This window comes from Amaranthus tricolor, chromosome 4 (assembly GCF_026212465.1).
Source record: "Amaranthus tricolor cultivar Red isolate AtriRed21 chromosome 4, ASM2621246v1, whole genome shotgun sequence".
In the NCBI taxonomy this organism is placed as follows: domain Eukaryota; kingdom Viridiplantae; phylum Streptophyta; class Magnoliopsida; order Caryophyllales; family Amaranthaceae; genus Amaranthus; species Amaranthus tricolor.
The window spans coordinates 4,021,634-4,148,531 of record NC_080050.1 but is presented as its reverse complement, the minus strand read 5'-3'; the positions used below and the strand labels follow the sequence as shown (position 1 = coordinate 4,148,531).

The window sequence follows — 126,898 nt, the reverse complement described above, 5'->3', positions numbered from 1 at the left end:
TGGAGAAAAACGTCACAACATCAGTAAGTTTTTAACTTTAAATTCACAATTGCTACCTCATTGTACAACTGATAATTGTTTAAATTTTGCTTATAAATTAGGTTTCACTCTTTAGGTTGTGCCTCATATTCTCATATAACATACCACACTGTGTCATAGCTCTACCAAATTTTCAACCATTACATTTAAATTTTTAGGAGATTTGAATTGCTCTCCCTACTCAAAGAAGGACACAATCACGATTCTTGAAAACAAAGTAAAACAAAATTAACACTTTTATGCAACAACTAAAACACAAAGGAAATTATCAATGCACGGGCCAATTTGGGTAAGAATAGAATTTCTCTCCTATGTTTAATTTGGTCCTCTATGGACAGCTCTCAATTTCTCATTCAATTTGTGATAACATCTTAACATTATCTGAGTTTGCATTGTGTCCACGAAAACAAGAATCGCACCAACTCATTTGCATCTTCAACGAACAAAGAGAGTGAAGAGAGAGAGAGAAAAATAGATAAAGACATCGAATGAAGTTTTTTAGGGAAAGTAAAGAGTTTATTAGGCTAGGATATTAATTTCTTTTACTTTTTAAAATTATCAAGGCCAACCGGTTACAATAGGTTAACATTACCTGAAAACTCTTTATTTGTAAAAATGAGCAAAATGTTGGATTTTTAAAGAATAAATGAAAAGTTGACCCTTTTATTTGCAAATGGTCAAAAGATTGATTTTTTTGAAACAATTTTTCCTTTTTTGTATAACTTTACTCTTTCACTCTTCCTCGTCAATTTTTTGTCATGGAAGTAAAAAATTTATCTCATTAATGAGAAATTTTTCACCATTTTTTAAATATTAATTTACTTAAAATTAGAAAAAAAAATTTACAGTAAATTTCACGTGGTAACCCTAAATTATTAGTTGAACAACTGTTAACTTTTTTATTTGTTTGGTGAACAAAGTTTTTGAGAAAAATTTCCACTCATAAAGTTTAAAAATAATAATTTATGAGGTTTTTGTGGTTTTCCATATCATTGAGAGGTTTTTTGGTTTTCCTCGTCATTGGGATCAAATTTTGAGAAAAAAAAAATTCACATGTGCAGTATTTACTCATTATTGGGAATGTTAAGGGAATCAAAATCTATGGTTGTTATGGTTTTTACTAGTTTCATTATGAGTATTATTTATTTTTTTAAACTTATTTTATATATTATAATTAATGTGTGATTGATAAAAAATATAGTTAGAAGAAATTTTATTTGAATCGTTTAATCGTATACTTTTTAATATTAACTTTTAATTAGTTTTAACTATCTATAATTTACGATATGAATAATCAAAATTATGCATTAGATTGCATATAAAGTGAAATGTATAGCGAAATTGAGAAAGTATATATTGTATTTTTTTAAAAAACCCAGAAAACCAAAAAAAATAATTTATAGGAGAAATCATAAATGAGAATTAAAGAAAAAAAATAGATAGCGATTAAATAGATTGTGATTGAAATAAAAGATATAGCAAAAGTCATCGGACAAAGATATTAGACTCTTTGATTTAACTATTTTTTATAGATGATGAATACTATTATACTTTTAATACAACTTTTGGTAATTAATTTTTATTGAATTTTGTGGTTGACTTATAACTTTTGGGTTGATTGACTTTTTTCGTTGACTTTTGATTTTTATGCTTAAATAATAAAAAGTATTTGACAAATTACTTTTGAGTTAAATTCTAGTTTTTTTTCATTATTTTTTGTTTTTTTTTAACTAATTTTGCACTTATAAACAACTATCTAATATCTAACAATTAATTTTTACTAGACACTTTTATTATAGTCCATTTAAATAGTTAGCTTAAACTCCAATTACAAAGATAATAGAAAAAATTTTCAACTACATATTTTTATTTTTTATTACTTTTGTCATTGTTGATAATAATCCTTTTTATAAAAAAGAAAAATTTTAAATGATAAAGAATTGAAGATGGATTCTTGATTTTTCATACTTTCTCTTAGGATTGAAGCAAAGAGAAAGTAGGTGTTTTTTAAAAAAGGGATGAATAATGATAATAAATAAAGAGAAAAAAATAAATTGTGTGCATGAATTTAAAAGAGTTAAAATGAATTAATGAGATTAAAACGAAGAGGTGGATTATTATCTACAAATAAAAATTTTGCAAATTAAGTGAAACGAATAAAAATGACTAATAATGCAAATGAAGTAAAACGGACCAATCAATCAAAAAGTTATTTTTCAAAGTCTGTCACTTCCTTTTATAGTTTCCACTCCCTTCTCAATAACTTGCTATTCAAATAAAAGAAAGTAATAGAACTCATACATGAATTAAACACCATAATACTCCCTACCTTTCACTTTGATCTTTAATTCCAATTACTAAAACGGACTTCTCATATAAATTTCACCAAATTTATTTGTCCTTATTTTTTCATTGTATTGTTACCTTTATTTTCTTAAAGTTTTTATTTTTTTTCAATTTCTTTTAAAAAACTCCCTCATCTCAAAAAAATTATCTCCCATAAAAATTTGTGTTTATATAATTAAATCAACTGACTTTAACTTTATACTTTTTGATGTTTATAATCTCAAAATTTTTCCAACTAACTTTATGATTAAAATAATATCCTACTATCTATTACATTAGATTCGATACATAAGGACCAAATTGTTATGGAGGGGATGTAATATACTCTACTAGCTTAAATGTTATGCAAATCAGCAAATGCGACTATGCAAGGAGTATGTTAATTAATTCTATTACCACTATTAGCTTCTTATTAATAAATCAAATTTATTTATATTTGAGTATATATGAAGTATTATCTATGGACTATGATAAAGATTAGTTTTATATTTATCATTACCAACATGTTTTTAACAATAATGAAAACATATAATTGTTGACTTGTTGAATGTTTGTCTTTTTACCTTAGGGATTTTTATTGAAAAAAATAAACATAGTTACAGCACATGTCATTGAGATTAACGACTTTTGTGTAGTAAGCGTAAAATTAGAGAACTTTATTCTACTCCTTATATCTTGTGTCATTTACCACAAGTACAATCCACAAGTACAATCTTTCTGAAATTTTTTTTTTAAAAAAAGTGGATATAAAGGTGTGATTATTAGAAAAATAAGAGAATTGTGTAGAATATAAAAAAGATAAATTAAATATGTATATGAAAAATAAAAAAATAAATCACTCTCATAAATAAAAATATAGTAAATCTCAAATAAATATTAAAATGCTATATTGTCAAATGTTATGTGACTATAATTTTTAACTCTCAAGTGTAAGTTTAATGGAGTACCATAAATACTATATATCACCATCTTGAGCTACTAGTCCTAACTCCTAGGGGATTGATGTCTATCTAGTAGCCTAATGGTCTACAATATATAGACACTTTGGGAAAAACCAAGTTATATGTAAATGCAATTGCAGCGTATAAGATGGGTGCGGAATGGGAAGTCTACCTTCAAAAGGACACACTTTGTACGTACATCATTTCATATCCTTTAAATTAGATGATCTAGTTTCTAAGCCAAGGTCCCCATTCTAATTTCATCCAACAAAATGATAAGCTACGAAATTTGGCTAAGCACCTACGTCATACATTATTGTATAAATACTAAATAAGAAGTTAGGTAGTTACATGTGCGGTTTAATGCCCATTTAAAGAAGTCCGACCGCCTAATGCCTCTAGGAAACAGGTTTCTCATATATTAACAAATTTCTTATAATTTATCAGTTAAGCATAACTTAGTTGGTGACATATTTTACTGTGATATTGTTTGGTGAATGATTTTAAGTTAGTTGAAAAGTTGACTTTAAGACAAAATTAAAAAATGTTATGTACAATTTTGTCTATTGATTTTCAACTTGTTAGCCTAGGTAGATCTTGAACAAATTTTGTGTGAAACTAATTTAATATAAAACCAAATGATAATAACTTATTCAAAGGCTATAAAAATAATTATGTTTAGATAAATTAATAAGGGGGTCAGGCCTTGGTCGAGCTAAACAAATGTCCATAATCTCTTGTTGACCTATTTTTTCTCTAGTAAACTACGAATGATAAAAAATAATTTTATCAAATAATCCATCACAATCGGGTAGGATTAAGGATTATACAACTAACTTACTAACTAATGATAAAACAAGACTATCAGTCCATCAAAAAAACTAATTAAACTAAGAACCAACATTAAATTACCAAACACATCACCAATTGACCTAATTAGGCGACGTTTGTTGTGGCCTATAATTTATACTTCACAATGTTTGGTCAATGATAAAGCTCGACATTTTCTATATTCATGGTCTTCAATTCAGTTGTGGACATTCAAAGAGACTTGGGGTGTTATGAGTCTATGACTCCACCAAAACAAAACAATAATGTTGAAATTCTTAGACTAATAATTGGATAAAGCAATACAATATAGAAGTTTGGAGTACTCAACACTCAATCTCTACTAAGTAACTGTTGTGGCATCTTTATAGTTATAATCTTTGGTTCCAATTCTGATATAACATAAGCCGATTAGTATAAAAAAAAAAGATGTTTAAATTTAATTATCTAGTGGAATATGTGATTAGGATTCATAAAAAATCAAAATAAATAAGAGCACAACAATTAATATTTAATTAAGCTCCTAAATAAAACAAACCAATAAATCCCAAATCCTAAATATGGTATCTTCTAGAATATATAGGCTCAATTGGAAACATAAATATAGAGTCTATGTTTGGTACAAAGTAATTAAATGGCATGCAACTTTCACACCTTAGTAGTGGGTATCTACTTATAACTTCTAACTTCTAACTTCTAACTTGTAAGTGATGATGAGCTTGATAAGAAAAGCAAGCAAGCAATATATCTCTCCGTCCACAACAATATTGTCTTGTTAGATTTATTTCACAAGTATGGAACCCTTCTGCCATTATGCAATATGCATGTGCTTCCTGGGTTAGATAATATACTCAATCAATCACATCATATTTTTTATTATTAGCAAGAAAAATGCAACACTAAGTTGTGACTTGTGAGTGAGTCATAGATATACCCCTTTTTATGCAATCACAAAAAGTATTTCTATCATCGACTTAATATTCCGTTCGAAAAAAGATTTAAATGAGAAAATGTTATGGACAATTTATACTTATACCCTTTTAAAGAGAGGGCAAGAGGAATGTGATCAATGTAATCAGAAAAAGTATACCACTTTTTATTAATTTAAGAAGTACTCTCTTTGTCGTAAGAGGTTGCAACTGTCCACATTTACACGCATGTAAAAAATATTGGGGAAAAGCAAATTGTGTGAGTAAGATTAAAAGTAAGAAAAAATATGGGAAATGCTTGAATAAGACTTAAAGAAATAGTACCAATTGATTTTGCTAGTGAATCTCCTTAATTAGGACATGCAAATGTGTTATCTCTTCTCTTTCTTATTTGGGTTCTCTAAACTTATTTCTTAAACTCTAAAATGGTATCAAACGCTAGATAAGGGATCTTTATAACATGGTATTAAACCACTAGTTGGCTAAATTTCTATCTTATATTCGAATATGGTACTAGAGCTCGATTCGTTATTAGGTCTTTATAAACTGGATATTTAATCGCAAGTCAATAGTTAAAAGGAATTATTTGGATGTTCATTCCTAATAGTTTGCAATAGCGAACTTGAGGTGTAATTACTTTTACTATTAGATTATATAACATATTTTGAAGTCTCAATCATCAACTTAAGCTTTTAATTGAGTTGTTCTCTTGATATTATATCAGAAGCTATTGTGATAAGAGCTCACGAAATCTCAACCATGCACCCGACCTTCAAATTCACATATAAAAAAATCCTTTAATTATGTGTTATTTTAAAAAGGGTTTTCAAAAGATGAAAAACCACCCTAAAACCATTTGGTCCAAACCAGATTAGATTAGGTACATAGAAGTATATATCCTTATAAGTACCAATAAATCATCATGCATGCACTGCATTTTGACTTGCATGGCTTTGAACATCTCCACGTTACTTCCATCTCCTGCCTTCTGCACTTGCCATTTTAATTATGACCAGAGAAAGTTCAAAGAATGTTCAATATATTCAATCGTATAGGGCTTTGAAAAAATTAGGAGCCTTAATATTAAATTACATACTATTTTAAGTGTAAATATACAAAATTGTTACAAAATATTATAATTTTTGAAATTAAACAGGACCTTCAAAAAATTTGTTAATTTTTGCTTGGCTCGTGATTAGCTCCCTCTATAACTACTATAACTATATATATATATATATATATATATATATGGTCCTTATTTAGTTGGCACACTCCTCAAAATAAACATACGCAAAAAGCCACATAAATTTACACTATCTTAGTACACAAATAATAAAAGGGTTAGAATGCCAAGAAGAGTAGAAGCAGAAGGTAGTTTAAGGGCACCAAAGGGACACTTTGTGGTGTATGTAGGTACCAAAATGATAAGATATATTGTGCCTACATACTTTTTAAAAAGTCCTATTTTTCAACAATTGTTAGAGAATGCCGCTGATGAATATGGGTTTGATTGCCATCATAAGATTGTTCTTCCTTGTGATGTGTTTACTTTCAACAATCTTATTTCTACACTCACTAAAAAATGATCTTTATCAATTAACAATGTTATGATTTTTCTTTTTTCCAATGTATAACCTTAATTCCCTTTTATATGAAGATGCTCTTTTATTGGTATTTTTTAATCTATTTCATTACAAATTAGAAACACTTCCTTTTTAATTTGCTTACGTACTCTACTCTTTGTATCTCTGAGTTTTCTATGATTTAGATTTTAACGTCTCATTTGATTTTTATTTTTTTTATAAAAATGGTAATCATTACTAATTTTTTTAGAGCTAATTTTATGTGAGTTGACGATTAGTTGGGATATTTAGCCCACGTATGGAAAGCATCTCATAAAAAGATATACAATTTTGTAATTTTTTTATTTTTAACTATATATTATTCTTTTAATATCATTCATACAATTTAATATCTTTTTATCTTATTATAATCTCTAACAACTAAATTACTTCTTAATTATTATTTATGTCAGTCCCCTAAGTAGCAAACTCAAACAACATTTATAAAATAGTGGTGAATTGTTTGTCCTGTTGATCATCCAATGTTAGCTTATATATTAGGTATTTGCTCCTTTATTTTACTCAATTTGTTTGCATTTACATTTAAATGCCATTTTTTTTAGAAAAAACGTAACAAAATAAATAACATGGTAGTAGTGGAGGTTAATGTATATACTCTTTTTTTTTTTCATCATTTTGCATTATTTTTAAGAGAAGGTAATGGAAATAGTTATCAAATAAGTAAATAAGAGTACCTTTAAACATAAAAAATAAGACATTTGATCAGAATAAGAATAAGAGGGTGTATGGAGACTAGTATTATACGATGCTTTTCCAAAAATAATACTTATATAGTCACACAAATTCATAAATGGCTCAATGTACACTTACTGCTTTAAAGTGTTCATTTGTAGTCATAGTAAAATAATACTTTATAACCTTAAGACAGCTACTTAAAACTTTAAAATAATTACTTTATAAACTTAAAGTAATTACTTATAACCTTATAGTGATTAATTATAACCATAATATGATCATTTATGACTTTTAAGTAGTTACTTATAACTTTACACTTATCACATATAATTTTTAAGTCACCAATAATTTAATTTTATAATTAACAAAATCTCATATAAGACTTGCTAAATGGAGTTATAGTATCTACTCACTTTTCGTGGCATTGACCCCGAATTGAGCTATGAGTATAGGAGGCATACTTGTGTGCATTAAAAAAACAAGGAGGTATGAGTATGACTTATGAGTAGGGCTGTAAATGTGGTCAGAAACCTGTTTTACCGACTTGTTACCGACCGATACCGAACCCGTTTTTGACCGAATACAAGTGACCAGATACCGACCGCTACCGAACCCGAATGGTGACCGAAACCGTTTCCGACCTGTTTTACACATACCGAAACCGACCGGTACCGAACCTGTTTTAAACCGAAAACCGTTTTCGACCTGTTTTTATCATACCGTGACCGACCGATACCGAACCTGTTTTCAGACCGAAACCTGTTTTCGACCCGCTTAATACCCGTTTTTAACCGACCGTTTTTGACCGAATCTATATTGTACCGAACCTGGAACCTGTTTTGTACCGAACCTGTTTTGGACCGAACTTATCTACATAATTCTTCTAAGTTGTCAAAATATAATAAAATTTTATATAAAATAATTAAATTAAACTTAATTATATTATTTCTATATGATAAAAATTAAATTAAATATAAATTTTTATAAAATAAATATATAAATTATAAGTTAATATATATTAACTCAGTAATTTAGTAAAGCCTTTTTCTTTTCTAAAAAATTAAGTATAAATTTTACAAAACTCAGAAATTGCAAAATTGCATAAACATAGTTCATACTTTGCAACCAATATAATTACCAAGTTCAGGTTAATTTGCTGACTAATTAATACTGTATTAAAATCAACATATAACAATATAAACCAATACAAAATATTAACCTATGAAATTGATAAACCACTTTCATTTCATTTAATAGTTTAGACGAAATTTAAAATAGATCCATTACATTTTTTTCCCTACCAATAATATAAACATCAATAATCCTAACTACACAAAAAGTCTTTTCCAAATTTTAGTTATGCATAAGAAATTGCAAAAGTATAACTCATTTCATCACTTTTCTTTAATTTTCTCAGAAGTATAACTCATTTCATCACTTTCATCTTCTTCCTCCTCTTCCATCACCACCTTAGATCTCCTGCTCCTAGTCCTCAATGCGACACCGCCTTTCAATAATCTGTAAGGAACTGCTCCACCAAACTTAGTGTACCTTAAGATCATATAAAAGTAACAACTTTCAGATACTGAGTATTATGATTAAGAGCATGAGATGGAAAAACGACAGAAAGTTATAATAAATAAAATAAAAAAAATATAAATTAATTATAAAATATAAATTGGGCGCTCAGATATGATAATTTGGTAAAAAACCCAATTACAAGAAAAAAATCTTCATAGAGCACTACACTTACTTGAAGCATTATCATCATGATCAGTGTTATTTTCCTCAATAACACTTAATATCTCCTTCGCATTTTCCTCGGGTTCAAACCCAAATAGCCAATTTCGCGTTGTCACCAAAATTTCAACATTTTTTGGTAACAAAGAAGATCTCAATTTGTTAAGGATCCGACCACCAACACTAAAAGCAGATTCAGATGCAACAGAAGTAATTGGAATGGCTAGAATATCTCTAGCCATTAGTGCGAGTGTTGGATAAGAGGTAGACTGTCCCTTCCAATATTCAAGAACATCAAAACCATCATAATCAACAACAAGAGACATGGCCAAATAAGAGTCCACATCACCTCTCGCCGTCCTAGATGCAGAAATACGAGGAAAATCATGACGTAACTTGCGCATTTGGAACGGACGAGGAGGACCAAGGTTTGACGGAGAGGGTGCAACAGGAGCAGATTGAGTGGTATTCATATAACATTCATATAAAGCAACAAACGCAGCAAGCACATCATTTACCTTTTGTTCAACCGCAGTAGGTACATACAGCATAGAATAATAATCACTAAGGAAAGTCATCTTAAAACGTGGATCAAGTAAAAAGGCAAAAGACAGAACCATAGAATGATCGGACCAATATTTATCAAACATTTCCCACATAAGAGCAGCCATCTTTCTCACAGCATCACTAGGATCTTGGTGGGAATCAGTCAAAATCTTTTCAATACATATTATGCAAGAAAGGTACAAATTTGCAGTGGGATATTTTGAACCAGAAAAAAGCTTGGTAATCTCATAGAATGGCTCAAGAAAATCACAAATATCTTGAAGTGTATCCCACTCATTCTCAGAAATAATATCAACATCAATATCCCTTTCACGAACAAGATATAAATCAATAGCATCCTTTACCTCAAGAGCCCTATGAATCATGTCATAAGTAGAGTTCCATCTAGTGGAAACATCCAAAACTAATTTACCCTCTGATTGCAAACCTTTATCAATTTTAGCTTTCTCAAAATTTGTAAGTCGAAAATCAGAAGAATCAACATATATAACAACCGCACGTAACTTAGTCACGGAATTATCAACAAGTTTCAAACCCTTTTTAACAATAAGGTTCAAAATATGAGCACAACACCTTATATGAAAATACTTGCCATCTAAAGGGAGAGGAGAAGAAGAGTGCAAATCACGTTTTAGTTTTTCAACCATCCTATTATTAGAGGAAGCATTATCAAGTGTGATTGAAAAAACTTTTCTACCTATATTCCAGTCATTCAACAAACCTTTCACAAACATGAATATAGATTCACCATCGTGGGGTGGGGGAAAACGGCGAAAATTTAACAAAAGGGAATGCAATTTATAATCATCATCGATGAAATGGGCAGTAAGGGCAAAATATGAACGCGAAGTACATGCTGTCCATCCATCACAAGTTAAGCATATACGACTCTTACAAGATTGCATATTGTCAAATACTAGTTTTTTGTACTTTTCATGTTCACCCATTACGCATTTAGTTATCGTATATCTAGACACATCTTTGACATTAGGATTTAACCAACGATGCAATTCTCTAGTTTTAATATGCTCTACCATACTCAAACAATATCCATGATATAATATCGAATCAGCAAACTTAAGCACGTAAGTATCATGATCATACACAACATTAGCGTTTAGGTTATTTTTTATGAACTCTTTATAACCTTTACAGCCCTCAGTATGACGTTTATAATTAGTTGTACCTGCACTACCTGGTGTTGCCGCCTCATAATCGCAGTATTTACACTTTACCGTCCGTACGTCATTGGGGTACGATACATGGTACTGATCCCAAACCGGTGACGTAATTTTTTTATGTTTAACAACTCTTCTTTGTTCGGGGACAGCCACAGCAGGGTCAGCCATACCTTAAAAAAAAAAAAATTAGAGCGCAAAAAACGACTTTAAAAACATCAAGAAGATAAACAGTACATTTGAATTTATATTAGTCAGACCAAAATTTCCTATAAACATCAAGAAGATACTTTAATCAAAATCAGTCAATACGAACAAAATTTCAGAACCACCAACTCTCTTTCTCTTGAATTTAAAAACTTTTAAGAAAAATAAAAAGAGATCATCATTTCCTTCCACACCAATAGCCATCAGAATCAGAACTGATATTAAAACACCCAATATTAAAACTTTTAATACTGCATTTTATCTTGAAATATCCATTTCCAGTACAATAATTTTCATGGACCAAGTTAAAATGGGTCACTAAACTTACTACTCTTGTCAATTTATTATGAAGTTCTCCTATTCAACACCAGTAATAACAATAGATTCAGTCCCAATTCTGGGTACAATGGCCACCTGTATGGCTTCATCTTCCGCCGCACCAATATCATCCAACAAATTAGTAAGTGCCAATTTCAGCTCTATGTTCTTCCCCATTCCGTTTCTCATCATCCCTTTTTCGCCATCTTTATGACCCAAACTAGTAAAACTCCCTGCATACTCATTCTTAATCTGAGTCTTCCCTTTTGGATCATACTTACCATCATCATTCACATACACATCAAACTTACAGAACCCCATCCACATTCCACTCTCAAACGAAATCACCAAAACCTCCTCTTCTTTCTCTTTCTCAATCGCACTTCTATTCTTTTTCGGTCTTTCTACTTTTGTTTCAATCACTGAATTCAATGTCTTCGGAAACTCAACAACATCAGACTTCACTGCAGTACGCCGCTTTGGTACCGCCTTTAGTGTCGTACGCTTAGGCTTCGGAGCTGTTTTGTTGCGATCTAGCCGAAGATGATTTCCTTGGTTAGTTCAGATGGAAAGGTGTTGGGAGTGGAAGAAAGAGTGGTATTACAAAGCAAAATAATCAATGATGTTATCATCAATAACAGCAATAACAACGACACCGACACCGACACAGCAATAACAGCAATAATCAAGGTTAGGGTCATTCGTTTCATACTCTATCACATATTCAGATTCAATTAATCTGGCATGGTAAAGAAATACAGATTGGAGAAAATCAGAAACTTACCTATTGATGGTTTCAAGATTGAAGAAGATGACGATATGTAGCAAGATTGAAGATGGGAATGGGAATGGGAGTGTTTCAAGAAGAAGAAGAAGAAGATGGGAGAGAGTGCAGCAGTGAATGAGTGAAGGAAGCAAATGAGAAATGAATGACGGCTAGCAATTAGCATTAGGGTTTTGAAAAAGTTAGTGTTTGGGCTTATCAACGGTTTAGATTAGATCCCTTGATCTAACGGTTCATATTAGTTTTTTTTTTTTTTTTTAATATATTAGAGTATGTTTAATCAATGGTTTAGATTAATTGATTTCAAAATGAAGGGTTATGATTTATCATGCCTTTTGCCAAGTTGACAATCCATGTATTGAGGTTGTGCACCAATGGGATAATCTTATGTGTTTTTTTTTTTTTTACAACTAAATTTTTTTTTAAAATATGAGTAATTCATTGATTTAATGGTTTCTAAATAAACTTCTTAATTTTAATAAATAAACCTCTTTCTTTCTTATTTCTAAAATATATATATATATATACTTCTAATTATGCAACTATTATTTTATTTGCCAAAAAAAAACAATGTTATAATGTTATTGGTATTTATATAATTCTATATTGAAATTGAAAAGTCTATAAATTACACCCAAAAAGATAATCGTTAGAATAATTCACGAGTTGATTTATCAAATAGAAATAATTAACATGATATGATCAAATATATTAATTAATTATAATCAATTTATCAAGTTGAAATAACCAGACCTATGATCAAATATATTAATTAACTTAAATAGAGTTCGTTTAAAATCAAACTTATCATTATGACCGATCACATTAGTTGAAAATAACACACCCCATGGACAAACGAAGGTCAATTCAATCAGTGATGAAGATATATTATTAAGACAATCTAACAAACTTACATTGTGACATTAATAACATATTATTGTTGTAAATTGTAATTGTCTAATTGATATTAGATGAAGTCGATCAATTAACATGTTATGATCTATTAATTAACTTAGACGGAGTTGATTAGTTGAATTTGATGTCATAAAACTCATAACCTAACGACATCTTAAAACTTGATGTGAGGTTCCACCTTCTATATATCATTCCCATCATGGATAAACGCATGATCAATGACATTATGAGGCAACACGATGCGATTTTTTACCAAATTGGAACAGAATAATTGGAACATAATTGAACTGAATTAAATCATGGTTTAAATGAATTGAACTGAACCGATATCAACCAAATTAACCGGAATATCGGTTTAACTGAATTGAACCGAACCGATACCAACCAAAACTGAACTGAACAGAACTGAATCCCGGTTCAACTAAATTGAACTGAACCGATACCGACCAAAACCGACCGATTGTGACCGACCGATTCTGACCCGCATACCGATTGTGACCGACCGATTACCGATTTTGACCGCCCGGTTATGATCTGTATACCGATTACGACCTGCAAAAAACCGTTTTTGACCGACCGAATGTGACCTGTTTCCGGTAATGACCGGACCGATAAATACCGGACCCATACCGACCGACACCCGCCAAGGAAAAAAACCGGATTCGACCGGATACCGAATAAACCGACCGATACCGACCGGTACCGAAAGACTTATACGACCTGCTTTTGACCGACCATTTTTTACCGAACCTGTTTTTGACCGACCTGTTTCCGACCTTTTAACCCGTTTTTACAGCCCTACTTATGAGACTCCTTTATTTACTATTTTCTCGTCTTATTTATGAGGCACTAATTTTTTATTTGACACAAATATTAATATTGTCGTCTTTTTATTTTCGTAAAAATACAAGTTGAATTTTGAGATACTATGACTCATTTATTCTTTTGATTTATTTTTTTTAGAAAGAGTTTGACGCTAATTTTAATTGATAAGAACATATGAAAACAGATGGAGTTATATACATGTATTCTACAATAACCATGAAAGTCTTATATAAATCTAACCCGTACTAAAATATTTTGTGAAAGTATAATTAAGTTTTTTAAGTGAAAAATAAATAATATTTGAAATAATGCATAACTGAGAATTTAAAAATACAATTTTAAGACTTAAAAGGTCAATTTTAAAGTTTTTACTATCAACTTTAATATTTGAGTCATCATATTTAAAGTTGAGATGAGAATTTAATGTCCTGCAATTGGTCTTTTAAGTCTTAAAAATGATTTTTTAAGTATTGAAATTGACCTTCTAAGTTTTAAAACTGTCAAATTTTATGACTTAAATGTCAATTTCAAATCCCTAAAATTGGTCTTTTAAGTCTTTAAATTGGTCTTTTAACTCTTAAAATTGACATTTTAATTTGTAAAATTAGTAAAAAAATATATACAATTAGACCGGCCCTATAAGACGCGTTTTAATAAGATCTCTATTAAACATTAGTGGTTGCACCTCCAAAAGTGGCCAATATTAAAGGTGCTTGCTTCAGAATTTTAAAATTGATTGGCATAACTTCATATAATCCATTCCAATGATTCTAAAGAACTCCACTTTGACCCTTCTTCCTAAGAGCATGAGCCATGGCCCATATGGGCAATGTTCATCCTATTTAAATGCAACTTTTTTCTTATTTTAGATACCTTCCCTACAAAATTTAAATCTATTTTATAGAAGTATCTTATGATATTATTTGTTTTAGAAGTTTGTAATACTTTGTTTCAATCTACTTGTAAGATCTTCTAAGATTTCACCCTTGATTAGTCCCTAATACTTAATTTATTACACTTGGAGTATTATACCTTATCATCTGAGAACTTCTATATTTTGAAGTCAGAGACGTAGAGATGATAAAATGGATGAGTAGGTGCGGTATGGAATCATTCAATCTAAAATTTTCATACCTATCACTTATCCATCATTTATGAGGGTAAATTTTTCATACACGCATCTGATATGCATTCAAATTCATCCCCACTCACTATGACCAACTAGGTATATATACCAAATATGAATATACCCACCTTACACCCACCTCACATTCCCTTTATGTCCGTAATATATATATGCTCCATACCATTGCAATTCTTAACCAATTTAATTATATATATAATTTTATATAAACCTTACAATATAATAAGATAAAGTTAATTTCCATCTTTGAATTTTTTTTGTCAAATAGCTTTTAATAGATGAAACAAAATTTGATGGAGGGAATCTTATGTTGTAGTGAGCATTTTTAATTTTAGAAAGTATAAATGTAATTAGTTACTGAATTTCTTATTTTTTCCATCCGCCAATCTTGAAATATTTTTTTCTAATTGCACAAATCTATACAATGTACAAATAAAAAAACAATTAGGACACATGTCGACTTCGTAATAAAAAAATTTTCCGTTCTTTTCAAGTTCTTATTAGGCAAATATTTCATTAGCATATCATGTCATACCTTTTTGATTAGATTTGTTTAATAGATTAGTTACAAAAGATTTTAAAACTATATCCTATTTACTTATTTAATTTTTACCATATACAATAAATTAAGATATTAATTACAATGAATAATTGTCGGATAACATATTAATTATTTATTTAAGAACTTTATTTTCAATATATTATTTTTATAATAAATTAAGAAAAGGAAATAATTTTGAAATAGTTTTTTATAGCTAATTATATACACTACTTACATGGCTATATTAAAAAAACTGTACAAATTAAATAGATTATATATTAATTATTTAAGTAAATAATAAGAAAAAAATATTGGTGAAATAAATTTCAAATGATAATTTTATCACCTTATAACACATAAATAAATAAATTAGGTTATATGTTGATTATTAAAGTAAAAAAATACTCCTTTCGTTCATTTATTAAGTTCTCACAAGGAATGTTCACGGGATTTAAGAAAAATAGAATCTTTTAAATAATAGACATATTATTTAATTGAATAATAAATTTAATGGATGAAAAGTGGAGACCATAAACATTAAAAAAATATTAAATAAAAGTTAGCAAAAAAAATATGGGGACTACAACTAATAAAATATATTTTTATAAAGTTACTGGAAAATATATAGGACCATAAAAAATATAAAAATAAAGTTAGTGAAAGATATGTGGAGACCATAAGTTAACATATTAAATCATAATGAATAAGGTTATTTTTGTTTAAAATTTGTGATATGGTACAGAAAGATTCTTTATGGGTACAACAAATGGAACACTCACTACAACATAATTTGCTTTTAGTGGATTATATTTAGCGACATTTAATGTAAATGTCACTACTTTAAATTTTTAATAGTATATATAGAGGATTTAACGACATTTATTAGACTCTTTAGCAGTATAATAAAAAATTATACTAAAGCTTTTTGCGACATAGGATCTAGTGATATTTCTCATAAATGTTATTATAGACTATAGTAACAATTACATATGCCACTAAAAATCAAATAAAGTGTCGTTAAATCACTATATTGGAACTTAAAATAAAAACTAATAATTATAACACTAAAAATGTAAATCAGTGGCATTTTATAAATGCCACTAAATCCAATGTCGCAAAAAGTTAAATTTGTTGTGGTGACTCCAAAATGGAAATGGGAACGTTTAAGGAATGGAGAGAGTATGTTCTTTAGGTTGAAAACTTATTTTAAAGTTTTATAAAAGACTTTAAACATTTAAATTATTATTTATATTATTTTTTTGTGTTGAAATTTTCTATTATTTTTATGCAATTACTTATAATCTATATTATTTAGCGCATGATTTTATGATAATGTTTTATATATGTTAGTAATATATATCTCAATTTAATAATAATACTTTTACAGTTTTTAAAACAAATTAATTTATAATTTCAATATGATTTAAGAGCTATATAATAACTTAATTATAAAATTAGTAGTTTTTTATTTAAATAATTCATAAACCGTGCTTGACACGGGAATCTATTTAATTGGATTTTAAAATAATGACAATTTTTAAGAATATTAAGAAATTAGAGATATTTGATGATGATAATGAAAGAAAAAAGCAAAATAGCAATGATAGAAAAGTTGAAGAGAGGAGAGAAAAGGAAAGTTTTGAAAATTCTTTTAAGAAGGAAGAAAACATTTATTAAACCCTAAAATCGAGTAATAATCATGATTTTAGGAAGTAATTGAGGATAAATTTGTAGTTTGGTGAACTACCAAGGACATATAGATAAAAATACATTCTTAAAATGACATATTATATTATATAGACAAACAAATTGAATTTGTCTGTCATAGTAATGAGGACAATTTTTAGAAAGGAGGGACTGAGAGAGTATAAAATATTACATTGTGGATATGGTGTCGGCGAGTATGAGGTGGAGTTGATGGTCATGATGGATATGAGGCGAAAAAGACCTCATAAACATTATCTACCCACTACACATTATAGATAAGACTATTTATACCCATACACGCGATTACTCTCCACCAAATTTATATCCACATCCATCCTAACTTGAATACATGCGACGCGAAACTCGTTTGAACTTCGCACAAAGTAAAGCACCAAATGATGAACCCACCGTTCAAACTAAGGTCTACGTGTTCCCAACAGGCTAAGCAACATTTTGTCATGATCCAACGGTTGAAGCTCCAGTAGACAAAGAAGCGATTCTCCGATTAAATTCTAATTGCTTATTTCTCATTTGTTCTTGATCTTCTATTTGTTTCTTTGTTGTTTACTCTCGTGCATGTTATTAATAATCGTGATTTTGATCTATGATTATATGATCCAAAAACAAGTGAGTGATTCAGATCGTATGTAGGATTGTAAGCTTGGTAGATCCATCTTAAGGTTCCAATTGGGATAAATTTTAAAGGTATGATCATAACATGATTCTACGATCTTATGAATTAGCTATCTGATTTTACAAATTTAGTCTCAAGTATTATAAAAATTTTCTTATGTACCATATTTTACTAATGTCTTTCACATATACACATGTGTTTCAAATATTCCATAATTATAATTTGAAAAAAATTATTTATCGATATGGAGTTTTAAACTAATTACTAAGAATTTTCTTTTTAATCCTTACAAAATGTCAAAGAAACTTAAAATTCACAAATCTCAACTTATAAAATGAATAATTATGACACGATATTAAATATTTAGCACATTTAATTTTATTTCTGAAATCTTACAATCTTACTATTCGATTTCATCTACTCTTTGAACGATTATAAGTACACTAAAGTACTTTTAAGTTGTAATTGAAGCCTGTTTGAGATAATTTTAAAAGTAAAAAAAACTATTTTAAGAGGATACTTAAAAAAATTCTTATTCTCTTTATTAAAATTTTATACGGCTTTAATTTTAAACAATTAGTTAGCTTTTATTTGAAGTAATACCACCTTACCGTATGATCTAACACGGTGTTACAAGCTCCATGAAGTATAATCCATCCATGGTGCATGTATTAATTGTATAAACTTGTTATGAAAATACAATAATCATATGAGATATTGACTTGGAGACATTGGCGAATTTTTCATATGTGCAAGGATGTGTGATGCAGTCCAAGTCTAAATTCTTTTAAAATTAATATTAAAAAACATTTTTCCTATTTATTTTATATCCTAACTTTCACATTCTCTTTTATAATCTTGTTTAAATTTATATACTTATTTTCAATCTTCATTACATCCAAATATTTATTTCAGCCGTAAAATAAATTTACCTCTTTATAGAGTAGATAAAATTCAAACACGTGATGTAGCTTTTGATATCATGTTAAAATTCAATTTAATTAAAAATTTAATCTGATGATCGTGATAAACTTATTTTATAACATTATTATGATTAAAAAGTATAATTAATATCAAAATACCATAAGTGGCTAAATAAGTGAAATATTGGAGAATATTCTATAAAAAATCCAAGAACATCAAATAAAAACTACTTTTTTATCCACTTTACTTTTTACAAGCCTTTTATCTCTAAATAAGTAACATTAAAAATTATAAAAATATATTATTAAATTTGTTGAATTAAAAACTTTACATTAAAATAAATTTAAAAGGTTTCATTATAAATATATTGTATGACCTTATTCAAATTTCTCAAAATAAAAGGAAACATAATAAAAAGAAAAAATCGTTATCCAAATACTAAAAGTTGTATTTAATTCTCCCAATAACAATTTGAAGAGACTTAATTAGAAGTACTTTTAGCGTAGAGTTTACGCGTAGTTTGGAGTAAAGAAGACGTTTGTGTTCCTATCAATCACTTTGCTTTACCGTACGCTAACAGCAAAATCATGCATGCACGTAAATTGTGCTTTAGTCTCACACATACAATCTAGTACTCATACAATCATGCTCTAAATAATCTGATCATAGGAACTTATTATTTTGATTATCTTTAACACATTCGATTATCAGAGGTCGTCTGAATTAGAAGAATTATAGGGTACTAAGTATACCATAATTATTCTAGATTGAATTATGTGCTTAAATTTGGAAAAAAACTTTTATAAGAGTAAACTTTTAATCCTTATCTGAGGGTGAGTATTTACTCTCGTCTTCCCCCCGGAGGAAATATTCTCAAAGTACAATGCACCCGCCTTATGGTTTCCTCCAACTCTGTCTTTCCTCTTACATCATTTTCTACCAATCATTAATACAAATAATTTTCAATTTTCAAATCTAATTACAGATCTCAAAACTTCTTTATTCTTCAACAATAGTGTATCTAAAAAAATTAACAATCATTAACTGCCAAAATAGCTTCCTTCCAAAATCTCATACTTCAATATTTACCCCATCTCTAAAATTAAGGATTATTTTGATTCAAATTGTAAAATTCAAAATCGAAGATGGGTATAAATATATATATATATATATATATATATATATATATATATATATATATATATATATATATATATATATATATATATATATATATATATATATATATATATATATTTTCTTTTAGTTGGGTACTACAAGAAATAATTAAATGAGTTGAAAAAAGGATGGCATTAGGCAAGGAAATGATCAAAGAAAAAAGATGAATTGGATATTAATTGATGTTTATACTTGGAAATTTTAATTTGATGAGAGAATGAGAAAGAGGAGGAAGCAACATAAAATAAGTAAAGAGAGATAATAAGTGGTAAAAATACCAAACTTTTGTATTTAGTACACCTTAAATAATTTCTCCTATAAAATATTACCCTATAATATTTCTCCTGTATTTTTTACAGTTGTATCTTTTATATGGGATCTAGGCAAGCCCTCAAGGATAGTTATAGATAGAGCCGTTTTGGAAAATTTGGTGGCCCTGTGCATAATTTTTATTTTACATTTTATTTATAGTAAAATATATTTATTTTATTAATAAACTTAATGTATTTCTTTTTTTCGATTAACTTATTCATACACGGAGAAAGAGGGGGCCCTGTGCAATCAATTACTTCGCACACTCTAAAAGGCCCCTCTGGTTATAGGGTCGTCCCTAGGTAGGCTAGGAGTGCCGTCGCCTAGGGCCCATCATACATAAGGGCTTAATTTTAGTGTAATTCATGAGTCTACAGTGACATTAAGAAGAAGTCTAATTCATCTCTATTATTTTTTCAAATCAGCTGGTCTTGGACGAGACGGCCTCATAATGAGATTGTTACTTTGGGCCGGCCCAATTCGCACGTGTAACAATCTGGGCATTTTGTTTCAATTTCTGGGCATTTTTCAATTTTGATCTTAAAGGTATTAATTTTGACCTTAAAGGTATCAATTTTCAAAATTGATAAATGCCTAGAGAATTGAAATATTATTACATGCGTGAATTGGGCAGACCCAAGTTGACGGTCTCATAATGAGACCGCTCGTCCAAGTTTTTGTGTTTTCAAAGACTTATTAAAGACAAGAATCTATCTTTTATAGGGAGAGCCCATATCTACTATTTTGCTCAGCGCCCCTTGTATGAGACCATTTCACTATGAGACAGATGACGAATCCATACAAACATCCCATTTAATATCTTTTTTTAAAAAAAATTAATTAAGTAAATGAAAAACTTTTTCTTCAGTTTTTTATTTTAATATTAAATATTTAAGCCAGCCCATATTAAGCCGTCTCACAATAACTTGGTCTTAATAAGGAATTTATCAAGTTTATTGTAAGCTAATGGATCAATTTATCGTTCGTTGAACATTAGTGTATATTAAATCCTTAGAATTATCACCAAGTACTACAAATAGTAATGAGACAAAGTGTAATTGTAACAGGTTCAAATTTCTTAATCTTAATCTTCCGATTAATTATTCCGAAATTTCTTTTCGAATTCCTAATGCTTTGGTTATCTAATTCAAATCACCTTTAATTCCTAAACCTTATTTCGATTTTGTAATTTCTCCCAAATATTAAACTTTAAAAAAAAAATTATGTATATATATTCTTAAATTTCTTTATAAGCACTAAAATAGTATTTTATTATTTTATACTACGAAAAGTAAAATTTTAATATTATATTTACGGTTTTATTAAAACGTTAAGTTTCAATTTCGTTTCCTTAAACTAACTTTACTACTTATCATTTTAACCTTACAACTTTGATTTAATTATTTTATACCTAAAAATTAACTATATTTTTCTTATTAACTTTAAGTATAGTTTTAACTAAAATTTTCTAAGTAAACTATCATATTTTCATAATCAAACCTTAATCATACTTTCCCATTAATCTAAAACATTTCACTAGTATAAACTAGAACAAAAATTTGATGAATCAAAATCCTTTCTACATCAATCCATAATGTTCATCACTTACACAAGCTATCACCATTTCCTTATACAAATTAACCTTGTTCTACTCTCCAAACTCTTACACATCCACTTACACACTCCAACTCTTACACATTCACTTACACACTTTAAATCACTTACACAAGTTAACCTTCTTTTTCATACAATCTTATGAACTAAAAAGTTGCCCAAAATCCATTATAAATACCCCTCCTTAGCCATGAGATCACTTACACCCCCATCATCAAATCTTTCTATCATTCTTTCTTATATCTTCACTTCATTAACATCTTACTAACTTTATACCCTTTTTATTTGTTGAAGAATCAAATGAAGATGGAGCTTGATTTATCACTTCTTAAGCCAATAATCATCAACTTTTAAAAAGTCAAGTATTATCTTTTGGAGCTTGGATATCATTTTCTTTTGGGTAATTGAAGATCTACTTCTTTGAAGCTTGGAACCTTGAAGACTTTCTCTTTTGGAGCTTATTTCTTTAAGTTCTTATTTTCTTATTATTATTCTCTTACTTGGTTTAGCACCACCTTTGGAGGAAAATGGTACACATTTTCTTAACTCTCTCGTTATGTGATTTTTATTTATGGTTACTTGATAATATAAAAGCATGATCAACATGATTTTATTTTAGTCATTTAAACTTTACATGGTAATATTAAAGTCATATCCAGTTAGTGATATTTTCGTCAAAACAATAATACTTTTGGGACACTCGAAAAAAAAGTCATATATATGGAAATTTTTGATTAATATGATACTATAAATATATATGAATTTTACTAGTTAAATAAACTTATGTGTTTAAAATGATTCCATATCATCTTGGTGTTTTGATAAATTTTTAATCGGTTTATTGGTAAAATAGTCAAACAAATTTGTTAAAATGCTTAGCGTTGTTTTTCTCGAAAACTCATTTCATTTAGATTTTGGACCTTTAATAACTTGTCGGATTATGTTTTTTTATAGTTATGATAGATCCGTTTTACTACTTTACTGATTATTTGATAAAATACGTTATTAATATTACTCTTGACTTTTATGATTATTTATGACATAATACTGACTTTGTTTAGCCTCAGGAATCTTAGTATAGCTACGAAAATTTGTTATTTAATTAATATTAATTTATTAGGTACTAGTAATTTGTTTCTATTAAAAGGGTAGAATTGTCAAAATTTTGACTAGTGCCAGTTTGATTTATAAGAATGTAAACTATTTCGGTTTAGAGTCTTGTTTGATATTGCATGATATTGATTGTATGACTCTGATAGTAAGGTAACGTCGAACCATGAACCGGCATGTAAAATCCCGGCGTCCGTGTTAGCTGGCACGTAAAATGCGGTGTCAGACAGGGGGTCCGAGAAAAACTCATCCTGTGAAGTCTCGAGCATAATAGTATTGAGAGGAGTGACGACTCCCACCACAGTTAGGGTTTAGGACTACGGTCCTCACCTAACCAGACCCTTACATATATCAGTTGTCATTATTGTTGTGATCTTGTGATGTGCTATGATGGTAAAGTTATGAGGCTTAATTGAATTTGATTAAATAAGCATTAAGGTTACCAAGTATTTAGTAGCAGTAATGAACTTCTGCAAGTATTGAGAATGTAACTTAATGGCTTAGTAAAGGTCAATAATGAGTAATAACCTTCTATATTGTGCTTGATGATTATTTTGTAAGCATGATTTTACTATCGCATCATAAGCTTGTTGAGAAACTTGTACTCGGCTTTGTCGCTGACCGATTTAATCGGCTGTCATCCGTATTATGGATGACAGTATTTTAAAGGAAAATTTAGCTCAGGTTTCGATCCAGGCCGCAACTTTAATTATTCTATCGAGGACTTAGCTTCAATGATTTTACTTGATGACTATATTGTACTTATGTTTTTTTTATCGTATTTAAGTAAACCTTATTTTATATTTTCTCAGTTGTAAGATATATATATTTTTTTTACTTATGTTTTGAACGATTTTAGTTTAAATGGTTTTTAGCAGTTCGGCGTTTTACACTTCCGCATTATTTATCTTAAGTATAATTATTAATGTTAATTATGTATCGAGAGTGCCGCTCCTGCTACAGTAATAAACATACAAGGTCCAAAAGGGTCAAAGGGAAGGACAAAAGACAAATTGAAACAAAAATGTGCCTTTTCGTATTCTTTGATCAATGAGCATTGGATTCTATTCTTGTTCAACTTTGATTATGGAGTTACAAGAGACTTAATAGTGTGAATAATGCTCATAAATACCATAATTATAATGGTATTGATTGATGGTCATTATACTTGATCATCAATGGGTGATTAAATGTCCATGACCCTTTGGTATACTGAACTAGTATAAATAGGGGCTTGGGGAAGGATGTCACTTACACCCAATATCTGAATTCTTATATCCTTACTTTCTCTCTTACTTGTATTCTTTAAAAAAGAGTTATAAACTTGTTGTTAGAACTTCCAAAGTTTATAATTCATCAAACACTTTGTTGTTAAGTTTCATACCCTAAGTACTAAGGGTGTGTTGTGTTGTTTGTATCTCATTGTGGATTTCCAAGTCAAAACCCAAGTACCTTTGTGGGGCATATATCACAAAAGAAAAGTGATTACACTCCTACAACAAGTATCAAGTTTTCGAATAACGGTTGTCGTTACAAAGATCATCTTCAAGTTATTTCTTACTGCTTTTGTGTAAGTTTAGTTTTCCCATCAACAAAGGGAAATACAAATTCCCATATTGTAATTTGTATTTGCATTATTATCTCTTATTTAAAATTACACTCTTAACTACTGAACCACATCATTTTATTGTAAATGTATATTGATATTATTTTAGTTTTATAAAATGAACTAAAACTTTTCAGAGATTAGGCCCCTTTTGGCCCCAAGAAAGATTCGCCTATGGTACAATCTTCAAAACATCTAGAGTATATACTTTATCACGCCCTTCTATATAAAAGCCTGTGTGAATATTGGATACAACAAATGCATGGTGGTTAGAATTTCGATTTTGATCTACGATTCTACAATTCTACAATTCTAAGATCCAAAAATAAGTGACCAATCCAAATTGTAGATAAGATTTTAATATTAGTAGGATCGTATGATCCTAGTTAGTTCAAAAGTTGGATGGTAGAATTATAAAATGATCCTACGATCCCACAGTCCAACAAATCGATCCTATAAAAGTTGTCTCAAACTCTCAATTATTAAAATGTTTTCTTATGCTTTAAATTTGATATATGTTAAAATATTCTATTGTTATGACTATAAAATTTATTTATATATTGATTAGTAGTTTAAAAATAACTTTCAAAAGCATTCCTAACATAAAAGCATGAAGTCAAGTAAATTTTATTTACTACTTTGAATTTTAACAGAACAAATATGACTGATAATCATTATCCTAAAGCACATTAAAACATATTTTTAGGATCATGCGATCTTACGATCCGATTCTATCGATTTCGATCCTAGGTAGGATCTCAATCCTAACAACTTTAAACACATGTTTTCCTCGTACATGACTTAAATATTCACTTTGGATTAGGTGGATAAGATTTGAACCCTTGACCTCTTGTCCTTTGAATTGTGATACTTCGACAAGAAATCAACTCAACTGAAAACTTAGATTGATGGTTGCCAACCTATTGCATATTATATACTCTATCAGATATTTGAAGTGCAACGAATTAATAATTAATAATAAAAAATATAATTTTAAAATAAAAAACTTTTTATTACGATGGTTAATAGTCTAATACAACGGTCGACAAGTTTATTCTTCAATTTTTAGATAAATTAAGATTTTTTATTTGCTATTTTTATCTAATTTTAAAATGCTGAATGATATAGATGTTAAGTATAATAAACAAGTGAGCAATTTCACTAGTGTTTGACTATCTTGGCCTCTTGGGTATGTTTGCTAGTAGATGTAGAGTTGATTTCTCAAGAATTAAATTTCTTTCTCCTTTTACTTAATGGGAAATTTCTTTATTTTTTCCCAAAACCCCTTTTGTTTTGTTGGTAAATGAAGCTAACAACAAATTTATGGGGACTAATGGAGTTGTTTACTAGGAGACTATTGAGTTAGTTTTAGAAATATAAAATGAGGTGAACAGAAAACAAAAAATTATATCCTTACAGAAGTATGTAATTAAAAAGTTTTTCACATCGAAATATGCCTATAAAAAAATAAAACAAATTAAAATAGAAAATATAATAATATAATATATAAAATAAAATTAAAACTGATTACATGATCAAATAAATATTAAAGCTAATCATTATGACCAGACAATAAACAAACCATTGGTGATATATGTGTAGGAAGGTAAAAAATTGTGTAGTAATAATAAATCGAGATTGGAATAAAATTCCCTTGTTCTTATCCCATATTGTCGGCCCATTCTCATGACTTGGCGACCATTTAATTTTTTTTTAAAAAAATCTATTATTTATACACATAAGGACTTATCAATAATTTAAAGGAAAAATTATTCTATAATAATCTAATTTTTTAACGATTTTCTATAAGAAATTTTAACTTTGGTAAACATAAATAATTCTAATTATTATGAGTTTTTGCTAAAACAACACCAAGATAACCTTATACCTAACAAGTCATTTTGCAATAAAAAAACTAGAAAGTAAATTCAAATTAAAAAAATTAAAAAAATATGAAAGAGAAATTAAGTAAGCTTATTTTTTGATTTTAACTTTTAATTTTTGATAATTTTGATTTTTTTCTTTTTTATGTAGCAATTAACCTGTAAAAATCGATCACCATTCGAGCAACAATGTTACTGAATAAGAGACCCTAATATTGAGATTATTTATAGTTACTCAGAAGTTGGGATTATGTAAAAAATCAATAAAAGTTTAGATTATTTTGGGTAATTTTTAATAAAACAAGTGCTTTCAACCCATCTATTGTAAATAATTCCATATTTGGATTATCTTTTAATTGTTCAAATTTTGCCCTTAGTTTTTGCGTACTAATAGTGTATATTGACAATAAACTAATGGCATAGGTTGAATTATTACAAAATAAAAGAGTATGCTGATAGTAAATTTAGGGCAAATATTGGATTATTAAAAAAAAATCCAAAGGTGGAATATTAGCAAATGGCAAAAAGGTTGGAGTATTAGTATCAATTTTTCCTCTAAATCTAACTGTGGTGTTACAAGTGATTAGAGCTGTGCAATGGGCCGGAGCCCCGAATCCAGCCCGTAATTTTAAGGGTTTAAAGTGGGGTGGGCTGAATACGAAGCGGGTTACAAACAAGCCTTACTAAAATTTGTGATAAAAAAATTAAAAGATGTTTTTGTTGGAACAATAAAAAATGACAAATAGAAACAATTATAAGAAACGAAGGGAATATTTTTTGATTAATGTTCATCTTATTTTGTTATAATGTTTTATACGACTAGTTTTTTATTTAGTAATAAAACAATATTTATAGTGACAAAAAATGTGAAGCAGAGCATTAAAAATATTGAGGAAAACAAAATCAGTTTCAATGCTTTTGAGCTATTGAGCATAATATTTATTTTTTATTTTTGTTAAAATAATAACTTTGGGCAATTGCTTTTGCACAATTACTTTGGGAGACAAATAAGTATGTAATAGTATAATTTAATCTGCAGTCAAAAACTTATATTTTATTGCTAATTATTGTAATCGAAATAATGAAAACGGGTCAGGCTGAATTGGATTGGGATCCGTTTTCATTGGAATCCGGCACGGCCCTTACTCGCCCCATTGCACAGGCCTACAAGTGATGCTTGTTCATGCAACATGACCCATATGACAACACTAACGGTCGGTTTGATAATCATTACTAAATGGTTAAAAAGGAAATTATTTATAGCGTAAATTTTCAAGATATGTATTACGACATTCCCATGGTAATAGATGTTTGTTATAAAAAAAAAATTTGTTCTTAATTTTCCATTACCACCTAATACCACATGTTCAAATGGTAATATATTGGAATGAATTTTATGAAGAAAATGAGATTGTTGAAGGAGTATAAGCAATTAAGCATGGTCATTACATTTGTCCAGAGATTTTTTTACCAAAATTACACTAATTTTCTATAATCATTCTCACCATTTATTATCGATTACCAAACAGACTTTAAGAATACTTTTCCTCCATTTATAAGAGCAAATACCATAGATGTTTGAAGTCGATGACAAAATGTTAGCAAGTGTTTGCATATGTTGTCCTCATTTGATAATTGATAATTACGTGAAGTATAATATGATAATTGATAATTAAAGTGGTATCCAAACTATAACCACCAAAAATACTTAGTTTTTCTTCTTCCTTTCTCTATTTTTGTTATTTGCTCAATGTAGGAATATATTTTTAGTATATTAGTTAATATTATTTCCTTAATTTATGTATAGAATTATAGGATTATTCTTATTGCCTCATTTAGTTTCCTAGAATTACTATATATATTGAAGGCTGTATTATTCTCATAAAGATAGAGAACAGTATTCTATACCCCAAACTTCCGCTGTTCAATTCTTCATGGTATCAGAGCCGAACGGTTCAGATCCGGAAAAATTCCGATAAACGATTCAATTTACTCATCATATACCTCTTACCTGCAATGGCTGAACTAGTCAATACACCAAACCAACTGTTTACAATGGAACAAATGGAACAAATGTTCTAATTGTTTCAGAAATTTAATAAACCAAACAACCCAACCGAAAGTTATCCACAATTCAACTTTCAGAAAAATTAAATTACAACAATTATACCAAATGGAGCAAATTGATGCAAATCGCCATTAACATTCGAGGCAAGCTCAAACATATTACTGGTGAACCTCCATTGTCAACAGATTCCGAATACCCACAAGGGGCCCGACATGATTCTATGGTTATTTCATGGATTATTGAAAACATTGATGCAGACATTGTCAATCAATTTATAGATTATACTATTGCTCGAGATTTATGGCAAGGAATCGAAAATCTCTTGAGCAATGGTCGAGACAAACTCCAGATCCACGATCTAAGTTGAACAACCGCCACTTTGAGACAAGGAAACGACACCATTGAAACATACTTTGGTAAACTTAGTATGTTGTGGAAAGAGATCGACAGACGCATGCCAAATCCGATGACTTGCTCACACGACATCACTACATTTAATAATTTCATACAAAGACAGAGGTTATACTAATTTCTCACAAGAATAAATGAGAATTTGGACAAGGAGAGAAGAGATTTGCTTCACATGGACCCCTTACCGACAGTAGCTGTGGCCTATGCCACCATCTGACGTGAAATCTCACTCCTGGAAAATCATGACCGGCGTCTCATTATTGGGATCGCACCCCTTACAGATTGGATCGGGTCTAGCAATGAAAAACAAAATCCTCCCTCGAAACCGTGAGAATGACGATCGACAAAAACTCTGGTGTAGCCACTGTGGGGGCTCATGACATACCAAGGAAGGTTGCTTTAAACTAGTTAGGTATCCCGATTGGTGGGATGACCTACAGAGGAGGAAGGCCGCCACCAAGGCACCGGCACACCAGACCGGCATCAAGGCCAACTTGGCCGCTGCAGATCACCCTGGTGAGACCATATCATCACATGAATATTCAAGTATGAAAATGGGAGATGGGGAAGGCACCATTAATGAACCGGAAACAAGCAAGAGGAGGGAGGAGAGAGAAACGACCGACATTCAAAAGGATAGGGAAGGGGGTACTAAAAACTTTCCTTTTCCCCCTTTATATACTACCCCACCCACCCACCTAAACCTAATTAAACACAAAAACCCACTTACCCATGTACAAACCCGAAAACCCCAAGATCAAGCCCAATACAAGACCCCAAACTCACTTCAAAATTTAGTCTCTTAAGCCACACCCTACATTCTCAATGGATATTTGACTGTGGAGCAACGGATACTATGACCTTTGACCCACAAGATTTATCCTCCATACATCCTACTTCTTATACCCATGTCCAAACCGCCATTGGAGAAAATATTTCGGTTAATCAAGTTGGTCCGGTAGATATTTCCTCGTCTCTTCATGTTAAAATTGCTTGTTAATCCCTAGTCTCTCTCATAAACTATTATCTATCAGTCAGCTAACCAAAGAGCTTAATTGTACGGTCTTTTTTACTTCTGATGGTTGTATTGTGCAGGATACTCGGACAAGGACGATTCTTGGGCGTGGTACTGAACGGGGTGGATTGTACTATGTGGACGAGACGATTCAAAAAGATCATTCAATGTTTGCTCAAGGGGCTCCCACACAGCAATTATGGATATAGCATCGTCGTTTATGTCACCCATCACTAGGTTATCTAAAACGTCTTTTGCCATCTTTTCATAGTTGTACTTTGCCTTTGGATTGTGAAGCTTGTGTATTAGCTAAAAGCCAATAACATTCGTACTCTCCTAGTTTAACTAAAACTGATAAACCCTTTGATTTGGTTCATTCTGATGTATGGGGTCTTGCTACTGATATTAATTCTAATGGATATTCATATTTTGTTTTGTTTGTGGATGATTGCACTCGCATGAGCTGGATCTATTTTCTTAAACACAAATCTGAGGTCGTTGACGTCTTTATTAAATTTTAGAATATGATACTTATTCAATTTCATACTCGCCTAAAAATTCTTCGCTCAGACAACGGTGGGGAATATGTCTCTCATAAAATGAAACAATTTTTTCTTGAACATGGCATGCTTCATCAAACAACCTGTCCTGATACCCCACAATAAAATGGGGTTGCCGAAAGAAAGAACCGCACCTTACTTGAGATATCCTGTGCCCTTATGTTCAAGTCTCATGTCCCGGCTCCATATTGGCCTGAAGCTATTGCCGCTGCTAATTTCCTCATAAATCGGCTTCCCACAAAATCTCTTCAGTTTTAAACCCCACTTGCTACTCTGAGTACTTTCTGTACCGTCTCTTCTTCTCATTCTCTTCCTCCCTGTGTCTTTGGGTGTGTGGTCTATGTTCATCTTTCGAAACGGGACAAAACTAAATTAGAACCTCGGGCTGCTAAGTGTGTTTTTCTTGGGTATGGTGTTAGTCAAAAGGGCTATCGGTGTTATGATCCAGCTCAAAACAAAAAATGTACACCACTATGGATTGTGACTTCTTTGAACAATCTTACTTCTTTACCCAACCTAGATCTTAGGGGGAGAATGTTAGTGAGGATCTAAGCTGGTTAATCTATACTCTGGCAAATGGTCGAGACCCAAAAGAGCAAGTAGATATCACCACATATATTGTCGCCGAAGCTACAATACTTCCATCCTCTCACTCCACCCCAGTCCCCAAGTATCCTGCCGAACAAGAGTTAAATTCTGATTTCCCAGGTGCTGACACTAACAATAATATAGTGCCTAGTGATGTTGTTTTCCCCAGGAGATATGAGTTGCCCCCAAGGAGCACACGAGGTGTTCCTCCAAGGAGGTATGATCCAGAGTTCAAGTCTCAAAGATCCCGATATCCCATTAGCCAAATGAACCAAGAACAACTATCTCTGACAGCAGTTGCTTTCAATGCTTCCCTCTACACGGGTAACCTACCCAAAACCACTGAAGATGCTCTTCGTGACCCGAAGTGGAAGAATACCATGGAAGAAGAAATCATAGCTCTTAAGAAAAATGAGACTTGGGAACGATGCACTCTACCAAAGGGAAAGAAGACAGTAGGGTGCAAATGGGTTTTCTCGGTAAAGTATCATGTAGACGGAAACATTGAAAGATACAAAGCTCGCCTCGTTGCAAAAGGATACACCCAGACCTATGGAGTGGATTACTCTGAAGCATTCTCTCCAGTTGCCAAAATTGACACCATCCGGTTTCTTTTCTCCATTGCAGCAAACAAGGATTGGCCACTACACCAGTTCGATGTGAAAAATGCTTTCTTACATGGGGAAATTGAAGAAGAGGTTTATATGCAAGCACCACCAGGATTCTCACATGAATACAATCAGGGAGAAGGGTGTAAACTCCGAAAAGCTTTATATGGTCTGAAACAATCTCCTAGGGCATGGTTTGGAAGATTTATTGCAGCTATGAGAAAATTTGAATACAAACAGAGCAATTCCGATCATACTCTATTCCTTAAGAAGAAAGATGGTCGAACCACATGTCTTGTTATTTATGTAGATGACATGGTCATTACGGGAAATGATGCTAAGGAGATCAATGAGCTAAAAAGACGACTGTTTCTGGAATTTGAGATGAAAGACTTGGGGAATTTGAAATACTTCCTTGGGATAGAAGTCCTAAGATCTAAGACAGGGATCTTTATCAAACAGAGGAAGTAAATTCTAGACCTATTGGCTGAAATAGGGATGATTGATTGCAAACCAACAGAAACACCTATAGCGACGAATCATGGTCTCCAATTCATTGAAGGAGCTGAGATGGCAGATCAAGATCAGTATCGGAGATTGGTAGGGAAACTTATCTATCTATCACATATGAGGCCAGACATTGCCTATGCTGTAAGTGTTGTAAGCAGATTCATGCATCAACCCCAAGTTCAACACATGGAGGCCGTAATGAGACTCTTAAGATACTTAAAGATAACCTGAAATAGGGAAATTCTCTTTAGGAAAAATCAACACTTAGAGCTTGTAGTTTATACAAATGCAGACTGGGCTGGTGACCGAGATGATCGAAAGTCGACGTCAGGGTACTTTACCCTAGTAGGTCATAAGTTGGTTACTTGGAAAAGCAAGAAAAAGAAAGTGGTAGCTCTGTCTAGTGTTAAAGCAGAATTCAGAGGTATTGCTAAAGAGATTACAAAAGTTCTCTGGATTAGGAAACTGTTGGATGAGCTAAATTGTCAACAAGAAGAGGCGTGCAACTTATACTGTGACAATAAAGTAGCTATCAGCATATTTGAAAATCCTGTCCAGCATAATCGTACTGTAACATCCGTTTTTTTTTTTTAAAAAAAAAATAATAATAAATAAATAAATAAATAAATTTCAGAAATTTTAAAAATAATTAAAAAAAAAACTCCCCATTAACAAATAACTTCCCACTTCTCCCTCTAAATCTTATAACTAATTTCACTTACCTATTATAAATTAAACCAATTACCCTTAATTCATTCACATTATTACTCACATTTCCTTTTTTTCTCCTACAAACTACTTCCTCCATCTTCCAATTGCTTAAAATTCAGTCAAGAAAACGCAAGATTTCGATATTAAAGACAACGGATTCGTAGACAGAACTTATTAGGAGCGTACGTTGTCTAGGATCGCGTGACAAGGTAATTCTCAATGTCCATCTAATTAGGACTATCCCGTAAGTATTATGTGCTAAGTGATAGTTAATGTGTTTAAATGGGTGCATGATTTGATATGACATTATTTTGTATGATATTATGTTTTATATATTCTCAAATTATATTTTGTCAAACTTGAATTTATAATTACTATTTTGAAAAAATTTATATTTTTTTATTTATATAACGAAATTAGATACGGTTTAATTTGAAAGAGAAATACTAATAATATTATTATTTTGATGAAAGTTATATTATTATTTTAATAATAATTTTAAATGCGATTGAATTTGGGAGAAAAATATTATGATATTAATATTGCAATTGAATATTCTTGAGATATATTTTTCTTGGGAAAACCTATGATCAAAAAATAAAATGTATAATGTATGTTTGATTATATGTTTGTGTGCTCGCGACTAATTATTAAAATATATTAAATCACGTAAAGTGTAACATGAGGGAAATGAAGCTCTTATATTTATTGTGATCCAAGTATAAGGGTGATGAACAGGTTGTCCTGTTTGGTTAGTATAGCTGCCAACAGGTATTATTATTTCTGATACTTGATACGATGTTTGGTCTTCCTTTTACTTGTTGTGATCCAAGTAGAAGGGGTGTGCACACTAGGGTTCCCTGGGACTACTCTGCTGTCATTTGAATTATTTGGGGTGACGACCTCTTGATGAAGTAGGTATAGGGGTAAAGCCTCGGCCTACTGGCGTTCTCGTTCCCTCAAATTAAAAAAAATTGATTATGTGTTTGTCATTATTAAATATCAAATTAATAAATTGGTTTATGTGATATTATATATATTGTTTTCTCAAATTGTTTTTCTTTTAAACTCAGCTATTAATTATTTTCTAAAATTATTTTCAATTTGATTATATTTTATTTTTTAAATCATTTTCAAACTTAATCGTTTTACGGGATGGAGTTGGAATTACTCAATTTCCTGATTTTGGGAGTTTTTCCCTTGTTTTTCTTGCATTCTTATGTTGCAGGTTATTGATTGCGTGGGAATCGTGGAGTGAGGATCACCTAGAAACATAGCTTTTGTTAGAGTCGTATTTCAGTTTAAATTTTACCTCAAGTTGTTTAAATTTTATATGGACATAGATTGTGTTTCAGTCTTCTCTTATGTTGTAAGACCCTTTGTTGGATTTAAAGTTATTAAGTTATTTCTTAGTCGTTAAGCCTTACATTTATTTTATTAGAAATAGATGTGGCGGTAACACTCCCATGAGTAGGTTTTGGCTCATGTTTTTCATTAAAGGTGTTTTCAAAAGTCCGACCTATTCTGAGGGTGTTACACGTACAAAGCATGTCGAAATAGATAGGCACTTCATCAAAGAGAAACTAGAAAAGAAGATCATTAGCCTACCATTCCTCAAGTCAAAGGACCAACTGACTGACATTCTCACTAAAGTCGTATCAGCAGAAGCCTTCAACATTGTTCTATGCAAGTTAGGTGTTTGTTACCCTGCAACCTAACTTGAGGGGGAGTGTAGGAATATATTTTCAGTATATTAGTTAATATTATTTCCTTAATTTATGTATAGAATTATAGGATTATTCTCATAAAGATAGTAAACAGTATTCTAAAACCCTAAGCTTCCGTTGTTCAATTCTTCACTCAAGAACCATTGCCATATCTTTAGTTTGTTGTTTATCATTTTTGAAAATATGTACTAAAAAATATGTTTTTCATTAAATTTGAATTTAAAAATATTAGAACACTATATATAATATGGGCTTTGTCCATGCAACTAATCAAAAAAATGTTAGAAGTCTTGTATTAGCTATAGTTTACCCATGATGCATGGCATTATATATGCTATTATCAATGCTGGTTTTTAAATGTTGACCCTAGCGGATTAATAAAAGTATATACTTAATTACACCTTTTAATTTGCTAGTAATGTCTCATTTGCTTTTTCGATACTATTTATTTTTTACTTTTAATTTGTATTTTATTATCAATCTATAAGTTAAAACATACTCAAGTGAGATCTTGTTTGATACGTCTCAATGGAAGGATTATTCATATCAATTTACTGTAATTTTTAATTATGCACAATAAGAGATTTTAAGGATTGAATAAACGCATTAGATAGAGTGCATAAAGCAAATGAGACATTACTAGTGAATTGGAGGGAGTATTTTTTTATTTTTATCATATGGTAGGTAGAGGAAAAGAAAAGAACTAGATGAAAATCAAATTCATGACATTTCCTGACAAGTTGTGATTGCTCTCCAACTAAATCAAAATCCGGTTATCTGTATAAGAGTACTTTTTATTTTTAATTATAAGGTAAGCAGAAGAAAAAAAAATTAGATGAGAATCAAATTCGTGCCATTTCATGACATATTGTGATTGCTCTTCAACTAAATCAAAGCCCAATTATTTATATATAATACTTTTATTTTAATTATAAGATAAATTGAGAAAGAAAAAAAAAGTTAGTTAAAAATTAAATTTATGACATTTTCTGAAAAGATACAATTACTCTCCGAACTAAATCAAAACCATTTTTTATATACTTTGATTATTTAAGTAGTAATTAATGGCATTAAAAATGGGCCTTTTTCATGACTTTCTTGGCAGAATATTGGCATGGAATCTTGCAAATGGACCTCTCAAATGGCCCCAATAATTAATATTATTTTCAAATTGTCAATTGTCATAATCAATACAACAAAAATCAAATATATGCAATGTTTATCTTTTATGGAATATGACAAAGAATCAAATTTCAAGTAAATTGTTTATACATAGCATATGCGCATGGGTTTTCGAGTCACTTCTCTCCAAACTTCACCAAATTAATCACTATTGGATACTCTTCTTGCAACTTGCAAGTGTATCTTGCCCTTTGCCCTAATATTCTTTAAAATTGATAAAAGCCATAAATTTTTAGAATATATTTTAGTTAAATTTAAATAAATTTACTTATTTTGTAATTTATATTGACTTATATTGAATGTGGCAAGTAATCGTTATTTTGCAATTCTTATGTACATAAGATAATATAATTTATGCAATGAATTAACTTTATATAAGTTTAAAGATAAGAAAATCAGAGGAAATAGAAGATATAAAATTATTATATATATATATATTTCAACACCATGGTGATAATAGAAGGTGTTTTTGTGTATTTATGTACATATATTATTTTTTTTACATTGATTGTTGTTTTGGTCCGTTCGATTTATTTTGCATCATTTCTATTTTTGAATAATTACCCACCACTTTTTTATTCTCATTCATACATTTTAACTTTTTTTAATTTCATCAACACAATTTATTCTTTCTCTTTATTTATTTCTAATATCCACTTAAAAAAAATGAAAAATACACGTGGTAACCCTAATATTTACCCAAATAAACCTCTGTGGCTCTTTTACCTATGAAACGTTTAGAAACGTTAGTTTAATGTATTAAATGATTGTTGTATGCCCATAAAACCCTTTTATCTATGGCTCATGCATCATATGCTTATACAACATAACATAAAACCTAATTTTCCTATCTTTCCCCCAAATTACACTTCCCCCCAAAACATAGATCCTAGTTTTCATTGCTAAACCAAAAAAATATTGGGTAAACCAAACAAAATTGGGGCAGAAACTTTCAACTTTCATCCACCAGCAGTTAAGAGCTCGAATTTATGATCTTTAGAGATGAGTTTTGGTGAATTTGTGTTTCGAATTTAGGGAATTAGGGTTAAGAATTTAGGGTTTCTTGAGAAATTGGATATTAGGGTTAGGAAAATGTAATGTTTAGAGAGTGTTTCGATGTATTCAATCTTAGGACCAAGGTATCCTTACAAAATTAACGTTTCCAAACATTTTATAGGTAAAAAGGTCACGGAGGTTTTATTTAAGTAAACCTCAGGATTGTCGCGTGGATTTAAAAAAAAGTTTTAATCACCACGTAGAAAACATAATACCTCAGAGTTACTACGTGGAATTTTACAAAAAAAAAAAACTCTCACTTTCTCTTTACTTCAATTTTAACAGGACAGAGGGAGTATCAATTGTGACCACTTTACGTACTATTTATGTTAGATCGTATGAAACTTTGTGATATTTAAATATCTATGTTGATCATATATTCATATTATAAATTATAATGTACGCAATTGAGTACTACAATAACGAGAATTATAAATATTTTAGATATCCGATACAAATTTTATGAAAACAAATATACTCACCAGTGTGAATCATGTTAAATTTTTCATAAAATTCAATAGTTTTGTAAAAATTTAAAAGTTAATTTTTTTAAAGTATTTAATTAGCCAGAATTACACTTACAAAAAATAATAAAAATACTTTATAGCAATTTATCACTTTCTTAGTTAAGACTCTGAATTAAATTCTCATCGGCCTCCTCTCCTGTCTGTCTTGTAATATAAAAATATTATATGGACATTAATGCATGATAAGTGAAATTCTTTAATCATGAAATAAGCCAATGGAAAAAGTAGTAAATTATATATCAAAGAGTATTTATAAACTAACTTCAGTATTTTTAACTTCGTTATTAATAAAAAAAAAAAAAAATCTTGTTGATATAGGATATTATATTAGTTTGTGTCATTATTTTCAAAATAAATCGAATGTTAAAACGAATTTTTCAATATGGATAATAATCTAAAAGCAAGAACATTTCTATAAATAAGTTAAAAATAGAATACAAACTCTTACTTTAAATAAAGAATATAATTTTGCTCCTTCAGTAGGTGCTTCGTGGGACCATGGATTCCCATTTGGAAGCCAAAAGTTTTGAATTTCATCTACAACATCTAACTAATAAGGAATATTTTTCTATGAATCAAATAAAATTAAATTAAATATTTAATCTTTCTACTTAAAAATTAATAATTTTTTTAAAAATAATATTCCAAGAAAAGTATTTTCGGTTTCATTAATACTCATAAGATTACGCTTGTTTTTAAAGTAAATATTTATGTGATAAATAAAGTCAAACTAAGAAAATAAGATGATTAGAAGATAAAATTTCAAAAAAATATGTAATAGCCAAGAATTAATTAAGAATTAAGTTTTTTCATTTTGTAATAAATATTTATCATGGTGGGATAGAAGAAACATATCACCCTCGTCCTCTCTCAAAATAAGATATAAACTTTTTTATTTCCTCAACTTCCCTCTTACCATATTATCATTGTATCATTTTTTCTTCATCTTTTCTTTTAAATTTACATATTTTTATAATTTGACTTTTATTTTTTTTATATAATATTAAATCCTAATATAAGTATGAACCTGATGCTAATTTCAATTTTAGAATCTTTTGTGGTATTGACCCATGATAGTGAAGTGTAGAATTAGGATAGAATTTAATGGTTCAATATTGGCATGTGTTTGTTGACTATGCACCACCTACAATTGTCACTATAAATGACACAACCCATGACCTAATCCAATTTGCTTACCCATATGTCAATTCTCATGTATTAAGTAATTGAATTTAATAATTCAATCTCCATTGTAGAAATTTAATTTAAGAATTAAATCTCTTGATCATTTAACTTTTTAAATTAAATATCTTGATCATTAAATTAATGCAACTAAACCATAATTGCATATTTACCTAAAATAATTGGAGTTTACTTGTGAGTTTATGAGCAATTAGGATAATGGCATAAGTACAAAATTAATCAATATTAATTAATTTCATTTATCACTTCATTAAAAAAAAATAGAGAGCGGAAAAAGGATTTGCATATGGTGTTTATCGACTTGGAAAAAGCATATGACAGCATACCGCGACGCATCATCCGGAATAGCTTCAAGGCTAAAGGTATATTATTAATGTACATTGAGGCTATACATGATATGTATGACAAAGTTTCGACTAAAATTCAGACATCGATGGGGATGACGGAGCCTTTTTCGGTTAAAGTAACACTGCATCAGGAATCGACACTAAGTCCTTTCATTTTTACGGTCATTATGGAAGAAATTTCAAAATCTATTTGGGAGACGGTACCGTGGTGCATGCTATTCGCTGACGATATCGTGTTGGTCGCAGAAATTAAAGAGGAAGTTAGAAATAAATTGGATGAGTGGAGGGAAGTTCTAGAAGGTAAAGGAATGCGCATCAGTCGTATGAAGACCGAATATTTGCGTTGCGACTTTAGTGGAAAATCGCCGACTGACGAGCCAGAGATGTCCATTGGTGAAGATGTTGTTACGAGTACGACCAAGTACAGGTATTTGGGATCGATCATTCAGAGCAATTGGGAGATTGACGAAATGTTAATCATCGAATACATGCGGGTTGGCTCAGGTGGCTAGTAGACACCGGGGTGCTATGTGATAGAAATTTCCCCAGTAAGTTAAAAGGGAAATTTTACCGGATGGCGATCAGACCTGTTTTGTTGTATGGGACAGAATGTTGGCTGGTATAGAAGATTTTTGAACATAAGATGGAAGTTACAGAAATGCGTATGCTGAGGTGGATGTGCGGGAACACTTTGATGGATCGAATTAGGAACCAAGAGTTTACAGACAAACTAGGGGTTACTCCTATTTCTGCAAAAATAAGCGAAAATAGATTGGGATGGTTTGGACATGTGTAGAGAAAGACTTTCGAATCCCCAGTAAGGAGGATAGAAAGCCTCATAGTAGAGGGTAAGAGGAGTTGAGAAAGACCTAGGAGAACTTGGGATGAGCAAATAAAAGTTGACATGCATAAGTTACACCTCTCTGTGGACCTGACCCGGGATAGGGGTAGTTGGAGGCACCTTACCCATGCTTTAGACTACTGATTTCCTCTTCACTTACTAGTCGGTGTTCTTGTTATGTGGCTTTTACTCGTACTATTATTATTATTGTTGTTGTTTTCTTTTATTGTTATTTTTACTTTATTTTATTTATATTTGCATTGTATCTACCTTCATTTTATGTCTAAGGGTCACGCTTGGGCAATACGATGCAAGCATGGAGAGTTACCTTCAGCCTCACTCGGCCTTAGACGTTGCAAAAATCTCTCTTATTCTTTCTTGAGTCGGGGGACTCTTTGGCTGCGCTCTCCTTTATGGGTATGAGTTGCCGCCGTCCTTCCCTCCCCAGACCCTGACCATAGTTTTCTTTGGTCGGAATACACTGGGTATGATGATGATTAAAAAAAAATTAATATCATTTATCATACTTTTGTCATGCATACAATTTCATACTCCATCCTACTTTATAGGTATTTTATAGAATTATCACAAATAAAGAATTTTTTTAATAAATACAGTGAAACATAAAATTTGATAATAATAATAATAATAATAATAATAATAAACTAATTTTTTAGAAAAAATAATTTTTAAAAATGCAAGGAAAATTATTAGGTTGTCATTTGTCAATGGCCCAAGCACCAATACAAATATACAATTATACAACTAGTAAACCAAGTGGATTGCTCCTTACATAAGGAAGTCAGAATACTCAGAACTAAGACAAAACTGTGTCGTTTTCGTCCCCTTTTATCTTTCCTCATTTTTCTTATTTTGCCCGTATGTTATTTTTCTTAATTATATGGTGTGTTTTCTCATCAAAGTTTTCTTTTTCTTTTTTATTTTTTTTATCTTTTAAATCTTGCTATATTTTTGTATTTCATTGACCTTTAATTTGGATTTTTAAAAAATTATGAATTAAAATTTTTCTTACTAACATCATTTATATATTTTATTTACCGCTTGTTTTTCTTGTAATATACTTTGATATTCCCATGAAAATTAGAGAAATTACGAGTTTTTGTTTTTAAAAGCAAAAATTCATAATTTGAGACATGGCAAGTTGGAAGGCTATGAAGATACCAATAAGAGGTACTGGAAGATGAAAATTTTACTAAATCAACAATTTAAAAAGTTATTATAGCATGAATATTCTAATTACAAACTTCAAGTGTCATGTTTATTACTTTGAATACTAAAATTAATTTCGTGATAATATTAGTCTAAAGGTATTTGGCTTATGGCTTTTAGCTTAGCTTTTTGGTTGACTTTTGGCTTTTAGCTTAGCTTTTTGGTTGACTTTTGGCTTATAGCTTGTTGGTTGGTCAAATAGTTAAAAATAAAGTTTGTTAAATGGCTTTTAAAGCAATTGAAAAGCTTGCTTTTAAGTCAAAATGAAAAAAGCTGCTCCAGCTAGCATTTTATGTTGGCTTTTAGTTTGTTAGCCCGCTTTTTCTCTAATAAACAACTAACAACCAATATTCAAATTTACCAAACATCTCTACAAATAGCTGGCATTTTTAACTAGCTTAAAAAGTAAATAAAGCCAACATTTTCAACTGGTCAAACAAACCAACTAAAAAACCAACCGTCAACAATCAACAGCCAAACACCCCATTAATATACTAAATTAAAAATTTAATAGAATGTGTATTTGAACAAAGAGGGTTGAGCTTCTGCAAACTTTCCGTGTAGCTTCGCTGCTATAAGTCTGTAACGACCCGTGCGGCAAAAATCCCTACTCTATTCATACGATCATGTCCAACATTTTTATTTTTCAAGGATTTTTAATCAACAAAAAATTAATTATGATTTGCAATTTTTATTAAAAATTATTTTTTTTTTGCATTTGCCAAATCAAACAACCCCTTTCTCCACTCATCAGTCACTTCCGGTTCCACGTTTACTTTGTACTATTGACTGTCCATAATTCTGACTAACTTTTTCTTACATAAAAATTCTAAAAAAGAAAAAATAATAATACTTTATCCATTCTAAAATACATACTCCTATAATATTAGAATTTTTACCCTATTCATTGATTCAATTTATTTGTATTTAGTTTCTAATCACTTTCATATTACTTGCATCAAACTAACTTTTATACTATTTATTATTCTATAGTAATTTACATATTTCGGTTATTATATGAGGAAAAAACACAGTCATGTGGGATCTTGTTTTGTTTGTCTAGTCGCATATTTTCATAATATTAAATTTTTATAATTTTTAGTCATGTAAAACTCTAAATATAAACAATCTGACAAACTCATTAGATTGCGCAAAAATGTGTTTGGTGCAAGTATTATGAGACGGAGGGAGTATAAATTAAAATATAGTGAAGTGAAATTTTGTTGAATTCGTCTCAATGTAAAAATAATTAATTCGTAAGTTCTCTAATGTTTTTCTCATTTGGAATATTCCTCTTTAAGAAGAGAAAAATTTGATTAATGTTTTTGACACATATTTAGAAGATAAAATATGTTCATGTGAGATTTAATTAGATTCGTTTTAATGTATAGTTTTTTATTATGTATTTTTCATAATTTTTAATATTATGTATTTAAAAATATTGAGATTTTTTTAAGATGAAAAATATTAAAATTTAAAATTCACTTAAAAAATGATGAAAAAGTAAAAAAAAAAATATATTTACTTTTTAAACCGCATTGAAATATATTATAGTCCACCTTTTCTCTCTCCTAGTTTTCTGTTCCAATATCACTATAAATGCCTGCTTCGTCTAACATGCTCTTTTTTTCCCTTTCCTCTCTTTTCTCTCTCCTTTCCCGTCGCCGGCCATTCGCCACCATTTCCCGGTAACTATCCCGGCGTCGTCCACCGTTGATCTTGCCGGAATCTTATCTCTCCCAACAAACTTTTGATAATAGGTTATTTCTCCCTCCTTTTCTCTCTCTATGTTGATCTCTCTTTTGTTTTGTAGATCTGATGTTTACAATCATTATCTACACTGATTCCATTTTTTATGATTATTTTTCTTGATTATGTTAGACTTTGATTAGACTTTCTTACTGCTAGATTAATGTGTATGTTTTTATATTTATTTTATTCTGCTATGGATCTGCTTTTTATGAGCTTATTTCCTTCGTTATTTCTTATAAAATCTCTGCTTTAGGTGCTTTTATTGTATATATAATATATAATATAATATAATGATGTGCTATTTGTTATAAACTATTAATGTAGAAGTATTAGCTCTGTTAGATATATGTGGTCTTTTTTCATTTTCTTTATGGAAGTATTTTGTAGTGTATAAACGTAGTAGGTGTGTTGTTATTTGGACTATTGGAATACGAATACTATTTGTCTTAAGTGTTAGACTTGACTTGACTATTATATTGTTTAATTAAAATACTTCATATTTTTTGTTGTTATAAAAGGTTATAAGTATATAAGTATATGTTTGAGTGTTGAGGATCTAACACTAGTCTTGATCTATGTATTAGGAGCTTTGTTTTGGGACTTTTGAATAGCGTTTGTCTTAGTGTCACACTCGACTATTTTATACATTACTTATGATTGCAATTAGTTGCGACACTCAGCATATTTGCTGATATTCATCAGTCGCCGTTTGTCTTATGGGACTTTTATTCCTCACGTACAAGAAGAACATAGTCAAAGTGAAACTTGTTTGATTCATTTCAATGCATTATTTATAATATAACTTATTATAATTTTTAATTGTATTGCGTGTTTTTTCAATGGAGCAAAGATTTATAGCTTTTTGGATTTAGATTATAATGGACTAAAATGAAATAGCTCGTTAAATTATGATATTTCTTATTTATGTGAAGTTACACATGACGTTTGCTACAGTGGGTGAATCGAAAATAACATTTTTATAACATCTTTGTTAGTTTTATAATTAATAAGAGTAAAATTACGTACATTCGACCCTCTTAAACCTCACCCTAGATGGAAGCCACTTAGTTGGATCGTATAATAATTTTTCATTATGCGCAACAAAAAAAATTAACGGTCAAAATAATGCCTTGAATAGGGTGAAAACAAGTTTGGTAACTAATTTGAACCAGATGAAGTAATTTAATTAATGTACTTCCTTTTTGGTACATGTAAAAGGTTATAAGTGCATGTGTTGAGGATCTAACACAGGTCTTGGTCAAAGATGAAGAGTCAAGCTGTGATGGTTAGTAGTTTATGGACTAAGAGTATTGTTTTGGATCTGGTTGGAAAATTTTATTTAATTGTGGTAGTTTAGACATGATACATATGTTATGAGTGTCGAGAATATGACACTGTGTCTATCAAATGAAGAGTTCGGGTAATAGTGCTTAGACCTGGAGGTACTGTTTTTGATTAGATTGGAAAATTTCATTTAATTATGTTGTTTTTTTGGCATAATACATGTGTGCTTGTATTTGGATAATGTTTTTTTTGGGGAGAGAATCTTTGGATATGTTTGACTTGATTTTGAAGGGGTTGTTGAGGTCTTTATTTAGTGGATTTCCAGGATTTTTTAATATATAATCAAGTATAATGATTCAAGTAATTGTGAATACTTTCAGGTTTCCTATAATATTGGGGAGGCTTTGTTTTTGGTTTGAGGGTATTTGAATTATGGAAGGAGTTGGGCTGCGGAAAGTGAGCTCTCATTGCTCGATCTCTGAGATGGATGATTACGACCTCTCTAGGCTTCTTGATAGGCCACGGATTAATATAGAGAGGCAGAGATCCTTTGATGAGAGATCATTAGGTGAGTTATCTTTAAATAAAGGGAGTGTAGAGAATTTTGAGCACATCTACTCTCCAGGGGCAAGGTCAGGTTTTGATACCCCTGCTTCGTCAACTAGGAACTCTTTTGAGCCCCATCCTATGGTTGCCGAAGCTTGGGAAGCTCTTCGACGATCTTTGGTGTACTTTAGAGGGCAGCCTGTGGGAACCATTGCTGCTTATGACCATGCTTCAGAGGAAGTTCTAAATTATGATCAGGTAATTGTATCTCTTATATCTTTATGATTGAGGGTTACATAAATGATTTTATTATGTGCTCATTACGTTTAATAATTGTTAATGTTCCCGCTAGAATAATGATTTAAGATGTCCTTGTTTTGAAGATGACATTATGTTTTGGCAGGTTTTTGTACGGGATTTCGTACCTAGTGCATTGGCTTTCCTCATGAATGGAGAACCGGATATAGTTAAAAACTTCCTGTTAAAGACACTCCAACTTCAGGCTTGGGAAAAGAGAGTTGACCGGTTTAAGCTAGGGGAAGGGGCTATGCCAGCCAGTTTTAAGGTGCTTCATGATCCTGTCCGAAAAACTGATACTATTGTTGCGGACTTTGGTGAGAGTGCCATTGGAAGAGTAGCTCCTGTCGACTCTGGTTTCTGGTGGATCATTCTACTTCGTGCATATACAAAGTCTACTGGAGATATGTCCTTGGCAGAGTCACCAGAATGCCAGAAGGGGATGAGACTTATTATGACTTTGTGCTTGTCGGAGGGGTTCGACACATTTCCCACACTACTTTGTGCCGATGGGTGCTCAATGATTGATAGGAGAATGGTAAACCAATCTCTTAACTATCACAGTGGTGCTTTCCTTCTCGATGTCTCTTTTCTGTTAATACTTGGAATTGTCAATCAAATTTTTGTAACTAATTGAGCATGCAATGTAATTGAGCATGGTTGTTGCTTCTTTCAAAGAGCATGCAATATAATTGAGCATTTTGCTAAATGTTGCGTACTCAGTCCTTTTCCATATGAAAACCATTAGTTTATTTGCTATGGAACTCAATACCACATCCTTATCTGATGCATGATAATATTGCAGGGAATTTATGGCTATCCTATTGAAATTCAAGCGCTCTTCTTCATGTCCCTGAGATGTGCTTTGTCAATGCTTAAACCTGATGCGGAAGGGAAGGAGTTTATTGAAAGAATAGTAAAGCGATTGCATGCATTGAGTTTTCACATGAGAAACTATTTTTGGCTTGATTTCCGTCAACTAAATGATATCTACCGTTACAAAACAGAGGAATACTCTCATACAGCTGTAAATAAATTCAACGTCATTCCCGATTCAATTCCTGACTGGGTTTTTGATTTCATGCCTACACGCGGTGGTTACTTTATTGGAAATGTCAGCCCTGCAAGGATGGATTTCCGATGGTTTGCTTTGGGAAATTGTGTAGCCATCCTTTGTTCTCTTGCAACTCCTGAGCAATCTATGGCTATTATGGATCTCATTGAAGCTCGCTGGGAAGAGTTGGTGGGAGAAATGCCACTAAAAATCTCGTATCCTGCCATTGAAAGTCATGAATGGCGGATTGTCACTGGATGTGACCCCAAGAATACCAGATGGAGCTACCACAATGGAGGATCCTGGCCAGGTTGATTCCTTTTCTTGTTTCTTTTGACTTTGCTCTTTTCAAACTGTAAATTCATCAACAATTTCTTAAACTTTTCCTTATTCGTTTAAACGTTACAAATAACCTGATACTTTATGCTGATCTTTAAGAATCAGCTTGGACATAGAGGATGAGGGGGTTTAGGACACATTTTAACTTTGATTTAAAAGTATTGATGGAATGAATATGAAGGGGTCAAGGGGAGTAGAGAAAAAGAAGAGAAGTGAGATTGTGTTTCCCTTTTCTCCGCCTTTTCTTCTCTCAATTTATGTCTAAATACGCAAAAAAAAACATCACTCTCCCAGTACTTCCGCTCTTCAAGTCTTCTAACCCAAATGAATTGGATCAATATAACGTTTGAAGATTCTATAGACGAGTAATCTCTTGTGTTTCATACTCATCTTTACTGGTCATTTCTCTGTAATAAGTAATGCATGATTTACGACTGTACAAAAAATAGTTCATTTTTGCTGACCATTGATCTCTTTATGTTTGTTCTTTCCCCATCTCTTCTTTGTTGCTTGCAGTTCTTTTGTGGTTGTTAACAGCAGCATGCATCAAGACTGGTCGGCCACAGATTGCAAGACGAGCCATTGATTTGGCAGAAACCCGTTTACTCAAAGACGGATGGCCAGAATACTACGATGGAAAACTCGGAAGATATATTGGAAAACAAGCTCGCAGGTTCCAAACGTGGTCAATTGCTGGATATCTCGTGGCAAAGATGATGCTTGAAGATCCTTCTCACTTAGGTATGGTCTCTTTGGAGGAAGATAAGCTAATGAAACCGCTGATTAAGCGATCATCATCGTGGACGTGCTGAACCCCAAAAATATTAGGGAATAGAATTGAAAGAAAAATTCAAGGCTTAGAGATGATGCTAAGTAATTGTGTCAATTCTAGCAATGTTCATTCTTTGGCAATTTTCTTGCCACTCTTAAGACTGATGGCAAAGTCTAGGTTGTGTACAATAGTGCCTGCTTGTTTCTTGTTTCACAAAGGACTGCTTCTTTTCATGTTTGTCACCATTGCAAACATTTTTCCTCTAAATACCATAAGTGAATGGTTCCTTTCGCCATTTATTCCTCTATTGTTTAAATTACCTTTGATGCTTTTTATAGATGTTTCGGTTCAAATCATAATAGATTGGTAAAATCACATTAACAATTTGCCCTTATTATTTATGTGAACTTATAAACAATGATTGCAATATAAAGAGTTATTCGACAACTTTTTTAGTACAAGATTAAAATTGTGTATATTGAACTTCATAAATCCTACCAAGGCAACATCCGCATGAATTTGGATAGTGGTATGTTATTGCTAGTAGATTTTTTCCATTATTCACGAGTCAAGACTTATTTGTTTCATACTCTATTGAGACCGTCTCATTGTGAAACGATTTTATTTGATCAGACCAAATTATTTTATAAAAAAGCTGCTTCCTGTACTAGTGGCAATTCATTTTTTATTGTTTTTTTTTCTTTTTATGTTTTTTTTTTACCATTTGAACTTTTGTGTGGACCCGTCTAACGGTGAAATATGCTTTTGGTATTTGTAATTTGTAATAATGTTTTGCATTTGTTTTAAAAATATTAAGATTGTTATAGGAGTACTTTGAGTTGATGACAAAAATTAGAGTTCAAGCTTAGTTCAAGCATGTCCAAGTAGTAACTAGTAAGATTGCATATATTCAAGCTTGAATTATAACTTTTTGATGATCATCCTTATGCAAACCTCAAAAGTTTAACACTTTGATTGGATAACAATGTAAGAAGAAAATGAAATGAAAAGAAAAGGAAGGGAGAGAATAATAACAAAAGCTTCCCTTATTTAGGGATGGGGAGGGAGATAAAGAGAAAATTCATTTTCCTTTAAAGTTTATTATTTAGAGATTTATCCATAAAAAAATTAAGTATTAATTTGCTTGAACAAGAGTAAAAATCAATAACAAACTTATACATGAATGCAATCGAGTTGGGTTGAACAGCCTGAGCTAACTTGTTCACAATTATGCAACAATGATTTTACTTTGACCTTGTTTGTGTTTCTTAACTAATTGTAATAGAGCTACTCTTGAAAAAGATCGTCTTTCGGTAAAAAAATTTCAAAACAAGTCCATATGCTAATAATTTGTATTAATTGGACTATTTAATTTACGTATGAGGTACATCTTACGGTGAGACCTTCTCATACTAAGAATTTATGTTGTAAGTATGGCTCATTAACATCTCTAGAGATGGCACATAAGGCAAGGAGTAACATAAACTACACACTAGTAATCACAAATTTCACGTATAATCCAATCCACTATCATAATTACTAATACTCTCCTTTTATTTAAAAGTTCCTTCATATTATTATAATAAGTAGTTTTAATTTATTTTCTATAATGAAATATTTCCTCTTTTAGAATAGTATTTTTTACATATATGTTTGGTTGATTTACAAAACCACAAATTTGTCTGCAATTAATTCTTTTAAGAAATGATTTTTTCAATAAGCCAATAACTATGACCAGTTTTTCATGTGCTTATGTATCGTCTAATGCGAGTGCTTAGTTTTAAAAAGCATATCAAGAATCTACTAAATTCTATTTGCCATAATTGATGGCTAATTGTATTTTATCAAAATAATAATTACATACTTAAAAATATCCACTAAAAAACAAAAGATTTCTCAGGGACAAACAACTAAAAACAAAGGATTAAGTTTATGACAAAATCTATTAGATTTAACGCACACTCATTTTTTGTACGCTAGTCCTAAATCTATTTTAGTGACTTGCACTCCTTAGTCTTCACTCACAATCATACACTTCTATTCTCCACTCCTCTGATCTTTCTCTAAGTTTATTAATCATGGATGGTCTATTTCAGTATACACTAATTTTATGCATGACTTTCTCCAAGTTTATTACCTAAGTTCTGAAATCACCAGCAATCATAACGTAAAGGCAAAGTACAAATAGTCGAAGCAATTATGCATCTCTAATGTTCTTAGGTCACTCTATTGTGAGAAGAATTTCTGAAAAGAATCCACAAATCACATGCTTACTACTACTTCAAGGTCAATAAGCTAAAATTCTATATGAAATTGCATAAAAAATAAATGTGCAAAGACAAGTATTTTAGATAACCAAAATAGACGAATTTCATTCACCCAAAACCATTACAATCACCAGTATAGTAGCTGATTAAGCAGAAATATTTAGAAAGAACTTATTGTTAAATGCATCTTTCCAAAGTTATAGCAAAGAAGTATTTTAGGGCAGAGCTTAAACTGACATGAAAATTCATGTTCTTTCAATACAGGGGACAAAACAGGTAGTCTGCATAACTTCCTACCATAAAATGAAATTAACCGGATGCAGTCTTCTTTTGCTGGAAGATGACTGCATATACAGGAACAAAGACTCCAATGCTAAAGGCGGTCAATACACTAAGAGATACCTTCAACTTCTGGTGCTTCATCCTGTCCAAGTTGTACATGTGCTTTGCATGCAAATAAAATGGTTCGTCATGACCGTGTCCACCCATCATTTTCATCCCACTTGAGTGAATTTCTCGGCTTGCTGAAAGCACGAGATTAGACTAAATAAGTTGTTTGCAACATAATATCAAGAATTTTTTTTTGTCATATCAAGAATCAAAAATTGAAAAAGCATCAGAATTGAATTTCTTAGGTTTAACAAAATTTCCCTTAAAACACCTGTAATTTCCATAATTTTGGGTTTTTTGAAACTAATAAAGCAAAGCTCTGTACTATATGTGACATAAAGAACTCAAGACATAGAAAGAGGTAAAGCAGAAACCATTGGGCTACATCTCTAGGTTATTACACAGCTTGACCAGCTCTCCATACAAGCAAAAACAAAAAAAGCTGCATCAGCACAAGAAAGCCAGGAAAATAAACTCCATATCACTAAAATCCTAAACATCGTGAAGAAATAGCAAGGCAGGTTGTAAACACGCTCCTCGAGGCTTGACGCGAACTTAAGTTCATAACCGCCAAAATGACATTATCAACTAGCAATAGGTCTCCCATCTATAGAGGAGGCATCAGTGATATACTAGAAATAAGAGTATTATGGGTATTTTGATATGAATTAGTTAGTTAGAGAAAATTGTATAAATAAAGAAGGGGAGAATTAAGGAAGATCATATGAAAGTTATTGTAAACACATTGACGAGTTCATACTCGTTCCTAAGAGAGTAACGAGCCTCTTGAATGTTTTTCCTATCTTTACATTTTCTATGTTCTATTGTAATTTTTGATTTACAGTAATACAAGATTTAATTACATTTTCTCTTTAATTACGCTACGCCATATTCAAATTCTTACCATTTTGATATTGTTTTGCCTATCAACTAACCAATGATGAATCCAGACTATTACAACTAGTATCAGGGCAAATCTTTCTGATGACCTACAAACACTCAAAGATGGGACCTACTGGATGTTTTCTTGAAAAACTTGGCAGTAGAAACTAGAAACCCTCAATTGAGAAAACTTCATGAAGCTGTGAAATACAAAATCATTCACTCTTTCAAGTCACTTTCTATACAAGAAATGTTGGAAAATGGAGGAAAGGTTTCTTCAAAAATTTGGCAGTAGAAACCCTCCATTGAGGAATCTTCAAGAAGCTAAAAAATACAAAATCATTCACTCTTTCAAGTCAATTTATATATAAGATATGCATAGAAAATGGAGGAAAGGTTTATGTTGATGGTATGACAAACATATTGGAGAAAATGGTATTTCTAGGCACGAATGTAAGGAGATAAAACATGGGTTTTTTTTCTCATCTTTAATAAAGGAAGAGAAAATGAGCTGTTGGCCATGGTTCAGCCCATATTTACCGTCACCAACCACCAGGACATTAACCTTTTGCCATAGTCAACACCACCTAAATCAATAGAACAGCCACCGCAAAACTTACCCATAATTATTCTCTCACCACAAAATTCCACTGAACTAGAAGAATCCTTGGAACCAAGAACAATTTGATCCTAATACCACACAAAGAACCACCTCTAAACCCACCCAAAATTTTCCCAAGCCACAAAATGTAAACCCACATAAATTCGAGCAAGAACCCTTTACAGTTGCTAACCACCAAAGAAATCAAACCAACCATTCATCCCAAAACCCACCCAAAAAACTGCTAGGAAGATGAAAGGAAAGACAGATTTACACAAAGAAGAAGAAAAGGAGAATACTTGGAATGTTAACCACAGAAAGAGAAAATTGGGATGGGACGCACAAACATTTTCGGCCAAGGAGTGAACGTCAAGAAAGACTGGAGGGTACGAAGGAGTATTTATGGTGTTTGCGAAACAGAGTACGAAGTTGAGGATGTTTCCTTATACGCAATGGACCCGATAGTGGTTCTGGAAGATTCAACTGAAAAAAGATAGTAGACACTACCGAGTATATTGTGGGTCCAAGGGTGGACCCACATTTTTCATCGAAGAACGTGAAAACTAGAAAGAGGAAAGAGGAAGTGAGGTGAACTCAGAATTTCTGAAATGGAGATTAAAATGGTGTTGATATGGCTTGCACCTCCTCCATTGTTATTTTGAAGCTTTTTGATGGAGGTTTGTAAAAAGGGGTCGTGGGTAATGGAAGAAAATGTGACTTTGTGAGTAAGATAAAGAGTTAATGATGCCCTAACTTTCATATTTCAATTGGACAAAAGGGGCCCACCACCCATTCAAAGGTTACTCACATGCGTGCCAATTTCCATAGGAGACTTGCTTTTTCTTTCCAGATCATTATGAGATGAGTTGTTGAATGCGTGCACTACTGATGAAGCCAATTTTGTTCTTTTTCTCTACCTAGCCAATATTTTATCCAAAACTAAATTTAGACTAGAATATTACCTGCCTATGCTACCCTTATTCAAGGAATATAATTGTTGTACGTTCGTATTTAAAAACTGTAGGCAAACCTTTTGTTTTGGGAACCTAGTAGTCTGGTACTTGCGTCATAATGAATTGTCATTAGGGCAAAGGTATCCTAAGTGACAATCTTGGTCCGAATTCTTTTCATTCATAAAATCCAAAAAGTCATCCCATAATTTCACCCACACAAGGCCAATCCGATACTTTTCTAAACCCATCTATTTTTTTCCAAGCCTAATTTTGATCTTGAAGGATAATATTTTTGTTTCCATGTTCATCCAATCTTTTTAGGCCTAATACCTTTCAACCCAAATTTTTACACAAAATCCTTATTGGATATAACCTCAACTAATTTTTGTCCACCTTGAGGACAACGTGAAACTTCAAGGGGTCGGTAGTGTGATATATTGGGTATTAGAATGTTATGGGTATTTCAATGAGTTAAGAGATTATTTGAGGCCCTTATACTCGTTATGCCTAGCTGGGTATACACCCTATCAATATCTCGATCAATAATGGGTTCTATTTGATAATGGTAACTAAACGGACACTTAAATTGGACCTGGTTTTGTATCCTGTGAAGTTAAGTTAGAGTTAGACATCGATATATCAAAAAGACTAATGGATTGCATGATGGACTCTCCTAAAAAACATTGGTGCGCATCTAAACGAGGTGCTCCACTAACTAAGCTATAGCCGGTGTACTTATGCTTCCTATTTTAGCATGTGGATAATTTCTTGTCAAGAAAAATATTCCATGAACTAACATCATAGTTTTTTGATCTGTTTAATTAATATCGCTTAATAAGCAATATTAGATTTATAATCCAATCTATCTTATATTATATTTAGTAAACTTGTAAAAATAAAGAAGAGGATTAGAGAAGACCATCTATAGAATATTGTAAGCACATTAGTGAGTTCATACTCATTCCTCAGAGAGAGTAACAAGCCTCTAGAATGTTTGTCCTATCTCTACATTTTTATATTCTATTGTAATCAAAGATTTAAAATAACACAAGATCCATGCATACTCACAATTCTCGCCATCTTGATATTGTTATGCCTTCAACTAATAGTCATGAATAATGATGGATCCAGTCCATTACAACATCCAATATCAAGTGCAGAACACATTTTTCATGAGGGCAATTACGAGTCAACCAAATGAAATCTACAACATACTCCAGATGACATAATCACTATGAGGTAACATTAACACTCAATAGGCTGACAGTGAAAAAGAAAGGGAGACAAAAATTAGTGAAGTGTTGCTGAAAGAATCAAACTTTCACAAAAAAAAATCATGCCACCTTTTATTAGAACTATATAAGTCCTCACAAAAGCATCCACATCCCAAAATGAAATTCAATTTTCAATCACCCCAACAACTTCAATCACTAAAATCATCAAACAACACCACCATCTTGTAATGTCCTAAAGATATTCAATTTCAATCAAACAAGCATATGTTAATCACCCAGCCCAGTGATAAGGCGCACCTAACGCACAAGGCACAAAACACATTGAGGCGCACTATGGCGCACGCATCTTGCAGTAAGGTTTTACCTCACCAAGTCGAGGCGATTTCACTTTACAGCCAAGCCCGAGGCGCACAAGGTGAACCTTTCAAAACTATGATCATCCCTTGGCAGAATAAAAAAAGACCGCTGCATTCATATTTAAGAAACTAATTATTCCTCTGTGCCTACATACTTTACCAAAACCAAATAACAAATATTCCATTACACCAATGTCATTAATAGCCACCATCTAATGAATTCCACAACTATAAATACTTTATTACATCCCAATTTTTGGATTCAAAATGTTAACATAGCTCCTTCAAGCTTTTGATGTTCTCAGTACTACGTAACACACCACTTCACAACTCAAAATCATTCTCCCAACTTCGAGATAATCACCAAAAATCTATCTCAAATGCTTTCATTTGCCAAATCAATAACCTAAATTTATCCCAATAAAACATATTGTGATCATAAATACATAGTACAATGCATAACAGATTCTCAGTTCAAAGTGCCTACCTGCACTCCACAACATTACATTGTCCCACTGCACTCCACAAAATTACATTGTCCCACACTCCCACTGCACTAAAGACGGTTCCATGGAAAAGTGGTGAAGGGATTTGATATAAGTAGCCTTACTCATGTGTTCGTATAATATAGAGGCCAAAAATGGATAGCACTGCATAACCTAAGAGACACAAGGTTCATAGTTATTCATATAATCCAGTTCCACTATTCTTTTTAACTTGTTATGCTTTGACTTTTGTATTATTCACCAAGTTTTCCGAAATAATTTTGAATTCTGTATTTTACAAGTATAACTAAAGATGTAACACTTCAAAACATTCTCGGATTTCCAGAAGTGTTACAAAAACGAGAGGAAGTATACTTCATTTCAATAATCCACCAAGTTCATGAGTTTATAATCAAATTAAAGCGAAACGAAATTACATCAAACGAAAAAAAGTTTGAGACAAAAAATAAATCGAAAAAGCTTCATTTCCTTTCTCATCAAAATCAGTCAACTATGAATAATGTTCGATGCAACTTAAGCTACGGGTTATATTTCGATGAATCATGTGATTCATGTCCGATAAAAGAAAGATGATTAATAACCATCAAATAGATCTCAAAAACACCAGACAATTCATCGTTATCCAGGTTGAAATGGCGGAATTTATAGAAAAATGTTGGAAAGAACCCTAGTATAGAAAGAAAAACAAACCTGGTCTGGATAAGATAGATCCAGAAGAATTCATCAACTTCGCGGCACAAGATCGCATCGCCATGGCTACTGAGAGATGTTGATGAGAGAGAAAGAGGGTGCGATTAGAAGAGAGAGAGAAACGAAATCAAAAATGGCGATCGAAATGACAAAACTTTCAGTAATTTACGCGCTGTGAAGCCCTAATCGTCAATTCCTCCTGGGCCTTTGACAGTCCGGTATTTCATTTGACCCAAATATTTTCCGTTCTCGTATTTTCTTTTCAAAAATTTTTTTAATGAATTTTCGCGTCAAATTTTAATAACTTCTTATTAATTTATATGAAAATTTAAAAAACTCGTCTTAATATATATAAAAATATATTATAAATATTAACTTTTTACATTTTTAAAAACTCATAATTAAAATTATTTGATTATTAAGTTTGTATAACGATCTACGTAAAAAGTGAATGAAAAGAACAAATGAAAATAAATGGAGTATTTTTAATAGCGTGTCTTGTATGAGATCGTGTAATATACATGAGTTCATGAAATTAACTTATTTTTATAATTATTTATTTTAAAATCGAAAGTAATGATTACCTTAAGACTAGAAAAAATGATTTAAAACTTATTCACCCCACAGTACAAAGAATTCTATGCAGCCCCCCCTCCCCCAATCTATCGATGGCGCGGACGACTCGATAAAAAAATCTTTTCACCCATCAACTCCAAGCCTAATTGCAACACTTAAAATCCTACTTTAAGTCTTAATTTATCTTCTTCAAAGGCTTAACTTTATTTAATAACTATCTACTCTAATCCTTGAAACACTCGTTTCGAGGCTTAAAATGTCAACTTTAAATCTTAAAACCTCTACTCTATGTATTAATATATCTTGTTCAAAAGTTTAACTTTATTTTTAATTAACGATTCCAACTCAACGCAAAAATCTACTTACTCAAACCGTTAAAATTACTATTTAAAGGCTTAAAATCTCTATCTAAATATTTAAAGTCCATAATTCAAGTTTTTATTTTCTTTACGAATGATTGAAATAGCTCACTTGAAACCTCAATTCCAAGGGATTAAAAATTATTAATTCTAATATTTAAATTGTGTATTTTAATTTCATAGGTATAAAATATCCATTCTAAACTTTAAACGTAGAACTTCATAATATATACGGATCTTTTTAGTTAAACTTATTTTTGGATTTGTTTTTTTAATGACTAAATTTACCAAATGAGCTGCATCTAAGAGTGGTTATACGTATGCGTTACCAAATGAGCTGCATCTAAGAGTGGTTATACTTATGCGACCGTCAGATACGAGAATCACTGCAGAATAACAAAAGCAGGTGTTGTAAACATTGTAAGCATTCCTCAACCACAACAGTCGACTTAGTTACAGAATCTTCCTCTGTAATCTCTCTTTCTCTCTCTCACTCTTTTATTCTCAGTTATTTTCCTCCATTAACGTTGAATTTCAAGCTTCAATTCACTTGAGAAAAAAACATTTTGCTAATATTTTTTATTTTTTTTGATTTTTTGTTAAATTTGGTTGATTTAAATTTGTATTTGAAGGAATTGACGATGGAGACTAAACTTGTATGTTTAGATCGAACGTTCTCGCTAATCAACTCATACGAAGCTCGTTTCTTTCGATTTCCTTCTTCCTTTTCCGGCAAAACTAATTTCCGACCTCGGATATTATCACAAGGTATTCATATTATGCTTTCCCAATTCAATTAATTTTCATGATTTGACATTTTATTTATTTGCACTGTTGGAAAAATTGTGTATTTGAGGTTTTGTGTTTTTTAATTGTGTCTTGATTGATTATTACTAATTTATTACAGGACCAATGAGCAAGTCAGTGCAATGTGCTATGAAGTCTTACAAGTTATCGGAACTTTCTGTGTTCGAGGTTGATAAACTGAAAGCTCGGCCTCGTATTGATTTTTCTTCTATTTTTAGTGTGGTGAGCTTCTTCCTCCTTTATTATTCTTTATATACTTGCTTGTCTTAGTTCAGCAATCAGCTCAATGATTGTAGTGGAGGAAAGATATTGATCACATGGATTTCTATGTTTGATGCTCCATTTACGTGGAAAATGGACAAGAGAAAGGAGTGTGTTGAGTTTAATTTTCTCTATGTGGTTTCGTTTAACACATTTCATTCGGTACATTTAACCTCTCAAACCTTACGTGGGATCTTAGGTGGAAGCCACTGAATGACACTTAGTATTAATGTATTTTGTAATTTGGTTTGGTACTGCAACTCGACATATAAAGTGGTTGCTTGGTTGTCAAACAATGCGTGGTAGATAGACTTCTCGAGAAACAGATACGTGTATACTTGTTCAATACTCTTTATATGCAAGGCGCATGATTTCGCTAAAAAGCTCCAAATCCAGTTTAAAACATATTTAATACTTTATAACAACTTAAATTCATATTATATTAACATTTAAGTAAAATAAACACTACTTTAGCACATAAAGTCACACAATAAGTCAATATCATAGTCTTGAGTTAATTATAGAATTAGATTAAGGTAAAGAAAGTCAAGAATGGTGCTTGATGCTTGAAATACTCTGTGGTTCACTTAAAACGAACTCTAAAAATGTGAATCATTATCCTTATAATCTTCTTCACCATCGCCAGTATAGTTCTCATCATCACTAATATCCTCTTCTTCCACCTCCTCATCATCCACTAAAACAAATTAAAAACAAAAAAGCAATATCGATACTAAACAAAGCAACAACATTTACTCTTTTATAAAATAAATCAAGATAAAGAGGAGAAGGAAACAGAAAGGAGAGACCGAAAGAGAGAGAAATCAAGATAGAAGAAGAAACCAGAAAGGGAGAGAAAGCAAGGACAAAGGAGGGAGAAGACATTACCTGGGTGGTGAGTTCGTCGACGAGTAAAGGGAAGATGGCGGCACGTCAAGGTAAAGCAACAACCTTTACTCGTTTGTTTCTTACTCCTTGATAGCTTTAGGGCAAGAAAGGGGGGGTATATTTTTGCTTTCGAATTAATAAAAAACTAAGAATTGAAGGTTATTTCATTAATATTAAGCAAAGATATGGTTATTTATCAAAAATCACATCTGACATACTTGAGGCGCGCGAGGCATGGAGGCGCAAGAGAAGGCGTGCCTTTGAATAGCCTCCCGCCTAGACTCAAGGAGATGTTTAAGTGATCACTTTTTAGCACCTCATGCCTAGGCCTGCCTCGGGCGTGCTTTTGAAAACACAAGCATATATTAGTTAATTTAAATAGATTTCGACCAGTGCGTAGGATTGGGCATGGTAATACTAGAGTTAATACGGTACATTGTGAAATTAGGATTGTAAACCAGACTTAACAAGTCGGATTTTAAATCACAACCTCGATTATCATATACTACCGATGGTTCAAAATAGTTGCTACAATTGAATTGTATCCACTATTCATCAATCAATATTGTTTTACTTATTCTTTATGTATAAAAATACATAGTCATGTGAATTTTGTTCGATTTGTCTCAATGCATACTTTCATATTATTAGCTATTTGTAATTTTTAATTATATGCAATTAAATGCATTAAGAATTAAAACAATGCATTAATTAGCATGAAAACATGAAGTGTACAAATCAGAGGAAGTACAAAATTGGGAGGGGTTGAGAGCTGAAAATATGTTCCTTCTTTCACTTGGCTGCTGCTCCTTCCTTGTAAAATGATTTTGGAGATCTACTTCCTTTAAATTCTCTTTTAACACCTTAAAAACTTGGGCTTTTGATATCTTTCATGAAACTCCCTGCAAGTATGAAGTGTCTGAAAACCTGTTGCTATGCCTACGGGAACGATTTGTCCATTAGCAGTCATCAAGGAATAAAAAAAATGACATAGAATTTTTAGGGCTCCATCTAGCTATCTCAATCAATTCCAAAATCTTAGCAAGAAGTGGGTAAATGCAGGAACCATAGCCATAAACCTTTGATCGAAAAGCCATTGGCATCCTTGCACATACTAGTAGTGGTGAAGTATTTCGGATAAAAACCACAACGCTAACCAATCAAACTAAAAAAAAATATGGTTTGGATCTTCTATAATTTTGTTTGGAACACTGGAAATCGAAATATTTTGGCTTGGATTATGTTTAAGCTACTAAGAACCAAAATTCCAAATGGAATTAAATAGGTGCTCACGTTCTGAATTAGGATAAAGTACTAGTTGAGCAAACCCTATGCAACCCCAGCCCCTACGTGCAAATATGAAGACTTAAGTGCTCTTACTATAAAAATAAGCGTTTATTCAAGAACTCGCGTTCTATTTTTTGACCTTAGATTGATAATGTAATTTTCATTTTTTTTATATACTATTATGGTTTAAAGTTTAGTTTTGTTTTTAGTTGAAAATTTTGTTTGAATTGAAAAAATAAATGTGGTTTATTTTAGGATTAAAAGATACGAATGAAATTTCGTTTGATTTAATTGTATAAGAAACCAAATTGCAAACTAAACTTTCACCCACTAAAATAACTAGCTGTGGAAGAGGTGAGGAAGAAACAAGTATCAACATAAATGATAAAGGAGTGGAGAGGTAATGAATTGTTGCAAGGATAGATGGCTCAAAGGAGGAGTGGAAGGGTTGACTATAATGGGATTCTTGGACCTAGAAAGTACACGTCCACAGCAAGATGTGTCCCTTGAAAAATTATCTTGTTCGTCATAATCCAAATTCTCAAGCAAATGAAGGCAAATTAAGTAGGTCCTCGAATGCCTAGATGGTTTGGGAAGTGGTCTTGTTGAAGTCTTGATAGGATCGTGCTCCTTAAGGAGAGGGTGAAGAAATAATTATTCAGACTTCAGCGGGGACTGGGGAGGCTCTATTATTCACCACCTCTAAGGGGTAGCCTTAGTGCATGGAGGATAGATTTCAAAGTAATTTGACATATCTAACATGAAAGGGATGGTTCTATGTGTCTGTTAAATAAGCACAACACAGATAGGGAGGCTTTCCCATAGGATGATCCAAAGGAATGCTTTGATACTGGCCATTGGGGGAAATCGACTTCTTTCCAAGGATAGTCATTCCTAAAGTAGGAAGGTGATGCCATGGCTGACCAAAGATCTTTATAGGCTTCCTCGGAATCGGAAATATCTCCATTAATAAGTGATCACGAAGCGCCTGTACATATTTTCTAGATCAGAAAAGAAAGGGGATCCAAGCTCCGTTGGATCCACAAATAATGGAGGAGACTAAGGATGAGCCATCAGATCTTAACATACTCCCTGCAAAAAGGACATAAGATAGTCTGGTACAATCATCAAACCAGGTGCTTGTCATTACTGTATTTCCTATGCGTCCTGTGGATATAACTCAATCAAAGGCCACCTCTTCTCCATATCCTGTTAGATATGGTAGCCATTGAGAAAGAGAAGGGAGCATTTTGGTTTGCAATATTTATCAAACATGAAGGTCATGGTCTGGTTGTTCGTGCATTCTCTATCATAGATTGGATAGAGATAATTTTATTTTATCTTCCAGATTTCCTAAAGCCAGGGCTACCTACCTCTTTACAAGATTTTTGTGATAAATTGGGTCAAAGGGTCAAAAGGCATTATCGATATTTTACAATTAGTTGGGCTTAAGCTGTATTCTGTTATTAGTTAGGACAACTGTTATTTTTTAATATTTTTTGTTGGACTTAGGCTATATAAACAGCCAGCCTTGTAATGTTTGGATAGCTTTTTGGATTGGAATGATAAGGAATAACTTTTGGAGTTAGGGGCAGACTTGAATTGCTCATTGCTGTGTGTTTACATTATGATTATTGTTACTGTTCTTGGCCAGTCTATTACACTTTTTTCCTGAGAGGCTTCCCAGAAGAAAGCATCTTCCTTGTCTTTTCCTTCTAATGAGAATTTAATTTTTCCTTGGGAGGGATTGGGAGGAATTTCTTTCTTTTAACAACTATAATGTCAATGCCTTATGCCCTTGTCCCAAAGATGGATTCGGCTACATGAATAATGATATCACTTGTGGTTTCACACATGCTTTTCTTCGCAATTCTATTTGTTCTTCCAAACTCATTTTTCCATATAGTTTTTCTTTCTTTTTCTATCTTTGAAATAAAGGATGTCTCTCTCGGAGGAGTCTCGCTCAGTGTTAAGTTTTTCTTTATCATTTGTCAGGTTCAACCGATTGTTGACGATGTCCGTACACGGGGTGATGATGCGGTGAAAGAGTAAGTTTTTATGCTTATGTTTGTAGCCTTATGTATCCCATTGTTATCCTCTTCTTCTAATTGACTTACTAACTTCTGCTATAAACTTTGTTTAACTGTTTCATGACAGATATACTGCCAAATTTGATAGAGTCAATTTGGATGTGGTAGTGGAAGAAGTTGCAGATTTACCTGATCCAGAGGTACTTCTTGAAGACTTGAGGATAAGAAATTATACTTATTGAAAATCAGAAATTAAAGTTTTTATAACATGCAAGGGCCGCAACAAGTCCTATTGATTTTGTAGCTTTCAATTGTTTATCCATTATTGCAGCTTGATCCTCATATTAGAAAGGCTTTTGATGTTGCGTATGATAACATATATGCATTTCATGCTGCTCAAAAGTCAGAAGAGAGAAGTGTTGAGAACATGAAGGTCAGTTTCTTATGGATGTGGTATGTGGACCCAATTTCTTACATTATCTTTACTTATCTTGCTGATTGAGTTTTCCAAAGTCAGGGTGTTAGATGCAAGCGTGTAGCACGAAGCATTGGTGCAGTGGGTCTTTATGTTCCTGGAGGGACTGCTGTATTGCCCTCCACAGCTCTTATGCTTTCAATTGTGAGTTGCAAATATTATATCCCTGTGCCTTTCATGAAAGCTTTTGAGGATTTGGATTTTCTGTTGACAACATTTTATGCCTTCTATTCTAGCCTGCTAAAATTGCTGGCTGCAAAACAGTAGTTCTTGCGACCCCTCCAAGTCAGGAAGGCAGCATATGCAAGGTATTGTATTTGCAATCACCTAAGTGGTAGTCTGGTGTGCTCATGTTGATTTTCATATTGAATATTCTCACTTTTTCCTATAGGAGGTTCTCTACTGTGCCAAGAAAGCAGGCGTCACTCATATCCTTAAAGCTGGAGGAGCTCAGGTATGAGGGCCTGTACTTCTGTAAACTACTATTTCCTTTATATGAGCAATCGTCTGAATTCTAATTTTTATCATTTTTTTGCTGGTGTTCATTTCTTTCTTCATTTTCTGTTGAGCAGGCCATTGCTGCTATGGCCTGGGGAACGTCTTCTTGTCCAAAGGTACTAAGATTTCAAATATAATGTAAATATACAAGGATGTTTGCTTTAATAATGTAAAAGATATGATCTTGTGGATACTCAAACAAGAACTAGTCGTATATGTTGGTTTAGGATCCTTACAAACGTTCAAATTCAGGTTATGAATATCAATAGTTGGATACTAGCAGCTCTTGATATTCTTCAACTTATAACAGTCCTCACAACTATAGAAAACTCCCTTAACAATTGTCTTGCCAAATAAAAAAATATTTATACGTAAAGCTTGAGCATATGTTCAAATAACTGGAAGTCTGGAATAATTTGATGAATATTTAATGTTACAAGTCACATATTTATTTATTATAAACAACATTTACTACTCCTACTGGATACTGTTTATGACAACTAATCATGCTGTTTGGACCTGTCTAAAACCCAGTCGTAACCCACTAGGCAATATACTTGATCACCAAGTACACATACCTAAAACTAGCCCAAAAATTACCGAAAAAAATGCTAAATAACTTACATACACCCTAGTTTGGGATATTATATTACATTACTCGGGATTAAGTAAACTAATAAAATTGGTGCAAAAGACGATGAAAAAACCCTATCAGAAAAATCATCTTTACTAACTTATAATCTAAGACCTTGCATGTAAGACCTTGCTGTTGGATAAACGGCCATTTGAAGCCTTCTCCAAGAACTCTTTTTTCATTCATGGAGTTATTTAATTTCTCCAACAACTCTTTTTTCATTCATGGTGTGAATTAATTATAATAAAATACATTTATATCCTTTGACCATGCTTTATGAAGGTTCAAAAAGAATTGTTAGAAAATCCCTATGAATAGATGATGTTTCATTTATTTGCAAACACGCAATTCTCAATTTCTCATCTCTTTTTCTATCACTTGTGCAAGAGTGGTATTTGCCCCACACTTCAAGTAGTTAGTTAGTGTACATTGCTTTTGGTGGGTGTGTTAACCTTGAGAAAGTCCCCTCTATTTACATTTGGGATAGTCGGGAAATAACTTTATTAATGCAACGACAAGTTCATGTCACACCATACCTTTCCATATAAAACACATGCTAAACACAACTCTAAACACATTTTTCACGTATAAATTTTATACATATTATTAACTAATGTGTGTTGATAATTGTAGCCGTAAGAAGACTTTATGAAGACCTAGAAAAGGCCTATATTTCCAACACTTGCCTTCCAAGATTTATATCCCAAATTTGAACCTAATAATAATAGGCTAATTGAGTAGTTATTTATTTCAGATCATGCATGTAAGACCATGGTTTCCAAGATTTAAATCAGGAAGCTTATAATCCATCGTGTCACGCTTCAACTCACCTATAGCTAACAAGACCTTTTGCGTTTGAGCTTCATGTTTTCACTTGAACCTTTACATGTGGTTCAATATATCTACTTGAGGTGGTTGGTTTTACGTCTAATTTGCTTTCTTTGGAATTAAGATTTGTGAATTATCAGGATTCAGATTAAGAAATTTGAACTATTTATCAGTTGACGGTTTAGATATTTTAATTTGTATAAATCTTGAATACTATGTGCAATTAGGATGTATTTATACCTTCATTATCCAACGATTCAATTGTTTGTGATTTCATCAAATTTGCAGGTTGAAAAGATCTTTGGACCTGGAAATCAATATGTGACAGCTGCAAAAATGATCCTACAGGTAATGGTTAATGTGTTTTAAGCTAAAAGTCCAAGATTTTGATACGAATGTTGCCTCCTATCAGAATAGTGAAGCTATGATCTCGATTGATATGCCTGCTGGCCCTTCAGAAGTTCTGGTGATTGCTGACAAACATGCTAACCCTGTCCATGTTGCAGCAGACTTGCTTTCTCAGGTGTTTCTTTATCTTCGAGTTATTTATCAATGCCACTGCCAATTTCGCTCTTGTATTTTGATGTCTGCATTGCCTTACTGCTGCTTATCAACATGTCATAGATTTTTGAATGATAAAGCTAGTTGCATTATTGACATGATGACTTAATGGTTATGAAGCAGAAGTTATGCTTATGGTTCACTCTTCCAGTTACTTGTGTTCATGACCCATGTGGAGCTTGACGCCCTGACATTAGTTTGCTGGACAGATCACTGATATCAGTTTACCTCTGTGCCTCTTTCTTTTTTCTATACCTCAAGTTTCCATGTTGATATTGGCGTCTTACACAACTGCTTTGGTCATTAATTGATAGTTTTTTGAAGGGAGAAGTTGCAGCATTAGTGTACAGATTGATGAGTCAATAAGTTGGGTTTTTGGGTATTTAGTAGTTATTACCTGTTTCTGTGTGAGAGTTTGATACCCTAACATAATATATGGAAAAGACAATATATCTTAACCTTTAGAATGATACATGTAGTGCTTATTCTTAAATCAATCATTTAATTGTAGACATTTTCTGAACATGGCTACTTGCATGCTCATCTAGTAGAAATGAGTGGTGCCGTGAGATTTTTGTATCACTTTACTGTCTGTGTTTAGTAATTTTAATGCTTTTCTGTTTATATGGTTGGCTAAGATTGCTTGAATTTTCAATTGAGTACTTTAATTATGGGAATCTATGTTTTAAGAATATGTGGATATTATCTTGAAGATGGACTGTAAGAATTTCAAAACAAACGAGATGCTCCGTCATAGTGTCAGCAGCAAATGCCACATCATGGTACTTTGGCTGTTGCTTGGAGCCAATAGGAAATTTGGGCGGAGGAAGATTGTTAGAAACTCGTTGTTTCATGTCATGATATATAGATACATCTCTCGATGCTAAACATTTTTTGTGAAGGATTGGAATTTGTGAATTCAATTGAATGTTGGGTTTGTGCATTGCCTCTGAAGAGTGGCCTTGTGAGTGACTTGAGGGTTCATATTGAATTAGTTTGGGGGGAACAAACAACCTTATGGGGTTAAATATCATGTTTGGTTCTTTCTTGAAACAGCCTCAGACAACTTTTCTTAGATGTTGAAAGTTGAGCCCGTCTTTTTTTAAGAGCTCTTAAAAAAAATAACCTTCATGAGAAGACAATCTGCTTGTTTTTTAGAGTGATAGATGTATCTCGAAACTCCATAAAATCAACCCTCATGAATATTTCTTGAACATGGCTTAATTCCTTGGGAAAAAACAATGCCAAAGCCTTGATCCCAACAGTATGGTTGTTATTGACCGTGTAGTGGGGTTTTATTTCTTTCTTGTGTGTGTGTAATACTCTGGTATTACTGTCAAACTAAAGAGAAAGAAAGAGAGAAGAAGATTGAAGATAGAAGGTAGAATGCTTGTAGTATTATGATAGTAGAAGAGTTAGGCACTCCCCCTGAAATTTTTTAGCGGCTCGGTAGCTCCTAGTGTGCTGATACACAATGATGTTATACAAGAATGAAAGATTGTACCCTTCCCTTTACAATATATAGAAGAGATCCCTCCCATTCTAGAAGATCCTTCCTAACAAATTTCTATCCACCTCAGCATATTGTATAACTGAATTTTCTGAATTCATTGTATACATTTTGTTTTACTAAAACAGAATTAATAACAAAATTACTATGCTGCCCTGCTATGCTTCCTGCTGTATACTTGTAGAATAGGTGGCCTCCGCGCGTTCATCACTGTGTGACATCAGTCTATCTCCTATTACTATATATATTGCTTTAAAAAGTTATTCTTTGCGTAATATTTGTTTGATTGTTGGATGAAAAATGTGTCTTTCTGCTTGCAAGTTTGATGCAAACAAATAATTATGTATTTTCAGGCAGAGCATGGACCAGATAGTCAGGTTGTTCTCGTTGTAGCTGGTGAGGATGTGAATCTAAGTGCTATTGAGGATGAAATTAGCAAGCAATGTGATAGTCTTCCTAGAGGGGAATTTGCGTCAAAAGCGTTATCTCACAGTTTTACCGTGTTTGCTCGTGATATGGTTGAGGTTAGTGCTCTTATCTTTTTATATGTTGCTTAATGTGTGCTGTGCCTGCATTTGGATGTTTTTGTCTTTCTTATCTCTGACATTTACCCTTCCTCTAATTCAAAAAGAGTGAATGAATTTTACTGGAACTTTTCTTCATTAAGATGGTATTTTTTTTGTTCTTTTCAGAAATGCAATGCTTGGCCTAATAAGCTTTCCATTCGCAGGCTATCTCTTTCTCCAACTTGTATGCACCTGAGCATTTGATTATCAATGTGAAAGATGCTGAGAAATGGGAGAGCTTCATTGAGAATGCAGGTATATCTTCGGTTCTCTGGACTCTGGCTCTGGCACTTAAAGGTCATCCGCCTGTGGCCATCTTTCCTGTACTATTCATATAAAAGTTCTCATCTTCTATAAAACTTTTACTAACTTTCTTATCAATACTATATTTCTGCTATTGTATTTTAGACAAATGTGTGTTCCACTTTCGATACATTAATTTTTCGTATTGCATAAGAAATTCAAATATCAAAAAATTGAGTGATTTTTTAGGCTGGATACAGTTTCTAATTTCATCAGTGCTGATGATCTTTTCAGGATCAGTATTTATGGGGCAATGGACGCCTGAAAGTGTTGGAGATTATGCAAGTGGAACAAATCACGTCCTTCCAACATATGGCTATGCTAGAATGTACGGTGGGGTGTCACTGGATTCCTTCCAGAAGTACATAACAGTTCAGTCTTTAACAGAGGAAGGTCTGAGAAATTTAGGACCATATGTGGCAGCAATGGCTGAAGTTGAGGGACTGGATGCTCACAAACGAGCTGTAACCTTGAGACTTCAGGAGATTGAGGCACGACAAGGGTCTAACACAAGATGATACAACTCTTCTATGCTCCATTGACAAGAACCGTTTGTGATTTATTTGTACTGATCAAAAAGTATTTATAACTATGAAAATGGATGCATCGCGTCTTGCCTAAATGTGCCGTAGCATCGGTTTTGTGACGAAAGCACCCTTGTTTCATAGCATGGTAACTGGCAATGAACAACTACTGTATCCTGAAGTAATAAAAACTGCAACAGGGAACTGTTCGCGCTGCAATTTTGTTTCAATCTTTGATGCCTTTCATTCTTGTTCAGTTTTCTGTTTCCACCCCCACTTGTCAAGTATGAGCTTGCATATGTAAAGTTCACTCGAATGCAAAGTTCAGTTTTGATCGGTAAAGTTACGCTTTAACTAACTAAACTCGGGATATACATGCTCTAAAAATTAGTTTTCATGTATATCACGAGTTAAAATTGATTCTTGTGGATAAAATTTAATGAAGTTCCGGTGAAGAGAACATGATTTGAAATATTTAAGTTTTAGAGTATATAACATATTATGAGGCTTCAATCATCAGTTTAACCTTTTGTTGAGTTGGTTTGTCGACATGATATCAGAAGCCAGCGTGACAAATGGTTATAGATTCGAATTTCAACCACCACTCCTTTAAAGTTGAATATTTAGCGTTAGATATGAAAAAGGCCTATGTTGCATTCACACTTTTAACTCAAAGGGCTTTTGTGTAAGGAGACATGTTAGAAAATATAACATATTTCGGTGCCTCAACCATCAGTTTAAGCTTTTGGTTGAATTAGTTCCAAACAATCGGTGCATATTGTTTGTAGTCTATGAAGTATGTATATAATTGTGTTAAAAGATACCATTTCTGTACACTCTTATAAAACATTTATGTAATCTGCTAGTTTCAATTTTATTCTATATATAGAAGATGTATATATATCTATTAGTACTCCTTAAAAAATACAGCATATATAATACAAAAAATAGAGAAGACAACAATAATAGCATCAAAAGTGAGAGCAGTCATAGCTTGATCACTGAGCTCTATATTTTTTCCACCAAGCCTGTCTACCAGATCAGGTACCGGTTCATAGTTCATAACTTCTTGCTCGTAAGGATCTTCGAGTTTCATCCTCAGCTTCTCCGCCTGACGACTCGCTGCCTCTTGTGCCAGCGTCCAATCATAGAATCTTCGGCTTTCTTCATCACTCAAAACATCGTAGATTTCACGTAGCCTCATGAACTTTTCTGATGCTGTTTTGATTGGCAGTGAAGTTGTATCTGGGTGGTATTCTTTTGATAATCTTCTATATGCTGTTTTAATCTCTTCTAAATCAGCATCTGGTTTTATTCCTAAGAACCTGGTCAGTATTAAATTCCACTAATTAGCATCCTTGACTAGTAAATTGATCAAAAAGACTTGTTTCCTATTTTTAAAGGAACACTTGTCATTATCTTACTCAATGTATCCTTCGACTCAACAAAATCCATAAATAAACCTAAAAAAAAATCCTAATAGTCAAAAACATATAAATAAAATCGAACACTCAAATCTTTTTCAACTAATTTGTTGAATCTATGTGAGATAAATTTACAATCAGCGGGTAACCCGAGGCTTGAGAGACCGCCTCCTCTTCAGCCCAGCCCACTAAATCTCCTTAATGCCAACTTATATTATTCTTTATGTCAATTAACAATATATTTAATGCCTATTGAAAAAATACTTAAAATGTCTACTTATAATATTCCTAATGCCTATCGAAAAACTTAGCCTACTAACCTGCTTATCATATTTTTAATGCCTATTTACAACGTCTTTAATGCATACTTATAATATATTTAATATCGACCAAGTAAGTATTTAAGTACTTAGAATATTCTAAATGCTTACCGATAATATTCTAGATATAGTCTCTCAAGGACACGAATTTGTGATTTACAATTACTAATGAATTTATCACTGTAAAAACATGAGAGTAACTCACTGATAATGAGAATCAGAAGAATGGAGCAACTCAGAAAACTTTTGACCCAAAAAACTGTTTTGATCAACTTCAGTTTCATCTTTAAACTGTTGTTCTTTAGCTTTAGAATTGTTCCCTCCAATCCATCCTTCATCTTCATTCTCCCAATGAATCCTTGTATCAACTCCAGGACCTGGTCTTTGTGGCTTTCCTGCTTCTTGGGTTGTGGCAAAAACGCAGAGTTTTACATGATTTTTCCTCTTAGACACTGCGTTTTGTATCAGGATACTGACTTGCTTCTTCCAATAACCATTATTTCTGGTTCCAATGAAGAGAGAAAATGGAGATGGAGGAGATGTTGTAGAAGCCATACAATTTCGATGTCTTTTTGGGAAATATTAGAGGCAGCATCTTTTAATTAGAGGTTATGTTAAATTGTTAGATTTTGTGGTTCAGATGAAATTCCTAGACACCATAACTAAGCCTTCTACTCTTATTTGTCTTGTATTGCAAATTTTGTTGTCCAGGGGTCACTATTTTTTTAAAAAAAATGACATTTTATAAGTAAAATTGGTGAAATTTTTAGGATTTTATTTTTGACAAGTAAAAATTTCGACTAATCATCATAATTTGTAAATTACTATAAAACGACAAACAAATATTAATAAAGTAAACCAAATAAAAAAACACTAACATCTTAAAAGTCTCATCCTATTAAATTTCTTCCATATAAAAATAATTTGTCAGTATTATAAATTATCATTATTTATTTGAACTACCCCTTTTGAGAATCTAGCTTTATTTGCTTTCACAAAATACTAGATAAATTGACAAAACGCTACTTATTGCATACTACTATTATAATAAGTAGTGTTTTAACTCAAATCAATTTACTAAAAGGTACCTACAATACTGAATGCCTTTGATTTAGTTATTCAGTATAAAATATAGATTTAAATTAACTAAAACATATTAGTTTTGTGGGCGTAATAATAATGTAGACCGAAAATAAACTTTAGTAACGATAGTGTGAGAAATATAGTTTTTGGTTGTATTGTTGTGCAATAAATCATTATCATGTTCGAACGGCCTAGGTCGTGACATAGTTCCTCTATTTCAATTTAATTTGCTATATTTTTTTTCTAAAAATTCTCATATGTAGAAATAAAATGTTGCAAACTCAATATAAGTTTTGGTTGGTTAGGTGTTTGAAGCTTTTCCCTTTTATCATTGTGACAAATATTCAATTCTCACCGCCCATAAGAAAGGTTAATTTCCCTTCCCCTTTGTATGCAATACTCCAGCCTTTATCTTCGATAAAAAAAAATACTGTAAATTTAAAAGTACGAAAGGATTAAGGGACAAGGGTTTATCATATACCAATAATGTTAAGCCTTAAGCCTTACTACCTTAGTATCATACAGAAGAACAAAAGCTCACTAATCAATGAATCAATAAAATCAGGAATCTACAATCACAAGAATCTCAATATTAATTTACTTCTTCCAAAGAATTAACATTTCAAACTACTTTGGGATCTCAATGATACAAAGGATCAATACAATTGATGATTGAAATCTGAAACAACTGAAAGAATCATGCTAAAGACACAGCACAAGAAGGTTCCTTTCGAGCCGAAACGATACTACTTTCTACTATTTGCTTCTCGGAGTTCACTGTTCTAGAATCATCCACATAGTTCTGGAACAAATAAGACGCGAACCCCCAAAGACTCAGGAGCATCGCAATTCCCTTTACGCCATTCATTGCGTCATGGAAAACTACCTGAGAAGCAACAGGAGCAGCAGCGAGAGCTACTGTACTAACGACATTTGAAAACAAAGACGAAACCAAATAGATCGATCCGACTACACCAACTGAACAAATTTGCCAAGATATAGCTGTCCAAACAAGGGTCATTATGTACGAGGGAGAGCCTGTGTTGAACTCTTCCATTTCTATCAGTAGATTCCTCCATTGTCCGCTTGCAAAAAGCCCGCCTATTGAAACGATTGTTGCAACAAGTGACGTGTATATTTGCATCTTTATAACCGCGGCAAAAGTTTCACATTTCAACACTCGCTCGAAAGAAAGCTGCATCAAAGACAGGAGCAGAGCGTACACAGCTGAGGCTCCGAGAGTGCACAAAAAACCGATGGCGTACTCCGTCTTAGATACCCCAGATGGTGTGTCGGAATCATTATTCACCGCGAGTAGAGCCACGGAAAATGAGAGAACAACTACTGAATTAAGAATCAATGGAGTGAATTTTTGTGAATTAAGGAAGTAAGAGAAGACTGAATTGAAAGCTAATTGCGTCACGCAGATGAGCGAATAGGTAGAGGCCGAGAGATAGAGAAGTCCCAGTGCGTAGAGCAAATTGTTGCCCGCAAGAAGTACACCGAGAAAAAGATAGATCAAGAAAATGTGCCTTTTGGTACGGGGGTTACAAGGAGGGGAACCGACTGCGGGTGATGGAATAAGGATTAGCAGAATACAAAGAATGGGAAACCCTGCGGTTTGTGCTAGAGTAGCTACGAACATGCTTGATCCGCCTTCGACATAATAAAATCTACCCAACAAAATGGCTGCGGTTTGGCCTAAAATGACAAGGGCAACATTGATTCCCACGAAAACCCACCATCGCTTCCTTGTTAGACACATAATTGGCGGTGCCTCAGTCCACGTCCTGGCTCTAGTCAAGATAGGGTACTGTATATCTGCAATTTATCGACTAACATTTAACACACATACGACGAAAAGATTCTAACATCATAGCAGACTAGTAAAATAGAGAATACTTGCCTGTTAAATCTTGCATGGACTAAGATCTTCTTTTGGATCCTTAACAAACGGTCATCTTCGACCAATGATCAGAAGAAGTTCTTCGGTAACCTTTGTGGAGTTCCTTCCTTTAAGTATGACGGTTATATTGTGGCCTGCGGAAACATTTACATGACTCAAAATTATAAGCAATGACATTTGCAACATCTTTATCAAATCAAATGCTACAAACTGCGTAAGTTGCAAATCATCCAATGAACATCGCAATCAATGTTTACAAGTTTCAAAATCGTCACATATGTGTAACTTACAAGAACCTTGAACACGCCCAAACTAATAGGGTTTCCATGGAATCACAAAAATATGGCATATTTGTAACAAAATGTTATCCACAACATATTCAATCGGAAAGATTTTCCTCGAAAGGTACATCAATGAACAAGTATAGAAGTTTAGAACAACAATACAAAGAACCGACAACCCTGAAGATGAATCATGTTCCTCGGAAACACAGAATGTAGCAATTTATTGAGAATCTGTGTTAGATTCTTAATTTCACCATCTAACTAACAACAACTAAACAAAAACATGCATAAGTCAAATAAACCAATTCCACAATACTTGTGTGACTGTGACATAACATAGTAATTTGCTCAACAACACATTTTTTGATCAAAGTTGGTTTTGAGGAAACTCAAAAATTCCTTTTCATCATAGCTTTAACGAGCGAGATACATCGGGTATGATGATGAACAACTGTAGGAAAATTTAGATGGTAAAATAGTGAATTAATTTATTTGGAGAGGAAGATGAATGAATATGTAGAATAGATATTGTTCTTCATTGCCCAAAAAATTGATTACATCAATGGGTATTTATAGTGTTGAGTTTGGTTACAAGTTTACTAAAATATCTTAGATATTTTTATTTTTTAATTACTTTTTCTAGGATCTTCCATCATATTATCTTAGATATTTTTATTTTTTAATTCTTTAATTTAGATATTTTTATATTTAATTAAAATCCAAGATTTTTCTAGATTATTTTAACACTCCCCCTAATCTGAAAAATCTTGAACTCTGAATTGTCTTCTGAACTCAATAAATCTATCAGTTGATATGGGTTTTGTGAAAATGTCTGCGAGCTGCTTCCCCGTCTTGCAGAATTGTAGTTCGATCTTTTTCCCTTCTACTAACTCACGAATGTAGTGATGTCGTATCTCGGTGTGTTTTGATCTAACACTAGATTCTTCGTTATTGCTATTGTTAGACATGTTGTCGCAGAACATTGTAGTTGGTGTCTCTTGCTTATGTTCTAGATTGATTAATATCCATCTGAGCCAAACTGCTTCACGTGCTGCACTTGTTGCTGCAATGTACTCTGCTTCTGCTAATGATAAAGCTACTGTCGCCTGTTTTTTTAATGACCATGAGACCACCTTGTTTCCAAGCTGAAATACGTACCCACTTGTACTTTTTCTATCATCCACGCTTCCAGCCCAGTCGCTATCGGTGTATCCTGTGAGCTTGAAATCTTTTTCAGTTTCGTACATGATCCCATAGCTTTTTGTTCCCTTATCTGAGAATCCTCTTTGCTGCTGTTAGATGATCCTTACTCGGTTCATTCATGAACCTGGATTCGATGCTGACAGGGTTGACTATATCTGGTCTTGTATGTGTAAGATGGATGAGAGAGCCGACCACGCTTCGATACATTGCTCCGTCGACTTTTGGTTTGCCATCGTACTTTGATAACTTCTCATTGATTGCCATGGGTGTAGCCAGCGGTTTACATTCACCCATGTTGAATTTCTTGAGAAGGTCTTCTGCATATTTCTCTTGTGATAGAAATATTCTTCCTGGGCTTTGTTTGATTTGTATGCCAAGGAAGTATTTCATTGTACCAAGGTCTGTCATCTCGTACTCCTTCATCATACCCTTTTTAAATTCTTCGATCATCGTTGGGTGTGTGCCTGTATAGATTAGATCATCCACGTACAGGAGAAAGTTGTTACCTTGTGTCTTGATGTATAGTGAAGGTTCACTCGGACTCTTGATGAAACCATGCTGGAGAAGATAATTGTCGATGTTGTTGTTCCACGCTCGGGGTACTTGTTTGAGTCCGTACAGAGCTTTTCGAAGGCGGTATACTTTGTCTTCTTGGCCTTTGATGACGTATCCCTGCGGTTGCTCGACGTACACTTCTTCTTTGAGTTCTCCATTTAGAAATGTTGATTTGACATTGAGCTTAAAGACTGGTAGCTGATGTTGTGCTGCTAATGCCAAGACTGTTCTGATTGTCTCCATGCGGACAACTGGTGCATATGTTTCGTTGAAGTCGATTCCTGGTTGTTGCGCATATCCCTTTGCTACGAGCCTTGCTTTGTACTTGTTGATGGAGCCATCATCATTATGTTTCACCTTGTAGACCCACTTGAGACCGATGACTTCCTTGTCTTGTGGTTTGTCTACAAGTTCCCATGTGTGATTCTTCTCGATCATTTTGATTTCTTCGTTCATAGCCTCAATCCATGTTTCTTCTTGTGCTGCTTCTTGAAATGTTTGTGGCTCACTAGAGAAGAGAGCCATCATTGCTTGGCCACAATGGTAATCTTGTAGCCATGATGGCGATTGCTGATCTCGTGTTGATCTTCGGGCTTCTTGATGTTGAGGAGTTGAACTTGATGTTTGGCTTCTTGAGCTTGGGGATGATCTTGTACTTCCAGGTGTACTTGGACTCGGAGATGATGGGTTTGTTGGTTGGTCTGCTCCGTCTTCTTCACTTGGATCTCTTGGGAGAAAATCTCCTTTGCGAGCTTCAATTTCTTTTTCTTTCCACGTCCATTCGGCTGCTTCGTCGAAAATTACGTCTCTAGAGATGATTAATTGTTTAAATTCAGGCTTGTAAAAGCGATATCCTTTTGTTTCGTGACTGTATCCAATGAATATGCATTTTTCTCCCTTCTCATCGAGCTTTTCCCGATTCTCCTTCGGGATGTGGGCATAAGCTACGCATCCGAACACTTTGAGGTGTTCTACTCTTGGCTTCCTCTTATGCCAAGCTTCATATGGTGTTAAATCCTTAACTGCTTTTGTGGGAGATTTATTGAGGATATATACTGTCGTGTGAACAGCTTCGGCCCAATATCTTTTAGGTAGATGTTTACCCTGCATCATGCTGCGGGCCATCTCTGCTATAGTGTGGTTTTTCCTTTCTGCGACACCATTTTGTTGAGGTGTATGCCTTGATGTAAGTTCTCTTTTAATTTCATGCTTCTTACAGAAGCTGTTGAATTCGTTGCTTGTAAATTCTCCGCCACGATCCGTTCTAAGAATCTTAAGAGAATGCCCACTTTCCTTTTCTGTGAGGGCTTTAAATTGCATGAAGTGGGAAAAAGCTTCTGATTTTTTCTCCAGGAAATATACCCACATCATGCGGGAGTAGTCATCTATGAACAAAAGAAAATATCTTTTTCTGCCAAGAGACGGATTCTTGGTAGGACCCCAGATATCTGCATGAACAAGCTCTAAAGTAGCCTTGGCCCTCCAAGATGCGGTAGGAAATGGCAATCTGTGCATCTTGCCATATATACAGCCTTCGCAAATTTTTCTTTCATTTTTTATTGACGGTAGTCCAATTACCATTTCTTTTTGTTTTAATAGTTTTAGACTGTTAAAATTTAGAAGCCCGAATCTCAAATGCTATAAGGTGGATTCATCATTTATTGAGCTTAAGCCAATTTTTTGAAAAGCCATTTCAACAGTTGTTATTATCTGACCCTTATTTTTATCATTGATTTGACATTTGTTATTCTCAAATTTAACCACATATCCTTTTTTTAATTAATTGGCCTACACTTAATAAATTTTGTGCAAGTCCGGGAACATAAAAAACATCATGAATTAATTTTGATGAGCCATTTTTTGTTTTAACGGCGATTGTCCCTTTTCCGGCGACATCTTCTTTTTTACCGTCGCCAAGTGTGATGTGTGTTTTAACATTTTCGTCAAGAGTGACAAAATAATTTTTATTGCCAGTCATGTGATTTGAACAACCACTATCAATATACCATATGTCACTTACTTTTTCTTGTGCATTTAATCCAGTGTAAAATATTTGCTCTCCGGAATTATTGTTTTCGGAAATAGTTTGCTTCTTCTTTTTGTCGATACCAACAATCTTTTTCGAGGTGAGTGTGTTTTTTACGCTTCTTACATTTATACCGACAATTATTAGTATTTTGGTTAGTTTTCTTACATAATTTACAATAAAGGTCAGTTTGGTTATTTAATCGACTCCTTTGATTTTTAAAATTTCCTCTCCCCTTGCTACGATTTGTTGATGTTTGTCTTTTTTCATAATTTTTACAATGACTATTTTTATTTTCACCATTAGAAAATATTAATTTAGTTTGAAAAGCTTGTTCTAGTGGTCTTCGTTAGATCTTTTTAATCTATCTTCATGTGCAAGTAGTGATCCCATTAGTTCGGGTATAATTGAGATAAATTTTTCTTGTTAACTTCTTCTATTGTCGTGGCAATAATGTTATATTTTTGTGATAGACTCCTTAATATTTTTCGAATCACATTTTCACCTTCTATTTTACCACCATTTGATCTTATTTGATAAACTATATTAGTGACTCGGTCAAAAAATGAATGTATTGTTTCATTTTCTGCCATTAATAAATTAGCAAATTCTCTCCATAGTGATTGGAGTTTAAAAAGAATTACCTCTTCGGAACCTATGTATTTTGTCTCCAGGATCCTCCAAGCCTCCGTAGCTGTTTTTGCGGGCATGATCGTTGTAAGTATTGCCTCGTCAACTCCACGATATAATAGGGATAGGGCATAGTTATCCCTTATCCTATTTTGTTTATATTGTTTTATTTTTGTTTCATCCCAAGATGACTCTTTAGTGTCATCTTTGGGTGGTTGCTGATAACCTTCTTGTACTAATTCCCATAAATCTTGAAAGATAAATATTGACCTCATTTGCATAGCTTATTGTTCATATTTTTCTCCCTTAAATGTGGGAACCCAATTAACTTGGGGGTAATCAATGGTTGTGGTCATTTTATTATTTTGTGGTTAGAGGTTTATTTTATTGTGGAGTATATTGGTTAATGTGTTTAGGTTGTTTGGAGGTCTTGGTTTTAATTAGCTCTTGATACCAAATGTAGGAAAATTTAGATGGTAAAATAGTGAATTGATTTATTTGGAGAAAATGAGTGAATATGTAGAATGGATATTGTTCTCTATTGCCCAAAAAATTGATTACATCAATAGGTATTTATAGTGTTGAGTTTGGTTACAAGTTTACTAAAATATCTTAGATATTTTTATTTTTTAATTACTTTTTCTAAGATGTTCCATTATATTATCTTAAATATTTTTATTTTTTAATTCTTTAATTTAAATATTTTTATATTTAATTAAAATTTTAGATTTTTCTAGATTATTTTAACAACACGGTACAAATATGAAATACCCAACAATTTTTTGTCAACAGTGCAAATAACAAGCACTATATTACTATAAGTTATACTAAAAAATCATAAATAGTACCCGTATTCTTTTGATTTTTCCTTATCAACACTATGTTTAGATAGGAAATTAAGAGGAAAAAAAAAAAAAAAAACCAAAGAGAAAGGGTAGGAAATGAAGGAAAAGAAAGGACGGTGGTAAAAAGAAAGAATACAACTTATTTGTTTAGAAGGAAAAGGTTGGAAAAATGGAACGAAAATGAATAATTCTCTCCAAATCTTTCCACTTGAGAGATAACAAAAATTGTCAATGTTTTCATTTGCACTATTCATCAATAAATGTTGGGAGCAAGACATCAATGAGAATACTCCTTCAATAAAACCCACAAACCTACTCCTAAAAAATTGAATCTTTAGAAGTTTAACCATATTCACATCAGCAAATTAAACCCGATATCAAATTGGGATTTGGGGAAATCCAATTTCAATTCATACCAAAATATACAATTTGAAACCCCAATTCTGAGATTAGCAATATACAGTTTGAAATGATACAATCAAATAGATAAGTATGAAGATAAGAAGGATTACTTACAGTGAGCGGACCTTGAATTAATTGGTAGAAATGAATGATTAATTGTTGATGACAAGTACTTGTATTGAAACTGAATCTTAACGGATAGAGAAAGGGATTAAATAAGTGTTAGAAACTACCCAAAGATTTTGATTCTAACCGTTTTGCCATATGCGATTGTGCCCCAAAATAACCTTTTTGTGTTTCATTTTGATTGTTTGTTTTTAATCTTAGTTTGGAGTAAACCTTTTTCCTAACGAAGAGAACAAAAAGTTGGATCTTAGACATCGTTTGGTTGAATCTTCTTAGAATTTCTGATTTTGGTAATTGTTTTTTTAAAAATTAATAATGGTACCCATAAATTTTAGCTTTATCAACGGTATTCTTATTTTTTTTCGATTATCAATGGTACCCTCGTGTAATTGAGCGTCTTACAATTATAATCTTTTTAATTTTTTTTCGTTCAAAATCTTCCAAAACCGTTAACTTTTTTTCTTTTTCTTTTATTTTTTTATGTTTTAAATTGAAAAATAAAAGAAAACGAAAAAAGTTGACGATTTTGGACGGAAAAAATTAGAAAAGCTTGTGGTTGTAAGACGCTTAATAACACAAGGCTACCATCCACAATCAAAAAACTTAGGGGTACCGTTGATAAAGCGTAAAAACTTAGGGGTATCATTGATAATTTCCCTAATAACTAGTTTTTTGTAGGAACAATAAAATGATGGGAGGGGGTTGCGTTAGAGGTGTTTATTCAGGTTATCGGGTTGATTTCGAGTTAGGAGTTTCAGGGCGGTTCAAAGTCGGGTTTTATATTCACATTAATTTTTTCATAATGATAAATCCATTTTAAATCGGGTCAAATTGGCTTCGGTTACAAGCTCAAGTGAATATTACGTCATTAGGTCTGTTTTAGAACCTCTAGGTTGTGGTATGCACTTTGTCATATTCATATGCACAATACACTTAAAATTTTCATACCCACCACCTATTTATTAATTTTGACCCTAAAATTTTCGGACTTAGATTTACCCACTTAGATATGCATTCAAAGTTATCCTTATGGACTATAGTCAAGTGGTATATATACGCACTTTAAATCGGCTTCACATTTACTATATGTATGCGTTATATATGCCCCATACATTTGTAATTCCTTACAAACTACAAATGTAATTGTTGATATGAATGGCGAAAGTTGGGCATTCCCGCAATGATCAACTCTTCTATTTATACATGTAAAATTACCACCCTAACTCTTCTATTTATACATGTAAAATTACCACCCTAGTGAGAATATATAGGCTTATATAAGATATGCACACAAATACCCTTTCGGCTTAACACCCCCTCTCAAATTGAAGCATGTAGATTATAAGTGTCCAACTTGCAAAGATGAAATAAAAACTGTTAAGTAAAGATGTCAGCACATTGATTTTTTGTGGAACATCAGGAGTAATAAGACCATCATGAATAGCGTTGCGCACATAATGACAGCCAACTTCAATAATGTGCTTTGTTTATTCGAAAATTTGGATTATGAGCAATATAAAGAGCATACTGACTATCACAGTAGAAGGATATAGGACATGAAACTGCAACACCCAAATCAAGAAGGACAACACACAACCATTTTTAACTCGGCAATGAGAGCAGCCATTGAGCGATATCCAACTTTAGCGGAAGATCTATACGCAGTGTGTTATATTTATTGAAACGTAAACATCAACATTGTAGGGCATGTTCTTTTCGTCTGATTTGATTAAATCTAATCTAAATTTATTAAGATTTGATCTGATCTCTAATCCAAATCTTTCTAATCTGATCTGATGTGGTCTGGTCTGATCTTATTTGGTTTCATATAATGAATGTTATTGTAAAAATTTTTGTTATTTGTTTATCATTATTATTACTATCATTTATTATTATTAAATAGGAACAACTATATTTAAAATTGTAATACACATGATATTTACCTACCTCTCTAAATCCATCACCACCAAGACTTTTAACCAAAAACTATAACCATCAACTCCAAATAACAAGTAACAACTATTTGCTAAACCGGCACACTATCTATACATACATGCACATAATTAAATACTTCTGCCAAAATAACTAACAAACTTTATTATTTTCATTATTTATGTCTCAATATATATTTGCAAATCTATATTATACCAACTTTGATTTTTCCGTGAACGCATATATCATGATTTCTCGTAAGGAATCCTATGGAAATTATATGTGCATGATCTAATGTAAGAATGGTCTACAATGCACGACAATTTCATGTGTTTGCATTACTATATTTGCAAGATTCATATCTAGTGATGCTATTGACCTGAGAATTTAGAGTTTGAGAAAAAAAAAAAAAAAACAATACACACTGAAAATGATTTGAAGGATAGGATTGGAAAAAATAATTAAGATCTTAACTTATAAATGGAGATGGTAGGAAATCGAAATGAATGGATAAGAAGAATCTATATTATTGATCATTGCAAATGATATATTGGTTCATGTAGCCAACCTTAATCTTTTGGGATTAAGGCTATGGCATTGTATGGTTTGATGTAGCTCTGTAAATTAATATCGGTCGATGTAAATAGCAGTTTCAGTCATTTGAAAAATGGTGAGAAGCAAATCGACATTTTTGATTTTAAAATGCTAACGTTTGGAAACAACTACATGCATCACCAAATGACAAATGCTAATTTAACTACTACATTATCAAACAATGTCTTTTTTGCACAGTAATGTTTTAGTCTTCTTAAGCCACTGACAACAACTGAAGTAGCTATGACCCTAGTCGTTTTATTAAATTTGTTAGACTTATATATTAAAAAGAATTGTATAAATCAATTTGATACAATTTTATAGACCTTTTAATTGTTGTTTTGACTTCTCATTTTATTTAGAAATTTATACTTTCTTTTAATAGAGCAAAATTGAGGTGAATATACAGGGTCGTCTCGTTTATTTTTTGCCCCAAAGTAAAAAATTAAAAAGACTTCTAAAAACTTAAGACGTAACGAATGATATAATACTTGTTTTGTTTTTTATTATTGATATTTGAATTAATTTATATAAAAACACTAACAATTCATATTATTTAGCAAAAAAAATGTAAATTATATCTAAATTTAATTCAAATTAATATCACTCAGACATTAAAAAAAAAATTTATCTTAAAAAATTCGGACTCTAGACGATAGTCCGCTTTGTCCTTACTAATCAACGGCCATATATGCCAAGAAACAATTTTTATGATAATTTCATAAATAAAAAAAAAAATTAAACAACGACAAGTGAAGCAATGATACCCACAAAATGAACATGGCTGGGCCTTCAACCTATCTGCAAATGTTTTGAATTGCATAGACTAATGTTAAAAGCTAGCCATCTAGAGGACGAAAAGACATGTCACAATAAAAACATAAACGGACATAGCTATAATTTCTATACTGCCATATACAACTTGGTTAAAGATTTTGTTACATTTAAAATTTCATATTTTTTAAGAAACAATTAAATTATTGTTAAAATAATTATTTAAAAATTATAGTCGTAAATATTAGGTAATTGTTGAAGATTAAAGATTGGATTGGAAAAGAAATGAAGATAAAAAGGTGATGAGAAGAAAATAGGTCCGAAAAAATAAAGATGAAATGGAAGTTCGATTTGTCATTGTTGAAGCTTAATTTAAAATTCGTAAAATATTAGAGGTGAAAAAGTGATGGGTAGAAGATACGTTAGATGGTGGTTAGGTCAATGGGGGAGTCAAAGGTCATTTCAAACTCTAGCATGTCATCTTCATAGAATTCAGTGGAAAGATTATAATGCTTGCACTTTTTAATTTATAGTGGCTATATTTTACGAGTATAACAAATGACTTAAATTGTATAACTATAACTAATAAATGATCAATTCTTGAGAAATATATATGGATGAAAAAATAAAATTATATGAAGGATGTTAAAAGACAAAAAAATTATATGGATGAAAAATTGAATATACTGGTGAGAAATTTTCATAAAAAATTATTCTTTAGATATGCATATTAAAATAATATATCAAATCGAGAAGCACAAAAAAGTATATACTAGTTGAACTCTAAATAAATTTAGAAGGAAAGTGACGAATGCGTTAAAATAGTATACATAAATAATGGTATGCAATAGTAATGATGAATAATAGTAACAATTAATTAGGGATGTAAGTTCATTGTTTGATTAGGATTCAATATAAGTTCAAATCGATTTAAATTATATTTCTTATAATCAAAATTGAATCAAATCGATTTATAAAATGTCAATCCAAATTGATTCAATTTAACCGAATTGACTAGATTGCACTAAATTAACAAATTTACACTGTATCGACTAATTTGCATTGAACTTACTAATTTGCACCGAATTTTGTCAAATTTATAACAATAGTGTTACGCAAGAACTACACCAAAAATTCTAACTAAACTCCTAATTGGTTCCCAAACTATGATCTACAACATCATGGATTATCAATCCAAATAAAACTTTGTATTTATATTTTTGTTCAAGAGTTTTTAGGTTTTAGCTTCCTAGTTGTGCACTGTATAAGCCTAGAGTCTTACTTTAAATTTGATGTTTAGATTTTTCGATTTACAAAACCTCAAAATTAATTCAAACTGAACCTCGAAATAAAATTAAATTTCAATCCTAATCGAACCAAACTTAAAAATAGTCGAATCAAATTATTTATTCAATTTTGTTTGGTTTAGTGTTCAGTTTCTCGTCAAATTACTTACACCCTTAGTAGTAATAGCGTTGAATAGTTAATGTTTGCATTATAAATACGCTGCTCATTGTAATGTCATCTGCAACTTGAATTTTCAAGAGTATAAGTAATACATTCGATATTCAATAAAAATCTCTATATGAACGATGAAATAATATGAAATTTATTCAAATAACTACAATTCAACATATTTTAAATTTAAGCCATGGATGAGTATATATAGATATAGATCACCATATAAAATCAAAATCTATCATATTAGTTACTAAATATTCTTTTATATCAGCCATTTAACCCTATTTGCTTCTAAGATGAAGAATAAAAAAGTGAATATAATGATTTAAAATAATAAATTATTTATGATTTGAGAATATAAAAAGTAAAAGTGATAGGTAAAGTTATTAGGACAAATTAAAATGAAAAACAAAATAAATAAAGGTATCCTATCCTTCAAAATGCTAGTAAAGGAGACTTGATCTCCTTAATATTATTCAGGTTAGTAGTAGTCAAAATGATCATTAGTAGAGTTTATAATCAAGTCAAAATGATCTGTGTAGCTAGTGTCTTCTTTGTGTATGATAATGAACTCCTTATTCGAATGAACCACCAATTGGAAAATATCGTAGAGAAGATTGGTTTGCAACGGTAACGTCACTTGAAAATCTTGATATTGATTTAAGGCGACTTCAAGCTTTCTTATTGTGATATTTCCCCCGCAAAGGTACTTGGGTTATGAGAGTAGAAATTCACAATGAAATACAATCAACCACTCCAACCGATTAGTACAAACCGATTGAACTAAATGATTATGTGTTTATGAAGAAACTAAATCAGAAAAACAATAAAAGAGTTTATAACTCCCCTTTATATTTCAAGAGAATGAGAGAAAGAAAAAGTGAAATCAAGAATGATGTTCAAGTGTAAATGATATCTATGCAACCATTCCTATTTATAGAATAATGTGGCATGGATTCATTCAAATCCATTCATCAAAGATAACTGATGTTTATAAGTTAATCATGACGTAAAACATTTGTTCATAACAACACAATACTCCATGAAACAAAGTTTCACATTACGAACAGTCGCTCTGTTCCAAGGTGCTATAACGAGCATATGCCAAATCACTTTTTGTGGGAAAGGAGAATATTTTCAGAATATTTTCTTAGTTTTTTTAGGGAACTTTTATTATGTAATTATTTAGTCCTACTTTAGCTTGTCAACTCATGTACAAATATAGGGTGTAACTATCATTCCAGTTCAATACAAAATCAGTATTCAAAACTCAATTTTCGCCTTATTAATTTCTTCATGGTGAAATTGAAGAAGAAGTCTATATGAAAGCACCACTGGGGCTCTCAGATGAGTATGGATCAGGAGAGGGGTGTAGACTCAAGAAAACATTGTATGGCTTAAAACAATCTCTGCGAGCTTGGTTTGGTAGGTTTACTACAACAATGAAGAAATTTGGTTACGAGCAAAGTAACTTTGATCACACTTTATTCTTGAAGAAAGAGAAAGGAAGGATTACCTGTTTGATAATCTATGTTGACGATATTGTCATTACTGGGAACAATGAAGAAGAGATTAATGACTTGAAGAAGAAGTGATTCATGGAGTTCGAAATGAAAGACCTTGGAAACCTGAAATATTTCCTCGGGATTAAAGTTTTAAGGTCAAGACGAGGAATCTTCATCAATCAGAAGAAGTACATACTTGATCTCTTAGCGGAAACTGGGATGCTTGATTGTAAGCCAGTGGAAACGCCAATTGTAGCCAACCATAGGCTTTAGTCAGTCCAAGATGGAGAATTAGTCGATAAAGAACTGTATCAGAAGTTGGTGGGAAAACTCATCTACCTATCCCATACTAGACCCGATATTTCATATGCTGTTAGGGTAGTTAGTAGAGTCATGCATCTCCCACAAGTACTACACATGGATGCAGTAATAAGGCTTCTTAGATATTTAAAGGGCACTAGTAGCAGAGGGGTCCTTTTTAGGAATAATGATCATCTTGATCTCATGGCTTACACATATGCAGACTAGGCAGTGATTGGGATAGTAGGAAGTGTACCTCAGGGTACTTTACCCTGGTAGGAGGGAACCTAGTCACTTGGAGAAGTAAGAAGCAGAAGGTAGTAGCTCTATCAAGTGCCGAGGCAAAGTTTAGGGGAATAATCAAAGGAATAACAGAGATTTTATGGCTTAAGAAACTCTTGTGTGAATTGAACTTCCCACCAAAGGAAGTTTGTAAATTATTCTGTGATAATCAAGCAGCCATCAACATCTCAAAAAACCCAGTTCAACATGATCGAAAAAAACATGTGGAGATAGACAGACATTTTATAAAGGAGAAACTTGAGAAACAAGTCTTCCTTCTATATAATCTAAAGATCAACTAGCTGATATTCTCACAAAGGCAGTCACAGCTGAAGCATTTGAAGATAGTTTGTGCAAGTTAGGTATCGACGATCCGACTACCTAACTTGAGGAGGAGTGTGGGAAAGAAGAATATTTTCAGAATATTTTCTTAGTTTTTTTAGGGAACTTTTATTATGTAATTATTTACTTCCTACTTTAGCTTGTCAACTCATGTATAAGTATAGGGTGTAACTATCATTCCAATTCAATATAAAAATAGTATTCAAAACTCAATTTCCGCCTTATTAATTTCTTCACTTTTCAGAAATTTTTTGACGCGAAAATTACTAAGTGCTCTAATGAGCACATAAAGTGCTCGAACGAGCAAATGCTCAAAACATCAAACTAAGCTTTTTGAACCAACTGCCCGACGAACACAACAGTGCTCAAACGAGCAAAAGAGTGCTCGAACGAGCACCACTATGCTCGAACGAGCAGTCCAGTCGAGCAAGCCAGGTTTGGTTCCGTTGTGTAACACCTCTAAATTTTCGACCCCTAAACCAAAATCGTAGAGGACGGGAGGAAATTTGAGTGTTACATAAAAGTAAAGGAAAAGAATTAGATAAACGTTAAACATTAAGTTTAAAAGGGTGAGTGGAAATTTCGGCAGCATCTCTTCTAAAAATCGCACATGTGGTAGAGCAATTAGCACAATAAAACATTAAACTAATCTACGGCATCAGTGCCTTTAAAATCTCACACCACGGCGGAATGATTCGTCGCCGGCTTCTTAAATCAACATGCCAAGCATGGATCGTGGTTCCAGTGTCGACGTTTGCGTTTAAAAAGACTTAACTCCTTAAAACCATACAGAGTTATAAACTACGCAGCAAAAATACAAATATACAAGGAAGACACCAGGCCTCATAACAAAACACATACAACCGAAGTTTACCAAAGATAACAAGAGCTACAAAATCGAAAGATAGCGGTATGACACAGGCTATGCTTCGCTCTCATCACTCTCCCTCAATGCAATGCAATGCAAAAGAAGCTCCAATACTTGCTACGCCTATCTATGATCCTCCTGCTGCTCGACATTAGACCAAAGGCCAATGTGTTATAGGAGGACAATCATAGAAAGTCATCAACAATCAAACATAAACACAAACACGTACACGTCAGTAACTAGCATCAAATATAATGAGGCCAACTACTAGATAACATTATATTATAAAACAACATAAGATGATTTCATAAGACGCAAGCACAGCTAGTAACCGTTTATCAGCCACTTATACTTCTTAATTTCATTACGTGCTTTCCAACCCGAACCATGTGTTCTTGGGTAGAATGCAGGTCTTCACGCTGCTCTTTTCAAACATAAACTCTTGCAAAACACGTATAGTATCAACTTGACCAAGGCATTAACAGAATACCTAACACATGACCTTATAGAGCTTGTATATCTTAAGGTAAGTGTGATCATAGTCTGTAATACCCTTGAGGTAACTTAACTTAGGCACACTTCTCACTAGCATAAACTATTCTATCAATAAGTAGATGTTCTATCAATGAGTAAATATTCTATCAAAAAATAAACGTTCTATCAATGTGTAAGCTTTCTATCAAAGAATGAACCTTCTATCATTAAATAACTTCAGACCAATGAATAAACTTTCTAATTAAAAAGGAATCAGTGATATTATAATTTGTCTTCTCATGGCCTTCTGGGCAGTTACAAGACATAACGATAAAATAATTTGATGATGAGGTGAAATAATTTGGCCGTGTCACTATGCCAGGAAGTAGAGAAAGATCCACTGATAGAAAGTTATTCAGTGATACAAAGTTTATTCATTGATCGGAAGTTATTCCGTAGATTAGTTTAATGTTTATTGTGCTAATTGCTCTACCACATGTGCCATTTTTAGAAGAGATGCTGACGAAATTTCCACTCACCCTTTTAAAGTTAATGTTTAACGTTTATCTAATTCTTTTTCTTTTCTTTTATGTAACACTCGAATTTCCTCCCGTCCTTTACGATTTTGGTTTAGGGGTCGAAAATTTAGGGGTGTTACACGTTGTTACTTTCTTGCTTAGTTTATTACTTAGGCTCATTGGATATTGTCCTACATGCTCTAAATATTCAACAATTGTTTCTTATGACACAACTTTTGTGAGAGACGGTATCTTTGAGAGATCGTCTCTAATTGGGTCAACCCATTATATATTTTTTGAAATATTATAAGTAGGCATTAAAAATGATGTAAGTAGGCATTTAAAATATTGCGAATAGGCATTAAGAATACGGTAAGTAAACATTAAGTTTTAATGGGTTGAGTTTGAGAGATGTTTCTCAAAGAGACGATTTCTCAAAAAACTAGTTGCTCTTATAATATAAGGTTGGGACTTGGGAGGCCTATATTCACAATTTCTTGGTGAAAATTTAACAAACACTACCTACATGATCCATGATAAACACTAATAAAATGTCAACTTCACAACACAAAATTAGAGTATATTTTTTTTTTCAATATTCAAATGAAAAAATATTTATTTATTATAGGTAGACTGAAGAAAAAGAAAAAGATTAAATGAATCGATTACAAAATCATACTTATAAAAAACAGTATTTGTTCTTATTGAGACAAAACCCAATTTCCAACTATTATTTAACTCAATAATCTAAGTTGTTTCTTATTAGATGTTTCGTAATCTTAATTTGTTAATATTCTAAGTTTGAACTGTACCTGGCTCGTCGGTGCCGGACCCTACACTGTATCTCCTTTCTTCTTCTCCTTTTTCACCCTTTTTTTCCCACTCTCACTCTTTACGCCATAGCCACTCTTTAATCACCTTTCAACATTATTATTATCATCAAAGATTGTAACTTTTTTCTCAAATCATGATAATTCTTTCAATTACAACTTTTTTACCCTCTTAATCTTTCTGGGTATTCCTCAGAATATAAAAATAGTGAAGAAAGATACCATCTTTCATTGATTTGATGCACGGTTACAGTCGTTTAGGCCCTAATTTTAACCCATCAACACCATCTTCATCTCCTCCATCTTCACCTAGATTCAGGCCTTCTCGAATGAAGCCCAATGGGCTGATCTCGGGCCAAGGAATGGGTAGAGTTGGAAGTGGGTCAACTAAGCTTGGGGATTTTCTTGAACGGTTGATGTGCATTGTAATTGCAACAGTTTTCAGGAGAAAAGGGGTGTTATTGTTTGCACCTTTGTTGTATATTACTGGGATGTTGCTTTACATGGGATCTTTGAGTTTAGAGAGTAATAATGGAGGAGATAGAATTGGTATTAAGAAAGGAAAGGTTAAAGTTGAGTTTAGTGGTGGTTTTGTTGTTGATGAGCCTATTTTGCCTGGTTCTTTGTACAGAAGTAATGAGGTTTTTGAGAGGCTTTGGCCTTTCTTACAAGATGAGGGTATTGGTAATCATTCCTCTAATGCGGTATGTATCACTTTTTAAGTACATTTTGGTATATAATATGCTTGTTTTATTGTTTAATCAGTTTATGTTATGGGTAATTAGCTTATAGTTTGGTTGGTAGGAGGTATTTATGGTTTGTTCTTGCTTGTTAAAGTTATGCTATCATTTCAATTATCAATTAGGTAGTATTGGTTGGCGTGGCTTGAAGGATGACTTGTTTTGTTAAACTAGTGAGACCAGATTGAAGAGTGACTTGTTTTGTTAATCTGGTGAAATTGGTTCACATTTAGGTTATTCGAACTCGTCACTTTACTTCAGTACACTCGGACATGAGTTAGACCGGTGTTACATGATTTGTTAATTTCAGGCAAATTTTAGCGAATCATGATCATGATTATAAAAAGGGAATTAGCTAGCGAATTATGTTACAGTGATTAGACACTTAGGCCTTCATTTTAAACCTTGCAATTTGATGACATAGTTGAGTTTGACACTTGGACAAGTACCCATGTAGGACATGAGTTTCTCGCCGCGAGTAACATAAGCTTACATAGTTCCATTAATTTGAAGCTACTATTGAGAAAAGAAGTGAAGTTTTTCCGTTTGTACTTTGAATTATTGTAATGCAGTCTTGTATTAGACTCTGCCTTATTGTTTGTTGGTATAACTTGCTAGCTATAGAGTTGGATATTCTATTTTGAACTAGCTTCAAGTGTCCTTCCCGACTTTGGCTTGGCACCAAAGTATATGATTTTCAAGAATGTGATTGTGAGCATTAATGAAGTTTTGTTGGTATATATTAGCCTTTGTAATTGCTGAAGTGGCTTGAGTTAGGTGTACGTCTTGGGCTTTGCATCGGCGTTGCTGGTATCTATTGGCCTTTGTACTTACATGGATTGGCAAAAGGTTTGGTTTACCCACTTAGGCCTTGCATCTGTTTTGCAAATTGACTAGTGTAAAGTGCTCATTGGTACTACTTGGTAAAGTACCGTTAATTAGTTGATTGAAAAAGAGTTTATAAGTTGGGAGCAGAAATATATATCCCTATTGCATAAGCCATTTCGGTGGTGACTTGTCTCTATGGTTTTTTTCTAAAACGAAGTTGTGTTTTTCTTGCGTTTGGTCCTAGTCTAGTGTAAAGTGCTCATTGGTACTACTTGGTAAAGTACCGTTAATTAGTTGATTGAAAAAGAGTTTATAAGTTGGGAGCAGAAATATATATCCCTATTGCATAAGCCATTTCGGTGGTGACTTGTCTCTATGGTTTTTTTCTAAAACGAAGTTGTGTTTTTCTTGCGTTTGGTCCTAGTGTGCTTTGTACATTTTACACTATTAGGTTTGTGGATATAATGAACAAATTTAAGATAACTTCTAATTGTGCACCATTTGTGATCAGCTAGTTGATAGTTGTAGCATATCAGTTTAAGGATCAATTTAGAAATAATCTCTCCGTTTACTTTAAGATAGAATACTTTCTGGAAGCAGTTATCTTAAAGGACACCTTTGCAAGAGGTGGTTTGCTGTGTATAGAGAGCAGCCTTGGATTTTTCTATTAGTTTTGGAGTGGTCGTAGTTCACTTTGTGGGGTTTGAGAAATAGGAGCAGAAGAGGTGGTTGTGGCAGAGCCCTTGTTAGGGTGAATGTGGACTGTGTATGGTTGGAATTTTGGAACATTACTCTCGTGTCTTACATGAAGTTTATTTGTCATGCGTCTTATTGTGGATAGAGTACCTCTTTTAGCATATGTTGTTGGGAATTTTTAAGAGTTGCCCAAATCGATTGATTTTGAAGTAATTGAGTTAAACATAAATTCCTCTTCATACTTATCAATAACTTATTTGTTGGTTTTCTAATATAGCCTCCTATTATAGTCTACAGACATTGAGTAGAAGATGAACATTTGAAATAGTTCCTATCATTGTTTTCTGTCTGTGTATGTCTATATATCCAGATTTTAGTGTTGACATTTAACGAAAGAGCTCATTTTTTCGGTCCAAAATAAAACATCAAGCATGCATACTCTGGTCACCTTGGAATGTTGAATATCTTTCACGGGTAGGTAAAGGTAAAAGATTTGGGGGATTCATTCGTTGAGTAAATTTATGCTATTGGTTTCCTCTTTGTCTATTTTCTATGCTACTCCAAATAGCAGAAGAGGCACTTAAGCATGTCCATGACTTTGAGGTGGACTCCAATAATTTTCTTGTAGATCACTATTCTGGACTTTTACATGAGAAGTGAATGGTTCTTTAGCAATAAGTCATGGAATGATTAAGTTAGTTAGAGCTTCTTTCTTAAAGATAGAACTATATATGTGCTGAACATCTAAATCAGTAAATTGCTTGATTATATATTTTGTAGAGCAGATTTGGAATTGAGTCTCCACTCCTGTTGTCCGAATTCTTAAAGTGCTGAACCAGGACTAAGCTCAGTTGGCTTGAAAAATACTGTTAGCCATAAAAGGAACAAAGTTCCAACTTTCAAGAATTTGAGAGCAGGCATGTTGGACTATATACCTGGATTTTAGGTCATATATCTCTTGTTCTAGTTTCACAATCAACCAATGTAAGCTGCGAGATTACCTAGTTTCTAGAGGGGAATAATATTTTTGAGTTCAATGTGGTTTGTTGGGTTATGAATTATACACATGACCTCAAGAATAAGATATAGATTTTTGACTCGCATCTTGTTGAGAGCTATAAAGTGGACTTTGAGCGGGCTTTTAGTTTTAGGCATATTTAAGTTGTAGCTTTGTTGCCAATCCAGATGTATGTAATAACTCTATGATGACTTGTGCATCCTTAATATATTTGGCTTTTAAGATATTTCGCTTTTTTGCTGACCTAAGACAAGTAATATTTATGGTTAAGTCTTTGTTTTTTCGTTCAATCTATTCGAGCTTGTTTCTTCTAGCATTTGATTCCCATTTGTTTTCCTGATGCATATCTCATATTTGACCTTCTCATAAAAAATTTGCAGTTGACAACAGTATGGCCTTCAAGATATCAGCAAGCTTGGAAACCATGCTTTAATAACAGTGTTTTTGACACAGGTTTGGCTTTGGTTGCCCTAGCGGGCCTCTTTTTGCTTTCCTTATTCTTTCTTTTGGACACAACTAACTTCAATGTAGAAGTAGGTAATCAGAGGGTGTTCTTTTGCAACATAATACATTTTATTTTAATTAGTATTCTCCCCTTATCTATCCTTTTTAAGTCCCTGACGTTTGTCCCTCTTGATTTTTTCAGAGTTACCCAAGTCTAATGGATACTTCATAATTGAAGCAAATGGTGGACTTAATCAGCAGCGTCTCTCGGTACATCTACTTTTCTTTAGTGATTTTTATAGATAATTAATGGCTCTCCTTGTAGAAGACAAGAGTAGTAAAATTAAATGTCAATCTGTGGCCTTTTCCCGAGTAAAATGTCAATATGAGGTTCTGTCCCTTAGGTAAGTGCATTGATTGACACTAACAAGATTTTTTCCTTGAGCAACTTATTTTAAGAAGAGAAGTTTTTTCTTTACTGGAAAACAATCCTTGACGATGCATTTTTCCACTGCACATGCGGGCAAAGTTGCTCTTATTCAACAATTAAATTATTCTTGCTTTTTTAAAATGTAAAATTAGGACAAATTATTTATTTAGCTTTAGAGATGAACTTATTTACATACAGAAGGCTTAAAACAAGTTTTAAAAAATGTTTAGTGTTCACAGTATGGATAGGAAGAAAGCCATATTACCTAGGAAATTATAAGGGAAAAACCGGTAAGACTATGTGAAAAGATAACATATACCATACTTAAAGGTTGACATATGGAACACTAAACCCTAGAATGACTTGATTGTGAATACGCTGTATTAAGATATCTTCTATCCCAAATCAGCATACTGCTGTGTCAAACTTCCATCAGAAGTTTTTAACTGGAACAAAAGAAGCTGGATTTGGATTTAGTCCTTTTAAAATAGAGGGAAATTCAGAGATATGATTGGAAGGGTACTCTATAGGAACTAGAAGAATAAGTACAAAGTTTAAGATAGTTTTATAAAGGCTAATTTCGAATAAGTAGAGAGAAAGTAAAAGATGAAACTGTGGTGTGGAATGGATGATCAACTTCTGTTTATAGACCCGGTTCCAACAATTAGTCTAGGGGTTGCAATAGCTAGTTTTAGCAGTTCTAGAATTTTTGGTTCGGATGAATCATGTGGTTCGAATTATCCCGTTGCGGTTAATGCAGACCGACCGATTCAAATTAACTGATTCGGTCTGATTCTTTAGGCAGTTCTATAGTTCAGAAATTATTATTGGCAACACATGTGACTCGTAGTTCGGAACCAGTTTTGATTCGGGGTGGTTCATCCAATCAAACCTTGAGTAACCCGACCTATGGCCATTACATCCTGAGGGTAATGTAACTTAAACCAAATTCACAAATCCAACTTGAAGGCTATTGTTAGGTTCATGAATCCCATTAATGGTTTTTGGAGCTTTCCCATATAACTAGTACCATTAGCCATTTAATTTGGCAAATATAAAGACAATTCTGGAGACCATAATGCCAAATCTTGGATATTGTTCGCAAAATGACTTTTGATATCAATGCGGATGGTTTTGTGATAGTTGTGGGCTTGGGTCTATATTGCGGTCGCATTAATCCCCAACACTTAAGCTTTTATAATGCGATTTTGATGCGGTGATAAAGCCAATATCTTGTACTATGTTTAAGACTTAGTAGAAAATCTCTTAGAATATAAGGAAAGCATAAGTGCTATGTGGTTGTTACCATGTTGTGAAACTTCCAAGGATTTGTAAAGTATCGTTATTATTCATCCTAGTAGATTTTGTTGGAACTTAGATACATTAGTTGACCCGGTAAATTGCATTTTTGATGTTTATACAACACTTGTTTATAAGGCTTGTGGGATTTTTTGAAATTATTGAAAGATAATATGGATTGAAGTTTTCTAAGGTTGCCTAAGGTAGGATAATTTTTTCTACTACTTCCTTGGATTGTCTCTTGGTCATTGACTCCGTAGACAGTAAACTTGACTTTCTCTTGAATTTGAAGCATTGTTAGACTTGAAAATTCTGTTATTTTTGTCCAAAATGATATGTCTTGCTAGAAAACATGAGTGCAAGAGTTCATGTGAAGTGTTTGAGTAACGTACAGACTTTTGACCTATATCATTGTTTAAAAATATTCCAATGCATTGTTTCGAATGAAGGTTGTAAAACTTTTCTATTAAAATACTCATAGTTTTTATTAGGGATAGTAGATGGGTAAAATTATGCGGGTTTCATACCACAACCGCTTTATGGGTATGAAAAGTCTTATGGGTATGGCCTATGGGTATGATTTTGGTAGGTAGCGGGTGGGTGTGGGTATGAAAAGTCCCACTCGCCATGGTTAGTGGGTAGGTTGTAGGTATGAGGTCTTACCTTCCGCATACCCACCCGCCCCATCCAATATCCACCCGTCTTGCCTTATAGCCGCTCACCCCTCACCCTATATCTACAATGTACTAATTTATATCAATTTTGTATTTTTTATTAAAAACTATTGACAAAGAGTTAAGGATATTAATTTTATTTTATTACATTGTATGGTATATACAAAATTAGATGTACAATTAAATTTGTAAATGAAATATATAACGCGGACTTGGAGTGAATTTGAGGTGGGTATATCCATGATGAGTATACCTAGTTGGCTATATTGGGTGGAGATGGGTTTAAATGCATACCCAGGTAAGCAAGCGTGTGTATGAAAATTTTATCCATCTTGGGTTTTGGGTAGGTGGTGGGTATGGAAATTTTAGGTGGGTATGGGTATGGGGGAGGGCATATCACATCCACCTGCCTATTTTGTCAATCTTAGTTTCTATATTGAAAATGTATCTATTATATTAATATTGAATAAGTAGAGACTAATTTTGAATGAGTAAGAGATGAAGCTTTAGTGTTGAATTTATGATCTAAATCATCTTCTATTAATAGACCCAGTTCCATCGACTAGTTGAAGGTTGCAACAGCTAGTTTTAGCATTTCTAGAATTGTTGGTTTCCATAAACCATGTGGTTTGAATTAGCCCATTGCTCTTAATTCGAATCGACCTGATTAGGCTCGATTCTCTAGGCTGTTCTACGGTTCAAGAATTTTTTGAAACACATGTGACTTGCAGTTCGAAATCGGTTTCGATTCGGGGTGGCTCATCCGATCAAACCTCGAGTAACCCGATCCATGGCCATTACTTCCTGAGGGTAATGCAACTTAATCCAAATTTACAAATTCAACTTGAAGGCTATTGTTAGCTTCATGAGTCCCATTGATTTTTTTTGGAGCTTCCCACATAACTAGTACCATTAGCCATTTAATTTGGGAAGTATAAAGACCCTTTTGGAGAAGATAATGCCAAATCTTGGATATTGTCGCAAAATGACTTTTGATGTCAATGCGGATGGTTTTGCAGTCACATTAATTTCCAAAACCTAAGTTTTTATAATGCGATTATGATGCAGTGATATAGCCAATATCTTGTACTATGCTTGAGACTTAGTAGAAAATTTTTTAGAATATGAGGAAAGCATATGTGATGTGTGGTTGTTATCATGTTGTGAAACTTCCAAGGATAGTGAAGAGTCCTTATTATCCTTTCTAGTAGATTTTGTTGGAATATTGAAACATTAGTTGACCTAGCAAAATTGCTTTGATGTCTATAATACAACACTTGCTTACAAGGCTTGTGGGATTTTTTGAAGTTATTGAAAGAAAGATATTATGGATATTAGTTTTCTGAGGTTGCCTAAGGTTGGATACTCTTTCGTATTAATTCCAAAATGATTTGTATTGCTAGAAGATATGAGCACAAGAGTTCACGTAAAGTTTGAGTAACATACAGACTTTTGACCTATATTATTGTTTGCAACTTTGCATAGCAATTTTGAAGGCTTAGACAAGTTATGCTCAAGCGAATTAAGATACGCTTGGATTTTAATGGAAAATATTGAAGGAAACTAAAGAAATCCCAACAGTCTTCAAAGTATCCTTGCAGGCTTTGTAGATTCTGTATTCACCATCTTTTACGAAAGATAGTGATGCTTTCAAAATCCTGTAATTGTTGAAGAAGTTATACCAAGGTCGTTGAAAACTCTTGATGGATTCAGTTTGACGATAACAGGTTTGAAAATTTTCAAGCGTAGTAGTGTCAAATTAGAGAGGAAGATTGACTTAGAGATTAATGGAACAAATTGAGTATTGCTACAAGTGATATTTTTACTTGTTTTTATGTCTCTTGGGATTGGAGGAGAATTTAGATATTGCCAAATGTATAATGCAACAACATTTTTTTACTCCAATGCTATTAATTAGTTCTCACCTAGGAGGGTTTGAGGGTCGGATGTTTACAACCTTATCCTAGCTACGAAGGAATTGCATAAAATAGTAAAATTGAATCGTCTTACCGTAATTCAAGCATAGAACAATACAATTCTACACTAGGATCACGATTTTATCAACCATGTCTTGATCTACTAAAGAGCTTGTGTTTTCAACTTGTTAATAAGATAGCACTATGACTTATATTCAAATGATAAAAACATTCAGTTCAACATTCATTTCTTATTATCTTATTTTATATTTTCAAATTTCAGATATGTGATGCAGTAGCAGTGGCTGGGCTTCTGAATGCTACTCTTGTTATTCCGATATTTCATTTAAATAGTGTTTGGCGAGATTCCAGGTACAGGCTTGAATTCTTTATTTTATAATTATGGAAAGCGAAACTATGCTTCATCGTACATCAAGAATCAATATGAACTAGTGCATGAGCAACAAGTTTTTGTTGTATAACATCGTGATACGCGATCACATTCAAGATCTATCTAGGAAATTACGGATGACAATTATATGTTCATTTTATTTCATTAGGGTGGAATTCGTGAGATTACGGATTGAAAGACTAAACAAATTCTATTTTTTGAGACCATAACTTTCTCAATTTTGAACACTCGATATTTGCAGATTAATATTCTGATAATGTATGTAAAATTATGATTATTGGGGCTGTCTGTTGGCTTTTTGGTGCAAATCCGTGCTCTGCATTCAAATAGAATTTCCCAGTTTTTGTTTGTTATAGCCACAGCCAACAAACCTTCTACTTGCTGTTGGATAGTACTTATTGTTGGTAGACTTTCTGGATCGTTTTTTCTGGCTGATCAAAGCATTTTGAGATGAAAGCTTTGATTTTTATCAAAATTATAATATGAATTATGAAACCCATAGCGGTATATCTACTTTCAGTATTGTTTGTTCGCTGTCTGGTTTAACATTGCTTGGCTTGTATAACAAAGTTTGTATGGATTGACTGTTGGACGGCATAAAAGATCTTTATATGTTACACAAAATCTTGTATGAGCTTCTTATTAATTGGGCTTCTTATTTTGAGGTCGTTTCACCAAGAAACGGTCTCTCGCAAGAATAATTCTCATACATGGGTTAAAGAATGCTTGATCCTGTATAGTTTTAATGCTCATGCACTTTGTCTTGTTTCAGCAAGTTCGGAGAAATATTCGATGAAGATTTCTTCATGTACGCTCTTAGAAATAAGGTGAATGTAGTAAGGCAGCTCCCAGAAGATATCCTTCGGCGCTACAACCATAATATTAGCAGCATTGTGAACTTGAGGTTAAAAGCTTGGTCAAGTCCGACATATTACCTTCAAAAAGTTCTTCCAAAACTGTTGTTGTTGGGGTATGTATTCTCTGAACGATGCTGTTATTCAATGAACAAGATTGATGACCATAGTGTAAAAATAAGGCCGCATCGCATCGTGTTGTCCACGTTATAAAGGTTTTCATAAACAATGAACCAATATTTTCCGCACTGTAAAGGTGTAAAAAACCGCGTTATGGGCAGTATCAAAGGATATCTTATGGTTTCGACCGATATTTAGGCGTTATGATAACCCCATCACACCTGGTACCGCATCACCGTTCCGTTACCGTGATCGCGACCATTACTGCATTTTTACACTATGCTGATGATCGTAATCATATTTGCCTAAATTCATGTTTTCTTTGCAGGGCTGTAAGGGTAGCACCGTTTTCAAATAGATTAGCCAACACAGTGCCCCCGGAGGTGCAAGGGCTACGATGCTTGGCAAATTTTGAAGCCCTGCGGTTTGCTCAGCCTATACGTTCACTTGCAGAAGTCATGGTTCAGAGAATGGTTCAGAAAAGCTCAAGGAGTGGGGGGAAATATGTTTCAGTGCATCTACGATTTGAAAAGGTGGGTATATTTTTCACATTAGCCAGCCTCATTTGTATGATATACGCGTCGTTAACTGTAAATATGATGTTTTCCAGGATATGGTTGCGTTTTCCTGCTGTATATATGATGGAGGCAAGGAGGAAAAGAAGGAAATGGATATTGCTAGGGAAAAAGGTTGGAGAGGAAAGTTTCGTAGAAGAGGTCGAATCATAAGACCTGGTGCAATCAGGAGGGATGGAAAATGCCCACTAACTCCATTAGAGGTATGAATAACGTTGCGCGACATGAAATTCGATTCAATATGAAAAACAAAAACCGTTAATTTAGCGTTTTAGTGACTTAGGAAACACAATTTGATCCAATAGAAGCTAAGATAAGTCCCATGATGTTGTCCAAATACATTGATCATAAAAGAAAATCACAACCCTAATCATAAATTTTGAAGTCTTGTATCTCAAAAGAAGAACGTAATATAACCTTAACAATATAACCTTAACAATTAAAGAAAATGCTAGGTATGATGATGATGATGATGATGATGATAAGTTTTTCCATCTTGAATATTGATACAAACAAGAAGCGTCAATTTGGTGTTTGACATCGCATTCCCATACTGTGGTATGAGGCAACGTTTTGTGTTTTTCACTTTGTTGATTTTATTCATGTCCCTTCTTGCCCATTTCTCTGCCAAAAAAGCGAAAAATATGTTCTTTTTTCTCCTGTTTCTGCAGTTTCTCCACTCATCCTTTTTCCCACTTTTCCCTCTACGTGCTTATACGGCTACACCCTTATATGTCAGCTGATTACTTGGATTGCCTCAGGTAGGAATGATGCTTAGAGGTATGGGTTTCGACAATACAACAGTTGTGTATGTTGCTGCTGGGATAATTTATAAAGCCGATAAGTTCATGGAGCCTCTTAGAAAACTCTTTCCACTTTTGGAAACAAAGGATTCTTTAGCAACTCCCGAAGAACTTGCCCCATTTCAGGTACTATCATTGTGCTACCTTTTGAATATCCGTCTAAAAAAGAACTGCCGTGTTGAAAATCTCGACAATTCTGATGCAGGGCCACTCGTCCAGGTTAGCAGCTCTTGATTACACGGTTTGTCTTCACAGCGAGGTGTTTGTGACTACGCAAGGTGGAAACTTTCCTCACTTTTTGATGGGTCATCGGCGTTATATCAACGGAGGGCATTCAAAGACTGTTGTACCTGACAAAAGGAAGCTAGTCTTATTGTTCGACAACCCTGATGTTAGGTAATTTCAACTCCTTAATTATCATTTATGATCAACCTACTTGTAGTTTAGATGAGTTCAATCACTTCTATCTATAATGGAGTTTATGAAGTAGATTTGAATTATGCTAAAAGTATCTATTATTGGGCTATTTGATGCAAGTATGGGGCACGTCTCACGGTGAGACCGTTTCATACAAGAATATGCGTTGAATTATATATTAAAGGAAAAACTAATATTTTAACATCTAGTCTTGTATGAGATCGTCTCACCATGAGATGGGCCCATATAGTTAGACCATTTCTTAAATTGATCACTTTAAAATTGTGAGTGATCGCTTTAACACACTATATGTACATGGACCGGCTCAATAGAGATGGTCTCACCATGAAACCGTCTTATTTAAGAATTTGATTTTAATGATGATTAAGAGGAAATGAGGCAACTATTTAGAGAACTCATCTGAAGTTTCTAAGAATCTCCACAGTGGTGATTTCTTTATGCCCTGAACATTTCCAAACCTTGATAGAATGTCGCGGGGCGAGTGAACCGACTCATTGCTTTCTTTTGCTTTATTTTCTTCGCAGGTTATTCTACCCCTACCTTGGCTCTTCGTCTCATAAAGTTTCTCAATCTTTTCCGCACTCATTCCTTCCATCTATTCTTAAAACTGTTCATCTCGAGCAAAGTGCTCCTACCATTTATATTCATAATTTACCAACAATAACGCGTATCAAAATATGAGAGAGAAATAGGAAAGAGAAAGGCGAGTTAGAATATGAGAAGTAAAAAAGACTAAATGGATATAATGACTTGCTTTGTGATGATCAGTGACTCGGATTGTAGATGATTTGTTTATCTTGGAGTATAAAAGTCACGAGAAGCAACTTTTGGCGATCATTTTGATAACCATTGAAGGAAACCTTAACCCAATTGTAAGCAACTAATATATGTCCATTTACCGAGCTTGACCTAGAACTGTTTTTGACTAGAGATGCGCAATTCGGGTCGGTTTTTAGATCGGGTCATTTCATGATATGTGTATACATAGTTCATTTGATTTCTACCATGCTCGGGTCATTGTGGGTTCGGGCTTTGTTTGCCCACCTCCATATTTGACCATTGTCTATGAACCCAAATCGCCAACTCTTACCTAATGTTCTGAATCTCGTCTCAACATCAAAACTAAACCTCAATATCTAGAAAATCAAGATCGATTTATGCACCATCGAAAATTCTTGCTTACATGTTGCTTATATTTCATGTTAATCCAGATGGGAAACATTTAAGTATCAGGTGCAGGATATGCTCTATCGTAGTGATACAAAAGGGCGCGAGATGAAAAAACCGACAGCATCGCTCTACACATTCCCAATGCCCGACTGTATGTGTCAAGAATCTTATACAAACACGATATACCAAAACGGTACGCTCAAATCATCCTGATAAAAATTTTACCCTCACAATTTTATACAAATCTACTAAATATTCATATTATTCACCATTTTTTGTATATGGTTTATACACTGAAAAATGTTTTTCGGCTGTGTAATTTGCCATTCATTTACTAGAATTTAACTAGAATGACTAGTAATTCTTTGAAGTGTACTGTTAGAAGAAATAGGTATTAATATTTAATATATATATTCCTTGTAAAATACAAGTTGATACAATGTAAATTAATTCAGGATGATTTTTAGTGTTTATTTTCTTCAATTGCTACTTTCTTGGTTTTATTTTACTTGCAAGACTTTGAATTTTCATTTTTGTTATGTGTTGATCTGACCTTCCATAGGAATTATCTTCAGCGATAAATATAGTTTTGTGAAATCTTACTAGATTTGTGTACGAAGTATAATTTTTTTGTGATGTATAATTAGATATGTGAACGTATAAAATGTCCATAACAAAAAAAGAAAAAGGAGAAATATAAATTTCATCGGTTCTTATTCACCATTTGCTTTTTCACACCCTCTAATGTAAGAATTCAATCGCTAATACCTTCAATTATACATATCAAAAAGTTATGAAAACTAGAAATTAATAAATGTTGAATCAAGACGATTCAAACAAGGTTTTACATGACTATGTTGGAATTTATAGATTATTGATTATATGAAAGTCAATTTGCTTGATGAATAGTGTCGAAGTCATCATGGTGCAAGTAAAAAGAACATAGGAAATATATACTTAGTTTTTTTTCCGGTATTTGCCATTTAAAAGCAAGATTGATATTTCAGCTACTCTTGTAAGAAACCGCCTCTTAAAGAGACGACCTCAAAATAAAAAGCTTACACTCTTATTTTCTCTTTAATTTGTATTAATTGGGCTATTTAGCCCATATGTCTTATGCGTCTTTTGGAGAGACCGTCTGTCACAACAATTTGTGTTAATATTTGAAGTCATGGGGATAATTCGGTCTTGTTTCAGTTGAAGTAAGTACAGTTTTTCTAGTCAAGGTCATAAGTTTGATTGTCATCTATCCCTCCCATTCTTCTAGCCTTGTAATATCGCTCCATTCATATCAACTGCATCAATTATTGCTCCCTTTTTGCTTATAGGGATTCTTCTTCGTCGTGAAATTAAAAATTGTATATGTTTCTAATTTTTCTTTCACTTTTTTCAAGTATCGTATTTTTCAATCATCTATCCCTCCCATCTTTCTACCCTAGTGATATCGATCCATTCATATCAACTGCATCAATTATCGCTCCCTTTTTGCTTATAGGGATTCTTCTTGGTCGCGAAATAAGAAAAGTATACTTTTCCAATTTCTTTTCCTATTTTCAAGTACCGTATTTTTCATTTAAGGTCATAAGTTCGATTGTCACCTATCTCTACCATCTTTCTACTGTTGTGATATCGATCCATTCATATCAATTACATCAATTATCACTCCCTTTTTGCTTAATGGGATTCTTCTTGGTCACAAAATAAAAAAAATGTATTACATATTTCCAATTTTCTTTTTTCTTTTTTCAAGTAATACCTTTTTTAGTTAAGGCTATAAATTTGATTGTCACTTATTCCTCTCATTCTTTCAATCCTAGTGATATTGATCCATTTATATAACTACATCAATTATCGCTCTCTTTTTGCTTATAGTAAATTCTTATTGCTCGCGAAATAAAAAATAATATATATTTTTTCAATTTGTTTTATTCTTTTTGTGATTATATTTATTTTGAATACCATGATTCTGCTTTCCATTTTAGTCAAATGTTCCTAGAAGTTTGTCTCCCTTACTTAAAGCTAATGTTGTAGGTAAGATGGAATCTCAATAAAGCTATGAAACTGACATTATTCGGTGCTAAACAGAATTATGTGCAATAACTCACTATACTATATGCCATTAACTGTCATTTGACAAATCTTCCCAATAATACACTTGATTTTCACCATTTTTTATTATTCTTAGTTTTTTTTTTTCTCAATTTTAAAGATGTATATTTGGCAAATTACTGATAGTTCACTAAAGTCATTGATTTAATCATCTAACTTTATAATTTGGTTTGACTAGCTGATTTTGAACACTTAGCACGTCGCTAAAAGCAATTTGTTAAAAAATAACTAATCTATAATTATAAGTTATTTCAATAACCAACTAATTTACTTAACACTAACATCGTACACATGAATCTAGTATTAAAGCAAGTGCAACCAAATAAAAATTGTTTGCTCAATTTTCTAAAAAGTCATCACTTCCTTTTTCAAATTTCTAAAATTTTTTTTATTGGTTTGACATTAATATTTATTGTTGACACATTACTTAGAAAAAATTGACACCCTTTAATGGTTATTAAGTTTCTAGATTTTGGAAAATTTTTTGCTCAAAAAAAAATTCTTTTATTTATTTTTTTTGCCCAAAACATATCAACCAAACAAGTATGCAAAATTTGTAATTTCTTAAAAATGGAAAATTCAAATAATTTGACTTCAAAGCAGGTAAATATGGGATTATGATGTAGGTTATAGAAGTATTTAGAATGATTGATTAAAGTGGATCTATACTCCCATAAAATGAGGAAGACTAAGGTGGTGGGTTACCAAACATTGTTAACTTAATACTTTAAGTTTTTTTTATATAAAATCAACTCATATAATTAATTTATTTTTTTAATAATTACTTTATAATTATAAGTTATTACTCTAAAATTATAAATTATTATTTTAATACTATAAAAATAATCACTTTAAAACTATAAATAATCACTTCAAAACTTTAAATATATATCGAGTCTAACTCAATAATTCCATTTCATAATTAGTGTATAAAAAAGTAATTGCCTAAACTCATATGATCTCCCTGTTTTTGGGTAATTTATTTGACTTTTACCAAAAATATTGTCATTGATGAACAACTCTCATGCCTGTTGTTATCCTACTGGCTACTATGCCTATAAGCCTCTTATTGACCAACTATTTGTGGCCTTAAATATCTGAGTCATAAGCTTTTCAACAGAGTAATTATAAATTTATGAATTTTGTGATAATTATTTTTTATAAAAATTTAGTCAAATACTACTATTTTAATTTTATTTTATTGGTTATATTTAAAATATTTCGTGGATAAAAGAGAAATTTATACATGATTTTTATGAATATAAGAAACGAAAAATTATCTAGAATGATCTCAACTTTATTATGATTTTCCTATAATAATTTCACCTATTGATTAACCATGAATGATCTCAATTTTGAGGGGTATTTCCTTAGAGTAAACCCTTTAACCGAATAATTTGTTATAGCAAGTTTATTTTTTTAAAAAAATTAAATAAAAATAAAAAGTAAAAAAATGTGTAAAAAAATTTGATTTTTTTTTATTACTTAGAATATTTTATGTAAATATTCCAAAAAATTTCTCTAATTTTAAATTAATTTGTATTTTACCGTTTTGGTGAATTACCTATAATAGCAGGTTATCAATTTTGCCCAAATTTAGTCTAGGCAAGTACCTTCTAAAGTTGAGATTATTTATGGTTAATTAATAAATGAGATTAATATAGGAAAATTATGAAAAAGTTGGATTATTTTAAATAATCTTTCCTATAAGAAATTGAAAAATAATTATTAATAATCTTTGTTAAATTCGTGTTGAGTATAAAATTTTAATTATATTATTATAATATGTTATAATATAATGTGTATTTATATATACTAACGTCTTGATGGTTGCTGGTTTGCTGCTATGCCTATTGTTTGAAGGAAACATTCAGTTATTTTACTAGCTTTAACTTTCTATGGACAGAACAAACTAAGAACCATATTTTATTCATATCAATCCATCTTGTCAAAAATAACTTTTAATAATGTATAATTATATAGAACTAAATGCATTGGACCATTGGTAGTCAAAATAATGTATTCAATTGCATAAAAATATAAAATATATACTATTATTATTAATTTCACATAAATTAAAATTACCCACATCTAACTACTATCGAAATAGTCAATAGCTACCTCATAATTATCTTGCGTAGAGGTGTTTATTCGAATCATTGGATTAATTGCGAGTTAAGTGTTTTTTGTTGATTTGAAATCAAGTTTTGTGTCTATATTGTTTTTACATAATTATACTTATTTTTAAAATCATGTCAAATCGATTTCGATTACAAAGTCAGGTAATTTTGGGTCATCGGATCTGTTTTAAACACTCTCTTTCGTATCTTTCAATTTACTATAATCTCACTCTCTTCTTTTAATATCATTGACAAACTTATTATCTCTCTTCGTTTTAATTACTTATTTCCAATATTTTTTTTTCTTATTCTCTAATCAAATTTTTTTTCCACTTAAAATTCATCCAAATAATATTGGATGCATTCTAAAAGGGATAAAAAGGGTACTAATTTTGCAACAAGTTTGTTGTTTTGATATTGCATCACTCCCTCAGCCACTTGTAATTTGCGTTATCTTTTACTTTCTGTCGTTTTATTTATTTTATCTTATATTATTTTGAAAAGAATCTAAATCACTTTTATTTTATCTCATTTATACATTTAAACTTTCTTTTAACATCATTTACACAATTTAATATATTCTTCATTAACATCAAAAGCTATTATATAAAAAATTAAAAAATAACAACTTTTTACACTTCTCCAAGGCTAACTAATTTATATCGACATATATACTTTCTCTGTTTTATTATACTTGTTATATTTGATTTTTACACAATACAGTATTATATTTTGATTATTTATATATTAAATTGTGCAAATCTAAAAATTATAAAAGTTTAACATTATAAAAATATGTGACTAGACAATTCAAATAAAATTCTACTCGCTTATGTTTTTCCTACCATTAGCCCCGTAAAATATAAAATTAAACTTAAATAATAAATAGTGTTAATAATCATAAAATAATAAAAATATTTTGCAAGTATTTATCTTCAATGCGTTTAATGAGGGCAATTTGAAAGTGATAGAAGAAAATTATCCTTACCTTCACATGAATCATGATTAATGAAACGGCGGTGTTTATCAAAAACCGCTTGATATTAGATAGAATGCTTCATATTTCTGTGCACATTTCTCGAAATTTAAATTGCGGTTACTTTGTGGATTTTTAGCTATACCTTTTTGACTTTACAACCATCTAGTTACCCGATTCATGATCATCATTCATGAATAACAATATTATTATATTAATTTTTATATTATAGGCTTGACCGAGCAAGAAAAGAGTTAAATGAAAATCAAACAATTTTTTATCTCACCTCTTAATAACATCAAACATATCAATACTTCTATTGTTAGTTATTATTATAAGACACCTTTATGAAATGAAACGTTAAGGATCTCTTTTTAATAAAGAACAAGAAGGGAATTATACAAAGAAAATAACATATACTAATTAAGGAGCAAAAAAAAAACACACACACGAAAACACAAAGATGATTAATGAGATAGTGGTAGTATTCGCATACCATTTCCAGTGTTGATTAGTACCATGTCTAGGCCCCTAAATTGAAGGAATAAATCTTTAGGACAAATACACAACTTACCCCCCAAGTATCGACCAAAGCAGACTTGTCGCATTTGTCCATGCATTAGGGTGCTCGAACTAGCACGTGCTAGAACGAGCACCACTCCATCAGTATTTACTGCCTACTTCACGTGTTGTGCGTTGTTTAAGTCACCTTTCTTCCTTCCTCTTACCTCGTTCCAAGCATGAATTAAGGCTCTTATTGTGTATTTAGTTGCCTTGTTCAAGGAACCTTTTATGTTGCTCAAGGCACCTTACATGCACGACATTGATCACTTCATGTATTGATCCACACCTCAAACTCTCATGAGCTATTGCACACTCATCGTCTTCTTCTAGTGTGCAAGCCATGGAATACACATGTGAAGCATAAAATGTTTTTTTTATTACATGGTAGGCTGAGGAATTGAGAGGGGACTAAGTGATCAGAATCGAACTTATGACTTTTATGTAAAATAAGTGGAACTTGCTAACTGAGATAAAACTCAATTCTAAGAAGAAAATTTCAAAACTCACATTTGACTTACAAGATAATGGTTGGCTTAAAATCATATCAGACCAATTTACACTGTAATTTAATAAGTTACTTTAATCTGTACGGTTTTTAAAATTTTAATTAATGAGAATCGAGGCTTGTTTCAGTTGAATGAAAATACCACTTTCGCAAGTAAAATTCTTAGTTCAATTCTTACCTAGTCTTTCCTTTTTATTGTTAGCCTAACTTTTAATTAAAAAAATTAATACTGTTTTTTTGGACAAAGAAAAAAATTTCATTAATCCAGAAACAAAACAGTACAAAAAGTACCAATAACAAGAGAACCATCTCCCTAATTGAATCAGCATGAAAGAAAGGCACACCTTTTAGAAAGGGTTTCCAAACTTTCACTCGTCATATGCATAAGGCGAAACAGAACTCCTAAAAAAAAGACAAAAGTAAATAAGTATACAATATAAGCTATTTACTCAAAATAAAAAAGATTCCTAATCCAAGGGTGTTGTATATTAACACCTTTGATTGGAATATTCAAAACTCTACTCTTAAATGCAAGTTTCACCTGTCGAGAAACCATATTTCCCATAGGAACTTTGAAATTCCAAACAACATCATTCAGAGCACACCAAATCTCATACATAAGACTGCATAGTGCGATAGTAGCAATCTTCCTCTTAGTTATAGCACACTTCCACTTCCGAGGATGCAAGATCAACAAAGGAGTCATTAATAATCGTAATACCCAACCATTTCAAAATGTCTCTAAGACATTGAAGGCTATAGACACAAGCGAAGAAAAGATGAGTATTAGATTTTGTTTCCAAACCACATAAAGGACAAACGTCAATAGAGATGATCCCTAATGCAAACAATTTGTCCCTAGACTTCAATCTCTCGTTCATAGCTAGCCGTAATATAAATCTAGCTTTAGGAATAGAACTTCTATTCCATACAAAACTCACCCAGTCCACTGGCTGCCTAGCCCCTAAAAGCTCATGATAGACATCTTTGATGGAGTAAGTTCCATTATGCACCCATTGACCAAGCCTATCTTTAACCTTGCATATCTTCTTAAAAGCCCAGCTTGAAGTTATTGGGGCATGGAAAACCCTCCAATTGCCACCCTTTGTATAAACACCATGCACCCATCTGACCCACATGGAATCACTCAAAAAAATATATGCCACACAAGTTTACCCACAATATCCAGTTTCCAAACTTTCAGGAACATCAGAATCAACTTTACCATGCCAGAGATATGCTCTACAGATTGCATTTACCTGCTTTAGAACCTTCTTAAGCAACACAAAGATTTGACGCCAAAAGTTTATAATATTCATCAAAACAGCAGAAACAAGTTGTAGCCTAACTGCATAAGAGAGATTCTTGACTTGCCAAGATCTAATCTTAGAAGTCATTTTTACAGCAAGACATTCACACTCAACTGCAAAAAGAGGGTTGGATGATAACGGAACCCCCAAATAACGAAAAGGCATAGAACCCTAAGGAATTTTACAAGAATCCACAATATACTGTTTCAAAAAAGTAGGGATACCTGCAAGATACACATGAGATTTTGAAGAGTTGGCAACCAATCCAGAGGACTCCACAAAAAATCTCCAATTGAGCTAGAAGAATTCTAATAGAAGCCAAGTCACCCCGACAAAATATCATTAAATCATCCGCAAAGCACAAATGGTTCAATTTGAGTCTATTGCACCTTGGATGGAATCTGAAATTCACATGATCCCCAACAACCTTAAGTAATTTTGATAGATACTCCATACAAATCACAAAAATCAAAGGAGACATTGGATCTCCTTGTCTAATTCCTCTCTTAGATTTAAATAAAGGCATGGGGCTTCCATTTAGAATCAAAGAGAATTGAGTTGTGCAAATGCAAATCATAACAATTTTAATGAAATGAGAAGGAAAATTTAGAGAGATCAACATATCTTTAATAAAATCCCACTTCAAAGTATCATACGCCTTCCTCAAATCAATCTTCAACAAACTACTGAGAGGACAATGTTTCCGACCATATTGCTTCAGAATATCCTGGCACGATAAAATATTATGCATAATGTTGTGCTCCTCCACAAAGGCACCCTAAGAAGGACTAGTGATATGATCAAGAATCAATTTGAGTCTGCTACAAATCAATTTAGAAATGCACTTTAATTGTACTTTCAACATTTTAATTTCTTTGAGTTTTGTATTTGTTAGCTTTCTCCCTTATGTCAATACTAACAATAATTATTTTGTTATTTGTACAATATTGTGGAAAAATGTAAGCAATTAATTTTAATCATATTATATAAGCCTCATCTAACTTAATTCAATTAAAATTAGGAAAAATTTCTTAGAATAATCTAACTTTTTTATGTTTTTCTTACAATAATCCTACCTATTGATTAACTATGAATAATTCCAATTTTACGGAGTATTGCCTAGAGTAAATTTAGGTAAACCGTTGACATGCTATAGCAAGTTTTATTTTTTTAAAAAAAGATAAATTAAATTAATATGTCGAAAAAAATATTTAAAAAATATTAAAAAAATTTCTGAATTTTTTTATTATTCAATTTCTTTTTTCTAAATTTTCAGAATTTTTCTCTAATTTTACATTAATTTTCAATTTATTTTTTTTGGTGAATTACCTACTATAGCAGGTCAATGGATTACTAGGTATACTTTAAGCAAATACTTCCTAAAGTTCGGATTATTCATGGTTAATCAATAGGTAGAATTATTATAGAAAAATCATAAAAAATCGGATTATTTTTGATAATTTTTCATTAAAATTAATAATTTTCTATTAATATATGAATGATTACCATAACAAGACGTTAATTAAAGTAAAATTAAATAGTTACCATCTTATTGTCTCATCTCCCATCATTGCATTTCCTAAATGTATGTTTCTTTAACTAAAAAAATCACATAGTTTGAGATCAAAATGCATTCTAAATGTAGTTATGTTCCCATGATTGATTATCTAAACCAAATAAAATAAAGTGTTAGAGAACCAGAAGGAAGTTGGATAGATGACTTAAAACATAATACCACGTGCCCCTTAACTTGTGGGACTAACCTTCACGCCACATGGCATTTTGCATGTTTAGTATACCTCACTCCTGGAAAAAAAATTACTAATTCTTATTCTAATTAAATATATTATTTAGTTAGACTTTAATTTAAATAAAGAAAAATCATACGAAATAATACGATAGGAGTGATTAAGCCGTAAAAATAAGGGGAAAATAATAATTTGAAAACAATATGAAAATACTCAAATTTCAACTTCACTTAGTTGTTTTCGTGTGCAGAAATCTCATTTTTTAAAGATAAATAATTACTTTAAAATTATAAATATCAACCAAATCAGTCAAATATAAATAATTTCTATTTGAAATATGAGATAATAAAATTATATTTATAGATCCAACCAAGTGTTAGAAGTCCCCCACTTGGCTATGGCCCACATAAAGGTAGAGCTACCTACCATGTACCAAATCCCTTTCCTAATTTATATTTTTACTCTCATAATTAATCTTTTTATCTAAAAATAAATCTTTCTAAAGATGGTCAAATGTGTATCTCTAATATAGATCGAGTCTATTGGCTTACCTTCCAAATTCCAATCATCTCCATTTCTTACTCTACTCTCAATCCTCTCCACTCATATATAAATCCCGTTTCTCTCTTTCCCTTTCTTCTTCCTATCCTACCCAACTTTCTTTCTCTTACTTACATACAAACAAAATTAAGGAACACCCTTTAAATTTAAAGTCAAGTCCTACAAATTATGGGACGCTCACCTTGTTGTGAAAAAGCTCATACTAACAAAGGTGCTTGGACTAAAGAAGAAGATCAACGTCTCATTGATTATATTCGCCTCCATGGTGAAGGTTGCTGGCGCTCCCTTCCTAAAGCTGCCGGTATTGTTCATTGTTTATTGTTCATTATTCGTTTTATTAATTCTTCTTCGGAGTCAAACCCGCATCTAAAGGGTCACTAACTATCTTAACTCTAGGATGGAGCAAAGAGTATATGGCCCTACTTATTAATACAACTAATTATTAATATATGAGCTTCTTGTTTTGAAATCGTTTCACCGAGACGTCTGTCATAAGAGTAGTTTCTAGTAAATTAACGCTCTTTTTCACAAGAGTAAAATAGGGACCAAATTTTTTGCAAAAGATTAACATTGGTAAGCCTTAAACGTCCAACCAACAATATCATAGGAAGAGCACATTACCAACTAAGTTTCGCTTGACTGATTAACTATAAAGAGTTTGTTAATATATAAAATCCTTAATTTTTTAAGGATCTAGGCGGTCGGTGCTTTACTTAAGCACGGACTTAAAACTACCCCCGTGTAACTCCATTGACAACATTAATATCACCACTTACAACTTGCCCTTTTAAAAATGGCCTTGTACATTTTTTTTTTCGATTATATATGATAAATTTTTTTGTGGTTTAATTGTAAAAAAGATTAAATATGATTTTGAGTATTTTTAGCATTAATTTTTAATTTAATAATTGTAAATATTGATATAAATATGTTTTTTTTATAGGTTTGCTTCGGTGTGGTAAAAGTTGTAGGTTGAGATGGATTAATTACCTTCGACCAGATCTTAAGCGTGGTAATTTTACTGAGGAAGAGGATGAACTTATTATCAAACTTCATAGTTTGCTTGGCAACAAGTAATTTTTCTTAATGAATTCTATTTTTGGAAATATTTTTTTTATATGGATTTTGATCAAGTTTCTAAAAATATATTTTTTTTCAATTTTATTAATACAGATGGTCCCTAATTGCCGGAAGATTACCGGGAAGAACAGATAACGAGATTAAAAATTACTGGAATACTCATATTAAGCGTAAGCTTATTAGTAGAGGGTTGGACCCACAAACCCACCGGGCGTTAAATTCCACCACTGTTAACTCCCCCATTGGAGCAACCGGTAAAAAACCACCGGAAAATTTAGAGTTTAATTTACCGGTTATTACTCAATATGCAACTGTTCCTCAAACAATTGAATTTAAGAAAAGCTATTCAGATATGTATTCAAATAAAGTAAAAAGTGATTCTTGCAATAGTGGGACCACTACAGATGATGGGCAAATAGGTCGAATTTTGAGTCGGGTTCAGATTAGTAAAGAAGATCATGATATCGATTTGGAGCTGTCAATTGGGTTATCAAAGTTTCAAGGTGAGGCTCGAAACTCTACGGCTAGTAGTGCAGAGTCGGGAGTTATGAATCTAGGTTCAAGTCTGAATTCGGGCTTGGGATCATTTGAATTATTTAATCAACCAATAAATAAAGTTGGTGGAACTTGTATGTGTTATGATTTAGGGTTTCAATGGAAAGGTACTACTAATATGAATGGTGAAGGACAAGGTAATTGTAGTAAATGTCAAGGAAAAAGTGGGTACGTACCCATATTTTCTAGGTACATTGGCCTATTGGGTTCATAGAATTGATGATACACAATAGGGGTTGTACTACTTTTATTATAGGTATTGGTATAAATGCTTTCACTAACTCCCCTACCAAATTGTATTAATTTTGGGGGTCCCACAACTTTTGATTTTATCTTTTGTCCAATCAAAAATTCACAATGGGAAATGAAGAAAATCTATTATAGATAAATATCTTTATCCTATGGGATGTTTTATCTTATCCACAAATTACATGTTATGTTTGAGTATTACCAATTTGTAATGTTCATAGAATCATTAATTAATATTAAATCTCATTTATAAGTTATGTATAAAAATTCTAAATATGTTTATTGTAATGTATCTTTTCCAATGATACATTCAAATTACCATTTAATTGATAGATTTGTATTCAATATGTATTTTACTAATATAAATTGTTATGTGAGATGGACTTTTTGTTAGGCACGTTTTATATATGAGATAAACATCTAACTATAAAAATTATGTAAAAATAAGCTTTTTATTTTGGAATTTTTTCTCACAAAATCAGTAAATATTTCACAAATTCATATTAAAATAGTTTCATTATAACAAAAATTAGAAAATGAGTTAAATGACCCCAATTAAATTAAATATAACATTTATTTTCATATTTAAAATACTCAATTTGTATATTTGAATATGGTAAAAGAAATTGGTCGATATTTTGGTATCTAAAACCATTATTATTATTATTATTATTATTATTATTATTATTATTGGTTTACTTTTGTTCTTTAGCTCGCGTGTTATTATTTTACCACTCACCAACTTTGTTGTTCACATTAATGTAGGGTGGATGGATTTGTACTTATTAATTAATAAGTTATACTACTTAATGTCAATTTTAATGAACTATCCCTGCATATAGCTAATACATGGTTATTCCATTTAGAATTATATCTGACAAATACAAAATTTATTGTTACTCCCACAGTTTTATTTTATTTGTTCACTATTAAGTTTGTCTACTTTAAGAGAGAAAAATTATTTGATTTTTAAAGTATATACTGAAAATAAAATATATTCATGTGAGATCTTGTTATATTCGTTTTGATGTAAAGTTTTTAAATATATAATTGTTATAATTTTTTATGACGTGTACTTAGAGATATTAAAGCTTAAAATTTGCTAAAAAATACATGCAAAAGGTAAAGTGGACAAACAAAAAGAAGCGGAATACAAATTAAAATTTCAAAAATGGGTAGTAATTGATCTCTTGTATTATCCCAAATCTTAAAAAAAATAAAAATAAAAATAAAAAAAAGAAGCATTCACATAAATTAACTAAACCATTTTACTAATTTTGCACTAGATAATAGGTTTGGACAATAAATGTGATAATTATTATATTATTCTCTAAAATATTATTATATTTACCTATTTTAAAAAGTATTTTCTATTATATTTAAAGTAAATATCAAATTTAAAAACTAAATCTTTTGGAAAAAGCGTTAATTAAAAACATTCATAGCATATTCTCCTTATAACAAGTTAAATCCCTAAGTTATAGTATAAGGTTGGCAATCGATTCGAACCTCATTTCATTTAATCCGAAAATAAAAATAAAAAAATTTAGTGCTATTTTTCATTTATAGTCTATCTTTCATGAGATCAGATAAATTTAAAATAAATTCGCAAAATATATTATCTAATTCCAACCTGATGATCCAAGTGACAACTTTTAGTAGTAGTTCCAAAATAAAGAGGGAGAGGGAGAAATAAAGGTGTTTCCATGAATGATCTGATCGGTTTTAAGTCATACGTTTTGGGTTAGGTTAAAATCAGATTATGTATCCACACTGTAAATGAATTATGTTATGTCGGATCAAAATCAAATTGGTTATACTTATTGAATATTGAATAATTATCAAATGGGATATATTTCAAAATAGAGAGAAAGTGGTGAATTAGATATTTATCCACATGTAGTTATGGAGTAATTGATTGGGCTGACTCAACAAAGAACAAATTAGTGGGAAATACTTATTCCTTGTTGAAAAAGGAAAAGGAGAGCCAGGGAAAACACTTGAAAGTGCCCTTTTCATTCATAAAAACATAATAAATAAAATCTAATTCTATTAAATATTTGTGCAAATTGGGTGGAAGAGGTTATAAAGTATATGCTTTGAAGTTTGATGGAAATACAAAACTAAAAGCTTTTTTTTTTTTTTTTTTTTTTTTTTTTTTCTATGCCTTTCTTTACATGGTTTCACTTTTGATCATGAATGGTTTAAACTTAGCTTAAATGGTATGCTAATATTAATAACCATTTTGTGTTATCTTTATCATATCACTTGATTCAAACTAGGAGTATAACTATTCATGTCTATGTGTAATTATTTAATTCTTTTCCAACTTTGACTTCTTTTTTTTTTCTTTTTTAAATAATTTACCTACATATACTTATTTAATTAAGCAAGTTTAAACCATAGGAATATGGATGATTTGATTTTATATCCACAATACTATTTAAAAATTTAAACTCCTTTAAAATTAATCAATTTACCAAATTCCTTTTCTTAAATTAATATAATATATGGTAAAAAAATAGGTTTAGATTTGTCAAAATTTTCAACAAATTTGCAAGTTTAACTATATATAATTACGATAATATTTTTATTGAACTACAATATTTACTTACTATTATGTTAAGAAAATTAAAAAACATGTAATGATTATAAACAAGTCCTTCCTTCAATAAAATTTCTTGTTTACTAATTAAGTGATTTTTATAAAACAATGAAATACATCAAGTTTTATTTTTGGTATATATAAGTATCGTAACAATCTTATACAAATACTTTACATAGTTTTACCAACGGAATTATCAATTAATGACACTATATGTGCCATGTAATCACCAATCATCTAGTAAAATTACTCTATGTATTTGTCAATGCTTTTAGAAAATCATATTTGTCATTTTTTAATATTATTATTAATATGTGTTAGGAAAAATAACCTGAATGATACAAATTTTCACTAAATGCTAACTTTGATTAATTATGAATAATACCAACTTTTTGGGGTGTTTTCCTAGAATAATACCAACGTTTGTTTAATCCTTAATTTACCTTTGTTTTATTAACATACTATAAACAAAAGTTGATATTATCCTAGGTAAACGACCCTTTAAGTGAACATTATTCATGGTTACTTGAAAGTTGGTATACCTTTGTTTTTTGTCAAATAACCTATTATAAACAAAAGTTGATATTATTCTAGTTAAACACCCCTCTAAAGTAGGTATAATTTATGGTTACTTAAAACTTGGTATTATTATAGGAAATCAAGGAAAAGTTGTATCATTTATAGTAAATTTTTCTATTTATTATGATATTTTAGCATGTTTTTTCAGCTAAACTAAACTAAACTTCAAGTTTTAAGTATAACGATAAGAAAATAAAAGTGCTAAATTTAAGTACGACACGAAATTGACCAAGAATCCGATCGGAAATTAGTGAATTATGATTCATAATCTCGAAATCTCGACCATGACCCGACTAAAATATTGGATCAAACCCGAGACTCACTACACTTCTAGTCATATTTAAAATTTCGATTCAACATTTATTTTAATATTTTAGCATGTATTAGTCTATTTTAATTAAAAAAATATCTTCCCTGAAAAAAGCTATCATATAATTTTTTTGAATAAAAATTAATGTTTCAGAAAGTTTGTTTAAAAATTCTTAGTCCATCGAATTGCTTTGAATTTGACAAGACCAAAGCTGGAACTGACCCAATTTCCAAATTATAATAATCACCATTTATTTTGCATGTGCAATAACAATAAGTTGGTCTAATTCTTATACCAAAAAAAATAATCAATAAATTAAAATTCTTGAGAATCAGGTCTTGTCTCAGGGATAATAAAAATCATATTCCCCAAGTGAGATTAGAGTTCAATTCTCATTAACTCCATTCTTACCTATCTTGTAATAAAAAATCAAAATCCTTAGTAAATTATAATAATTAACTAATTTGTATACATCTTAATCTGTTTTCAATCTAATTAAAAAAGCTAAAATAAGTTTGAAAAAAGAATCCCATAGAGTAATAATTTTACCTTTTTAATTTATAAATTTTCATGCCTTATGGTATTTTCTAGTAGCTAAACAACTAAATTGAATTTGGTATTTTCATAATTTATTTTTCATTAATAAAACGAGGAAGTGTAAGAGACGCTTGAAATATCTGAAGTGGAAGTGTTATCAAAATTAACGATCAACGAGATGGAAGTGAGATGTAGTCCTTCCGTGGAAGTGACCTGAAGTCCTGCAACACAACACGTTAGCCTTGCCCGGGAGGTGATCTCCCGGAATACCCCTCCGACGCTCAAGTCAGATCGAAAATCAGAGATCGATGAATAAAAGATAATAAATTGAATATAATAATATAGATATCAGGATAGTGGTTGTTTGTATTTAGGTAGGTTGATGAAGATGGTGATGAGTAGGGATTTTGCAGAGTTTTGATATGGTATATTTTTGTAAATGGGGATGACAACTTCTATTTATAAGGATAAAGAAGCGGTTATTGCAGAGAATAGATTGGACTTTATGGATATCATGGCAATTGAGGGGAGGACATGGTTAGTTACTGTGACGAATGAGTAGTTACTTTAGGGTTTTAGGAAGTTACTTAATGTTGGTTAAGCACGGTAAATGAAAAGTTGTAATAGCCCTCTGACTAAGAGTCAAGGTCAACAAAAAGTCAAGGGTTATTAAGGTAATATCACAATAATAATTAATTAATTAATTAAATAAATTTAAATGTTACCATAACAATTTATTTTTCAAAAAAAAAAAAATTTTATTCATACATGTACACTATAGTTAATAGCCCTTTATTCCTTTGATTTTGCTAAATTTATTATTTTAAATTGTCCTTTTAAAAAACTATTCTTTCATTTACTTTTTTTAAAAAAAATTTGCAGCAAATTAAAAATTAATTTTGTAAATAATAACAAAATCAAAGAAACATAGACAATAAAATAAATTACAACATTTGAAATCAAACGTGATGATTAAGAATGAAAGGACCAAGTTAAGTGCCTCTGTCTAGAGCTTAATCATCGCATTGTTCTTATTGTTGATAAATAATTATTACATAATTAATCAAAATTAATTAAATATAAGTAAACTTCCAATAAAAAGAAATGAAAGTTCCTGAAAGGAATAGACAGAAATGGTCCAGCCAATCCTGATGAAAACCTGCCTAATGAGTAATGCCTATGTTACCAAACCCTTTTTATGGGTTTCAACTTATATCTGATTTCTGATCTGCCCACATGCATCAAAAATCTTATTTAATTATTAATTGATCTAATTAATCACTTTCCACCAATGGTGTTGATAATAAATCCGTCAATTTGATATTTATTTGACTTTGTAATTAAATTTGTATTTTAAATCGACTTTAAAATAAAATTTAAATTTATGTATAAGTTAATACGAATATAAAATTAATTTGTAAATCAACTCGAAATACTTAGCCTGATCAGAAAACTAAACTAACAACTCTAACGCCAACAATGGCCGGTCTTTCGCTACCTAACTTTATACCTGAGTCATCATTATAAAATACTAAATCATACTCCACACTACAACTTATTGCTCTTGTACTTCTATCATTTTTTAACATTCAAGATGCTCGATACTCCCTCTTATTCACTTTAACTGTCCCATTTACTTTTAGGATACTATTCATCTATTACTTTTAAAGTGTATTTTATTATTAATCTATAAGTTAAAACATAATCATATGGGATCTTATTTGATTCGTTTTAATGTAAAGTTTATTGATATCAACTTTTTATAATTTTTAATTATGCATAATTAGAATTATTAAGAAAATTAAATAAGTACATTAGATAGAGTGAATAAAGTAAATGAGACACTTAAGATAAATAGGATGGACTATATTAATTGGAGTTTTGGTATGTTATTTGAATATAGTAGGGTAAATAATATTTTTTCCGTTATTTTTGTTTGTCCACTTTACTTTTTGTATGCATTTTTTTAGTAAATTTTAAGCTTTAATATCTCTAAGACGCATCATAAAAAATTATTAGAATTATATACTAAAAAACTTTACATCAAGATAAATCTAACAAGAGTTCATATGAATATATTTTATCTTCCACTCTTATGATAGAGGTTTGATTATTACCATTTACAGGAAGGATCAATTATTCTTTGCCCTCTTACACATAAGGTAATGAAATAGAAATTTATCATAAGATGATGCACGTACTAGCTAACAGGTTGCCCCATGCTACATGATAAGCACATTGAGAACATAAATAATTGTAAGCGTATGCATATAAAATAACAGCAATGAAATGCCGAACTTCGAGTCTTATTGTAAAATCTCTATTCCCTGGCAATTAAAGCCTAAACGGCCCGTTTGGTACACGGTATTAGAGGGCGGTAATGGTAATAAAATTAAATAATGAAAAATTTGGTTGTTTGGATGCCTTCAATGGTAATGGATGGTAATAAAATATGGTAATGAAATTACCAAAAAGGGCCATTTTTATTACCATCAAACAACCTGGTATTAGGCGGTAATGGTAATGAAGTATTACTGTGGTAATAAAATAAGGTAATGTTGTTTCGAGCTAAAGAAAAAAAATGATGAAGAAAAAAAAGGTAATGTATGTAATTATCCAAAAAAATATAATTATTAAAAAAAGAATCATTAGATAGAATAATTTAGATACAATAATGTTTTTAGATACAAATATACAATAATAAAACTAAGACTCATTACCATTTTTTATTACTAACAACCAAATGCAATCAATGGAATATTATCTTCCATTACCATTCTTTAGTCATGCATACCAAACAAAAGAATCTTCATTACCAATTCTTATATCCATTCCTTTATTACTATTACCATTACAACATTTCATTCCCATTACTTCATTACCATCAACCAAACGGGCGAAAGTTCCATATATAAACTAGCCAAGTAGACAAACGACTCTGCACTTTGTTTGTATCTTCTTTCTTTTCTTGTATAAATATTATACATTGATTTTAAAACGGTACCATGAGATTTATAATAATTGACTTGTTGCTTGGAATTTCAAATAAAAAACATCCTGTTTAATTCACGAATTCATGGGACACATGATAAGCTTTTTGTGCTTGAAAAACATTTCATAAAGAATTTTGAAAGTAGTCAAATTATATACCCCTTCAATTCAATTTAGTTGTTCCATTTAATTTGGGCATAAATATTAAGAAAATGAGGAGATCACCTAAAATAGTAGACCCATGAGTAATATTGGGTATTTTTAATATTAAAAAAAAAGTGACCACCTATAAATATAGGTCTTAAAATAAAAATGGGACAAATAAGTTGAATTTATCCAATAAAAAATGGAACAAGGTATTTACAAAGCAATTTTTTATCATAATTTCCGTTATAAATGCAACGCTCAACAGGAAACTTGTGATTGATATATGATATTACATCACTTGATCTGTTGAGACTTAATTCTCTTTCTACAAATTTCTGGAGATATTTTTTATGAAGCATTGTTATAGCATCTAAAACTGCTAATGTTCGAACTAACCCGATTCATATTAGGTTTTAGATTTCAAAGCAATTTAGTCAAAATTGCAAGACAATCCAACCTCTATTCACAATGGTCCTGATTTACTTGTGGTTTAGAGCTTGCTTGGTTCATATTAAAGCAACTTATTTCATGACAATCCATCAAATTAGAGAAAAGCTTTCAAAAATTTACTAATTGAGTTAGTGAAATTTTCAAGCAACGTATTTGTTTTTGGTTATTATTCACAACAATAATCTTATGTTTTTGAGTCACCTCAAGTGACAAATAAAACAATAACCAAAATTCATATATTTGGTAACTTGGGGGTGTACGTTATACATTAATTGTGATCTGATAAGTGCAATTATTTGCACTTATTTATATCATTTTATACTCCTTAATGATGGTTATTGTTAGTAATTCCGTGCTTATTTTGAAGATTTATGCTACTTTACCCATTTTGGTTATTCATGTTGATTTTGAGCGGTTTTGATTGTTTTAAGCATAATTCTTATGGTTTTAATGATGACAGAGTTTACTAAGGAGATTATTGGTCGTTTGAAGATGTTTTACAATGAAGATGGACAAAAGAGTTGAAAAGGGTTTAAAATACAAAAGTTTTGAGGTGAAATTTGATACATGCTCACTCTTTTGGTCATAATATTTGATAGAAAGATCTAGACGCCCTAAAGCTCTAGTTTTCAATTTTTAGTTTATTAAGCTTAGTTTTTTTATGTTTTTCATTGCAACTTTCAATTATTTATGCAATCTATGGTTTGTTTATGTTCCAATTTGTAAGTTTCTCTATTTTGTCCTTTAATTTTTCATTAAATTGTCTTTAATTTATTATTTTCATCATGTTCATCATCTTAATTAGGGTTGCTGATTGTTAATTTCATGTTAGTTATTATGTTTAGTGAGGAGTTTTCTTCTCTAGGTTAAGGGATAAACCCTAATTCGAAGCATGGAATGATATTTTATCGATTAGTTGTTTGAAATTTGAGTTTATAATTAAACCTATGCTTAATGAATCTTAGTTTAAATATCTTTATTAATCTTTTCAATAAAACGGAAGTTTGAGATTAGGATTAATTAAGATATATAAGTTAAATTCCTATTAGTTTAGCCAATAAAACGGAAGTTTGAGGATTAACACTAGTAAGGTCTTAAACCGATATTGATTAATAGAGCGGAAGCTTGAAATTAATTAGATCAGGTTTAATTATGCCAAAGAATCAAATTCATACAATTATGAGAGTATTAGAATTAGGTGATTCCCGACACCCTAGATTTGTCATATTATTACTATCTTCGTATTAATCATTGTCTTAGCTTTAATTATTAGTTTTATTTGCATTAAGTTAGCTATTGCTCATAGTAGTAGCAGTATTATTACACGTACACTGTGCGCTTACGGTTACTTAAAATTTGCACATCATGATCACACAAAAATAATGTCATAATCAAGGTGGAAATGGTATATATTTTTATTGTAAGACTAATGCGGCCCATTTGGTTAATTGTAGTAATTGGTGGCAATATAAATGATTTGTAGTATTAATTTTCATGATAAGTATCATGTCATTGCCATGGTAATGAAATGTTGATCATAAAAAAGTTTTTTTGTCCACAATTTTTCATTACCACCTAATACTACATTTTTAAGTGGTAATGTATTGGAATGAATTTTGTGAAGAAAATGAGATTGTTGAAGGATAATAGGTATGCTTATTAAATTTATCAAGAGATATTCTTACAAAAATTACACTAACATTTTATTACCATTTCTACCATTTAGTACCGATTACCAAATAGGCTGTTAAAATACTCTCTTTCAATAACTTAAAATTAGTAAAATTATGTTATTGTATGATTTTTTTTTTCAAGCATATAGAGTTGGTATCATTTAGTAGTAATTAATACAAAGAATAATAACAAAAAAAGGTACTAATTACAATTGTAATCAAAGTTTAAGCAACTTACTAGCAATGGAAAGAAGGGTATACATGTGACATGTTTGGAGGGTAGGTAACCAAATCTCTCCTCATAAATAAAACAAAAGTATGATTGAGAAAGAGAAAAAAAAAAAGAAAAATAAATAAAAGAGAGAAATAAACAGTTGGTTAGTTAAAGATGATGGATGGGAATGAGATGAGATGATATGAATAATGGTGGGGTATGAAAAATGAAAAGAGTCACAACAAAGGAAAGGCTAAAAAAGTGGTGTGTGATCATGTGCAAATACAGTGTGGAATGGGATTCCTGGTAACTCAATGCTAAACAATACTTCTATAATCTAATATTATGCTCCCTCCTATTCACCTTAGGTGTCCCATTTACTTTTGAGACACTATTCATTTATCACTCTTAAATTACATTTTATTATTAATCTATAAGTTAAAACATAGTCATCTGGGATCTTATTTGATTCGTTTTGATGTAAAGATTATTAATATCAATTTTTTATAATTTTTAATTATACATAACTCAATATATTACGAATTGAATAAGTGCATTGGATAGAGTGCATAAAGTAAATGGGACATTTAAGATGAATAGGAGGGAGTATTTATCAATTAATCAATTGCGTTTTTCTCTTACTTTATTTTCCTTTAATCTATTGAAAAGTTCCAAAAGGACTTAATTTATTCCAAGCATCATAGTTAATACTCTCTGCCTTTATTATTTTTCACAAGTTGTAAAACGAATGGAATTTAATGATAGGAAAATTAGATTTGGAAAAAGAGATAAAAAAAATAAGTGGGTGATATAAATGAATTGTTGAGATGGAGACAAAAAAATAAGTTTGTGAATTAAATTAAAAGGAAAGTGAGACTATTATCAAAAATAATGGCACAAATTAAAATGTTAGGGGGTGTTTGACAAATTAGTTTATTGAGTAATTTTAGCTTATTTTAATATAAATAGAGGGTTGGGTGGTCAAATTAGCTAATGCTAGTGTTTGGTGAATTAGCTGGTTGAAACAACTTATTGATATGAATAAACTGTTTTTGAACAAGCTGTTTATAGCAGCAGATTCAAAATCCGTTGGTCAAACCAGATAATAAAATCAGCTGATCAAATCAGTCACTATAATCAACTATCAGCCATTTGCTAAACACCCTCATATTTTACCATTAATTTTATATAGTAGCAATCTACTCAGCATTGAGTAATCCATACTCTAGCTTAGCTTTTTAATATGCTTTTCTTTTGTTATTAATATTTGCTACGTTTTGAATTACGTGTAACTGATTGTAATGTATTGTGTGAAAAAATATTATTATGATCATTAATATATAATGGAATGGAGGAAGTAAGTGTTAAAACATAAAAAAAGTATTGGTATAATCTTATTATGTTATGACGATTTTTTAGTTTGATTTTTATTTAATTTTATTAAATTAGAAATTAAAGGAAATATTGAGTCATCTAGCATTTGAAAATTTATCTTCCTGCATCCTTATAATAGAATTTCAATTTTAACCCACCCTTCTTACCCATAGGAAAATATTCTTACTTCGAATTAAAAAATTAATTTTGAAAATGAAAAAATTATCTAAAATAATCCAATATTTTTATGATTTTTCTATAATAATTCCATCAATTGATTAACCATGAATAATCCTAACTTTTAGAAGGTATTTTTCTAGAATAAACCCGGTACCTAATGACTTGCTATAGCAAGTTTGATTTTTTTTTTTTAAAAATAAATTAAAATAAAATGTTGAAAAAAATTCTGATTTTTTTTATTATTTAGTATTTTTTATGTAAATTTTGAAATTCTTTCCAATTTTTCATTAATTTTTTAGTATCTTTTTTGGTGAATTACCTATTATAGTAGGTCATCGGGTTACCCAAGTTTACTCTAGGCAAATAATCCCTAAATTTAAGATTATTCATGGTTAATCAACAGGTTGGATTATTGTAGGAAAATTATAAAAATATTGAATTATTCTAGGTTAATTTTCCTTTTGAAATTTAAAATACTTGGTAATAAAGGCAATAAAAAATTTATACCCTTGTAGATCTATTCTTGGGCGGGCTACCCGTCAGGCTCAACCCACCGGCTCGAAAAACGGGCAGAGATGAACAATGTTTTTCAAAAAAATTTAAAGTTTGGATAGGTAATACCCGCCCGCCAAGATAAACGGGGGCTAGCGACACCAAAAAAATATCCGAGGGTATACCCGCTCGCCCGCTTAGTTTAGTATATTATTTATTACATAATTAATTCTATTAATTATTAAACTAGTACTACTACATGACCCATACCTAACTTTAGTTTGTTACTCTTGTATTAGCCATCGTGTTTGCTTCTTTTAGACTTTAAAGTTTCTAATTCTACCGTCTACATTTAATATTTTTAACCTTCAAAGCACTCTAGCAGTCGACTATCAAAGTTCAAACAAGTAGCCGACTCCACCGTCTATATTCAATATTCATATAATTTGAGTATTTTGAGACTTTAAATATATTTAGAGTATTTTAAACAATGTATTGTATCTTAATTGTTATAAAAACTTAACTTTATAATATGATTTATATTTTTAATTTTTATATAAGGAATACCTGCCTACCCCCGGGTTCCGCCTGCTTTAAAAATAGGGGGGTAGTGAGAAAAAAATATGCCCATAAATATGGGTGAATTTTTGAATATTTAAGCCCACGGGTAAAATTTCCGATACTAGCCGATCTGTTACCAGCTCAAGCCCGTCCATAAACAACTCTATTAACCTTTGATATGATTCCGAGTAATAACGATAACTAAATCCTTCAGATTCAAAGCTAAACTAGGAGTTTGTTTACAAATTAAAATACCTTGTTTCAATTTATTTAGTTTAATTCTTTACATTTTTACTCTCATATTTTAATAGAAAATTAAAGAATACGTTAAAATAAATTAGTAATTTAATGATATTAAATTAATAATAAGTTGTCGCTGTTATTGTTGATAGAAAAAACAAATGGTATTAATGCGATATATTAGAATCTTAAAGACCTAAGGTGCATAAATTTACAATCAGCTCGTTTTATAAGAGACAATTTCAACATAAAACAAACACATATAATTAGTCTATTTATAAACAACCACTTTAACATACTAAGTATTTATTAGTAAAATAAAAATAATTTTACCATAAAACCTTCTAAATCATTTAAGATTTCGTGAACTATAATTTTTGATGAGTTTGATGACATGTATCCCACAAATATAAATGAATGTTCTGTTCCATTTAATCCTCGCCGCAATTTGACTGTACTATCACCATTCCTTTTGGTTTTAGAGGTTTACAATTTACATCGCTTTAATTTTATTATTATTCGGTTATAGTAGTCTAGAATATTTTTAAGATTTTAATAATAGCTTTTGAATATTATTGGCGAAACAGTACATATGAATTAATCTTTGTTACGTTGAAAATAAACTTATATATTATTTATTTTGATTAATCCACCTATTAGACATGGGTTTGATACAACGAGGGTCATTAAATATAAACGGGCTGGATGGGTCAAAGTCCGTTTAAACACGATACACTTTGATCCTTTTTTTAAAAATGGAAAAATTACTGTGAATAATAAAACCTTTTGTTAATTTTCCTACAACAATATTAACTATTGATTAATCATAAATAATACCAACTTAGGAGGGTATTTTCCTAGAATAATACTCTCCTAAGTTGGTATTATTTATGGTTAATCAATAGTTGATATTATTGTAGGAAAATTAACAAAAGGTTGTAGAATAATACCAACTTAGGAGGGTATTTTCCTAGAATAATACCAACTTTAGTTTAACAACTAATTTACCAATTTTTTTGTCTTATAATCACCTATAGTTTGATTTTTAATACGTTAGAGATTTTTTAGGAAAACACCCATTTAAGTTGGTATTATTTATGGTTAATCAAAAGTTGGTATTATTATAGGGAAATAAGCAAAAAATTGTATTATTCATGGTAATTTTTCACTTTAAAATTTCATATAATAGTTTTTTTATTCTACTTTATGGCCCATTGGGTCGACCCACCTATATATATAATAATATCATATAAGAATATAAAAAAAAAAAAAGTGGTAAAATTTTTTTCGCAACCAATTCCTACAATTATCCGACCCGACCCAACCATTTACATTGAGGCCCGTTAATGGCCCGACCCACTAATAACTCGTTAAAATGTGACTCGACTCTTGACTCGTTGGGTTGACCCGCCCCGTTGAAAACCTCTAGGCTATATATGGATCTTAAATCAGATCAACTAGGATTAGAGAGAGCCAAAAGAGTTATGTTTACGTAGAGGACCCAAATATTTCTCGATTCGCATAAGCTAAACCGTTCACACTAGGGGTGTTCAAAATCGAATATCGGGTTGACCCAGATCCGAAAATCCGGGATCCTTTTTCGGATACCTAAAAATGCGACCCAGTTCCGACCCGGATAAAACCGGGTATCCGGAATTCGGATACCCAGTTTAATCCGGGTCGGATTCAGATACCCGGTTTAATCGGGGGCGGATCCGGAACCTGGTTTTATTAATTTTTTTTTTTTTGTCTTTTTGTCGTTTAACCTTACGTTTGTTTATCGCTATTGTTACTTAAAATATTTTTTTATATAAAATTCAAATACAAACTCTCTAAAAATATTTAACTTAATTAGTCATAAAAGATTAATTAAGAAAATTGAAGAATAATATTAGTGTCCATTAGTTTAAGTAAGAACAATCATAAAATTCAAATACTAACTCTCTAAACATATTCAACCCAAGGTTAGCTTAAGAGATACCATAATTATTTTATTTACGAAAAAATGTAAAAAAAAAAAAAAAAAAAAAAAGAAAAGATATATCCCGTTTTCAAAAAACATGTGACTCGGATCCGAATCCAGTATCCGGTTTTTAAATTGGGCACCCGATCCGAATTATCCAGTTTATGAAAATCAGGTAAACTATTCAGTTTTAAAAACCAAATAATCCGGATCGAATATTTCAAATCGGGTTATTATAAACACCCCTATTTCACACATACCCGCAAAGTTAGCCAAGTAGTTTGGTTTATAGTCTAAATCAAGGATTAGAGTAAAAGATAGAACGTTACATTCACATGTCACGTGGGACCTAATAGCATTTAAATCTTTTTGAAGTTTCTGCTTAATGAGCCCCAATGTCTAAGGTGTTCTGTCTACAGTCCCATTTATTCACTTAATTATTATTATTATTAGGGTTTAATTTTTTTTTTATTATTTTGTATTATAAGACATATTCACGG

General features: G+C 31.6%; 9 protein-coding genes across 13 annotated transcripts; 5 read left to right on the top strand and 4 right to left on the bottom strand.

The window, feature by feature from the left end:
- Positions 1–39,041: 39,041 nt before the first annotated feature.
- On the top strand, positions 39,042–39,614 carry LOC130810664 (uncharacterized). Its single transcript, XM_057676806.1, has 2 exons — positions 39,042–39,246; positions 39,349–39,614. Exons 1-2 carry the CDS (start codon positions 39,042–39,044, stop codon positions 39,612–39,614), a joined length of 471 nt encoding a protein of 156 aa, XP_057532789.1.
- A 3,135-nt stretch (positions 39,615–42,749) lies between these two features.
- LOC130809816 (probable alkaline/neutral invertase D) lies at positions 42,750–47,512 on the top strand. The gene is made up of 5 exons (XM_057675641.1): positions 42,750–42,933; positions 44,590–45,013; positions 45,159–45,590; positions 45,858–46,416; positions 46,962–47,512. The coding sequence occupies exons 2-5, from the start codon at positions 44,642–44,644 to the stop codon at positions 47,255–47,257; spliced, it is 1,659 nt and encodes a 552-aa protein (XP_057531624.1). The 5' UTR covers positions 42,750–42,933; positions 44,590–44,641; the 3' UTR covers positions 47,258–47,512.
- Positions 47,513–49,562: 2,050 nt separating this feature from the next.
- On the bottom strand, positions 49,563–55,366 carry LOC130809817 (uncharacterized). The gene is made up of 2 exons (XM_057675642.1): positions 55,098–55,366; positions 49,563–50,008 (listed from the first exon to the last, which is right to left on the bottom strand). Exons 1-2 carry the CDS (start codon positions 55,159–55,161, stop codon positions 49,794–49,796), a joined length of 279 nt encoding a protein of 92 aa, XP_057531625.1. The 5' UTR covers positions 55,162–55,366; the 3' UTR covers positions 49,563–49,793.
- Positions 55,367–56,321: 955 nt separating this feature from the next.
- Positions 56,322–67,460, top strand: LOC130811501 (histidinol dehydrogenase, chloroplastic). Of its 3 annotated transcripts, none has more exons than XM_057677824.1 (15): positions 56,322–56,502; positions 56,665–56,800; positions 56,940–57,061; positions 61,271–61,323; positions 61,433–61,505; positions 61,637–61,738; positions 61,823–61,924; positions 62,017–62,088; positions 62,172–62,234; positions 62,353–62,394; positions 64,029–64,088; positions 64,153–64,263; positions 66,165–66,335; positions 66,542–66,632; positions 66,915–67,460. In XM_057677824.1, exons 2-15 carry the CDS (start codon positions 56,674–56,676, stop codon positions 67,196–67,198), a joined length of 1,473 nt encoding a protein of 490 aa, XP_057533807.1. In that variant the 5' UTR covers positions 56,322–56,502; positions 56,665–56,673; the 3' UTR covers positions 67,199–67,460. The 3 variants fall into 3 exon arrangements, with proteins under 3 accessions (XP_057533807.1, XP_057533806.1, XP_057533808.1); XM_057677823.1 differs by having other exon boundaries at positions 61,610–61,738; XM_057677825.1 differs by having other exon boundaries at positions 56,341–56,502; positions 56,699–56,800; positions 61,610–61,738.
- A 442-nt stretch (positions 67,461–67,902) lies between these two features.
- On the bottom strand, positions 67,903–69,656 carry LOC130811502 (NAD(P)H-quinone oxidoreductase subunit T, chloroplastic). The gene is made up of 2 exons (XM_057677826.1): positions 69,154–69,656; positions 67,903–68,529 (listed from the first exon to the last, which is right to left on the bottom strand). The coding sequence occupies exons 1-2, from the start codon at positions 69,501–69,503 to the stop codon at positions 68,112–68,114; spliced, it is 768 nt and encodes a 255-aa protein (XP_057533809.1). The 5' UTR covers positions 69,504–69,656; the 3' UTR covers positions 67,903–68,111.
- An 830-nt stretch (positions 69,657–70,486) lies between these two features.
- On the bottom strand, positions 70,487–78,299 carry LOC130811500 (probable purine permease 11). Of its 2 annotated transcripts, none has more exons than XM_057677821.1 (3): positions 77,997–78,299; positions 71,938–72,071; positions 70,487–71,852 (listed from the first exon to the last, which is right to left on the bottom strand). In XM_057677821.1, exons 2-3 carry the CDS (start codon positions 71,951–71,953, stop codon positions 70,729–70,731), a joined length of 1,140 nt encoding a protein of 379 aa, XP_057533804.1. In that variant the 5' UTR covers positions 71,954–72,071; positions 77,997–78,299; the 3' UTR covers positions 70,487–70,728. The 2 variants fall into 2 exon arrangements, with proteins under 2 accessions (XP_057533804.1, XP_057533805.1); XM_057677822.1 differs by lacking the exon at positions 77,997–78,299 and adding an exon at positions 72,538–72,738.
- Positions 78,300–87,775: 9,476 nt separating this feature from the next.
- LOC130810372 (O-fucosyltransferase 9) lies at positions 87,776–100,803 on the top strand. Of its 2 annotated transcripts, none has more exons than XM_057676404.1 (10): positions 87,776–88,592; positions 91,551–91,707; positions 91,817–91,884; positions 96,217–96,305; positions 97,118–97,315; positions 97,648–97,852; positions 97,930–98,097; positions 98,656–98,823; positions 98,903–99,093; positions 100,347–100,803. In XM_057676404.1, exons 1-10 carry the CDS (start codon positions 88,128–88,130, stop codon positions 100,516–100,518), a joined length of 1,881 nt encoding a protein of 626 aa, XP_057532387.1. In that variant the 5' UTR covers positions 87,776–88,127; the 3' UTR covers positions 100,519–100,803. The 2 variants fall into 2 exon arrangements, with proteins under 2 accessions (XP_057532387.1, XP_057532388.1); XM_057676405.1 differs by having other exon boundaries at positions 91,551–91,623; positions 100,347–100,799.
- Positions 100,804–106,901: 6,098 nt separating this feature from the next.
- On the bottom strand, positions 106,902–110,212 carry LOC130810663 (uncharacterized). Its single transcript, XM_057676805.1, has 7 exons — positions 110,189–110,212; positions 108,302–108,667; positions 108,114–108,197; positions 107,756–108,060; positions 107,344–107,707; positions 107,075–107,252; positions 106,902–106,981 (listed from the first exon to the last, which is right to left on the bottom strand). The coding sequence occupies exons 1-7, from the start codon at positions 110,210–110,212 to the stop codon at positions 106,902–106,904; spliced, it is 1,401 nt and encodes a 466-aa protein (XP_057532788.1).
- LOC130811008 (transcription factor MYB8-like) lies at positions 110,130–112,470 on the top strand. Its single transcript, XM_057677133.1, has 3 exons — positions 110,130–110,499; positions 111,142–111,271; positions 111,372–112,470. The coding sequence occupies exons 1-3, from the start codon at positions 110,367–110,369 to the stop codon at positions 112,045–112,047; spliced, it is 939 nt and encodes a 312-aa protein (XP_057533116.1). The 5' UTR covers positions 110,130–110,366; the 3' UTR covers positions 112,048–112,470.
- Positions 112,471–126,898: the final 14,428 nt, after the last annotated feature.

Excerpts from the sequence above, each read along its gene's own strand:
- LOC130810664 (XM_057676806.1), top strand. The coding sequence starts at position 39,042 with ATGGTGTTTATCGACTTGGAAAAAGCATATGACAGCATACCGCGACGC. Across the intron at positions 39,247-39,348 it reads GCATCAGGAATCGACACTAA|AAATTAAAGAGGAAGTTAGA; the intron begins GTCCTTTCATTT and ends TGTTGGTCGCAG.
- LOC130811502 (XM_057677826.1), bottom strand. The coding sequence starts at position 69,503 with ATGGCTTCTACAACATCTCCTCCATCTCCATTTTCTCTCTTCATTGGA. Across the intron at positions 68,530-69,153 it reads TCTTCTGATTCTCATTATCA|GTTCTTAGGAATAAAACCAG; the intron begins GTGAGTTACTCT and ends AATACTGACCAG.
- LOC130809816 (XM_057675641.1), top strand. The coding sequence starts at position 44,642 with ATGGAAGGAGTTGGGCTGCGGAAAGTGAGCTCTCATTGCTCGATCTCT. Across the intron at positions 45,014-45,158 it reads AAGTTCTAAATTATGATCAG|GTTTTTGTACGGGATTTCGT; the intron begins GTAATTGTATCT and ends ATGTTTTGGCAG. Across the intron at positions 45,591-45,857 it reads CAATGATTGATAGGAGAATG|GGAATTTATGGCTATCCTAT; the intron begins GTAAACCAATCT and ends ATAATATTGCAG.
- LOC130810663 (XM_057676805.1), bottom strand. The coding sequence starts at position 110,212 with ATGGAGATGATTGGAATTTGGAAG. Across the intron at positions 108,061-108,113 it reads ATCTCATGTGTATCTTGCAG|GGTTCTATGCCTTTTCGTTA; the intron begins GTATCCCTACTT and ends AAAATTCCTTAG. Across the intron at positions 107,708-107,755 it reads TTGGAAACTGGATATTGTGG|ATGGGTGCATGGTGTTTATA; the intron begins GTAAACTTGTGT and ends CATGTGGGTCAG.
- LOC130811008 (XM_057677133.1), top strand. The coding sequence starts at position 110,367 with ATGGGACGCTCACCTTGTTGTGAAAAAGCTCATACTAACAAAGGTGCT. Across the intron at positions 110,500-111,141 it reads CTCCCTTCCTAAAGCTGCCG|GTTTGCTTCGGTGTGGTAAA; the intron begins GTATTGTTCATT and ends TTTTTTTTATAG. Across the intron at positions 111,272-111,371 it reads CATAGTTTGCTTGGCAACAA|ATGGTCCCTAATTGCCGGAA; the intron begins GTAATTTTTCTT and ends TTATTAATACAG.
- LOC130811501 (XM_057677823.1), top strand. The coding sequence starts at position 56,674 with ATGGAGACTAAACTTGTATGTTTAGATCGAACGTTCTCGCTAATCAAC. Across the intron at positions 57,062-61,270 it reads TTTCTTCTATTTTTAGTGTG|GTTCAACCGATTGTTGACGA; the intron begins GTGAGCTTCTTC and ends ATCATTTGTCAG. Across the intron at positions 64,089-64,152 it reads CTGCAAAAATGATCCTACAG|AATAGTGAAGCTATGATCTC; the intron begins GTAATGGTTAAT and ends GCCTCCTATCAG.
- LOC130810372 (XM_057676404.1), top strand. The coding sequence starts at position 88,128 with ATGCACGGTTACAGTCGTTTAGGCCCTAATTTTAACCCATCAACACCA. Across the intron at positions 91,708-91,816 it reads TAACTTCAATGTAGAAGTAG|AGTTACCCAAGTCTAATGGA; the intron begins GTAATCAGAGGG and ends TGATTTTTTCAG. Across the intron at positions 96,306-97,117 it reads AGTGTTTGGCGAGATTCCAG|CAAGTTCGGAGAAATATTCG; the intron begins GTACAGGCTTGA and ends GTCTTGTTTCAG.
- LOC130809817 (XM_057675642.1), bottom strand. The coding sequence starts at position 55,161 with ATGGCGATGCGATCTTGTGCCGCGAAGTTGATGAATTCTTCTGGATCT. Across the intron at positions 50,009-55,097 it reads ATCTATCTTATCCAGACCAG|CAAGCCGAGAAATTCACTCA; the intron begins GTTTGTTTTTCT and ends TCGTGCTTTCAG.